This window comes from Anser anser (assembly GCF_964211835.1).
Source record: "Anser anser genome assembly, chromosome: 11".
Classification (NCBI taxonomy): Eukaryota; Metazoa; Chordata; class Aves; order Anseriformes; family Anatidae; genus Anser; species Anser anser.
The window spans coordinates 6,162,115-6,304,816 of record NC_139732.1 but is presented as its reverse complement, the minus strand read 5'-3'; the positions used below and the strand labels follow the sequence as shown (position 1 = coordinate 6,304,816).

The 142,702-nt window shown below is 43.1% G+C and overlaps 6 protein-coding genes and 2 long non-coding RNA genes across 26 annotated transcripts in view; 3 read left to right on the top strand and 5 right to left on the bottom strand.

Annotated features, from left to right (window-relative positions):
• ADCY7 (adenylate cyclase 7) overlaps positions 1 to 264 on the bottom strand; it is a 61,469-nt gene extending 61,205 nt beyond the window's left edge. For 2 of the 3 annotated variants that reach the window (XM_083794823.1, XM_083794828.1), the window contains exon 1: positions 1 to 85. This exon is cut by the window's left edge and continues 221 nt beyond it. The gene's annotated coding sequence lies outside the window, so the exon portion shown is untranslated. Of the gene's footprint in view, positions 86 to 127 lie in introns of those variants that run through there. The other variant, XM_083794824.1, reaches the window with a different exon arrangement.
• Positions 235 to 9,389, top strand: LOC310879882 (uncharacterized protein; the record flags this gene model as incomplete). Of its 4 annotated transcripts, XM_083794873.1 has the most annotated exons (4): positions 235 to 345; positions 1,449 to 1,595; positions 3,646 to 3,740; positions 8,801 to 9,389. In XM_083794873.1, 4 exons carry the CDS (start codon positions 235 to 237, stop codon positions 8,841 to 8,843), a joined length of 396 nt encoding a protein of 131 aa, XP_083650999.1. In that variant the 3' UTR covers positions 8,844 to 9,389. The 4 variants fall into 4 exon arrangements, 1 of the variants encoding a protein (XP_083650999.1); XR_014571205.1 differs by having other exon boundaries at positions 271 to 345; positions 1,486 to 1,595; positions 3,646 to 9,389; XR_014571206.1 differs by having other exon boundaries at positions 271 to 345; positions 1,486 to 1,612; positions 3,646 to 9,389.
• On the bottom strand, positions 8,988 to 50,840 carry TENT4B (terminal nucleotidyltransferase 4B). Its single transcript, XM_083794835.1, has 12 exons — positions 50,059 to 50,840; positions 30,154 to 30,277; positions 25,212 to 25,258; positions 22,551 to 22,671; positions 21,417 to 21,524; positions 18,697 to 18,825; positions 17,157 to 17,370; positions 16,151 to 16,277; positions 15,944 to 16,047; positions 13,909 to 14,096; positions 13,164 to 13,328; positions 8,988 to 11,876 (listed from the first exon to the last, which is right to left on the bottom strand). The coding sequence occupies exons 1-12, from the start codon at positions 50,616 to 50,618 to the stop codon at positions 11,697 to 11,699; spliced, it is 2,067 nt and encodes a 688-aa protein (XP_083650961.1). The 5' UTR covers positions 50,619 to 50,840; the 3' UTR covers positions 8,988 to 11,696.
• Positions 50,841 to 56,655: 5,815 nt separating this feature from the next.
• On the bottom strand, positions 56,656 to 75,093 carry HEATR3 (HEAT repeat containing 3). Of its 2 annotated transcripts, none has more exons than XM_083794836.1 (15): positions 74,935 to 75,093; positions 73,427 to 73,599; positions 72,560 to 72,647; positions 71,359 to 71,471; positions 69,497 to 69,606; positions 68,591 to 68,731; positions 67,509 to 67,792; positions 66,729 to 66,819; positions 63,596 to 63,753; positions 62,497 to 62,579; positions 62,097 to 62,233; positions 59,724 to 59,812; positions 58,739 to 58,882; positions 58,463 to 58,639; positions 56,656 to 57,550 (listed from the first exon to the last, which is right to left on the bottom strand). In XM_083794836.1, exons 1-15 carry the CDS (start codon positions 75,037 to 75,039, stop codon positions 57,431 to 57,433), a joined length of 2,013 nt encoding a protein of 670 aa, XP_083650962.1. In that variant the 5' UTR covers positions 75,040 to 75,093; the 3' UTR covers positions 56,656 to 57,430. The 2 variants fall into 2 exon arrangements, with proteins under 2 accessions (XP_083650962.1, XP_083650963.1); XM_083794837.1 differs by lacking the exon at positions 74,935 to 75,093 and adding an exon at positions 74,595 to 74,728.
• Positions 63,924 to 66,722, bottom strand: LOC310879887. The gene is made up of 2 exons (XR_014571217.1): positions 65,758 to 66,722; positions 63,924 to 64,275 (listed from the first exon to the last, which is right to left on the bottom strand). It is a non-coding gene; the product is annotated as an uncharacterized lncRNA (long non-coding RNA).
• Positions 75,094 to 75,260: 167 nt separating the features above from the next.
• On the bottom strand, positions 75,261 to 80,557 carry CNEP1R1 (CTD nuclear envelope phosphatase 1 regulatory subunit 1). 2 transcript variants are annotated; one of them, XM_083794814.1, is made up of 6 exons: positions 80,417 to 80,557; positions 78,497 to 78,568; positions 77,385 to 77,458; positions 76,946 to 77,055; positions 76,774 to 76,828; positions 75,261 to 76,536 (listed from the first exon to the last, which is right to left on the bottom strand). In XM_083794814.1, exons 1-6 carry the CDS (start codon positions 80,439 to 80,441, stop codon positions 76,495 to 76,497), a joined length of 378 nt encoding a protein of 125 aa, XP_083650940.1. In that variant the 5' UTR covers positions 80,442 to 80,557; the 3' UTR covers positions 75,261 to 76,494. The 2 variants fall into 2 exon arrangements, with proteins under 2 accessions (XP_083650940.1, XP_083650941.1); XM_083794815.1 differs by lacking the exon at positions 80,417 to 80,557 and adding an exon at positions 79,553 to 80,338.
• A 100-nt stretch (positions 80,558 to 80,657) lies between these two features.
• Positions 80,658 to 121,824, top strand: LOC310879868. Of its 6 annotated transcripts, XR_014571192.1 has the most exons (6): positions 80,658 to 81,320; positions 83,850 to 83,943; positions 88,958 to 89,137; positions 94,585 to 94,691; positions 118,160 to 118,335; positions 119,464 to 121,824. It is a non-coding gene; the product is annotated as an uncharacterized lncRNA (long non-coding RNA). The 6 variants fall into 6 exon arrangements; XR_014571193.1 differs by lacking the exon at positions 118,160 to 118,335 and having other exon boundaries at positions 80,661 to 81,320; positions 119,464 to 121,822; XR_014571194.1 differs by lacking the exons at positions 118,160 to 118,335; positions 119,464 to 121,824 and adding an exon at positions 113,815 to 118,138 and having other exon boundaries at positions 80,661 to 81,320.
• A 1,968-nt stretch (positions 121,825 to 123,792) lies between these two features.
• Positions 123,793 to 142,702, top strand: part of ZNF423 (zinc finger protein 423) — a 214,690-nt gene continuing 195,780 nt past the window's right edge. The window contains exons 1-2 of one of the 7 annotated variants that reach the window (XM_083794811.1): positions 123,794 to 125,076; positions 125,958 to 132,890. Coding sequence is in view for 6 of the 7 variants with exons in the window: in XM_083794810.1 (XP_083650936.1) it covers positions 132,996 to 133,044 (49 nt within the window). In the remaining variant the exon portion in view is untranslated. The other 6 variants (XM_083794807.1, XM_083794806.1, XM_083794809.1 and 3 more) reach the window with 6 other exon arrangements.

Below are 142,702 nucleotides of genomic sequence, written 5' to 3'. Positions count from 1 at the left end.
GGAAGGCGGCCACGGGAGGGCGGCCTCGGGGACCGGCCTCAGGGGCTTGGTGGCTGTCGTGCTGGGAGAGCCATAGGGCTCTCAGTAAGGAGGGCGATGATGGCTTCGTGTTCCTCAGTTTACTCACCGCTTGCTTTAGTCCTCTCACTGGCTTGCGGGTGGATTTCGCAGGGCTGGCTGGGATTCCTCAGCGTGTTCCCCGTAGCTCAACAAGCTGTCCGTGATCCCAAGCTCATGGCAGGGGCTGGGGAGAAGACACCGATCTTCGATCTTCGTGGAGGCGGGGGGAAGACACCGATCTCTTCAGAGGCTGGTGTTAGGCTCTGTGGGCCACACCAGGAACAGGTGCCTGTGCCCCCTGCCTGTAGCTGCTGCACTGAAGGGAAAGGCAAGAGGCAGGGGAGCATGCTAACAGCACGCTGTGAACCCTAGTCTGACGTTACTGCCGTAATATAGGAACTAAATACGATGATTTTGGTGTGGGCACTGCTAGCCAGCTGGCAATTTCTCTGTAGGCCCGAGTCTATGTGCCTGAATTCACCCCCTCCAAGGGAGCAGCAGTTGAGCACATTCACCACAGGCAGGACAGCTGCATTCACCTCGCTCCTGTCTGAATGGTGATGGGCAAATAGGAAACGTGTTTTCTGACACTACCAGGCAATCAGGATGCTACTAGGACTGGGAATCTTGGAGAGGAATAAAAATCTAGTTTTAGCTGCATGGGACAAGCACATAAGTAACAGAGCTGGAGAATTAGTAGTTATCATACCTGAGGCACAAGACTGGGCAGCAAACAGGCTGGACTCTGCTCCTCTGTTCTGTGTCCTGTGACACTTTTATGGGCAGTCTTGTACAACTTGCTTCATCTTACCTGGGTCTTTCTGTTCCTGTTTTGGACACTGTGTATCTGAAAGGCACTGGGAAATTATTAGAGCGTTCACATGGAAGCAGTGCATAGGCTATTCGAACCATTTCTTAGGGGAGAGAAAAAAAAAAAAGATCTTCCAGTAAAACACTTGTTAAAAAGAATTCTTTGTCTTCACTGAATGTTGGAGTAGATAACAGGGATTAAAAAAAAATGCAGGAAATGGAAAATACATTGTTCTTCTGAGATCATAAATGGACTGATTTCAGAACAGATGGATTCCATTTACTTCATCAGAATTTTGTGGACCTTCCGAGTACACAGATTGCTTAACATCATTTCTGTATATCCACAAATATTTGCTATTCCAGACAAAGTTCTAAAATTCCTGCATGATTCAGTGCTACTAACATTGTAATTTTTTAATGGTAGCAGTTCCAAAACACTAAGTGCTGTATGTACACTGTTGTGCAGATTACTCTTAAACTATCAGTAACTAACATAATACATTTCTAGCAAAATGGATATAAAAGGAAAAAAAGCAAAATGTAGAAATTAAGATATATTTCGTTGGCTCCTACAGATGCTGTGGATCGATTTCCCCATTTCTTTTTCTGCAGCTAGTTCTTCTCTCAAGTGCCGCACAGCTGAAGTACAGCCGGCTGAATTTCACAAAGGAGATGCTACCACCCCTTACTGGAGAGCGCCTGACATTGCGACTGCCAGAAGTGTAAGGTTCTGTCCCGGGTGAGAGAGATAGCACCTAGCCTGTAATTTTATTAGTTTATCTTTTTGAACCTATATATTGATCTAAAATTTCCTGCGTGTACATGATAACTGTAGATGTTTGAAGCAATGAAAATAAGAGCCCTTTATGGAAGGTCCATCTGAAAATGTTGTTCAAATTAGAAAACAGCAGTCCCTAAGATTTTATTTGCTTCCCTGCAAATGTTACTCTCAGATGAACAGACATTATTATTCACAAGCACTTTTTCAGGAAAAGTCCAGCAGCTCTACAATACGTACATATTGAACACATAAAACGTACATGTTTGTATGAAACACACAAATCAAATCTTTCCAGACTGAACTGGATAAGCTATCATAAATAGAGATCTGTTATTAAAATAAAATGCCACACATTAGCTGATAAAATCTAATATAACAAAAGTAAAATTCTTTTTCAATTTTGTATTTGAATTACTTGTTGATATGTTATTTATACTGAGTCTATGTGCAGCAGCATTTACAAATTGAGTTACAGAGCATTACAGAAGTCTGTTTTGTACAATGAGGATGTATGCTTCAAGGTAAATCGCCATAATGCCCAGTGCCATGAACCATTACAAAAAAGGGGAAAAAAAATCACTATTTTTTAAAAGCAACAGAAATGAAAGAAAATATAGCACTCTTTTAGTACAATTCCGATTTGGGGTGTTAAATTGGCTTCTTAAGTCATTGTGTGAGCCTGCCTTCAGGATACACTTGCTTGGACTATTCACAATAGTAAAAGGGCTGATTCTGGACCCAGTAAGTTACTTTTTTATAATTTTAATCACAAAGTGTTTCAACATTTTGATTTCTATCCCATAAATTAGTCAGCTAATACTCAAAAGATAGCTGCTGAGTAAATAAGTATATGAAGAAGGCAAATCAGAAACGTAGTCATAGTTTCAGAAAATACTTCTAAATCCTTAAGACTAATTTGAAAATTATTATGCAGTAGAATATTTTGTGGGTATTTTTTTTAGGCATAATATAATCTTTAGGAGTTGGACTCGATGATCCTTATGGGTCCCTTCCAACTCAGGATATTCTATGATTCTATGATCTTAACAAGCACAATTACTTTTAAAATTAGCACAAAGAATTTTAGATATAGCTACTGATTTTTAATAGTCTTTTGAAATCCTGCAACATCACAGAAAATAGCCTGTTTTAGCAAACTATGTTTTATCACGCTGCCTTTTAGCAGTTAATCAAATATCCAGAAAAAGTGACCAAGACAGTCTTAACTTAATTTAGAGAATGATGATACAAATAGTTTGAGTAAATTGTGTTATTTCCTGCAAATTTATGAGTTCAAAGATGTCTAATAATAAAACAATCCCAACATGCTAGACACTACATGCTTAGGAAGGAATGAAAGGGAAATTATTCTGAGCTGTTACATTGATATCATCCGCATTTACAGGATATCACGTATCAGCCATGATAAAAAGAAAGTAGAGTTTCACTGCTATTATGTAATTTGCATTTCTGGTCTCTCAGATCAATTGAAGGAACTGTTGGGAATAATTTGCTGCTTTTCTTTAAATAAAGCAATCAATTCCATATGAATTACCCGTGTCTTTAGGGAAATGAAAAGCTACTCAGGTCTCTTGTCATAATTGTTACTTGTTTTAAAAGTCTCCCAGATTCTAACTGACTTGGAACCAAGATCTTATTTTCTAGCATTCCATATTTCATGTAAGTCAGTGGGACTTAATTCTACAAAAGTAGTTTCTCCAAATAAAACTTTAAAAACAATACAAACTCACAGCACTGTGAAACAGTAGAAGAAATTATGAAAAGCATCAACAGTCCAAAAAAGTACTTATATGACTGAAGAGTTAATATGCCATTTTCTAAAGGAACTGAAGGACTTAGGAGTTCGTCTCACCACGAGATGTTCTTCAGCTTTGAAGCCTTGGCTGTGAGGTTTTGTTGACTTCTTGAATTAAGAATCAGAAAAGTACTTCCATCTCCTCTCTCACTCATATTTAACGTTCTTTCTGCAGAGCAAGAACATGCGTTGTGCCTTAAAATCAGTGCCTGGCCGATTGCTTAAGCCTTCTACCTGTGCTTGTGGGTGTGATTTGGACTGCACTAAGAGGTCATACCTATTTTATAATGCTTCTGTATACTCAAGTTGATCTGTACTAAAATGTTAACATTTTCTTCTGGAAATCAAATTATCCACAGCAGTGCAGAGTGACAGAAGATCCAGTCTGTTGCTGACTAAAAAACAATTATGATGATCTTATTGAGCGGTCACTCTTTCTTTTCCTTAATTGATAAGTTATACAGGAGAAGAACATAAATGAAAGGAGGCCATCTCTCTGTTAGAAACTACAGCACTGCAGGTGGGGTTTATAATCAAATGGAAGATGTTACTGACTTAAGGAACACAAAAAAGAACACATTGTTTTATTTTCACAGTGAATGATGAAACTATTTAGCTGTTTTCAATTTGCAATTCCCATATCTTTACATTAGTAGCTAGAAGGGAATATTTGAAACCAAAAATACTTTGGAAAAATCAGGAAGGAACAAAGAGACCATGTGTATTTTTAGGGAAAAATGCTTCTACATAAATTAAAATACAATTCTACAACAAAGTTCCTAGAGAATCCACTAGAAAACATGGATTTACTGAAACAAACAAACAAAAAGTCTGTTACAAAGCAATTTAAAAAAAGTGGACAAAATCATCTGGTTAAATCAACATAGCTCCATTATATTGAAGCAAATGGAGCAAAAATGATTTATATTACCTCAGGAACTAGCCTTATATTAGCACAGAGAGCTTTAAGTATTCTAATACTTTTGTTTTCCTTTATACTGAGAAAAAGGCTGTTTTCTCCTCCATGTAGTTGGCATGTTCAAACATACCGATATAGTTATTATCCTAAAGCTGAGAAGAACTAGGATGAGAAATGCTTTAGTTTGTTACTGTAGTGAAATCAGAGTTCCACTGTATCAAAAATTTTGATTATATCAGAAATGGATACTTACTGTTCTTTAATAGTGATCTACCTGCTCATTAAATCAAGTCTTAACTGATGCCAGCAGGCAGGTAGGATAAAGGTGTGGTGGTTTTACCATGCTAGGCAGCTGAACTCCACCACAACTGCTCTCTCACTCCTCCTCCTTAGAAGAGGAGGGGAAGAAGTAAAGGAAAGAACAATTCACGGGTTGAGATAAGGATAATTTAATTAAAGGGAAAAAATAATTATTAAGGAAAGATTATTATTAATTAAACTATTTAACTAAAGGAAAAAAGGGAAAGGGGAAAAGGGAGGGAAAAAAAAAAAAAAAAACAAGTGAAGGCCGTATGGAAGTGCAGAGGAAAGAAACTACTCTCTACTTCCCACAAATGAGAGATGCTTGACCACATCCTTGAAGCAGGGCTGGCGTTCAGGGCCTTGAAGTAGCCAGTGTTCAGGAGGACAGATGTTTTCACAACGAGAGCCGACCACTCCCCTCTTCTTCCTTTTTACACCTTTTATTGCTGAGTATGACATCGTATGGTATGGAATATCCCTTTGGTTGGTTTAGATCAGCTGCCCTGGTGATGTCCCTTTCTCACTATTTTGCCCACCCCCTAGGAGGGTTAGAGAGAGTCCTGATGCGGTGCCAGTACTGCTCAGCAGCAGACACAACACTGGTGTGATACCACTGCTGTTCTAGCTACAAGTGCAGAGCACAGCACTGTATGGGCTGCTGCAGGGAAAGTTAACATCCCAGCCACACCCAGTAGAAAAGGACACCTGTGATTTCTCATACATGCCAGATGTGTCAAAGGCAGAAAACATGTATAAAATCAAAATATCAAGGAGGCCATGAAACAAGAAATGAAAATAACTTTCCAATAATGACATCATGAAAATAAATATCAATTCTAATATACGTCCTTTTAGTGTTACACCAGCTCATCAAAATTGCTAACTGTAGTTTTCCCACACTAAACCACATTAGAATATTCAGACTCTCCCAAAGGTACATGTACAGAAACTCATACACACAACTCAAGTACAGTATTTTTCATGGACAGATTTGATAGTGTTGATAACTAGAAAAAGTACATAATGTAGAAAGGCTACAGAACTAGCATTATTTTGTGAATTGTTAATGTTTTTACTTCAAAAATATCCCTCTAAAATCACTATTGTAACGTAAAATATTATTTTACTCAGTAGAAATAAAGTGCAGTAATACCATTTGAAGATTTAGGGTTCTGTTTGTTTGTTTTAAATCAGACTATCCATGCATAGTAAAGTTTTCAGACCAGTGCTCTCTGAAACTGCAAAAGTTTGAATTCCTTCCCTTTTACATTAATGCTTCAGCTTTTAGGTTTCCCAACATCTGTATTTGCCCATGTACTCCAAATTTGTTCTGTTTTTGATAGACCAGCATGTGACTTTGCTCTCAAGAATTTAGAGATATTTAATTGTTAAGTGTATTTAAATAAAGTACTTTGCCTAGGAAGGTGGGTCCACTCTATGACCTGTTTTGCCAGAGGAGGCGAAGGCTGCCTGCATGCGCCAGGGAGGTGCCAGGGCAGCTGGTCACCGCAATGGCTCCTTTCTCCACAGCAGGCACCGCTCTTAGCCACTGGCAATTGAGCCCTGCTAATATTGGTTACATTTCTTTTTTAAGCACAAATATACAGTTTTCTAAAGTTATACTCTTAGAGTAGTGGGATTCTCTAGAATTTGGGATGTATGAGGAGTGCAGATGGTAGCTCAGCAGTACCAAATAAGCTACTATAACCTTAAGTTACTAGTATTATGTATAAGCAACATTGCAAAACAGAAACCTTCAAACTACCTTTCTTAATTGGGGTATGTTGCTGAGACACTGCACAGAAGTCATTCACTGGACAGCACTGGAGAGCCAGCTCTGAGGTGCCTGAAGTTTTCAGGAATTAGACTTTTTGTCACCTTGATGGATACAAGATAACATTATAACATAGGTTTAGTAAGACATTGTTTGGTGTAAATAAAAATCTTATAGAAAAGGTTACATTACCTTATAAATTATTCCCTTGCACTGTCAAACATTTTGAAAAGAATAAGCAAACAAGCTAGCACTGAAGGAAGAAAATATGAAAGATTTCTACCTGCTGTTGGCTTAAGTCATTGATTTTTCTGACTGAGAATGGTCTTTTCATAGTTACTGATTACCAGGCAACCACAAATGCGTTTGATTCAATATCCACTGTAGTGAAGAGGAAAAAAACAAAAACAACCAACCAAAAAACACACATCTCATCCTTAGTCAGTCCCCTACTTGCTGTAAGAATGAACAAGTCTTGTTTGGAAATAGGTCACAGAACTAGGGATTTACAAACAGTACGCATCAATGCATATTTCACCTAAACCACATAATGTTATTGGGGCAAAAATATTTCTTCATACTCTAGGTGCAACCATCAGTTGTATACATACCAGCAAGTTAGATTTGTTTTTAGATTTGTTTTGTTTTTTAAGATGGTAACATTAAGTTCAGAGAAGATACTACAGTGCTACATGGTCAGGCTGCATAAAAGAACAGTCTAACCAGAAGGTTTGTTTTCAGATTTTGCTATCACCAGATCTGTTGCAGTAAATGAACTTTAGACCTGGAAAAATGCAGCTGAGAGTACTGATTGTTTTCCTAATAGCTAATCAGCAGAATTTAATTGCTTAATGATCTTTCAGCTCAGGAGTCAAACACTGTTCCATACCTAAGCAAAAGTGCACAAGGGTAGTTTTTTTGTTTGTTTTTAACACTCAACAGAACTGCACCAATGGTTTGTCAGACTTTGTTCAACACCACACAAGTGTACACGCTTTACAATTCACGAAGCCATGAATATCTGTCAGAACTGCTGGTAAATGGCTTATGCAAATAGAGTCAAGACACTAACATTTAGGTCACTGCAACTGGAAAACACTTCTGAGAAACTACACAAACACTACAAATTAGATAGAAAATGAAGCTCTCGCATTTTGCACTTTCAGGACAAAGAAACACCATTTCAAGACATGACAAACTTGATTCTAGAAAATCAAGTTGCATTGTTAAGCAAATGAATCAAGTTGTAGGAATCAGCGGAGTAAGTAATCGCTAGTTTTTGCACTTTAACAGTAGCTGGAATAATCAAAAGGTATTTTTTATTACAACCCCTGAGTGGGTAAACATACTCCTTTCTTGAGTAATTGCATACTTTGCAATCTCCTACAGCTTTTACTGTTCAGGAAATAAAGTTGGCAGTCATTCAGTTTTAACATCTATCGCGAGCTTTAGCATCCGTCAAGATGTCAAATGGCTGGCTGCCATTTTTTAACATTTAACATTTTTAACATTTAACATTTTCAAGATAGACTATTTTCTAATTACTTGCTCACATATCGCATTCAGAAAGCATACATGATGACTCCAGAAATGAAGTGAAAAAGATCCATTTTGAAAGTAAATTTGAAAGAAAAAGTTGCCACCAGCAATTGGACAACTTATTTTCTAACAATTTAGTTCTAGGAAAATAACTTATTTAAGATTTAAAAACATGAGATGTAAATTCTGAGGATGCTGCACAGAACATGGAGGTCAATAAACAGAATCATGGTGTGTCACAAAGAATTACCTACAGTTCACCTTCTTTTTGCCACAAGGTAGAGGACTGACAATATAAAAAATAATAAATACACAGCTTTTAAACTATAAGCACTATTTGATCTATCCTTTAAAAATGTAAAAAAAAAAAAAAAAAAAGTAATAAATCAACCTGATGTTCAACAGGAAGCGTACCTAAGAATTTTAGGTGGTCTGAGTTAAACTACCAGCAGCAAGTCTGTAAGAGCTGTCAGTATGTATGTGTCTTCTTACTGATCTATGCAAGGAAGATAACCAAAGCCATACATTAGTAAAATCAACCATGCTTCAGGAACTATGCTAAACAAACTTTCTAGCCAAAGGTAACCCAAATTAACTTGTGTATTTCCACAATGTCCTGCTCAGAGTGCCACTTCTGAACAACAGCTGCACTGCAGCTACAGCACTAGATGCAACACAAGTTTGGAGCCCAAAGTAAACCAACCTCTGCACAAGTTTCCTATGTATGCTGCAGAGGAAAGCTAGAGAAAAATAATACTTAAAAATATACATATATATTACTTCTCTCATTCTCAGAAACACAGGTTCTGCTTCAGCTCCACAGACCAGCCCTACTTGAACAGAAGGTAGAGGCGCCCAGCAAGAAGCACCCAGATACTACAAAAGTTACAAAGAGGTCTGACTATTCTGTTCATTCTGTTCCTTCCAGTACTGCGAAGGGAAAAACAGGGTAAGTGTCAAGAATGGTGATAAACTACAGTAGTTAGATTAAACATTTATTTGTCATATATTCACAAAATCTTCACAAAAGTATTGAAACTCAAAAAGGAATTAGACTTGAGTCAAATACAGAGATGAAATGTACAAGACAAATGAGCAGGCAAACTAAAAGGTCTTGAAAGTATTTTACTTCAGATTGAAAAACGAACAGTTCAACTGTTCTGTTTAAATAAAGATTTGCAAGATATACAGTATTTTATGAATACAATGCTGGTCATTTGAGGCAATGTAAAATACCTCAATTCTTCCTTCATGCTTTTTTTTTTTTTCTTCTTTTAGAAAGATACTGTTTACCAAAAAGAAACTTGAGCAGTCCAGGAAAAGCTATTTTCCATTAAATTTATGAAAACCATAAATTGAGGCAAACCTAAGATTCCCAATGGAATCAAGATTATCTTCCCGCTACCACCACCTTAAAATTATCACATGCTTATTGGAACACTAATATCTGCACCCTAAGAGTACATTTGCTTTCAACAATGAGGGTGATTCTTTTAAAAACACTTCAGTGTGGTAAATGCGATACAGATCTTTGCAAGTATTAAGTTTTGGAACAGTTTTGCTAATAGCAGCTAACAATACTGGATTAATATAATTTATAAATAATTGTTCCCTAAGCGGTGAACTTAAGTCTACACATTCACAATAATCTAAAACAAAATAAATACTGTGATTATGCATAATGTGGTATAACTTTTACTAGTTTCTATGAACAAAAGCTCAACATCGTGTTGATAAAATTCTCAAATTAAAATATGAATCTAAAAATTTAAAAAAATATTGTCAAATTAACATCACTTAAGCTTAGTGTTTGAGTAACTGTTATGACTTTCAACATTTTTGGAATATATATATATATTTTCCTTTTTGAAGTAAAACACTTTAACACATTGAAAATGTTTATTAATTTAAGTGATGACACCAGTTCTGGTCTTATTTTAGCATTATTTTACTTTTAAAATCATTGCACTCATTAGTGCCCAGTAAAGGTCAGGTTGGTCTGTAGAATTCTGCAAATGTATATAAAAAAAAGTTTCTAAAAGCTAATAGTACTTTTTATAAAAGCATCATCTCCAGAACAGCTGCATTAAATACAGCCACATATGCTAAGTACAGACTTTCCTCTTTAAAGAAATATGTGAAAGTAAATGCCACTTAACATTTTACCATTGAAGTGTCCCAACCCCTTTTCCAAACTATGCCTGTAGTTACACATTTGATTCGCATTCATGGCATCAAGCTTACTGCAGCCTAGGCTTAAAATGTGACTGAACCAGACAAAGCGGAGTTTAAATGAAGTGATAACTAGATCAACGAAGAAATACTATGAGATATGAAAGGTTTGGGTCTTTAAGGCAATATAAAATATATTTCATTATTTGAAGGTTTTTTGTTTGTTTTTAATTATTAAGTGTAAATATAAAAATGCCTTAGAGGGGAGTGAGAAAAAATACTTTAATTGTAAAATTTACTTAAAGCTTCAACAGTTATCATCTCCTACAGGAATTAGCATAAATATAAAAGAAAAAAAACAGACCTGGAAATGGGAGGGAAGGCACAAACAAAGAGGCATGGGATTTAAGCAGCCCAGGAATGCAAACGTCTGTAACAAACTGAGTTGTTTTGGTTTTGTTTTTTAAACTGGGGAGGAGGAGGGGGGAGAAAAAGAATCATCAACACCAACCAAACAAACCCCCCCAAAGTGGAAAAACAAAAAAAAAAAAGGAAAAAAGAAAAAAAAGAGGGGGGACCACTAAGGCAAGGAAGAGAAAGAAGGTGCAACTATAAAACCCCATTGCCTGAAATGATGGCACTCTAGAAAACAAGGTGAAGGTTACTTCTTCAAGATGACAAGCTCAGTGTCTACACGAAGTACATCTACACTTTACACAAATGAAAAAATTTCATTTGCCACTATAAACCTTTCTTTCAGAGGAACAGCTTTTGCAGATCAAATGTTCTATTAAATCTTTGAAATGCCAAGAAAAGAAATTCTGAGCAATATAACTAGTAATGTCTCTTTATATGGATGTTAAGATGACAATTCAGATTATTTTCCAAACTAATCCTGAGAAAAATTTATGTTTACAATTTAAACAGTAATGTTATGTAAAAAGTATTAACAAATCCACTATTACAAATGTCAGTTTTCCTATATGGTCATCTATATATACACAATAAAATGGTAAGTATATGCAAAAATAATAAAAAAAAATCATGCACAAATTACTTTCACCTTTAAAGGCTGGGTTTCCCTCAAAATACAATTTTTTGCCTTTTTTCCTATTTTTTATTTGTTTGTTACCACCCCCTAGACACACTGAGTACTACCCCTACAGGTCAGCATGAGCTGATGGGAAATACATTTATTTTACATTCAAGCTTTTATATCCTAAATGACCCTGTTGTAGCATATGACTTATCAAATGAGCAGCCTTTTTCCTTATTTTTTTATTTTTTCTCTTTTTTAATTTTTTTCTTTTTTTTTCCTTTTTTTCTTTTTTTTTCTTTTTTTTTTTTTTTCAGTGATCAATCTTCATGATCCGTTCCGTGGCGAGCTGGGAAAAAAAAATGCAGTTGCTAATCAATGTCTGAACAGTCTGAAGCTCCGGAAGAGATCCAAGGAGTCACTATCAAACTATCCTGTAGCATGAGATCATTGCACACAGAAGAACAGTCATAAAATAGGCAACTATCTACAAAGGTCTGAAAGGGTTGCATCCCTCTTGTGTTTCCTCTTTTTGCCATGGAAGTACTGATGGTGTGATTTGCTGCCTTGATGTTGTTTGTTTGTGACTGAGGTACCGTGGCTTGAGTTTGCTGGACCTTGGAAGCCTTTGTTGGAAGAGCGAAATAACCGTGCAGATCCATGCTGCAAAATAAAGAGAGCCTGGTAAGTCAGTGTAAGAAGAAAGTGTGGCAATTACACAACCCCATTTCCAGATAACAAGGACGTTAATAACTCACAGCAGTGTTAACACAACCTGACATAGCAAAAGAAGCTAGGCCATTGCTTAGGCAGCAGCACAGAACCACATATTTTTCATTTTGTTGGCTGCAAAAAAATGCTCATCTCTAGACCCAAAGCCATGGAAATGAAGAGAGTGAAGAGTATATAGCACTTGGAATTTTGAAAATGATAGGACTCTTATCTCATCCACTGCACAGCCATCAAAAAAGTATTTTACAGAAACAGAAGCCCATAATCCAAGAAGAGATGAAGATTGCTCAAATCTATCTTCCCTGCCCAATTAAGACAACACTCTTTTAAGACCAAGACTAATTTCATATCACATCTTTTTGCAGATGGCACGTTATGTCAGATTGTGCATATTCACATTCCAGCAACAGAATTTAGTGGTATATATCCAAGGCCTGTTTTGTTTTTTAAACTTCCTTGTTACTAGCTAGAGATAACCAGCAAACAGGAACCAGCAAGTCTTCAGAATTACTTTTCAGGAATATTACTCCAGAAGATTCCAGACTAGGACTTTTTTAATGAATGAAAAATAAATTCTGAAGAAGTGTAAAAATGTAAACTGCATCCATCCAGAGGTATATTGTGCATAGAGGCATATAGCATTTCCAGATTACTGAGTCGTCACACAAGTATTCTCAACATGAGAAACCCTCTAGTATATAAACTTTGGTAGGTCTCATCATAAAGACATTTGAATTTAAGGGGAAATTAGAGGGAATTTCATGTCAGCGAGTATCTCCATCTTCCTTATTAAAAGATATTTCAACAAGGATCAACAGCCAGTCATAGTTTAAACGTACATTTTTGCTGTTTGTTAAAGTGCATGCAAATCTCATTAGATCTCAAATTCAGCAGTTAAGACTAGACCAACATGATTTTTGCATAAAGGAAACTTGTACAACACAAGTGTGTACTTCTGGCAAATCTAGATTTCCCCAAACAAAGTCACTCCAGTTTAGTCTGTTTAAGGCTAGGAAAAGCACCATTATAAGTTCACCTCTCTAATCTAAACAGAGAACCAGGTAACTTTTAGATACACTCAGTGCTCAGTTTTCTAGTAGGGCAAAGGGGAAGAGAAAAGCACGCTGTTTTCTTTCCAGAACAAACTATCTTTCCATGGAGGGCATGTGTAATATTCCAATAATCTACACAGTTGTTGCTTTTAAACATTTCACAAACCTGAGATTTGTTCGTGTTGCTGGATGTATTGGCTGTTTGGCTATTTTGTGTTTTCCCACTTGACTGGGAGGATTCCAGTGACACTTCTTGTGACCCCACTCTGTTTGTCGTAGACTGACGACAACTCAATTGTTTAGAGGTTTTGCAAGGTGTTCCATCAGAATCCTTCAGGAAAATTTAAAGTATTAGTGAGTTTTTCTTAAGAATACGTGAGTCTTTCTATAAAGTGAGTGAGTTTTCCCTTAAAATTAAAGCTAGCAATGGGCAAAACTTGAAAGGCGTTTATTAAATATTAAAACTTGCAATCCAGAATTCTTACTGAGTCAACAAACTGTTTTAAAAATGTATTGGTAAATGATTCTGATTTGGGGCTTTATCTTTTATTTTATTTATTTATTTATTAAACAGAATTCCCATTCAAGCATTTTTATTTTTTTTTTAAATAAGGCATTTTGTATTACTTTTGAAGCATATGGTTTAGGACTAACAGTCTTTTTTGAAATACAGTTTTCCCACAGAAACAAGGGCTATGAAGCTTTACATCTACTGTATTCACTTTCCTACATGTTTTGTGTTAAAAAACACACTACAATTTACATGTGTAGAAATTGCATAAGAAGTAACATCTTATGCAAGTTAGGATTCTGGATGAAATAATTAACTAGGATTCTGAGCTTTTTGCAGCAATATAAGTAAAGAAAAATAAATTGGAAAAAGCAAAATGCAGACAATCTCCAGTACTTACTACATCACTAGAACTGGACAGTGTAGATGATGACGATGATAAGGGACCTGATGAAGAATTTGAAGAATGTTTACTAAGTGTTTCTGAAGTTTTATTTCTAGGTTTTCCCAGTGCTTCATTTTCTTCAGCAAGATTATTGTTGCATTTGTCCAGCTGCTGATTATCTACTATCAAGGTTACTCCATTACCTATTAAAAATGAAGCAGAAGCATCACCACACATTAACTGACAAAGTTTATGTTGCTCTATTTTTTTCCCTCCCAATATACACACCCATTTAGGTACTATGTATCTATTATACCCCGCAGGACATGTACAGACACCTGTGCACATGCATACATCCATTACCTACAAGCACATTGTACATGTGTTTTTATGTAGTGGGTGCAGCAAGCAAATACTCTGCAGAGGCCTCGGTGGTTTCCTGACAAGACCCATGATTCTACATTATGAAAACCATCAAGCATTACACACAGTTCAAGATGGAAGTTAGAAATAAGGCATGGAAGAAAGTAGTAATGGAGCTCAGATGTGCTGTTTAAGTAAGATTGTTTTATGACATGCTTAAAACAGCTCTCAAAGATACAGGTTTAAATACACTTCCTATGAGCCCAAAATTCTGCAACTCCCAGTTGTCTTCTACTGGAGTTGCCAGGGTCATAAGAACTCTAAATAATTCTCATCGTATGTTTGTATGATACCCTAAACTGAAAACATAAAGGTACAGAACACTTCTATCTCACTATCTTCTATCTTAACAAATAGAAAGAATCAGAACTTAAATCTAAACTAAACCTGCAAGATGAGCACTGTAATGCCATCATTACCCTCCTACCTTAGGTTTTTTTATTTTTAAACTGACTGTTTTGTCTCACATAAGGCACCTTGGAGTCACTTCTGCTTCTTTCCTAGTAACTAGTACTTGCAGAAAAAGCTTTTTTTTTTTGTCAACTTGTATTGAATTGACTTTCTGACAGATTTATGTAATATATGTTTATCACACCGCTAGCTTTATTTATATACAATTTAACGTATATGTCACAATAGATAGCTAAGTATTGCTACAGAGCTTGCAGGAATGAATGGTGGTTAACTGCCGTTGCCAAATGGTACAGCAGTGCCATAGAAGTCTACAGACTGATAAAACAAAAATGGCCAGAAACATATTGTATTTACAGGGACAGCGGGGGGAAATCACTAACAAAAGCTTTAAAAGCAAACAAAAACCCAACCTAGCCTGAAGATGGGGTACATCTGTCATCTTCTCTGATCAGTATCTAGCAGGAGAAGACTTCTAATACCTAACATTCTAAAACAAACTGTAGAGTGTTAAAATTAATTTTAATTTGAAAATTTCCAGCCAGCAGATACACCTACACCAAAACAGGGTAGCAACTTGTGGGTGGGGTCAGAAGACAGGCAATGAAAATAAAGATGATTTTAAAGGATGTTTCCAGCAAGTTCTCTGGATAGATTTTGTGTATTTCCATTTGTAAGTAATAAAAATTGTGACTGGTATTTTAGTATTTCTCTTCTTTTAAGACTTATTCCACTTCTATGGTCAGTCCTGGCTTAAATACTGCTTCTGTAGACAGACAGACTTCAAATACTTTAAAAAGAAATAAAATACCAACACAAGGCAAGGATTTAGGTTTAAACTAGCATCCCTAGCGATCCTTTTTAAAATCTTGTCCACATTTTAAGGGCAAAGGAAATGCAACAGTAACAACACATGTAATTTAAATTTGAAGTTTTTCAAAAGCTTCCTTTGCAAGCCAGCATGCGTTACAGACTGTACAGACTCTATGCTGAACAAATTCATCAACAGCAGAACAAAGATGTTGTGGGAAAGCCTTTTTATTCTTGTACAAAACTAAATTTTATGGGTGAAAACAAAAGAAAGTTCATCACCTCTTCGCTAATGAAGTAAATTCATATTAAGGTGCATACACGTGGAGCAAAAGCAGCAAAAAATTTACATAATCAAAATATGCAGGAAGTTTCCCACCACCAGCCAAGCTTTGACAAATCTTACCATTACATGAAGACTCGGTCCTACTTTGCATTCCCCACTGTTTTGATATCCAGTCTCTGTACGTGGCCACTTCTTGTGTTACTCTAATTATTCTACCTAATATACTGTAAACCAGGAAAAGAAAAAAAGAGAAATACCCCACACAATTAATTTTAGGTACCCAAAATACAAGCAATTAATGTCTGAGATTTAGACTCAAAAATTTACCTTTCAGTTTCGTTGTTGGGATAATATTTAGCTATTGGGGAAACTGCATGGCTCAAAACAACATAGGCATAATCAAAGGCCTGTTTCACTTGCATGGCACCATATGAACTCCTCCCAACATCATTACCTTAAAATAAAAATATAAATAATCATGGTTTCAGTTTCATACATTTATCTCCTTTCAGATGTGGGACAATTACATTGTTTTAAAAATTGTCCTTAAGTCCCATCTCACTACAGTAACTTCTTTTAGAATACAAGAGTATTAGTGAAGCCTAAATATATGAGTTTAGAAAACCTATAGATATTTACATATATGGAAGTCCAAAAAGGAAATTCTGTGTGTAAAAATTCAATATGTGAAGAAAAATATTAACCATATACTGCATATATTACAAATACTATCCCGGGTGACATTTTTTAGGTTGGAAGTATGTTAACTCTTTCCTAAGAGCAGCACTTGATTCACCATTCCAGGATCTGCCTATTCATGTCAACAATCAACCTTAACATAAGAGTAAGGCTACAGAAGGAAATTACTATGTGTTTACATGACTTTATAGAATCAAAGAGGAGGGTGGACATAAGCACATACATACAGTAAAAGGTGCAACTGTGGTACTGGCAGGCACAAGGCTGGAAGGGAGCAGACGTATATACCCGTATATCTAGCCCATACTCAGGCTTGTGCTGCTGCAGCCTTGTTGTCATCACCACTCTAGAGGACAGCAAAGTTGTTTGGCATGCCTTCTTATACCCCACCTCCTGACTGTAATATAGGCATGCTCTTGGGTAACACAGTAATTTTTGCTAGCAATATCTTAAAAGAAAATTACCATGGTATTTGGAATCTATCTTGTGTTCACAGACATACACGAGATGTTTGTTTGATTTTTCGTGGTCACTGCACTATTCTTTGGTTTAACTCCTTTGAATTAAGCATTCCCTTAACCTTTTTCTTAGTTGATACAGCAAAACTTATTGACTTTTTGGTTTACGAGGATACCTGGCTGTAACGGATCTTCAATATACAGCATTGATGGTCTATAGCCATCCAGCATACTTTTTTGCACTTCATCCTTGGCAACGTAAGAGCCACCATCCTTTATCCGGATTCCAGTCTTCAGATAATTGAAGTGACGTCCATATAATTCAAAGAACTCTATTAAAAGAACACCATAGTTGGCATTGGGCATGCAGGCATCTTCTCTGGGATGCAGCTATTAAGAAGAGAGGAAAAAAATAATTTCCTTAAGATTTCAAGTGCCTGTAAGTTCTCTTTTGTTTACCTTTATATCCTTTTCTATTTCAAAGCAACCATGCCTAATATTAAATAATACATAATAAAGCAAACATATCTAAATTTAGTAACTATTCTTAATAAAGCAGTTCTGCATCTTTAAAACAAGATGCAGTCAAAACTTTTATAAACTCATTACCTCTTAACAATAAGGCTGGCAAGTATCACTGCTTTTATATTTGATTTTTTAAAATGTTTTTAATATTTATATATTTTGTATTCGAACTTTCAGTTCAATAAGTGAACTTCCAGTGCCAACGGCATAGTTTGTGTAAAAAAGCACAGAAGAGTATTCCAGAATCAGTCTGAGCTTCAAAAACCTGTGGTTGGAATACAAATACAAGACTTTAACATACAAAGCTATTTAAATGATTCCCTTTACTGTTAATTATGCAGTCTGAGAGATTATGAACTAGTTTTCTAACTGATACAGAACCTGACTGGATATCAGATTGTTTTTCGTGAATGGAGATGCCACTAGTCACAATTAGACAAAATTAAGACTGGGAGAGATTCAGGTTTCTTTCACAAAGATATGCCCGTTGCCTTCATTTCTTTTGCTGCTCAGCAGTCAGTTGACAATAGCACTGAGCAAACACTGATCTCCAGTTCAAGGCTCAGCTTTAGAAGTAACTACAATCTGGAAAAGTACAAATGTACACATACACACACAGTTATAAGATAAAGTTTAGTACAAGAATAAAAATGAGGTTGGTGAAGTCAGAATTTGACTACCTGTTGTTTCTGCAGTATTTTTCTCCCCCAGACACAACAGTGTATTTTTAGCTTACGTATTTTGTTCTCATATATTTAATAGAAAGATGTAAAATGTTTTTATTTCGTACCAGCTTAAAAACCTAAAACAAGCAAACAAAATTATGTTGCACTCATTAAAGCGCATACAGGATACGTGACTTGGAAAACAAGTGTTATAAAGGACAGCTGCATCTAACACTAACCTATGCAGCTTGTTCCAGAGAAATTACACAGTAGTCAAGTTATTTTACCATGAATGACAAACATGCCTGGTATTGATACACTAATAGGTGTTCCAAACACCTCTTCTAATACTGGTAGTACCAGTATGGAAGGAAGAGTAGAAGGCGAGTGGGATGCCTCTACTTTTAAGTGAAAAGGGTGTGCAAAACCACAAACAGGAGAGGTTAAGTTATTAAGCTTAAAAACTAAATTCCTTAACATAGAGTCCTTTTGCACCAAGAGCAATAGATTTATTCATTCAGCTTACCTGAAGGAAACTGACAGCCATTAAAAAAAGACTGTAAGAACCAATTCCACCCGTGAATACTTCATTAAGATCCCTCTGCAACAGGAACTGTTTCAATACTAAAACTAGGTAGGGTAATACAGGGTATTTCTGAAAAAGAAGAACAAAGGTGTTAGGACTGCATATATACAATTAATACTAAAAGCATATCGAAGCTAGCTGTTTTAAGTCTCAAAACTAGATAGAATTCTGACTTCTTGTTTTTAATAACAGGAGAAGCTGAGTGCTCTGCCTGTGATCAAGACAGTTATTTTACCTCTTCAACTCTGGTTAGAGTTATTAACAATGGAAAAATACTATTACCTCACAAAATCAGTGCGACTTCATTTGAATATGTAAACACACTTGCTTTTATAATACAAATGAGAAGGAAAACAAAAGAATAACTGTGGAGATAATGAAGACTTTAACAGAAACTGCCTGCTACACCCAAGGTGATATCCCAAAATGAACTGAGACTTCTGTCCTGTGAGTACTTGAGATGCCTGGAGTTCGTAACAGCCCTTCAAAAGGTTTGTCTGCATAGATTCCCTGAGGGGGTGAGTATGCTGCATGTGGGGAGAACCTGGACCTTTTGGACAGCAATGGAGGCTGGGGCTACACCTGCATTCTGTACACCCTCCTCACAGGGGACGGGTAAAAGGGGCTCAACACCATCTTTCCTCTTATTATCACAGAGCTGAGAAGTCCCACAGTGTCAGAGAAGAGATGTGGATCAGGGTGTCCATGCTACCTGCTGCGAGCAAACTCTCCCCCGCCACACCAGGCACAGCTGCCTGTGTCCAAGGCCAGCTGTGTGGCCTTGACTTGGGCTGCCAGGAATACAGCTGCAGGAGAAAACACCTTGCGAGAAGCCCTGCTGGGGTCCCCTGCTTTCTTTGCTCAAAATCTGCTTTTAATCCCAGTGGTTCCCCTTGGTGCCTGCAAGAGCCACTGCTGTGCCCTACCCAGCCCCTTGCTGATGGTACCCCTACCTGCTGGCTTGGTTTCCTGAGCCTCCACCTCTTCGCTCCGGGCTTGGCTGGACTGTGAGCTGCCCCTGAGTGCCGTCACCAGACCTACTCTGCTCTTCAGGCAACAGCGGGCTGCACCCTTGGCTGGCAGGGATCCTGCCCAGGGGGGCACCCCGTCCCTCCCCAGGTGCGCAGCCCACTCTCACTGTGCCCTGATGCAAAGCCAAAGCAGCCTCTCCAGAGGGTTACAAATAACCTAGGCAACAGGAGCACACCAGCACTTCTCTCTTTTCTTTTTTTTTAAGCACCAGAAAAACAAATGCCTTTAGTCTCAAAAGAAGACTACCTCCTACTTTGAAGCTAAGAAGTATGTAGGTACAGAAAATCACAGAATCATCTAGGTTGGAAGAGACCTCCAAGATCACCCAGTCCAACCTCTGACCTAACACTAACAAGTCCTCCACTAAACCATATCACTAAGCTCTACAACTAAACGTCTCTTAAAGACCTCCAAGGATGTTGACTCAACCACCTCCCTGGGCAGCCCATTCCAATGCCTAACAACCCTTTCAGTAAAGAAGTTCTTCCTAACATCCAACCTAAACCTCCCCTGGCGCAACTTTAGCCCATTCCCCCTCGTCCTGTCACCAGGCACGTGGGAGAATAGACCAACCCCCACCTCTCTACAGCCTCCTTTAAGGTACCTGTAGAGGCAACTGGGCAAGTATGCAGGGCTTGATGGACTTAACTAAAAATAAACTTGCAGAGAATAACAGAAATGCAACCACCCTCTGTATTGTGGCAGAAAAAACAAATACAGATTACCTGTCAATCACAAGGCAATGTGACAACACACAAGATGTAAAAACTGAAAGTAATTATCAAATTCCAGGTAGGTATCTTGTGACAATGACATTATCAAGGCAGATGCACGTGATTTATAATCCTGATGATTTAAAGTACTTGCTTTACTCAGATTTATTGAGTTTTCTGAAGAACTTTTATTTGCCTAACTGTTGAAATACTTTCCTGCTGTCTGTTAATTTGTTTAAAAAATAAACCAAACACAAAATAAAGCACTCAGTAGTAGAAAAGCGATACCAAATCACTAAAATGATGCACTAAATGCACTTCATATCTCTACACAAAGCATGAAAATCCACGTAAAATTTTCTACTGTAAGACATTTACCATGAGTGTGCAATGCACTGAGTAGAGGAAGAAAAGTAAATGAGTATAAGGATACTTTAATACATCCTATATATTAAACAAAAATATTGGTAATGGTACCTACGAGATAGCTGTTAGTGAACTCCTGAACAGTAACTTGTTAAACCTAACTTATTCTACTTAATTGCCGTTTGTACGCTGGAACAATAGATAATCAGTCTAGAACAAGATTATTCCTCCTTGCTGCAGGAATGCAGAGTGATACTGATTTATGTTCAAGGAGCCACAGCTAGAAGAGAACATTCAAAGTCAGTATTAGTGTGTTTACCTTAGTAACTGTATCATTTTGACTTCTCCATGTATACTTTCTTTGTACATTTTGCTACCTACATGCCTTTTAGGGCAATATAGAGGAAACCTAGGAACTTCATAAAATAGTAACAGCAAAAAATAACAGAGCGAAAGTGTATCTGTAGTAAGGATGCAGTCAAAGTAAAACAGAATCAAATTAACTCATCATATATTCAGCTCTATAGCTCTATCATAGTGTTGCCTAACCTTGATAAAATCTTTGATGAGCTGGGCTGCTTTAACCCCATTCTGTACATTAAAGCTGATATCAACTTTTACTTCAGTGAAGGAATCTGTCAGTTTAATAATAGGTACCTGCAAAAGAAAGACAGATTAAGTCAACACAGACTCCCAAGACACATTTGGTTTCATTAATGATTTCAGTAAAACTGAAATATTTTATGAATTTGCAGAGGAAGTAGATAAAGAGAACAGGAGAACTTCCATCTAGTTATAAACTCACTCTCCTTGCCAATCTGTTCAAATAGATGTTGATTTTATTTTTAAACTCATATATGCTATTTCCAATTTGCTCTTCTGTTTTAACTGAACTTAACACTTCAGCTTCAAGTTATTTATTTTGCATTGTTTTTAGTCAGTTTCTGGTGCAGAAGCATAGTTCTATTGGGAAAAACAAACACCAGAGGGAGACAAATGCTTAAGAAATAAAGACAAATTGTAACAGACATACTTTTAAGAAAAAACACAGATTCCTCATCAAAATTATCTTTAAATAAGAAGCACAAGGTACTGAGAGCACTCTAATACATCTCCATCTGTTTGGCTTCCAAATTATCTCTTTTACTAATAACAGCCATCAATTAAGACACTTGTTTAAACCCTAACACTCTTAACACAGTTTTATAATAAGCAAAAGGTAGGATGTTATAATGGAGTTAATCCTATCCTGCACAAGAAACACCTCTAAATGTTCATATATGCCTGTACTTATTACTTATATATGAAAATGTGTTGTGTTTGCTTGCTTGCAACAAATACATAGCATTTACTTATGTACTAACTCAGTCCAGAAATTCCAAATCTGATCATCTGATCACATTAATTCACCCCCATGACTAGCATAACTACACTTGAAAGCAAGCATGTGCTGTGTGAAAAATCCAAAAATATTCCCCAGCAGAAGAAATGCTTCTGTTGGGACAGTATCAATTACTTTGTCAGCAAAAAAACCTGCACTAAATAAAAAAGTTCTGTTTTGAATCTATATATATGTATATATATATATTCTGCTCTTATCATAATTCATCCTTTTAAGAAAGATCTTTCTTTGACTGGAAATTTAGCTTAGAACAAGGAAACACCCTCCTTCCCCAAACTTACAGTTGCTTTATCTAAAACCTTTACTGAGTTTTCATCTGCTACATTGTGCTTTCTAAGAGCTTCTTCCAGCGTCCAAAGAGGTAATGTCTCCCATTTTCCAAACACAACTAAATCAATATCACTGAAACAGAAAGAAAACAAGAGATATATTCAAATTAAATGACCACTACACCAAAAAGACAGACTATCTGCACATCACTAGAAGAAAATTTATGGACTGATAGCTTAACCAAGAAATTTATTCTTGTTTTGTCTTAGGAGAGGGGTGGGGATAAGCCCTTAAACTTGGGGAGATACAGAACATTTCAGATTACCAAGGACAGATATACATACCAATCAATTGGCTTGCCTGGCAGAAACCCAACACCTACTCACCCCCCCCCCCCCCCAAAAAAAAACCAAAAGCATTCTGGGGGTAATTTCCTGCTTCTTCATAACTTGAAGGGGGTTTTCTGGGTGATCAGAGCATCAGAGTGGGCAGGTGGTAAGCAGCTGATGGGGAGCAGGGAAGGAGTGAGAAAAACACGGTAACTTTGACTTCAGGAAGCAACAAGCTGTTAAATAACATCAAATCTTCTAATTAACCTCACTCATTAACTCAGCTCCTTGAAGAAGTGCCTCTGTCCCTCTGTGCTTCCCCCCACACACACTGACGTTCATATAGAGGGAACTGAAAACTTAATTCCTCTTTGCTCCTCAACTTCTTTCCTCAATCTCCCCTGCTTGGCTGGGAGCATAATGAAGGTGAGTGTACAGCCCTATAGTTATACCAGCCAGCCACTTCAGTAATAGGGAAATATTACTGACATAACAGAAAACACCAACAAATATAGGAATGCTTTTTTTTTCCTCCTGCATAGTTTTTACAGGTCTGCTCATTCACAAATAATGATGCTTTAACAATCTCAAAGTGTTCAAAGAAACCACATCTGCCTTAGACAAAACATCTCCTGCCAACAACTCATGTCAGCAACAGGCAAGTTCAGCACCAGTTCAGCTGCATACCATTTAGCTGACAAGGACAGGCAGCGTTCGGTGAGTTTCAGAAAACTATGTTTAAAACCTGCTTGGAGAGCAGGAAATGGTGCTGAACACTTCTCTTCTAATTTACCTAAACTAAATGAGCGTTAAACCAACTCCTGTTGCTGACGGTTAGCAGTGGGAGACGTTTTTCTGACGCACACCAAGACAGAAAAGGCTGCTCTCTCATCACCTCAAGTATACGTGTTACCTGCAAGATAACACAGAGATCCAGCAGCTGAACAAGCATGTATGCAAATCTTCAGTATCAGCTTAAGTAAAAGAATATCAGACAAACTCTAACAGAGTAACAGAATTAAAAACACACTGTAGGTCTTTCTGAATCTAAGAACCTGAAATCTAGATTAACTATTGACTCACTGATGAGTGGGAAAAAACTGTGGCAAAGGGGAGCTCTGTTGGAAGGCAACACTGAATTAATTACCAACACGTGGATGTTGGTTATTTTGAAATTCTGAGAAAGTACTGCCACAGGAACTTTTTTCTGTAGGCCCGTACTGTTTTCAGAATATCCGCATTTGTTCTCCACCAAAAACTCAGCTGAAACTGATACTGAGGAAAAGTAGTACATGAAATCAAACAGAAAAGAGTAAACTTTTTTTGTTATTGCATCAGCTTCAAAAAAGTAAATACAGTAAAGAACTATAGCTATCACTCATGTGGACAGAAATCTCTCTCTTGAACTACCAGCACGAGTTCAATCAAGCCCTTCTATAGTCTATGAAAAAAGGTCAAGCACAAAGCTAAATGTGAAAACAATGTATATTTGTAGACCTTACTTCTATTCTTCCAAACAAAAAATGAGTAGTTCAGCTTTCCTGCAACTCCTTAGACTAAAACAATTCACACAGTATCTCTCTTGATCTGACAGATACTTTCTTTTCATTAGGAGACGAAACCACTCAGGTATCACTTGCAGTCAGTAGTAGATATTAATTCCTCACGTTCCTAAAGAATATTTTGGAATATTTACAGAACTGACTTCAAGTGTTAACCTCAGACTTACACTATGTAAATATGTTAATCCCCTGTAGCCATTTAAGCCTTTTGTTCTATTTCTATTTTGTCAAAAATATTTATATTTTCTATACAGAGGACACAAATGGGCAATCAGGTTTTTTTCTTTTTTAGTGAAAACTAGGACTAGATTTTGAAAAGGTAGAGCTTGACTATTGTATAGATTTCACAAAATACGACAAATGAAAACAGTACTATGTGCAATCTTTTGTCTTCAATGCTAACTTTAACAAGGTAACATTACATATTTTGATTTAACTGTGGAGATGATGAAATCCAGCTTTCCTTTTTAAGACTAACCTCTTATTATTATTATTATCAGTCACTAAACGAAGCCAAATCACAAAATAAGCCTTTTTCTTTTTTGACAATTCTTATCTTTTTCTGATTCTTGTAAAATCTATATAGACACATATTACTGTTAGTAGTTCTGATTATTGTGTTTCTGTCCATTTTGCAGAGTATTAATAGCTTAACGCTGTCTTAATTCAGCAAGTATATACACAAGTAACAGGTATCAGGAGATCAGGTAAATCACTACAAGGGTACAGATTCCAAAGGGTATCTTTTTACTTGTATGGAATTTACACTAAAATTACTAACCTCGTAGGTAAATATAAACCAGTTTTAAAACTTCCAAATATCTGCACCTGAAACACAAGAACAGTATATATGAAAACAAATTTTCAGACTTCAGAAGACAAACAAATTCTATTAAGTTGCTTGTAAGGGATGGCTATTGCAACCCTCCAATGGTAGATTTTGGTATTGCTAACAGGCACATTATGAACGGAAGTACTCGTCACAGCATTTACATCTTCAGTGTCGTATAAACAGTTAATCTTCATTATTATCACCCACATAAGTACAAATAATAATGTTAACAACCTTGACTTTTCTCCTACAAAATCTTCTTTGTAATGTCAGAACTTTTCACCATGAAAACTTGGCAAAAGCCATAAACCAAAAGATTTAAAAAACAAAACAAGCAAAAAATGATGACTGACAGAACAACAAAACCAAACCCAGTATTAGTTCTATTTGTTTTCTTGCTTTTGTATCTTAAAGCATACCCTTTAGTTTTTAAACAAATTTTCAAATTTAGGTTTAATATATTTCCACTGCTCTGCATACTTAAAAAAAAAAAATAAAAATCCTGAATTATAGAGCAGGTAGCACAACTCCAGTATTTCTGCTTCAACAACAACAAAATAGTTTCAGGAATTTTCGTATCACACAGATTTAGTTCACTTCGCTGGATTTTTCCTAGCACCAGAGGTTTAAATGGCCAGGTATCTTTTGTAAGCTGTCCAGAACCACATTCTCATTAACGTAGCCAAGCCTCGCTGGGAGGTCAGACTCATACGCTGAGTCTCAAAAGGGGACTGGTGAGACTTCAAAGGAAAGATACCTACACATTTGGACTAATTTTCAACCAGACTGTCTTCTGATGTGTTTCCTGGAGCCACCTAACAGAGTTATGTATTCCGCTCTAATGAGTCTCACAAACTAGCTTGATTTCCCCTATCTGTATGTCAAGTGACCCACTTTTTGTTTTTCCCCTTTGGGATAAGAAAAAAGGGGAGATGGGAAAAAATGATGTTCTGTAAATAAGTGCCTTGATAGTTTAAGAGACTAAGAAGCAGTATGAGTGGTTCCTGTTGATTATTTGACGTTACTTCACACTTTAACCCTTCTCATCTCCACCTCCAACAAAAAGCACACACTTGCAGTAAATTTATGTTGTAAGTTCATAGCTCTTCACATTAGAAAAGACTGCAAGAGATGTTACTGCACTAGTATCAATATTTTACTAGATCTTGACAAAAGCATAAAGGCATGACAAAGCTAGGAATGTAATAAAAATATTTTTTTCTTAACACAGGATAATAAAAAAAGCATCCTCTGTCAAATTGTTTGGGTCCAGTCAAACCAGGATTTATTCTGACACCAAAAAAAGTCTGAAAAGTACTTTTGCACAATAAAACAAACAATGATGGGTTCAGAAGTCTAAATATGCTTCCACATTATCAAACAAAATAGTGTCTTCAACTGAACAGCAAAGAAAGCCTTTACTGAATAAACAATCCTGAAAGTATTCATAAACTTACTGATACAACATATATGACCTTTACTGAAAGGAATGAGAGAACATCTGCTATTGTACAATAATGTGGAGTATGAGAAACACTGAACTATTATGAAAGACACCCACACTTCAATCCCTTTCTCATCAAATTGGTAGAGATTGAAAGGGAAAAGTGGGGAGATCAGAACAGAAATTTAAAAATATGTTGATTTATTATCAAATTAGAATCTAACCCACAGTAGCTGTGTAGCCATTTTCATGCTTAAAGCATCCCAAAAGCAGGATACTATTATGTCATGAGACACATAAACGCTAGTTTTTGTGGAGTGCCAACACTGATGATTATATTTTTTTTCTATGTGGACAGAGATAAGTATTTGCATCCATAATATTTCAGAGGACTGTAATGGACTCTTACTGCTGTATGTTATTGTTACTATTTATCCTACACTTCTGCAAACTTGCTCGTGTTAAATTCCAAAGTTCCTGAAGGAGCTTTATGGATGCTGTGTCCAAAAATGTCCTCACTATGCAGAACAGAACTTGGAAACCCACAAAAGCTTGTGAAGTCCTTGCTACCAAAATGCCCCCTACAAAACAAAAAATCTATCCATAGCCAATTAAAACTCCTCTTTCTGCTATGCTGTTAACTTCAAACACTGAATTTGCTGAAGGCCATCAAAATAAATAGGGTTCATCTTTCTAGTTCTATTGCTGATCAGAGTATTTTCACACCTGAAGTGCATGAGGTATGCAGCATGACATCTCCAAGGCCACAGACTACTCAGACACAAAGTTGAAGACATTATGACAAATGTATCCTAAATTCCGTTGTCTAAGTCAGTATTTGTTCAATACTCAGTTTTTCATATTCAACTGGTCAAAAAAACTTTGTCTTAAAATGCCTTAATTTAATGTTTTGGGTTGCTCAGTTTCAGTGTAATTAAAGACTTTCTTATGGTCAGAGCATTGCTGATGCCAAGAACAGTACTCACTTACTAGGAATGTTTCCTTCTAAGCACATTCCCTTGAGTAAGAGAGCAAATGACACAATTGCTAATTTCTATAAATAAAGTAACAGCTTAGGACACCTAGTTTTACCCCCCCACATCTGTTTTTTTCAGCCTTTTCCTAAGTGGAACAGGAAAAAAATACATATATGCGTATGCACACGTTCTACACTCTCGTTTTACAGTTAGATTTGTGAAGCCCAATTTTACTTTTCTTGGTATCTGATTTTTACAGAGTGTGTCTTACTAAAGCGGTTTAGTGAAAAACTACAAACTAAATGCGTATGTTTAACTTAAAAGTTTATTTTAGCTGGATTTGCTGCATCTATCAGTCAAAATGAACAGCTTAAACATTAACTTATCACTTTACACTACAGCTGAAGCTGAGGACATTGGACCAGACACCACTTCACCTTCTCAAAGCATGTACTCAGAACTTAAATATTCCAAGTGGCTAAACCAATACAGATTTTCAAAAGGTTAGCGATTAACTCAAAAGGCTAAAAAAATTCCAAAAGACCATCAAAGTTGAAGACAGTTAAGCTCAGCAGTTAGTTCCCAAGCAGGTCTGTAAACTATTAGAAAAATGACATTACAGTAACTGCCAGGTTATAAGCTGGCATGCTTCCCATTCCTAAAAAGATTATGGGCTTCAAAAAACAGTATCAGTAGGTTAGATAACTATTTTCTCAAGTCATACTTTTTTCTGGTTTTGTTTTTAAATATAGAATACCTAGCTAGCTTTTACAGGTCAAGTCTGTCCTACAAATGCTTAGAGTACCTTGGGAAGCAGTAAATTCTTGTGTACTACTCAAAATGTCAGCAGTAACAAGGAAAGATCCCGTGGTAATAAACGCACTCACCCCATTATGCTAGTAAGCCTGCAGCATACAAACTTGTCTGGAAATAGTGGCACCTAGGCTGAAGCAAATTTTGGGGGGTGAAATCCACTACTACAAGACTTTGGCAAGGTCTATCATGGTTAGAACTGTTCAATGCCAGCACAGCTTCCTATGCTACTTCTTGTCACACTGGCACCCTGCTACTCCTGCTCTTCAGCAGCGCCTACAGCACTGGTTCTCTTGGTTACAGGAGAGCTATATAATACCTGTGAGATATGCTGATGTCTGACACAGTTCCCTTGGAAAAATTACGGCTTTTCCTCAACGAGAAAATTACCAAACGTGTAGTAATGACTATACCAATCCTCTGTAATTCTGTGACAAAAGCTGTGATTGAGCAACGTGCTCCTTCCATATTACACATCACTAACATTGTCCGTAACATGAACCATGAGAGTGTATTTTACACACAAAAAAACCCCACACATACATACATAGCTCATACAGAATTCCATCAGTCATTCTGCCAAATTCTAAAAACATTTTCCAAAAAATAGGTTAAGAAGATCTGAAATGAACAGTGGGTTAAAGTCACTCATGTCGTAACATTACCTTTCACTGTGGCAGGATCAAAGAGCATTCCTTATAATAAAGATTCTGCTGTCTGAATTTGGTTTGCTATTCTGGTTAACAAGTCCTCATTTTCAGCTACTGTTATCTATATTTATCTGTAGATAAATGACTAAGGCTACAAATCTGCATTCTGGAAACAAACACCATGTTAGTAGAGGGATGCAGTTACACTAGAGTCAGTTATGCTAAAAATCCAAGGTTGTCCGCATAAAAAACATCTTGAGATGTAAAAGAAACTTCTCTAGCTTCCCTTTAATCCATTCTTTATTGAAAACAAACAGAACTAACAAACAACCCGCCCCTACACACACACACAGAAGCATAGCTGTGCAGAGGAGAAAATCTTGTTTTGACTGTATGAAGTCCTGGCAAAAATCTACCTTCAATGGAAAGAGGCATTAGAGATTTAAAGCTCAATATACAGCAAAGAGATCTACAAGCTTGTTTCTTCCCATACAGAAACCTGGTTTCTATACATTTGTTAGATATTTCAATTTAGTTTCCCTGCCTATTAAAAACAGCAGTCTAGATAACATGGCATTGCTGGCATTCCAGCTTACAGACCTATTCAAGACTGCAGGTCTTCGGACTAGAAGTCCTGCTACAGACTTTTTCAGTCAAGCTATGAGTTTCAGAAAACTTTTTTTAACATCACTCTTTATATGCATGCATGCCTGATATGTTTCCATTAACCTTAATGAATATTAATGAAACTAAACATTGCCATACCTTATGCCCTTTCTTTGATACAGTAGGTTTAGTTCATCTTTGTTCTTTCTGTTCTTATGTGTGATATAAAACGTTGACCTATATTATTCTACAAATAAACATCACCTCTCTTTCATTTGACTAGAAAGCCTTTTTTTTTTCCAAAAGAATAAACAGTGTTTTCATTATCCAGTACTTCACAACCTAAACAGGCACATAATGTTGCTTTTGTATTTTAATAAATAGAATAGTATCCTACTCACATCTGCATTAGGCCAGAGCTCCTTTATAACGTTTTCTATCCTGTTCACCACTTCCATCCGCATTCTCTCTTCTTCATGTCTGGGAGACATATACTTATAAAAGTCAATGATTTCTTCATGGAGACTGAAAGAAAAAAAAAGATCAGAAAGTCAGGAAAAAAAACCACAGAAGAATGAAATTGCAACTACTCTAATCAAACATAACTTTTAAGCTCAGTTTATGAGTACCATGCAATTAAAAAAAAGAGATTCACTCTGCTTAGTAAGGTTTAGCCTCCCCATACAAACTTGCATCATACATCAATATTGTACTGCATTTGCTGAAAGTACGGAAGCAAATCTAAACCCAAGTACCTTCAATTCACGTTAGAAGTCGCGCTGTGTATTTTAAAGTCAGCGTCATACAGAAACGCTTCAGTCTTCAGCTAAGAAAGCAGCTGCGAGCTCAAAGTACACACTGCTCAACAGCTTAACCAGGAGGTTTTCAGCCAACGCTTTGCAGCCTGCCCTTTGGCACCAGTAGGGTCGTTTCAGGCATCAGTCTGCATTCAGCACCGAGCTTTCAAAAAAAGTTTGCAGTAATTGTGCCAGTACTAGAGCTAGGAAAATTGCCTCGTTTACTGTTTAGACAAGACACCAACTAAGCATGCATTCTCTCCTTGGAACAAGCAGATAAGCAGCAGTGGTGGCTCGGAGGAGCAAGTGCCTGAGAGGCAGCTAACCACTGTGTCTGGCAGATGGGAGCTCCCCGCCTGGCTGTGAGACGCACGTGTAGTAAGTTACATTCAGATTGCCTATGATCAGAGCTGAAATAATAACATCTTCGTACAGTGCCACGAATTTCTAGGCTTCCGTAATATCATAAACACATCATCGTCTTGACTAACAATGTATTAAAGAAAACAGACACAAACAACCCTTTAATTCCAGTAAAACACAGAGGAACTTCGGCACTGAGTAGCTAAATTAATTTCATTTGCTTCCTGCAATGATCATTATAGTTACAGGTAGTTTTTTGTTTTTTAAATGGATTGTTTCTCGGTAACAAGTGCAAACACATCTCTCCTTAAAGCTCCGAGGGACCATCAAGGGAGCAGTTTATTAAGAGCGCGTCCTTAGATCAGATGGGGAGTCTAGCACTTCTCCACCACGTACACATCTACATAAATCACATGTTAATAACTGCAAGTTGTACACAGGTGTCAGAAAAACAGATTAAAACATCTGAAAGTTGTATTTAACAGAGCCTGAGTAAGGACAGAACCTAACCCATCCATCTGCCTTGCATCCTTCAGTGCCACGTGTCACAACAGCACCAGCGTCTTTCCCAAAGAGACTGAGGAATAAAATACCTGCATCACTTTTACCGAGCATTTATGGGAATTTCCCCCCAACACCCGCAGGGCAACAGTGCTAACAGTCTATTAGCTTGAGCTGGCAAACACCACAGGCTCTCTGCAGCTAATGCAAAGAGAAAAGTGCCTCTGAAGGAGTTCCTCCATGGGGAGACCCCGAGGGAGAAGCAATACAGCTGCATGAAACCTGCACTGGGAGCAGCTTCTCCTCCGGCACCTGCCGAGGGAGCCTTCGAGCCTGGACTGGCTGGAGCAGCCTGGTTGCACCCACAGCGTGCACAATTTGGCCCAGAGCAGTGTTTTTGACAAGATTAAGCACACACACACCGCTGTCAGAGTATTTGATGGCAGGAGCCCTGCTGGGATGATGCCGAGGGACGGCTCCGGGGACGTATTCGCGCATGGTGCAGCCCAGAGCCCTCCTGGTGGTCAGCGGTCCCCAGCCTGCGAGGGGGCTTGGGGAAACCACATAGCCAGGATTAGGTCCCTGAAGCAAACAACGGGCCAAGCCACGGAGACACTGCCGTTCTCAGTGCTCTCTCTACTAACTCAGCTATCTGACACTTTTAATTGAGATAACTGTATCAGTCGGTGCATTCCTTGGGAGCACATAAAATACCGATGTGCTGTCAGCACACCGTCTGCATCTCTAACTGGGATCAGTCTTACTGTTCAGGACTCATGGACATTTTGATGGCGAAGACAAGAAATTAAGCAGTATGCAAACGCACAGGAACTTGCATCACATGCACACCAACTACTACTACACAATGCAGATAGAGAAAAAAATGAAATGTGAACTTTCTCACTGATAGAAGACCGGCTTTAAGACTACCAAAGGAAGTCCTCAGCAGCACTCCAGGCAGAATACCGCAGCGATAACCCGTATCGCAGCGCCCCCAGGAACCCACGCTGCCCGGACGGGGCCACCTGTGCCGTGCAGGATCACGGCGCTCAGGCGGCCAGCGGGAGCGGTCAGGGCTTACATCTACACCTGGAACTGCATTTCCCTGCCCAGCAAAAACTGCTGCCAAGAAGTAAGAGAATGATTAATTAAAGCCACGGCAAACAGAAGCAGCAACATGCAGATTTCAGAGCAGTATGACACGACTTAGTAGCGTGACTCCAATTAATGCGGAGTTAACTTGTATTGAAAATTAAAACTCAAGGTTATTCACTGTCTTAATCAAAATCTATTATAGTCACTGTTTTTCAAAACAATTTGTTTGGATTAATGGAGGCTGTTTACTGGAGTCTCTAGTGAAATTTTATATCTTTAGCTGAAATGAAGATCAAAGAGACTGAGAAGTTATTTTTGGCATCATAACAGTATTTTATTATTTAATGCCACTACATTCATTAGTTATTTAAGATAAAAGTCCTTAAAAGGAGGCTTGTTTTTAGAAGGAAATTACACTGTAATAAACCTGATTACACTATGCAGGGATATTTTATTCGGCTTTATATTTGTATCAAAGCTACTGACACCCAAGACCTACTTGGGATGCATGAAGAGTTCCTTGCGATGCATAGGAACATTAGATTATTTATTACAGTAAATAGCAATAAACAAAGGCATCTTAGTCCTGTATTTCAGGAAATCTTAACCTTTTGGAAAAAACATCTTACACTTTCTCTCTGTTTTAAAAAAAAGTACTAGCCGCATCATATCCCATTTTAAAACCTTGTAAGCTGAGTTCATTTGCGTTTTACAGACCAAACAGAACTGAAGTAACAGAAAACAGATGCCACTAAATACAGTGGATTATAGCATTTGTTATGTTTATCTGACAGAGATAATGATGTAACATCAAAAAAATAAATGCTGGTCAAAAAGCTGTAATCACAAGAAGAACTTCCCATTGTAACATTACCAAATCACACCGTGAGGAACACAAAGACTGTTAGACTCGCACTGTTCAGGTGGAAAGCTGCAGCTTTTGTACAAATGTAAGTAATATGGAGCACAGGATGTTAGATTTCTTTCCCAATTTGATCAAAGCTTACTTTCTTTCGCAGCACAACTTGTGGGCTCTAAAAGTGCAACTCGGGATTCTCCAACTGGTTTACGTGTCCAAGATGACAATATTCTGGAGGACAAATCCTTCTGCACGTTTGCCAATTGATTAAAAACAGTCACATACAAACAAAATGTTATTTCTGTTTCAAATGCACTGCACAGAGAAGATACGTGATGAACGCATAAGTTTGACTACATACTTCAGTTGACTGAGGTATAAAGCAGCACAACTCACCATTACAAGTCCCGAACTGGAACCAGGAGTGACACTGGCAGTCACATTGCTTCACAAAACGTTGCTGGAGATGCTAAAAGTATTGTTTCTGTGCACTGGGATCTTGATCCAGACTAAATGATTGGCCCACTGTGCTTACAGGTTTCGACAGCTTGGAGGGAGCCAGCCAGACACAAGCCACTTGCAAGCCTTGCCAGTGGCTGCCCCAAGTTCACACTTAGCCTGGACCTGCCCGTCCTGCTCTGGGCAGCTGAGAAGCAGACAGCAGTCACACTAAGCAGAGCCGCCAGCAAGATAAGGATAATTCTGATTTTTTTGTTATTATTATTAATAACAGAATAGCAGTTAAGTGTTGCCATCGTGTGCCAACATGCAGTGTTATGCTAATCAGAGAAATAAGTTTTAATTGAAAAGTTTCCTGTCTTTGTCATTCTAGAATTGCATTACAATTCCACTCTCCTTTGGCTCTTCTTCACTTTTCATTTCACAAGAGAAATTATGCAGGCATGCATGTTCTAATTTCTCTAGTAAGGGTGTTACCCGTAGCTTCTGCTCCAACTGTTCAAAACGACTGAGTTAAAAATTCTGCTCATCTGTCCCAGAGAGTTTCTTCTGCCTTTGGCACATCTATACCTCTGCACTGGAAAAGCTATCTGCAACAACATCACTGAAGATAATTCAAAACAGTGGATATTAACTACACATGAAAAAAAAAGCGTATGGTGATCACATACTACAATTTATTCTACAGGATTTTCTGAAGGAAGCCCTATTTTGAGTGATTTGGAGTGATGAAAACTTAAATTATTGAGAACCTCTGTGGACTGAGGGCAGAAGCAAGCAATGAACACACAGACAACTTTTGTCTCCCCAAACTCTATGTTTTAAGATGAATCACTTCTGATTTCAGAGTTTATTGATTTGATACCCACACTTGGATAGGATATTTACAATGTACTCCTGTAGCACTGAATAAGTCTTTTGTATCTGAATTTTCTTTGGCTGAATAATTCCTATCTGACAGTGTTTAGTCTCCCCTACCATTTTAAGTCTTCTCTGAAGGAAAAACAACAACAACAAAAGAATGTAATGCAACAGAGAGAAACAACATAGCATTTCAGTCTTTGGGGAAAGAGGAACCTTAGGTATATTAACTTCTTGAAAGCATCTATACTAAGAGCCCTAACTGCATCCATCCCTCTGCTCCAGTTAGGAAAACCAGTATTGCACAGGAGGAGAACAATTTTGGTCTGAAGCTTCCCACAATGTTTTACTAAGAAGATGGTACTGGTTTTGGACCTGTCAAAAAAAAAAAAAAATCAACAGAATTACGGCAGGGATTTCTGATCCTTTAGAAGTTCGATGAACTGAAGAAAGCTTGTCCATCTCTCACTCGTGAACTATTTGGTCCTGAAGGGTCTTTGAACAAAACTCTAACTGAGACAAAGGAAAGACACTGGGAGCCCGATTCTTTCCCCCCGTTATTATTAGTAGTAGTAGTTTAAAAGTAACACCAGCACTCTACAAGATGGGGAATCCAACAGCTTCCTAAATTCTTGTTCAATACTTATCTCCCACAAGCCTAATAAATAATTTCTAGGTTACTATCACCATCTACACGCATTCAGTAACAAAGCAAGAACAAGAGTAGACACTGTAAAGAGCACAAATTATTTTGCCTACCTTCAATCTCAAGCAAAAACAAACATGAGAGTAGTGAAGGGAATTGTAAATATGAAGCATCTGCTGAGGTCCTCTCCCTACCACCTGTGCCTCTCTAGCAGACAAATTCTTTTAATATGTGCTAGGTTTTAAGCTACTGAGAAAATACCTAACTGCATCTGCAGGTGATTTAATAGGCAATTAAGCTTCACGATGACTGATACATCAGCCCTGGTAAAAAACTAAAATTGCACATAATGAAGCAAACAACTTTCAATAGCCTCGGAGACTTTGACCGTCACTTTTCATATCGCTGGTGACTGAACCGTATCAATACACCACAGGTCACACAGCAACCATATTGTGGCCACAAATGTCCTAGGGGAACTTTAAAATGAAACATCCCAAAAGATTCCCATATTAGTAACCTAACAAAAATAGAAAAGCTTTAGGAGGTGGTGTTTTTGATCACACAGACTTTCCTTCAGGTAAGTTTACCTGTTTGAAATACAGCTTCACCAGGCCACCTTCTCTGAGTTCACATTAAAATACACATGCAGGAAAAAAACGCAGGTGCTTTGCCACCATATGTTCAGTAAGCATCACTAAAATTCTGGCTATCTGCTGCATAAAGCAGTTCCCTAAGATGCAAACAGAGAACTTCACTTTGCAAAGAGCTAGACAAATGGGATTTATTTCTTCCCTCTTCCGTTACACCCCAGGTGTTTGTCACCACTCCCTGGCTTTGTGCTCGCAAGGTCTGCTATAAGAGGATTACGCGAGCCTCCCTAATCCACCTAAGGCAAAGTTAGTGAAGTTAAACCCAGCACCCTCCCGGCCAGCCAAGCTGCCAGCCCTCCGAAGGGGCTCCCTGAGCGCTGCAGCCGCCGCTGCCACATCCACCGGGGCAGCACGGGGCAAGCAGCCACCAGCAGGACAAACACCTTCAGCTGGCACCTCTATACCCAGAAGGCAGGACGAGCCATCTTTGGGGGGCTTTCAGTAGTTATCCACGAGAAGCAGGACATTTCTGACCAGCATTTGTAGTTCTGTAGACAAAATTGCCTTTTTGCGTTGAGGCAGGGCAGCATTTTCACAAATACCTGCGTGATGCAGGAACCCAGATCCTGTTGTCAGGACCAATGCCTTTCAAGATTAAACTAATTAATCTGACATTAAACTTGACAATGTTTTCATGAACGGGGTTTGTACACTTTAAAATTTATGGTGGACTGATAATAACACACATTTCTTCAGTATGGTCAACTGATAGTAATACACATTTCTTCAAATGTGGTGGAGCAAAAAAAATGCCACAAAAATCTGTATTACAAGACTTAAAATTTCTATCCTGTGTAAATATTTGAAAACATATGTAGTGTAGCCCCTTCCTTCTTCCTCCCAATAAACACCATTCCCCCCAGACACATCAAAACAATGTAGCTTTTTATCAGTGATCTGGATTTAAATTAACTTATGGGTTTAACAGCATCATAAAAAGCACTGAAATAGCACCGCCTGAAGGAAATGGCCAAAGTGAAGCAGAGTCATATTAAAACACAGAAGAAAGAACCAATGTGGGCAGGTTTTTTTCTTTTCCAACTATTGAATTTAAATTGTCTCCATCACTTCAGTTATTTTTTTATCATTATTTTATAGATCCTTTGCTTCAATCTGGATGAATACTATCTTCTTGAAACTGATTAAAACTCCAAGCATATTCTTTGGTCAGAAACTAATATTGAAGACTGCATTTCTCAGACAACGTAGAAGTGAGCATTTTTTGTCTGTTTATAAATTGCAACGTGTGCTTTGTCTTCTAAAATACACTCCAGATATACTAGAGATTTTTTTTTCCTAGAGAAATTTGTCTTTTAAGAGGAAAAACATCCTACAGAACTTTAATTAGAAATTAAATGCTTGAATGAATCATACCTACAAGCAGTCTCAAGTATGACTCCACAACTGATCCACTAGCTTTTAAACCCAGGCCGTATGCGTACCAAGTCTTCTGCTTCTATTCTCCCAGGCAATAGGTTGCCAAAGGAAGGAAAATTAATGTGTGTTGTTAACAGAGGAGCGGGGGGGGGAAGAAACTGCTACCTCAACTTTGCTGAAAGAAAAAAGGATTAACAAAAGAACAAGACGAAGCAGGAGGGAACGGTTGTGCAGGAAAAAAAAGTGGGAAGAGTAGATAGAGATAGGATATATCTGTTTTACTTCATAATGACAAAAAGGCTTCAACTCCTGGTGATATCTAATTATCTTGAAACACGCCAGTAATTCCAACATCTCCTCTAGTGAGCATATGTAAAATACTACCAACAAGGTTTTTCTTCAGCTGACTTGTAGAAAAGCTTTAGTCTGTTGGAATATAGTTGAATGTATAGATCAGCTATGCATTTTGCAAACTCATAATCTAGAAGACTGATTCATATAAAAAAAAACAAAAACTTAGATTTAGAGGGCAACTATTAGTATGCACTTTCTACATCCTGTAATTACAAATTGAGGTGAAATTCCAAACAGCTAAAACCACGGAGAAGTTATAAAAGTATCTATTTCCTATAGTGAGGAATTAGTAATTGCTCAGCCTGCCAGTTTCCCTTGCTTAAAAAGCTCTCGTTCAAAGAGCCCAAACAACAGATTTTTAAACAAGAGCTTAATGAGAAGTAAAAGTAACTATCAGTAGTAGTTTAATTTATTTTAGCTGAACTTTCCCAGTAACACAGTAACAGCTGAGTTAGTGCTCAGGCTGTAACAAAAGTTACTGTCAGTACATCCCCTTAAAGGCTTGCAAAAAACCTTCTGTATCAACACAAGAGGTAAGGAAGTTTTTTTGTTTGTTTTTAAGAAATTAGATCTGTTTTGCAATTGCAACTGTGGTGTTTACTGTTAAACCAGACTGGAGGAATATGGCAGGTCGGCCTTCTGTTTGTCTTCATGAATATACACCACTATGGAAGCTCTTCATACACCACTAGTACATCGCTACTATTTTGTCAGTGCAGCAAATATTATTAAACAAACACACAGCCTCTGATCTGCCAACAAATGACAGCGCACACTGTCAGGGCAGAGGTGAGATGACCATACTCCCCGAAGGCTGTCTAGTACTTCCGATGGATAATGTGTTCTCAAAAAATCTCCAGCTGAAGACTTGGCTCTGAGTTAAAAACTTGCAGCGCAGGCCTTTCCCAGCACAGCTAAATGGCTGTGAGCATGCCGGGCTCACACGTGCCATGGAAGCACACGCAATAACCCAACGAGCCTTGCAGGGGACCCAAAGTAGGGCTTGCTCCAAAACAGAAGAAAGTTGAGACAAGTCGTCTGCTTTCACAGACACAGTGGGTTCTGCCTAGCAAACACTCTTCTTGCTTGTAACTCGATAACTCATTTAACTTAAAAGATTAGTTAAATGAAAAGAAGGAGGGTTATGCAATTGTTCACCGCAGTCTCCTTCCATCAGAGTTGACTTAAACTTTCAAAGCTCCACCCCAAATGTACCCACGCCAGTCTTAGGTTGAAGGGAGACACTAATGCAATCCCAGGCTTACGATATTCACACCAAAGTCAAGTAAGAAAGCTGGTTAACATCTGAGTTCCTACCTATAGCTGGTCCTGCTTACCCACTTGTCCCTGCAGCTGAGTAGCATGCACCTCTGAGTGCAGTGGTAATTCCAGAAAACCCCTCACGTCCATTTGTGCAACAAGCCTGCTTCTTCGCTGCTAAGTAGACAGAAGAACCAAGAACAGCATAAAACTCAAAACACCTCCATTTCATTCACACAACATTAAACATTTTTTTATATTATTTGTAAGTCCAATAAACAAGCTACATTTGCAGTTTGTCAAGACCTTTTCAAGTCCAGCATAGGAACATTTTCAAATGATGAAATCTGAAAAAGTATGCCACCTGGAAAGTCAGTGCACATTCCTAAAGCTGTTTTACATTTATAGCATTGGGTGGCTATTTTGGGGGGGGGGGCTGAGGGGATGGAGGGTTTGGTTGCATCTTCTACATTAAAAGTATTTAATTTTTTTATGAAAAGATTTGAAGTTAGCACTTACTATTTTGCACAAGGTTTTAGATTTGTATGTTAAATTTATATTCATGTAGTAAAATGGACAGTAATCCTGACTTACCTGCCTAGCACACGTTCAAAACCATCTTATCACCCATTTATGACTTTTACTGAACTTCGGTGACACTGTGCTATAACAGTATGCAGCGTTGTCATACCAAGGCAAAATATAAGTCACAGAAGTATTTTTCCCTCTCAATTTCTAAATGTTCAGAAGTCACCAGACTGAGTGCATTTTAAGGGAGAAGGAAGAATTACACATACTACTGCAAAGTACAAGGAACATCTCAGGCAGCTTTTTATATTGATGATTTGCTATTTTTACAGCAAAGGGGTGCACAGTGAGCTATGTTTGGATTAAAAAACTCAGTATTCATTTTGGGACTCATTTATCCAATAGTATACTCTCTCAAAGGTATATCTTATAAACTACCTGTTTGTATTCTGGTTTGTTTCCTGGTGCTCAGATACTCCCACTTGCAAGACAAGGTGCGCAGGCACCAGCACGTGCTGTGAGCAGCAGCATGCCATGCTTCCACACAACCTGCCAAATAATTTGGAGACTCACCAGCATCTTTTCGTCTGCTTGACCGCTCTGGGCTACAAGACTCCAAACAGCAACAGGCAGAAAAGAATACTTAAGCAGATCACAGAAACGTGTTCCCTGAGGTCACCTCCATTAGCTCAATGACAGATGCACACTGAGGAGCTTCGATGTCAGAACCAGAAGAAATGCTTCCTCCTCCACTGCAGCTACCAGACTCCTCTTCACAGTATCTAGAAGTTGGTCTCTTACTAAACCTGCAGATCAGCTCATGGTTTTTATCTTCTTTCCCTCAGAAGGTTCAGCTTTCTGTCAGAAAGCTACCAATACGAGCCTAGAAAATACCCTTCACTGACCGAGCGTCTAAAATCTTAAAATTCATACAGACCATTATATGCTGAAGGATGGCTTGTAACTGATTTAAAGCAACTACATTAACTGCTGAATTCTACTTGGACACAAGGACAAAGTAATCTGTATGGGGTACATTAGGGACTTTAATAGCTTGAGAGTCACAGCAGGCCAAGGCATAACATCAGGCAGCTGAACACCGGACCCTGCCCTAGGATGGGACATCCCCAGACCACACACACGTGTGGTACCAAATTTGTGTGCAGCCTTCTGGCAAAAGCAGCAAATGGAAATGAGGCTGTCCAGAGCTCTCCCAATATGCACTCAAGATTCATCCAACTAATTTACTGAAACCGCTATCTCAAAATAATTCAATTAATAATCTGAACATTAAGCAGATTTGTCTAGTGTACCAAAAATTGAGCAGAAGACCCAGCAGTGGAGCCCAGCTGGCCAGCTATCAGAAACCCGCAGGAGGGTCACCGAATGTCTACAGGCTGCCGAATCGACAGGCAGCAGGAACGGTACGCTGCAGCATGCCTGAAGCTGGTATGCTTCAGAGGAGCAAATGCTGAAGTGAACTATTCCAGCATATAATGCCCAGTGACTTAATGCCTACAGGCAAATACTGCATTATACAAGAAACGAGAGGGGAAGTTTATTATTACACAGTTATTCCATTCATTTGCTCCAAGGTACTGTTACCCTGGGAATTTACACTGCTACTTACTGCCACTGAAATAGTATCTCTGACTACCTGTATGCGCACTGCCGCATTTGGCCAAATTGTAAGAAGAGCAGCTTCAGAACATCACTGGCTAATTCAAATTTATATAGATTTTAGCTAAGAAAATGTATAATGTAATTACAAGACAGCAACAAAAGCAAGACAACCTTGTTCTTTCTGCCTCATTTCAAAAAAGTTTAAGTAAGAGCAAAACCCAACAGCTTGATGAGACCAACTTCTCTAGCCGAGGCTTGAAGCAGAGGTACGTGTAAGGAAGTTGTTTACCTCAGATAACTAGCTCCTCAAGGCAAAAATCAACATGAAATTGTTCTCCTAGGAGTACCTGCCAAGTATGACTCCAACAAGGAAAAATCCCCATGAATGAATGGGAAAAAGGCACCGAGTCCAAAACACAACCAGAAGGCCAAGTAAACAGAAGATCCTCACACGCTGCTTGAATCAGCCAGCTACAGTGTGACATCGCAAAGAAGAAAAATAAAAACCTGTCAGGATCTCACTCTGAGCACAGCTCAGTCCTGACCTCAGACGGCGCGACTGCAGCCACGAGCGTTACCCAGGCCCACACAGCTCCAGCCAGCTCCTCCTTCTGCAGGCGGCCGGGCAGCAGCACCCCTGCTTGTGCAAAGGCTCAGGCCCACAGCAAAACTTCACACAGCTCCCAAAACCGCTACACGCATGTATTTTAGATTAAAGCTGATGTCTCACTGAGGCGGAAAGGGGAGGAATGTAAATGCATCTAGAAGATTAAGTGTTTTGTAACATCCTCCCCACCCCAAAACAAAGAAAAACCTTTTGGTGTTCGGCTGCTTCTGAAGTAACAGTGGAAGGGAATAGCTTCAAAACTGACAGAGTGAAAGAAAAAAATAAGGCAAGAGGAAAGCTATGCTGTCACACATCCTCAGCCTGGAGCAACCACGACATCAAGAGGTCAGGCAAGGCCAGCAAGCCCTGACCGAGACTCGCTCCCCTCAGCCCGCACGCTGGCACACGGCCGCAAGACCAAGGCCTCGGCCCCGAAATACTGCGAGGTGCTCCCACATGCCCTCTGTGACTGACACCCCCGCTCTGATTACAGTAAGACATTTTATAAAGGGCTTACTTCTACATGGTATTTGGGACAGGTTATTGCAAGTTCTCGCAGCATTTACCGGGTCCGTAAACAAACGGAAGGAAAGGAAGCGACACTTCACACGCGTGCACGCAGGTCAGACTGGCAGCGAGCCTGCGCCGAGTGAAGATAACGAGCTGAGGTTCCCAGTCACCTGTAACCGCAACTCTCCCTGATTTGGAAGTTCCTAAAGGACTTGGTTTGCATTTGCCTGTTGTTAAAACCCACTACCTGTAGAATCACAGCACTAGATCCTGTCCAACACGTTCAGATCAGTGCTGGCTGTCTCGTTCCTCCCTTCACGCCAGTAAAATGGCCGAGCAGGCACACATGGGCATGGACTTTGATCCTAAGCCCTCTGCCACTACTTTTCAGTAAAAATCCTGTAAAATCCAGTGCAGAAGAAATAAATAAAATGCAAGACCATGCAATGCAGTATGGTGATGGAGCATTCCACACTGTAAAGCCTTCTCCAAGTAATCGCAGCAAGACCGTGCCTCTTCAGCTGCACATTGCTTCTGAATAATTCAGATGTAGTTCCCATGCCAAGGAGGACATTACGAGACTGTCAGAGAGGCTGATCTGGAATGAGGGCTGCCAAATACTCTTAATTGTCACCATGGGAGGAAGGAAGTTAACAGATGTTGCCGACGAACCTCGGTCAGGCCACAGGGCCAGCTCACGGCAGCAGCCGAGGAGCTGCTGCCGCCCTCCTCGGGGCTGCAGCACCCCTCAGGTACCTGGTCTCACCCAGATTTTGGGACGTTGCTCTACAGGTCAGAACAACCACCATCAGGGACAGCTGATTTCAGAAGGGTGCTGAACACAGCGGCACTAATACGTTAATTGGTATTAGGTAAACAGGCTCCAGAGATTCTGCAGGAGAAACCTCAGACTGCCTTACAAACACGAGCTCTGTTGCCTCGATCCAACCTGCCTTGCTTTGACATCAGAAGTTCATATTCCAGGAAAAAAAATCCTGCCGTGTTATCTGTTGTAGGTTAAAGTTTCAAAATGATTAAAGTTCAAATTACTTCTCCTTTAAAGCTACCTGCACCCTAGGAAAAATACCTGAAGCCAGCAGCCAGCTTCCTAGCTTTTACACTTATTGCTTATAGCAATATTTTGTTTAGCCCCAATTTCTAGATGAAAGGACAGAAAGCAATATACAAGTGTGACCACTATCTTGAGCACTCTTTGGCAGTTCATCCGCAAGGATAATTCAAAGGAATGAAGTCATAACTTCAGAAATTACGAGTTCACAGCATGTTCAACTAACGAATTAGCATGCAAACTGCTCGCTAAAAACAGCGGTAGTGTTTGTTTGCTTATAACATGTATTATGCAAGATTTTCACTTTGTTTTCTTCAGAAACATTTCTCTCTATGACAGGTTTGCAGGTTACATAGCAGTATCACTACCAGCACGCAAACATCTCAATACGTAACGGGGCCACCTCTGTATTCTGGCCTATCTGTTATTTTGGAGAACATGTTCTATATTCAGAAATGCACTCAGAATCACCAAATTATGAGGTCATTAAGGAGAAATAGGAAATATTACATTATTACCTATTGAGATTGTAATGTTATGTATACAGCCTCCTAAACTGCATTTCAAAGTTTTAAGAATTCCCAAAGTAAAAAACAGATCTTACACTCCAACTTGAAGTGAGTGAGTATAAGCTACCCCGGAACAAAGTGTAACAGTAAGATGGTTAAAAAACAACAAAGCAGAGAAAAATATAACAATATGCTTCTGTGATACAGGTCGAGGACCAGCAACACAATCTCATGCTTCCTAAAACTGACCTCAAGCTAACAGCTTGCCAATTAAAAAGTAAGAGCTGTAACCCCAACACAGTTTAATATGATACCGATCAAGATTTGGGGTGTGCAGGTCCCCTTTTTCCAACTGCATACTGCTACGGAGAGCACGTATCAGCTCTTGGGAACCAGCAAACACTCAAGAGGGAACGACATACTCTTCCTATTACTTAATATAGACATCCCCGTCCACCAAAAGTCTACCAAACTTCTGTTCCTTATATAGCCGCTCCAAGGTAAATAGGTGCCCAAGTCATAAATGGAATATAAGAATCAGAGCAAACAAAACAGCCCACAAAAATACATTTAAATACTCTTTCCCTGCATGTGTGGAAACCAGCAGGCCTCTCAAGTCCTCTTTAAACTGTTTAAACAAGACATGCTGAAATTTTGGCCCCGTCCCAAGGTTCTGCAAGCTCAAACAATACTGTTATATAATATTTACAGTATATTTCCTGCAGGTTTCCTAAAACTGCCTTTAGTCTAACAGTCTCATCTCCTAGGAAGCCTGCTTCTCTCCCCACAGCCCCTCCAAGAGAGTACCTACAGGCTGTCACTACTCAAGGCCGTGGGCTAACAGCTGACTTCACGTCCACACAACCCCGATGCCCGCCTTCAAGGATTGCACGAGCTGTCACAAGGGTGCTGTCAGGGCCATGGGTCACAGCACAGGACAAGACCAAGAGTAATCGTGACTCCTACCAGACAAGCACAAGAAAATGATTCTCACTTGACTGACGGCCCTGCATTGTACCTGAACACTTACACACACGGGTACGGAGCGAAGGGACAGTACTGTTCTGAGACATTTCCAGGGAGCAGGCAGATTGCCGTCTATGAACTTTTCCCAAGTAATTCATTTCTATGCATGATGTACGTGGTGAATTCGACTGCAGCTGATGTTTTGACATCCTCTCCTTTATTAGATCCCAAAAGCATGCAATCCTCTAAGTGACGACGTGCTGGAAGAGCCGCACGCACCCCTCACTGCTGCCTCACCAGCAGTCACACAGATGCCTCCGTGTCTGACAAGTGCGTGCTTTATTTACCTGAAGCACTTGTAGGTATCGGGCTACTGCAAGAGCAAAGCAAGTACCACCCGAGATCTGAACTCTTGGGAGTACATGATGAAAACCTGCATGGCTGATTAGGATTTTATCACATTTCTCTCCCCTAGTCAGGCATTTAGCACGGCTACACGTTTTGCTACAGGTACTCACACACACAGCTTTCTCTTCCTGCTCCAGCCCCTGTGGAAATCATGCTGCTGTGCCTGATACCAAGCAAGGGCCTGCACAAGTAAGACCTAAAGAGACACAGGGCACGTTATCTCAGACCGACTGCTGCATCAGTGCGGCTACATGCCTTCTGGTCAGCTCAAAGTTCGACGAGCATGAGCTTGCACCTGCCTTAGCACACTTAGCTTCTTCCAAAAAAGCAGCTAAAAGACATGAGAAGCTGGCATACTTCACGTGAAAAAAATCCCATTAGAACTTCTCCAGTAAGCACATGCAGCTTTAAGTTATTTTCGTCCTGAAGCAGTAATGGTTTTATTTCACGGTACCCTCGTAATCCTGGAGGACAGCAGGGAACCCCCGCGCCATGCCAACCAATTCGGAAGGCTGCGAGCCCACACCCGCACCCACCTCCACCGGCGTCACGGGAGTCTCTCCCTCTGTGTCAAAGTCTCCGTCAGTACTTCAAAGCGCCGTGAGTTCAGCATTCCAAAACGCTTTGTCTTCTATTTAACCCAGGTTCTTCCTCAGCCATGCACATGGCCTTTTCCTTCCTAAACTCATACATTAATCAGGGTCTTTCTACTTGACTGGAGAGTCTGGTCAAAATTATCCAGCTTCCTACAAAGTTCCCAAATCCACATCTCCTACCTGGGAGCTGCTTATGAACTCTTCCCTTCAGTGCAAGCATCAGAGAAACATATGAGGAGACGGACCAAACTGAAGCACCAGTCTTTATTTTTGCTGTTTTGTTGCAGTCTAGGCTTCTGGCTTAAGCAGTTCTTGTATCACCTTTTGGCTAGGCTCAGCCTACACTCGGCAAAAGCTGTCAGGCACCCGTCTCGGTACCCCAGCCACTTGTTGCGCCCTTCGAATTGGGGCACAGTGCTAACAGTTTACTATTGCCCTGGGAAGGGAGGGAATGACAGGGAATCCCTCCCCAGACCCCAAAGCACATACCCTACATCCCTGAGTTATGCTGCTCAGAGTACCACATCCAGGTAAATTCAATTACGGTCTTCAAAGGTATGTTTGTCACCAGAAACATCGTACGGATCCTGTACAACTTTAGGTTCATTCCGTGTGCTGTGTGTTCTTTTTAGCACTACTGCCTACTGACAAAGCCCACGGAGGACATAAGACACGCAGCCTGAATCCGACCGGTGCAAAGCAATCCCGGGCAGCACCAGACAATTAATTTACAGCGGGATTTCGGACCTCACAAAGGTAAGAGTGCCAGAACTAAGGAAAGAAGATCACGTGTAATGTGAACATCTACATTATTAATAGAACTACAAGTCTGAAAACAGACTAATATTAAATAGAAATATTAAAGATATGCAAGAATATGATATATACAACAGCACCATTAACTCTGTCAAAACCAGCCACATGTTGAAGGCGGCCAGTATCTCAGTACTGAGGCACGTTCACAAACACTGTGCATGCTTTGTGAGAAACCTACCCTGAAATCAGAACAACACAGTTGAAGATTATTCCTGAATGATTTGGATATCACTTTATGTACAGATAGAGCAAACCGAGAAAATACTGTTTCTCAATAAAAATCAAAAAACCGAGAAGACCTAAACATTTACCTGGACAGCTTAGTAGCAAAGCAGTTACACGCTGTTACATGTTTACACAAACCACCCAACTAGCTAAGAATTATTGGACTGTTTTTCCAGACAGCTGATCAATATAATTGTGTGTTCAGAGCTGGTTTTGCACAGCTGTACACACAAGTGACATCCCTGCACTGGAAACGTGAATTCCACATGTCAGCTTTCAACTGTGTTTGTTATCAAGTCAGGCCTAAGTTTTCTGAAAACGGGACAGTTCATCAGCATGGCAGTGTTCAAGAGACTCAGAATTTAAAGCCATCAGCTGAAAACAGTTATAGGATGGTAGGCAGAGGAAAGCATCAAACCTTTATTATTTTTAACATTTGCATTGGAACAATTTAGGGAGGAAAAAAAGATACCTGTTAACACAGAAGTAGTGCCTGTAATAGAACTACAGTATCTTTTCCTCTCCTATCAGCTGCCAGGAGTAGCCAACACAAACGCAGGAACCCATCTTGGAAAAAAGTAATTTAAAACACATACTTCAGCAATGGCCTCATTTGCTAGGTTACGAACCTCTCTATCCATCTTCACCATACGCGGTGATTTCAGCCCCGAGACAGCTGCCTAACAGCAGTTATTAAAAAGAACCGCGTACGACAGGGGTGGGAGCAGCTCAGCACAACCCAAGCAGCTCTGCAGGCTTCGCCAGGCCTCGCCAGCAGCCAGCCAGTCACAGAGCAATCCGCAGAAAATCTGAGGGTTTCCCGTGCTTTCCTGAGAGGCTACAGCTCCTTTTAGAACTTGTTTGCGCTATTTTTCATTAAGACTTGTTAGCTAACAGCCTCTTAATACCTTAGGAATAAATAGCATTTAAAAAGCAAATGCCACTTACTTCCATCACTTTGAAAACGAAATTCAGGGGCACATCTTAGAGACACTCTACCTTGCCCTGCTATGAACAAAGGAAAAAGCTAAGAGAAAATCTCGGCATCATGTAAATATATGCCACAAATTTGACAGCCAAACCTAGGGCAGGCCAACGTACTTGAATGCTTTTAAATACTAAGAGGAAAAAAAATACACACAGTGCGTCCATTTGGCTTTTGAAACTCATTCAAACAAAATTCTGCTGTTGTGACAGCCATCGTCTTGAATTCTTACGTACAATTATTAGTTTATATCTCTTCATGAAGTTCACCGCCTTTTCCTGCCCTGTATCTCCAATACTGAGAAAAGGTTTACGGTTTACAAGAGAGAATGGCGCTTCTAAAAATGATCCTCAACCTTCAAGTAAATAAATGACAAGCTAGAAGATAGAGTCCAAAAACTAACTTACAAAAAAAAAAAACCACCATGGTATTTAGTATGCTTTGAACACATTGCTTTTAAGTCTTGTGAAGGAAGTCATGGAAGGCTCCAACGTACAGTGACTACAGAAGTTAAAATAGCACACTTCTGCAAAGTCATTTTATGAATTATTATAACCCCAGCAGTAAAGGTAACATAGGAGCTGGCAAGAAAGTTGGGAGCCCGAGGCTATAAGAGTTCGCCTTCCAAAACAACCAGTAACGTTGAATATTCATTTTGACAGATCTTACAGAACTGCAGTTTTCGGAAGGCACAAGGTCAACGCTTTCTGGTGGGAGGTGGCGGAAGGACCTTTAGGTGCAAGCTGGGCACACAAAAAGCGACGCACCCAAATCATTACTGATTTCTAAAATGAGCTCTTCGTGGCCTCCTGCTGTCACCATACACCTCAGCCATCCGAACCCTGGAACGAAGCCAGACGTTTTTGTAAAGGAGAAGGATTGGAAAGGGTACTACACCTGCACACACCACATCAGAGATCCATACTTAACAAGTCAAATACATGTCAACATGCTCCTGCTGAGGGGAGGAGGGCTAAGCTATGGGTCAAAGCCAAAGGTTATATTTTGAAAAGCATGAATGTAATAAACAGATAAATAAAACATAAAAAGGCTACAGAAGTTATCGATGGCTTTTTATCCAGGGAATCACCCATACCAAAAGCCATCCTCACGTTTAAAAAAATGGGGGGAGGAGGAGCTCAGAACAGTTTTTGGGTAAACAGGACAGAAGAGATGTGTTCGCCTGCCCTCGATCTCTGTGGGCTCGTGCAACGCCAACTGATGAGACCCAAGCTAACACAAAAACAATATGGACAAAATACTCGGATCAGCACGTGCATTCCATAGTCAGAGATCCATGAAAAGCATTAATAATCCCACGCTGAAATCCATAATGCCCTGTGCACGCGCGCAGGTTCACTTCTGAGAACAGGTGCCGGCGCGCGCGTGTATCTCTTCCGCCACAGCTCTAGAAAACGCGCTCCCTGCGCGATCGCCCAGCGTGCGCGCTTTCCCTTAACAACAGCGGCTCCTTCTGAAGTTACAGCCCCTACTACGCGCTCGTTCCACGGGGAGCACCGAGCCCTGCGGCGTGCGGAGCAGCTGTCAGCGCCGCGCCTGGCGTCCCCCTGCTGCCCCCGCTCCACGCCGGGCAGCGCCGCGAGCGGCGCCCAGGGAAGCGCCCCGTCCTTCCCCGCGGCACGTGCGGGAACAGCAGCGGTACGAGACGCCAGAGCACCCGAGACAGAAACACGCCGCACAGGCGAGAGGAGGAAAGCTGCAAAGCGAGGAGCGCGCCCAGGCTGCACACCGCTGGCTCGGCGGGCAGCGGCACCACGTGCGGCCGCGGTGACAGCCGGAGGAGCCTGCGAAGGGATCCCGTGCCCGCACCTAGGCGTGCCCGCACCATCAGCATGCACACGGGCACCTCCCGGCACCGGCACAAGGCGCTGCTCTGCACGGCGAGCGCCCGCCCGCCCCTTCCCCGGGTCAGACACCTGCGGCAGCCAGGCCCCGCCGGGCACTCCCGCACCCCCCGTCCCCCCCGGCTCGGCGGTGCCGCCCGGCCGGCAGAGCCCGGCGGGGGCCGGGAGCCGGGCCCCGGCCCTGCCCTGCGCCGGCACCGGGGCCTGCGCCTGGGCCCCGCCGCTCGCCTCAGGTGCCGCGGCCCAGCGCCCCCCGCCGGCCCCGGGGCGGGCCTCGGCCTCCTCCTCCTCCTCCTCCTCCTCCTCCTCCTCCGGCGGAGGCCGGGGCCGGGGCCGGGCCCGCGCCCCCCCTCCCGCCCCGCCGCCCCGCTCACCCCACGACTCCCTGGCTGTAGTTCCGCTTCTTCCAGGGGGTGCCGGTGTAGGGCGGCTCGGCCAGGCCGGCCTGGGCCCTGCCTGCCGGCCCGTCGCCCAGGGCGGGGGCCCGGCCCTGCCCGGGGGGCCCCAGCAGCAGGCTGTAGTTGAGGCCGAAGGTGCTGGCCTTGTTGTCGCGCTTCCTCTTGTTGCTGGCGGCGGCGGCGGCGGCGGCGGCCGCGGCGGCGGCGGGCGGCACCCCCCGGGCGGGCCGGGCCCAGGCGGCGGCGGCCCCCGGGGGCGGCGAGGCCTGGCGGAGGCTGCGGTTGTGCTGGTTGTTGGCGCTCTCGAGCGGCAGGAAGTCGGGCTGGGGGTCGGCGCGGGGGGCGCGGTACATGCCGGGCGGGGAGGCCGGGCCGGCCCCGGCGGGGGCGCTCTGCTGCTGCTGCTGCTCCTGCTGCTGCTGCTGCTGCTGGAAGTAGAGGTTGCGGACCCCCTGCGTGGTCTCCCAGATCTGCATCCACAGGCGGTTCGAGGGGCCGAGCTGCTCTGGCTGGAACCAGGCGATCCGGGGATCCATCAAACGGGGACCCCACCCCGGCTGCCTCCGCTCCCCGCGCCGCGCCGCGCCGGCCGCCGCCGCCGAGACCCTGTCAGCGGGTCCCAGCGCTAATGGCGGCTCCTATGGAAGGGCAGCTCCGCGCCTGCCTGCTCGCTGCCGTCGCTCCACAGCCCCCGCCCCTCCTGGCGAGCGCGGCGAGGCGGGGCCCGGCTGGGCCGCCGGCACACACACACACACACGGGCGCGCACACACACACACACACACGGGTGCACGCGGCCGGGCCCGGCGTAATAAACGGCGGCGGGGCGGCGGCCCCCGGAGCTGCCGCCCCCGGCCCCCCCGGCTCCCCTCAGGGCACGGCCGCCCCCGGCGCTGAGCGGCGCTGAGGGGACCGAGGGCTCCCCGGGCCCGCGGGGGGAGGCCCCCGGTGGGCGGCAGGGGGCGGCAGCGGCCCCCGGCCCCGAGGTGTCGGTGCGGGGCCGGCCCGGCTCCCCTCAGCGGCGGGTGGCCGTTCCCTAACGGGCTGCCCCGCACGGCGGCTGCTGCCGTCGCGTTACCCCTGGCGGAGGTGGGCAGCTCCCCCCCGCCTGCCTCTGTGACGGCTGCCGGTAGGTGTGGGGCTCCTTGCGCCTTGTCCGGCGCCCCAGGAGCGAAAGAGGGAGCCTTGGTGCCGTACGTGTACAGCCAACGCTTCTGCAGGTGGAAAAACACGTTACATAGGCAGCGGCGCAAACAGCAAAACGTAGTAGTATGACTTGTGGTCAGAGTCAACTTTATTTTTGGTATTTCCATACTACAGCCCTAAACCATCTTTTATATCAGATCAGCTAGTAAGTTTCCCGCATGGATGTCCTGCTGCTTCTCTTTTTGTAGTTTCAGCACTGTGTGGGACAGGATTTCTCTTTAGGTAGATGGAGCATGGAGATGCTTTGCGATTAACAAGATGCATTTCAATTCCAAGTATCCCAATGCGTAGAAAGTTCGCAAAGAAGCGTTAGCAGCATTTCCCACTGACAGACACAGACTAAAGTTACGGTTTCTCTCTGCCGTCCCCCAACATCTAAGAGCAGGACGAGGAGAAGGTTTTGACCTAAGGTATCCGAGAGGCACGGTTGAAGAAAAACTCAACTACAGTGAGAATCTGTTGGGAGAAATTCTGTCTTTGATGTGGTAGATTTGATTAATTGCTTTGAAAGTCACCTGACACTACCATCCAAAGCCAAGTGGAAACTGGTGGGTCTTGAGCACAGAAATAAAAGCTCCTAAGTGGGAGAACTGTCCTGAATAACTACTTTCCAAAATGCACATGCTTATAACTGCCAGATTAACTGAAGAATATCAAAAATTATTAGCCTTATGTTCCTTTTACAAAGATACATAAACTGCCAAACTTCGAGTCATCAACTTTCTTTTTTAAACACCACAGAAGAAGGGGAACAAAAGACTAATAAAAATTCATGTTATCCTTACGGAGATAACAGTAACAAAAAAAAAATCTGGTCTTAAACTGAGTGATACTACAACTACGTTAGATTAGAGGGTAAGCTGAGGGGATATTAGAAAAAAAAAAGGCAAAAAAGAACACCATACTTGAATATGGTCAACATGATTTTTTAGTCATGACTTTGAACTTCAACTTACTAAAGAGAGGCAATTCCTCAGAAAAGGCTATTTAGAAACATCATGCATTTTCTAGCTGAGTCAGCCATTCTTCAGCTAAATTCTGGAAGTGCCCTTCACTCTCTAACAAGCAGTGGGGGGGGAGGGAAAAGGCCAATGCAATTTTCCTTAAAAGTTCAAAAAATTCACGTCAGAAGGGAAAGAAAACAAAGAATCCCAGCCGAGATTTTTGTTAAAAAAAGGAACACAAAGCCTGGAGAATGTATACTGAAATCCCAATGCATCTTTAGAAGTGGTAAAGGCATTTACATGACCATGACTCACAGCACCTTGCAGTGCTAGGGCTGCATTAAGACCCTCCTGCATGTCAAGACGACCACACAGCAGCCACAATAGTTCTAACAGCACACAGATTATTGCGATGATACCTTATTCCAGCTCACAGGCATTTTGATTTAAGTCCTTAATATAGCAGTAATACAAGGACACCCAGATTTGGCAGAAAAAAGACAGACATCTTACCATATCTTTTGTGTACAATTCTCAAACTATGTTTTTATGTGGTCACTGAATTATGTCTGACATACTGCCTCTCACAGAAGCGAGGAGCTTAGGAAAATAATACAGGAGCAAAATGAAGTTAGAGTGATTTAAATACATGCTGTTTTTCCTGGAAAGTACAAAAGTTAAACAGTTTGAATTTATTTGGAGGATAGACAAAAAACTCCACGCTGCTCGGTAAAAGCTTCTTCAAACAGAAAGGCTCACCATGTTTCAGCCCTTGTGGATAAACTGCAAGTTCCTTAATCTGCTGTGACTGTCAGAGTTTTTAGTTTCTGCCAATTATCTTAGCGTTACGTATCTTAACAGCATGTCCAGTGCAACTATATTTAGATTGTTTGCTCAATTCATCTGTGCCAGAAAAGAACCATTATATTATTTTCAATTACAATTACCATTGCCTGAATTTGAATTTGCAACAGTAAATGTAAGGCTAGATGTTTCTTTCCAATCCTCTGGGAATGCTTTTACTGAAAATTACTCATTAAGGAAACAGAACTTCAGTTTCTAAGCATTTTTGGTTGGTTGTTATATGTTAATATTCCACAAGATGTGTGTTTCATTTATTATACTTAAACTACAAAGTGATTTCAAATTAATTTGTTCTCAGATTACAGTTTTCATTTTATAATTTTACTGTGCTCTGATTATTTTTTTTCCTCACTCAAAATACAAATGTAAAACCAAGCCAAATAGTACTGGCTAAACTTATTCTTGTTCCCCTACAGAAAGGATCTTTAAAATAAAACATAATGCAAAAAAAATACCCTCAACGCAGAACATCTGAATGCCAAGGCATGACATATAAAAAGTACTTCACAACAAATGCTTATTTAAATCTTATCTCGTTTCTTTGCATAGAGGGTAAAAATAAAACCACATAGCAAAGATAACTCCTGATCTACACAGATGGAGATTCAACTTTTTGCAGACTGCAAAGAGGCCAAAGCAGCAGCGAGTGCCACCTGTCCCACTGCTTCTGAACAGCAAGGGAAGCAGACAGCCCCTCTTCCTTTCCAATCATACTTAACACCATAGACTGACCTAATTCAGCACTTATTAAGGCATGAAGTCTCACTCCAGAGGCAGATTCTGTTGTGCTAGGTGTCAGACAGGGAGACAAAGCAGCAGTCCATACTTTCAAATGACCGCAGTTTTTAAATTGAAGCACAGACAGATGATGCTTTAGGGACCAGGATAAACAAACAAATTCAGCTTAAGATACCTGTTTTGATACCAGTTTTATCTGTGTGATTACATGAACTGATGAAGATCACTTTCATCTATTTAGCATCTTTTTACTTATGCTGCGCACTGTCTAGATCAGACCAGTATCTTCCATCTTCAAAGTGTCTCAAAGAGCTGGCTTTGTCTTTATAGCCTGTCAAGGAGCTCATCTTCATCTCACACTTACCCTAAAACTACTTAAATTAATCAGTGCCAAAAGAGCCCACCAAGCAGTTAACTTATGCCACATCATCTTTTCTGTTGCCTTAATATTCCTCAGCTGTGTTAGAACAATTTTTATAGCCCAAATCATACAGCTTAGTTTTTCTGTACTTGTATCTCTCTCCTCTTTCTAGGCCGCGATCTGACATTTCTTCCCATCACAGATAACTTGCTATTTTGTTGTCTTCCATACTTTTCCTATTCTCTTCTATCTCATCCCTTACAAGTAGAACAGGCCCTCTACATTAGCATACAAAATTACTATCTCATGTTCACTCACAAGCCACCCATTAGAGACTAAGAGCAAGTTACACCAAGTTAGTAGCTAGCAGGTGATAGATATAGTGAGATTTTCTTCATTTAAAAAAGAAACAAAAGCGTGCATGTCAAAATATCAAAATATGCAGTTGGCTAATTTTTAATAACCGTAATACCACAGAAACCCCAAAGGAATATGATGGCTCCATTTTGCTATGGACCACTGAGAAGGGCAATAGACTTTGATAAGACTATACAACACAGGATGTTCAGAAATCACCTATAAAAGTTTCATTAATTAATGATGAGCTAACAAAACAGAAAACCCTCTTAAGAGCTACAGCTTCTCCTTCTATCAACCCAAACGTATCTGAAGAGCTGTAGACAGAACAGCCAGCCTGCTAGTTTTTCCATACCCTCAGCCAAATAGGCCCACTGAAGTGCTTCAACCTGCTCAGATGAAACTGAGGTGAAGAGATTATTTTCACCTTTCTATACTAGTTTTAGTATAAACTCACAAGAAACTAAAATGCTTTTTTTTATGTCCTCATTACTCTTCCAGCTATTAGCTTAGAAATGGCATATATACCAGAAGACAGAAGGAAATACTTCAAGCCCTAAATCAAAGCACTAAATCATACACTTCTACAAGTGATATGGTTTATACTATGAATCTATTTTATAATGGCAAAAAAACCAAACAAACAAGATTTTCTAAGGTATTTAACTGATTAGTGCATAGCAAAAACAAAAACAACGAAAAAACATGAATTCCTACTACTAGGAGAGCTTAAGATCTAAATGACAGTCTTTACTTTCATTTGAAGGAGAAAAATAGTGTCTGACAGATTATATTAAAACAGCAGGCTTTCCAGTTGCTGCATTTATCTGCAGCTTTCATATTTGTACCTTAAGAGAACACCACCCCCACCCCCTTAATTGTGCTAATGGCCCCCGGAAACCAGATTCTGACCTCTTGATGTAAAACGTGAAGCCCTGACACCCGGGACAGAACAATCCCATGAAACAGAGCAGGCTCTTGACTGAACAACCAGAGAGCAGTGTTCCAGAGAAGGACCTCAGGGTCCTGGTGGACAACAAGTGGAAGAGAAGTCAGCAGCGTACCCTCACAGGGAACACCCTCACAGGGAACAAACGCTATCAAATACTGGACTGCACTGGCAGGAGCATGGATGGTCAAGAGAACCTACTACTTCCCTCTATTCAGCATTCATGAGATCACACCTGGAGTATTGTGCTCAGTTTCTCCATGGAAGTCTTTTTAAATGCTTCAAAGTAGTATTAACGTCCCCCCCCCCCCTTTATTTTTTTTAAATCAGGCTAATATTATACTAACCTCAGCGAACAGCAAGTATTATTAACATTGGGATTAAAATCCACACTGTGTAGTCTTATGCCCTAATCCACCTCACTATTCTTTCCTCAGCTGTTACACTCCAGCCCTTGTCACTGGCTGCCCTTGCTGAATGACAGGGTAACTTTTTCAACAGCTCCACCTCCTCAGGACTTCTCCCGGACTTTTGAGAGCCAGGCCCAATCGCCCTGGAGCCTTCCCAATTGTGCACACTCACTTGCACACTTGATTAGCAGGCATCACATCACACATTTAATCAAACTTCTGAAAAGTACTAGCAGTAACAGGACTTTCAGGTTGTGGAGCCGCTTAAAACTCAGTTTTCACTCCCTCTTGCTTGCACTTGGCAAAACACAGTATGTCAGATTTTTTTTAATTCAGCCATTTGCAAGGTTTCTGGCCAGTTCCAAAGCCTGCTTTCCAAACTAACAGACTGATATCTAACAAACTAAGTAAATTCGGTCTTTGCCGTTCCATGCCTAACACCACGAGCAGAATCTTGCCAAAAACTAGATGCCTATCTTAACAGAGGGAGGAGGGGTGTCCCACTTCAAAAACCAGCATAAAAAATGCATTTTCCTAAAAAATTAAAAATAAAAACCCCTGAAGTATATGAGTATCTTGTTCACAGATACAAAACCAAAGCGTTGGATATATGGGAGTGCACATACAGTCTCTTCATGAATCAGTGACATTTTTGAAAATAGTTTCTGTATTTTACGGCTTAAAAATCTCTATCACAAATATTTTAAAAAGATTTTCAGCAGTTATAAAATTACTTCAGATAATACTTCAGTATAACAAAATATTTTTATTATGTTTACTACTTCCCTGAATTCAAATTCATCCTGATGTAGAATTACAAGGAAGAAAGTACATCGGGAGAAGTGATTTTCTGAAATACTAATCAAATTAAAAACATGGAACTGTTTAAGAATAGCATTCTCTTAGACTGATTTCAAGAGTGAAAAGCTATCATACCAAATTTATCATAAATGAAGCAAACAGTTTCCTCTTTGATAAACCTTAAGAAGCAACAGATCCAAGTGCTGATAGTAATCTATACACTGTCACACACTTTTCTTGTGAATCTTGCCATAAGTGCCTGTGCAATTCTAGAAACAGTTAAGAGCAAATGGCAAATAGGAACATCCTGCCACTGCTCAATTCCCTCAAAATAACTTCAGTGTCCTGTTCCCCCCACCTTGATCTAGGGCATATCTGACAATATTCTTTAAATTACGTTTTAATGCAATTGTACTTGTCCACCAGGATACATGACAGTTTCTAAACAATGACAGTGGTGCTATTTACAGATCTCAGGACTGCAAAAGCACATTATTATCACTGCTAATATTTAATCTCAAAGTATGCTATGCATTTTTATGCTGATGTGACTTACATATTGCATCAACCCTGGAGTATAAAATACTGAACGTTTAAAAATCTAATATGAACATGAAAGCACAAACTGTTCTGCTCAATACATTTTAGAAGTTCAAAATGGTTATATTTTTGGAAAACATTTTGCAATAAGGAAACCTTAGTTTCAAGTTCCTCGATGTTTCAAGTTGGGTTTTTGCCTAGCGTCTCCTGATATGCAATGAATCTTCTCAAATTCATCTTCACATTGTCAAGAACACAAAGCTGATCCGTACTACATTGTTCTTTGCCTTCTTTTCGCATCTGTAAAACCAAAAAATACACATTTTACTAATGGAGAAGTTTATCCATTAGATCACCAGAAGTTTCTAACAATTGCATAGAGGTTCTCTAGCAAGGCACGCTATCTGTGCCTTTTGCTAACACCCACATATTTACGTGCGCATATTCACAGCTAGCAAATACTTCTGCAAGTAATTTAAAATACATCTCTACCCAGAACTACACTACTACTGGCATCCTATTTTGCTCATAAATCTGATACATATATTTATTAACTGTAGCTTTTTAAATTAAAGACCTTGCACATCTAACTAACCAAACACCTGTAGCACTGTCAAGTATTTATTTTATATACACATAAAATGTGCTTAGTTCTAAGACTACAGAAATCATTCCTCAGGCTTCATCTGAGCGAAAAATAACGCGCTGAAGGTCATTTTCTATTTAAGATGAAGTTCTAATTAAAAACACAGCTTAGAATTTTATCTGTGTAGTTCTTGAAAATACAGGATAATTAACCAGCAACAGAACAGAAATATCCACCTGCAACTACATCAAGTCAAAAACATGTCAGTGTAACTTCAGATGGGACTTCTCTCTCCCACCAAATCAGCTGTTCTCCAGAGACATCTGAAGGATTATTTTTACAAGAGTTTCAGGAAAATAGTCATTTGGACATCAGTAACGCTGATAGTGTATCACAGATGTTGCAATGCTCGTGCTGTGCTGATACCTTAATGGTTCCATGAACTGCAAGGTAAGTATATTTCTTCTGCTTTAAAGCAGGATAGCAGGAATTCAATCATTTGTTTTCATTTTTCCCCCATGATCTTATAAAGTCACACGGTCCTGCTTAATTATCCCTCCGCCAGCCCACAAACCCTAACCTACATCACGTGTTGAGATACTGAGCTGGCTGCATCCGATGCCTACCCTCAATTTGAACACTGGTTGAAATTCTTTCAGTGCTGGGAGCAACTTCATCTGTACCGCTGCTTTTTCTGCTTCTTTACCATCTGCAAATACATCAAAAAGCGCATCCAAGGCTTCTCCTGCTACTACAAGAGAAGATTCCTTCATAGCAACCTCAAGAAGAAATTTTCCAATCATCTGAAATAAGAAAAAAAAGATTTTTCAAACAGTACTTGTGAAAATTTAAAGAAGTATCAAAACAGTTTCAGACTTACAACACAAAGTTTGCTTTTTCACCTTTAGTGTTTCAGCTGTATCTTGTAATTTTGCCAGGACACTGCCAGAAATTCCAAGGATGCTCACTACATTCACTCTAACGCTGGCATTGCTGCTGTGAATACCAGCTTCACATAAAGCCAGTAGCTGATCAGGAGTCATACACTGTTTAGCAATGGAGAGGAAAGGGAAAATAAATAATAATTTAAAAAAACAAATTTACACTTCCAGGGAAATTTTCAAATATGACATTTAGGTAATCCGCTTCTACTGAACACACAGGCAGATTTGTAAAAGAGAAATAGAAATTCCTATATTATGAAAAATACACAAATTTTGAAAGTGTAATCAACAATACAATAAACTTTCCTTTTCAACTTCTTAAGTTGTTTCTTCCAGAACATAACCAAGGCCATTACAAAGCTGAAAAAATGGTTCTGAGCCCAATAAGATTTTCACAAATTTACCTAGCTCAATAGCTATTTCTAGCTCAATATAACTTATAGAAGCTCTTTTTCAGTTTAAAGACAGAAAGGACCTGCAGACCACGTAGTATTACCTCTTTTATAACAAATTATTTTGCTTCATTTCTATGCTTACCTCACGTTCAATGTTGGACATCTATGTCCAACACAGATTCTAGAAGAACAATCAGCTTCAACTGGGTGACATCAGGAAATAAAGACTCAGTAGGTGTAGGTGGTAATTTAGTAGATAAAATACTTGTCATTATATCCATCTCATCTCAAAGATACTACCTGGGTTTTTTATTGCTATTTTGGTTTTGAAATACACTTCACTTGCTTAAGTGTTATGAAGAATATATACAGCAAAGTATTCCTGTAAGGTCCAGGAAAAATATAAAGTCTGAAAGTACAGATTTTAAAATCATTCAGTGTTCACAATTACGGATTATCTCATATAAGTGATTTTGTTTCAAAAACATTTCAGCACAATCTTACATTAATTTTAATCTACCGCAGCAATTGAGCTTGAAACCTCTTACCTGGGAGATGTTCTTTGATGCCATTGTTTGTAAGAGAGCCCTCAAAGCACTGGTTATGGCTTCCAGGAATTCTGTGTCTTCAGGGAGTTCTGTCAGAGAATTGAACCCAAAGCCAAAACTTAATCGCAAAGATAAAGGATATATGAAGCAAAGAAATATGAATTCCTTAATTGTTCCTCTACATGCTACCACAAACAGGAAGAGCTAGATTTTCAGAGACTGGTCTTGGTAGGTTGTAACCATAGTGAATTTTTAAATTCAGTATTAATTGCATCTGGAAGATAGATCACAGTTCTTTATGGTCTTTATTTTCAGGCACACCCCTGGTTAAGACATTTGCATGACCTAACATATAGTATAAACCACCACACTCAGAATAGCAGCTTGAAAACTAGGTGTTACATGTGGGCCGTATTACATGAACAGAAAACCACAGAAGCTGATTGAGTACTTTAGCTGCCTTCTTCTAAGTAAGCTTTTTTAGACACCCAGAAGATTGGACTCTTTCCAATTCATGTAAAGAGCCTGTTTTCTAGTGGTTTAATAACCTTTTAGAAATGTACAATTCAAACAGTGTTTTCCTGTTTAACTAAAAATTCATCAGTAGAAGCATCTTCAGTGCATGTTCTGCATTTCTTGAAGCTTTAATTTTACTCTGTGTTTTTATTTTCTGGACTATTCCAGAACCAGAAACTCTCGTTAATTTACTGTGCATCTCTGCCATCCCCATGTATGCAACTAGATCGTTATGCCTTTTTTTCACCCTGTAAACCACAAAATTCCTTCTAATCACTTGTTGGTGTCTGATCAGCTCTAACTGGCAGTTTCCATTAGATAGCATTTAACTATTAAAAAATGTTAATGAAAATGGACATGGGCCATTAAGCTAATTTATTAGTATCTTCTGTGTTCTGCTAATCATTTCTTCAGTTCCATCTAAGAACTTTCCAACTACTGCAAAGTAAAATATCTTCATATTTATTTTCATTTCCTGCATTTTGTTGTTTTCAAGTACTGTGCTCCGATCACATCCTTTTAATGTGACATTTTGATTTAAAAAAGCATGTCTTGCAGGCAGTTGCATTCCAAGCAATAATGCAGTGTCATACTATACACGTAAGGACTGCATACACCATATTTGTGGCTACGAATGAAGACACTTGAAGGAAGAGAAGAAAACCAAGTCTCTCAAGCTTCTAAAAGACAAGAAATGACAAAGCTATGCATATGCTATGCTTCAACAGATCCATTTGAGGAAAAATGTTTTCTGTCACTTTTGAGATTTGGCAGGCTTTTCCAGCCTCTAAGAATATCTCTGATTTATTGATGAGCCATACCACTGACCCTAAAACAGAAACACATTAGTAAAATAGTTTGAATGAAGCAGACTATCAGGGAACCAGATCACTGACTTGGAACCAGATGTTTTTTTAAAGACTCAGTTCAGCTTCCCTACTGTTAGTAACAGAGATCACAGAGTAAATGGTCCAGCAGTATTCCTGGAATGACAGTGATCTAACGAAACAGATTACAGGAGGTAGTTGGAAATGCTAACTGCTGCATATCTGCATTAGACCAACACAGTATCTCTAGAAAATAACGTGTCTTGGAGGAATTACGGTGGATGCATTATAGTGATCACCAGGATATATTTGATATTCTAAACCAATATCACTTTTAGAAAAATGAAATTATGCAATTTATTGTCTTCTCCATTCAAACTGAATCACCATCATAACATGAAGATAAGTAGCTTTCATATTTAGTCACAAAAACTTTGCTCACTTTCTTTTTATAAATATATTTTCAATGAACTGTGCAAATCACACGCATAATGTATGTCCTGGAGACAAGAAGGCTGCTATCTTCCCTACTATAATAAGAAAATGCATTATGGAGATCCTGGCAATAACCACTTCTACCATAATTTTGTAAGATTCCTAGAAAAAAAATGATGTAAAGAAGTTTCAGATACCCTTTTTTCATATGGCTCTTTAGGTTAGTTTCCACATTTAAAAGGAAAATGTCTCTTCTTCATGACTTGGCTGATCGATGAAAAACTGCTATTACCAACAAATATGATCACGCAAACAGTTCTGGTCTCACAGCATAGCAGGATTCATTTGCTTTAGTGAATTTCTTCTTGCACGTACAGACATAAGCCAGCCTTGCATTAGAAGCATACTTGCTCGAAATTCAATTTGGGTGAACACGTGTCAAGATACACTGTTCTGTTAGCACATTTCCAGCATTCAGAATCCTTATTTTGAAAGGGCAAGGGAATAAATTTAATAATAAAATGGCAATAAAACTTAATGTGCATAGCTACCTTATATCTATACAATAGGTTAAGCACATCTTGGAACATCTTACCTGTTTTAGAAAAGACCAGCTGTGAAAGGTGCTGTGCAAGTGACTGAAGTGCTGAAGCTCCTCCAAGGCAATCCACATCTGACACTAATAAAATGCTATGAAGACATGTTAAAGCTCTACACTGCACTGTGTTCAGTCTGAAACAAACAAATGAAAAATGCACTTAGCAGATCTTTGTAAATAAATGTTGAAATACAAAGAAGGATCTTGAATTAAGTAAATAAAGCTGTGAACCGGTGTGCATTTTACAAGAAGATTTGTATCTCCTTATTGAAAATCACTTATCAGATCTGCCATTTTCCAGATCTTAAAAGCAACCCAAAGATGGACAATCCTTCTAAGAATTCTAAAACAACTGAATATACATTAAAAATAGCAAGAGAGACAATGAAATTCCTACTTTTTAATTAATGGTTTCCAAGACGGATTGTGCATACAGATGTCTAGAGCAACACTGTTCGGAAAAGCAGTTTTTTCAAGAATCTGGGGAGGGGAAAAAGAAAGGTTTAGCAATAAAGCTTATTTATTTATTTAAGTGTGGGGAGGGGGAAGACTGAAGTTTTAACTTAATGTCAAACAGATACCTCAGATCAATGTATTTCACATATGAATATCCTCCAAGCTTTGCAGGCAGCAAAGGTCTCGCTTGCTAAAACTGCCAGAATCTTCCTCAAACACTCAGAGCAATCATACATTGGTTTATCACAGCATATCTTAAGTATCTAACTGTACTGAACAAAAGATAATTTTCTAGGTCTCTGTTATATTTTTTATTTATTTAAATCTTTCTTCTCACAGATTCTGTTTCGGAACTTTCATATAGCTACATATCTAAAAGATCTTGACATGAATCTTAGACTGCTTGCTATGAAGTACAAAAACCCCTGAACGTTTTTACCTCAAGTCTTGTGTCAGAATTCTGTCACGATGTTGAACTACCTTAGTAACTGATTCAAGTCAGGAATGTTATCTTTACAACCCCAGATAAGAATGACCAAAACAATTCTGGAACAAGAACACCTGCATTTTTTTTGGTGTCAAATACTGTACCCCACGTATAAAATGGAGTAAAAGAGGAACTTGTCATTTTTCAGTGCTGACTGCTGTTGTTCACATAGGTTACTTTCATTTGCGTTAGGTAACATGGAAATTTGGCACCCAAGCTTCTACTCAAAGTTCCCTTTCTTTTTTGCAAGTCATCTTTCCATGTGCAAATCAAGAAATAACCACTGTTATTTTGGAAAAGCCAAATTAATTAAAAGACAAAACCGCAAGACTTCAGAAACAAAAATGTTCCATTCCTACTGACGTTATTTAGGTCAAGACAACTGATGTAATGATGCTACACCTCTAGGACAAAAGAAAAAATAAGCTAAACTGTCTTTAAAAAAAACGTTCCTCTTCTTCAGATGGACTGGGATAGTTTGTTTGCCTAACCTGGGATACAAGACAGGCACAAATGCAAGATTGTACCGTGTGTTGGAAACAAAAGATGATACCTTCTTTGGAATAAGGTTGTTCAGAAATGCTGAGTGAACCTCATCAGAGAGGCATAGGGGTGACATCAGCAGCCCACTGCCCTCATTGTAAGAATTTTCCATAAACAGGTCACTTTCATCACTGCTGGACAGTTCTTCCCATTCGTCATCTGAGGGATCTGAAAACAGAAGAGAGACTTGTAAATGTGACAGTACTCATGCAATAGGTACCCCACTTCTGAATTATACTTGGCTCCAGCTCTTGGTTTAAGAGTCTTAAGTTCTAGTGCTCTAACGAACAGCACATAACCCAAGAACCATTAAGCAACAGGTATAAATACGGAACCACTTTTGCTTAAATTGTTTTATTTAAAAAAATTACTTATTTTATATTCACTCTTATCAAAGAGGTTCTCCGTACACAGACACCTCATTCTCTGGTATTAACTGTGCTTTACTTCGAGATATCAAATAATGTATAAAAGAAGCACTTCATAAGAAACATAAAACGTTTACTAAGATTTTTAACTTGGACTGTACCAGTTTACTTTTTGGGATAGATTCAAGCATGAAAATACCCCAGTTTCACCTGTTTACAACTTGTAATCAGTTTAAGTTACCTGTTTTTTCTCACAGTCCTGAAGCCACAGACATATCCTGTAACTGGGTGCTAACTGGACTGGATGAAAATGCTGCCGTCTCTACAGCAAAGCCAGTGAAAAGGAAATCACGACAACAAAGCAAGGCAAAGCAATCCAAACCATCTCTGTTAGCCATTTCAGGCAACACATTTTAAGTAACTTAAACCAAGTTTACAGTTATAAGTATAAACCCAGTTTAGGTTAACAAGATTTACTATCCTAGCAGATCTGGAAGGACAGCGATAGGAAGAGAACTATCAGTGGGCACAGCTACAGCAAAGAAAATAATCTGCCTATGGCTAAAAGCTGATTTGGCCTGATGGGCACAATCTAAGTCTATCATCTACATTTAAACCGGTATTTCAACGTCCACAGGGTTTACACTGATTTATCTAAAGTTGTTTTAGACCTAGTTACATTTTAACTGGTGCAAAATTGGTGTTTACACAAGCCCCAAGTCTACAGGTTGGAACGATCCTCCTCATTGAGGGATGAAAGTTCTGCTTCTATGAAAAGGTCAGGATATCTAACTACTGTGAAAAAAAATATATTCACCTCCATGTAATTTGTCTGACAACAAGTTCATGTGTGATCCAGTTACTAAAATAGCCATGCACTTTTTCTGTGGCAAAAGGTAAACTCTTTCACTTAAAATACAGTAAGAGGTCTAAAAGAATGCATGTCACCTGCACTGTGCAGTACTTTAAGAATTTGTTTCAAGGTGATGACTGTTTACGTGATACAAATTAACTTATGAAGCTGTGGCCACTTGATACTATAAGCAAAAGAAGCTGCCCATGTTAACACCCAATTAATTCCACCCCCATAACATGTTGGTGTTACTAGTCTTTGCATGAGAAAACATCATCAGCCCCACTGGAACAACAAACATGAAAACAAATCCCACATGCCCCTTTTAGTCAGCCTCTTGCTGCTTCTACAAAAAAAAAAAAAAAAAAAGAAGTTTCCAAGTTTTCATCTACATCTTAGAGCAAAGGAAAAAAAAACTAATCTGAAAATTAAATGACCACTATACTAGCTGACCATGCTTCAGCAAAGACAATGGCAGTGTTATCACAGCTCACAGCGAGCAGGGCAGAGCAGAAACTGGACTCCAGAACATCAGCCCACAACTAAGATCAGGTTTCTTGTAACATTCTTGGAAATACAGGAGCATTTCCAATGGCAATCCTATCTTAACTAGGCCTGGCAACCTATGAGCCACAAACTGGACAGTGATGCCAGAGTCTCCTGATTCCTTCCTGTGTCCCTGTTAAAGGGGAGAGCACTTTGTTTCTCCTTCCAAATGCCAGCCAGCACTCAGAACATCTCTTCACCAGCCTAGTTATTTCCCTTAGTTCTATGGCAAACTGAGTGTTTCTATGAACTCAGCCTAACGGCTAAAGCTATTTTAGTCATCAAATAACTTGAAAATTAAATGAACAGCTGCCTCTGGATTCCTCTTAATTTCTACCAACTATACTTCTGTCTGCCCATGAATGGGTAAAGTAGTGTAGTGAAATACAACACAATCAACCTTACATTACACTGAGTGAATGGCAGAATATGCAGCTTATCCACAAGAGATTTTCCAATTAAAGGGGAGAGCTTATGAATTACAGCTCATTAGATGAGAAATGCAGTTATGAAAGGAGCTTCATATACTAGGTGCAGAATTTCCTTGTGCTGTAAGAGAAAAAAAATCACCATTGGGAATATCTGGGTATTACTGTGGATTTTATTATTAGAACCTGAAAGATTTACTTACAAAGCTATCTCCTACACAATTACTTTTGCATCAGGCTCATGAATTGTATTAGTAATTAAAATGTTTGGTTTTGCGTTTTTAAACAGAATTTGAGAATCACTTGTTTTCCTGAAGATTCGGAGAAACGCCATCAAAACTTAAAGTTCATAGAAGAATATAGAATATCTTTTCCCTATTCCACCTACCCACAATAACAGCATTAAAAAAAAAAAAAAACTCTTGAAGGCAGAACTCTTAACAGTCTACATCTGCATTGCTGCCAGTTTCATGCAAAAGCCATCTCTTCTTCTTTTGCCACATTTGTAATACCAAAACTAAATCAAAACTAGTACATTTCTCTGCTTAAAAATATTGATGCCCCAGTCCTGTAATAGGATTCACAGCCATACTGTATCAGATTAGCACTTAGACCAGACTAACTGAACAAAGAATTTGCTGCAAGACTTTTTAGGAAATGTATCTTTGGCAAAAGTACTCAGAACAAAGCCTTCCTCTTTAAATCATATGGCATTTGTAGTAACATGCAAAAAAACATGTAAGCAATAGATGTTATTTAAATGAGAAAAATACTTAAATTAGTAATAGAATTAATTCTTGTGATTCTCAATCAGATGAGGACATCAGGGAGACAAATCTATGTGCATTCACCCTTAAAGGCTAAGACCACCAAATAGCAAACTAAACATGACCTATCCCAGAAACAAAAGCAACGCTAACACTTGCAATGAAAGAGATTCCTACAAACCTTCACTGCAGCACATATTAACAATGATTTCCAAAGCAGTCTGCTGAGCCATCAGTAAGGCTGTCACTTCTTTCAGTTCCCATTTATCAGACTAAAAAAAAAAGTGCAAAATTTAATTTTGGAAAACAACATTTCAGTGCAATTTCAAGTACCTAGACTGTCAGTGAAAAATACTACCCAGCCATTTCCTCTTCTCACACCCCCACCAAAGCTTTTTAAAACGAGCTAAGAGGTACTATCTATCATCTTTCTGTCAGATGTTTCAGATGACCAGCTGTACTAGTGAACAAATTTTACTTTTAAAAATGCCAACTGCACTAAAATCATAACAGAAAAGATTACTAACGTGTTACCTAAAGCCCTAACAAAAATATTTATTTCTGTTTTCTTTTCACATACAACAGCGAATGCATTTGTTAAACTCTCAGCAATCTCCACTCACGATTGAATGGTTACAACCATTAAACATCTCACTCATCTTATGCAGAGATCAGGAACTTTCTGCGCTAGCTACAGGTTAAAGTATCAGGTTAGCATATACTTCCCACCAGATGAAACAGATGGAAATGTGCTTTCCTTATGTGTCGCTCAACTTGATCACATTTGAACAATTTGTGCTGAAATTCTCCATGCTCACCTTTGAAGTCTTAACTAAAACAGACAAGCCACTTTGGAGTTCAGATTATGAACAGTAGTAGTCAGTTACCCTGGCAAACGCTAGTCAACAACAGCCAGATGCTCAAATGCATTAAGCTCTCAGAGCCAGCCAGCCACACTTACTGGAAGTAAGTCTGAAATGTCGTGTTCTCTTCTGACTTTTCCTTTTGGTATTTCTTCCATGTCATCATCTTCACTTACAGCACAGTTGTCTATAACATCACTCATGTTTTCCTCAGTTTCTGCCTCTGCAGCAAGCTTTAACCTGTTTTTTTCAGCTTCATTCATACGAATAATTGTTTCACCAGCATCTATTGCTAATGATTCTGAAAAAATCTTCAGGATTGCATTAACCATGCTTCCCAGGCTGCCTGGTGGAATTGTGTCCTTGATATTCCAGATGGTGCCTAAATGCAAAATAGTTGAAACGTAAAAATGCATTAAAATACTCAATTCCCAGCTCTGTAAGAGCCATGTATTTAGTGAGGACACAGCTTACACAAGTTACAATACTCAGTGCTTATATTTCAGTATGAATCTTCAAGTCCTTTCTCCACAGATTTGCATTTTTTCCTGTTTATATCTGTAATAATGTCCAGATCATAAGCTCAAGTAAACTCTAGCACATAAGAATACACGCAGTATTTTTAAGGAGTAATCTTGGTGACACTTTTTACTTGTGACAAAAAAAAATCCAGATTACCACATTTTAAGGATTCTCAAAATTAAACTAATTTATTACATTTCCATACTAAAAATCACCGTAGTTAAGCATTTGAGGTAGAAAGGATGACACAAGATATAAAACATGAGGTAAAAAGCTTATACCTGTTATGATCTAAACAATTCCTGTACTATTTATTATTGACTCATTTTACTGGTGAAAACCAAATGAACCTTTAAAATGGGTTATCATGCCGAAGAGGTACCAAATTCAGAATCAAGCAGTTGAGACAGTTCTTAAACTATCTACAGACATTTGGAACTATCTTTCCCTCCAAAACACCATAGAACACAAGCCCAAGAGGCAGAAATAACCTTATGAACTGTCTATACAGGCTTTGCTTATAGGTAGGTGATAGCACAGCACCTCAACTGGTATCACGATGACAGCAGATTAAAGGACTAAATCTCACATCTTTCCCACCCTCCATTACTTCCTGTGCTGTCCAACACAAAAGAATGAATGCCCTCAAACATAATACCTGCTATCAGTGTTCTCAGAAGTACATGCTTCATTGTGGTCTCTGGACACAACATCACAGTTTCCAATACTTGCTGTGCAGAAGCATTGAATGAAGAAAGAAGATCTGGATTATCTTCCGTCACTGCCTGTAAGCAGTTTGCTGTAGCAAACAAAAAAAAAAAGATAATTAACAAACCCAACAGTAGCTTTCAGTCTCCTAAAAAGAATGCAATGTACTCCTAAAAGCTGGTGTAATTAAATACAAACAGGAAAAAACATGTGCTGCAGCATCATATTGTAATGGTATGACACTGTCCTTCACAACTTGTTTTAGATTAACAGCCATCCTCCAGCAAACCTGTATGTAATACAGGTGAGAACAGTACCACATCAGACACGGGACTAGCTGGATCAGTTTCAGCTACATAAAATTCAATTTCTCCGCCATATACTGATCAGGAAAAACACGAAAAAACATTCCAAGTACATACACAACCAAGACCCTTATATAAGACCATAACAGCAATACTACTAATAAAAATATGATCACAGTGGTAGGAGTCATTTGGTTTTGTTTTTCGGATGGCCTATGTACTTTGCTCTAAAAAAAAAACAAAAAAACCACAAGCAAACAAAAAACAGAAAACAAAATGACAGACACATCCTCATCCTCCCTCAAGTACTTTCTTTCCACAAAGTTTTTCCTCCCATGTAACAATCAATGCTCCATTCCCCTTCAGATTGAAAACAAAGAGAAAAGATGTCAACTTCTAAATGATGTACTGTTCAGAAAGGAATTCGAAGTCTTATATTCAGTGTACAGTTTAAGTAACAGGCGCATTATGCAATCGATTTGACATCAGTACTACATTTAGATTGTAAAGAAAAAATATCTTTAGACCTTTATCTTCTTTTTGCCACTTACCTACTGAAATAGCCAGGTCCACATTTGTGGAAAATTTCTTCATGTAATGTAACACAGCCTCCAAACACCCTTCTTTATTGAATATGGACACTGCTGTATTGTTGCATTCACTAATGCATAAAAAAAGTCAATAAAATACTTTTCCCAGGAAAAAAAAAAAAGTTATTGTAACAACATCTTAAGTAACACGTACTCAGTATTTCTCACGTTTATATTTTTAAAACCTACCTAAGAATTACACTTTAGCCAAAGAACTGCCCCTCATTACTGAGGTTATGGTCAACTGTACATAAAATGGAAAGAGGCTGGAATACCTCCGAGGAAAGCTGCCTTCTGTCAGCTGCTTCCTCGTACACCTTATTCAGGACTTTATTAGCCTAAGTGCATTGTCTTGTGAGCAGAGCCAGCCTGTGTGTAAAAGGCAGCTTACAGCTACGGGCTACGAGCCAGCCCAGGGCTTTCTGCACCCGTGGATGACTTCATCCACAAACACACCAATAACAGAAGGGGCTGCTGCCTCTCATATCAAGAGAGTCATTTAATCTAGAAAATGACCACTGCTTGACATTCAGAAATGCATCTTAAATCAGTATTAAACGCAACACTTACTTCAGTTAACAACTGTGGGATTTGTATTTCTTCAAGTTTCCACAGCCATTTCTGTTTTTAACCAAAATATGAATGCAAGACAAATTCTAGCTAGAACAGCATTGGACCTGACTAGCTACAGTGTTCTTCAAAAATTTACTTTTGAAAATACTGTATCTCATTAGCAACACCAGCTCCAATTTTATAAGTACCAAACTTAGCACTGATGCCAACAGTTCACGGTCATAGACACAGAGTTCAAAATACAGAAGTGATTTACAGCACGCTTAATGATTACAGTTCCTGTTCCAAAGCACTTACGTCTACAAAGGCAATTAAAGAAAATGAACACACACAAAAATTTAGTTGACTCAGAGTTACAAGGGGTCACATTCTGTGTAAGATGCTGAGCAAGCAGTTTCTGTACTGTTCTAGATGTCAATCCCTTAAAAATAAAATTAAAAATAAGACCTCAAGCCAGCAGCCATACAGAGGCAACTCCACTGAAATACTGTATAACACAAACCACAATTCTATATGGACCAAAGAGCAAAATGATGTGCAATTGTTACAAAGTGAGGAGAAACAATACAAAATTCAAGAACTGTAAGGGGTTTTTATCACTTCAGTATTTATAGCCCTTTCTGTATGAATAGCGTTGCCGTATCTCTTCTACCCAGTGTTTTCAATGTAAATTACTAATTGAGCTATTCACATTCTCTTCTCACAGAATTATGCAGACTTCTCTTTTTTTAATCAGTGCCTCAGTCACTGTGGGGTAGTTGTTCAACTATTTAATATAACTTTCGATAAGGTCTGCAGAGGAAATAAATAAAAACATTCCTCTAAAAGCCATCTCATTTATTGTAGTATGGATCTACAGGAGCTGAATGTAACACAAGAAAACTCAAGCTGTTCAAGTGTCTTCAAACACACTATGACAGAGCACATTCAGAAAACAGTATCTGAACTTAGAAGGATCAATAGAAAGAAAACTTTGTCACTCTCCTGAAACTAATTAGCAGCTTTGTATATTTCTAAAATCTTTCACTTACAAATTTATTTTCTATCATAGATTACTTTTGCATTTCAGTTGTAGACTCGCCGTTTATTAGCAAGACATGCAGGAGCTACACAGGCAGAAATCAGAATCTGCAACTGAACATATCTTCTCACGGAAGGACAACCATTTCTCTTCTGCCTCGATTACCATGCTCTTTCAGGAGCAATTTCATTTAGCTCTTCTGAGAGGCAAGTGTTAACATCGAACTTACCATACATTCCACAGCAAGTTAATAGCCTCATTGGCTATGTCTTCGATGTAATTTTTGTTCATCTCTCTGCATTTCTTTGGAGAGAGCTGGTTAGCATCTAGTCCAGTGCTACACTACAACCAAATAAGAGAACTGGGGTTGGGAAGCAAGCCAAGAACGAAAGCAAAAACTTAAAATGTTTGAAGCAGAGGGAATTGAGAGATCTCTCATGAAGTGTTTAATATCAGAAAACCTGACTAGTTTTCTATTCTCTGTGAAAACTGAGTCACAATGGAATTGAATCGATTTTTTTCTCCTGTAGAAACAGACTCTTACAGTACTTGCTTCGCATTCAGACTTCAGAAACTTTTCTTTTTATAAACAAATGCTTAGCAATTTTAGAACCTGAAATGTCATTTCTTGCTAATACAGTTGGTATGCAATTTTCAGCAGTTTTAATCACAAAGGCTAATTCGCTGTCTATATGCTGTGCTTTACAACAATACTATTACCCTTATTTTAAAATGGGGAAGAAACATACAGAAAATGATGGTATTTCTCAAGACTGCTCAAAGACAGCAGGTGACAGAACTCAATGCAATTTCCAAACTGCACTGCAAAACCTGGACCAAACAGAGAACAGGTATTCAGTACAGATTATTCTACAAAAGCAGTAACTATTCAACCGTAAATTTAAGCTTTCATTGAGAGAAAATGATTTACCAAAAACCCTCATTAGAATAATGATGCAACATAATTTTTGTATCTAAATCTTGACCGACAGAACTGACTTGCCCTGAACGACACTCCAGAGCCAAAATCTCTAGTCTGTTTATGCAAAAATCATCCTACACAGCACACCTCTCTCCATGGACCCACGTTAGCAGGTCAGGAGGCAGAAGCAAGCGGTTTGAAATCTCTGGACTGATTTTTGCAGTGTTTTTAAAAGAGTTATACATATCAAGAGTTGTAGTAGTGTAGGTTTACTAGCAAATCCTTATGATGAAAAGGCAACGCATTCTATAAATTCACTTGGGTGATATCCAAACGTATAGCAATTAACAATTGCTATAAAGAGGAGATACATCTCCTGAAATATTCTTTTAAAGATCTTGCAAGTATCTTATCTTGAAAACAGATATAAAAAAAATCGAACTATTGTGGAAAATAAGATAATTAAATGGCTAGATCAGTTTTAAAATCAGAATAAATATAAACATACCTCTTTCAGAAGTGCAACAAGAGGAGTCATGACGTCTTTTGTAACCATGTCATCACAGACTTCAAACCCTCCGCAAGCACTCAGATTTCTGGGAAAAAATACATACTTTGGATCAGATTCAGTACTTTCCCGGAGCATTTCAAAAACCTGTATTCAATACTTTTTCTGTAAAGGTAACGGTATATTTTGTATTAAAAAGGATCTGCTTAATCAGTATCTTTAGTCTTCTACCCCCTCCTAACGTAAAGAATTTAAGTTTCGTGTTAGAAAAAAAATGATTTATCTACTTGTCTAGCATAGCTAGGAGGCTTATCTAGTCTAAGACACAACTTCTGACAGCTGATTACTCATACGGTATAAGATACAACTTGAATGTTATCAAGTATTAGCATTATGTTTCTGTACAAGTATAGCAAGTTGCAAGTCTGAATAAAGAATGACAACTAAAAATGATGCTAGTATTTAAAAGGCTCTCAAAAAGCGACATATGTGCACTCTCCAGCTAACCCACTACTCCTGGGGTTATCAGGACACAAAATGTCATACCAGCAGCATTCAAGTTCTCTAGATTTCTTCACGTAACAGGTTTTCTTTCCTGAAGTAAGGTTGGAAAGCAATGCATCCCACTCGCAGCAGCTAACTTAAACCCTATTCCTGACATTGAAGCCTGAGGGTGACCCACCAGGGCAAGAGAGTCCTCTCTCTCTCTCCAAGACTTCGACTGACTCAGGAATACTTACACAAAACGGAGTTGAAGCAAGAGAGGGAGGGAATTTAAGGTCATGGCTTTTAACAAGGGAAACCCATTCTCTTATTTACCACACCAAGAACACCTCGTTTTAACTCTGAATGTTAGCAACTGCTTACCGGAGAGCACCCGCAGCTGTCTCGCGAACAGCTAAACTGTGATCCAGCAGCATCGGTCCTAAACACCGGACAACATCTCTCTGCAAAAAGGCTGGGATTACGTGTTTCTGCTGCAGCAGCTTGGAAATACTGGCACAGGCATACTCTCTCACTTCAGCACTTGGATGTTGTAGCTGGGGAGACACAAACAGATCAAGGGCAAGGGGAGAAGTAGCTGGAAGTTTTTAATCAAGTGAAAAGGCTCGTTTGCCTTTCAGTTTGTAGACCACAGCACAGTAGCTCCTGCTTTACTGGTCCTGAAGAGAATCAAGAGCTTTCAACTTCCACAGAAGTTTATAAATCTTCATATGGGTTATGAGGTTATCTATAATGACTAGATAAATCTTGTTATGGGTGTTTAACAAGAGAGCAGTAGTTCAGACAGAGATTTGACGCTAGCTGGCACTGGTGAGACCTTGTATCTACTTTTGTTTACCATGCTTAAAAAAACATGCACAGAACTAGGGGAAAAATACCATCAAGAACTATAATGGACATTAAGAAATAACACCAAAAAGAACTGAAGAATCAAAAAATATGCAAACACATAATAGCCCTTAGGCTAAAGGCATCTGGATAAAGAATACAAGGAGCAACTGTTCTCCATATCCACGAGACAACACCAGCTCGCAGCGTAGCAGAGGTTTAGACGAGCTGTCAGATTTGCAAACCGTGGAAACAATAAACCAGCAGAACTGACTACCTAGAAGGCCATGGGGATTACTGAAAACAAAACAGAGAAAATAAGCACCTGCTGAAGAGCGGAGGGGAAAAGAGTGGTATATCATACCCCACAGACCTCTCATCTCACCCTCACCCATGCATTTGTATTTTTTTGTACTTTTTTTGTTTTAAACCAGCAACAAGATTATTTCAGAAAAATAAGCAGTGATTTGTTCAACCTTATCATTCAGGTAAAGTGACCAAAGGGGATTTATTTACATCAGAGAAAGCAGCTTTTCAATAATATCAACCTGAAGCATGCACAAGGAGGTTTAAGCTCCAGTTTTCACTTGTAATGCCTAAACCCAGACCAAAGGAACGTGGCGAGTAAGTGCCTACAGCCAGCCATTTTCAGCATCTTGCCAGAGACTTCTCAGACGCGGCTGATGCTCGCTGCTCTTTCTACCTGTACAAAACCCTCGGAGGAGGCAGGCGGCAGCAGGACCGGCTTCAGAACCTCTCCGGGGACGGGAGGCAGCGCAGCCTCCCCTCCCGTTCCGCCCCGAGCCGGCGGGGCAGCACCGGAGCGAGGCCCGGCGGGGAGGCAGCGCCTGCCTTCCCGGGGCCAGGCGGCCGGGTAGCGCCGCCGCAGCAGGAGCGGGGCAAGCACGGGGGGCCGGACGGCGGGGGAGGGGGCGCCCGCTCCCCTCCGCGTTCCCAGCGCCCCGCCCCGCCCCCCCGGGCGCAGCCGGCTCCGGACCGGGGCCCTCACCCCGCCGCCGCCGGTTCCCGCGGGCCGCGCTCACCTTCTCCAGCAGCTCCGCCGCCGGCTCTTCCTCGGGGCCGGCCTGCTCCGGGCCGCTGGGGGCCGGGGGGGGCCTGCGGAACCGCCGCGCCCGGCTCTTCCCCATGGCTCCGCGCCCGCTCGGCGCCGGCGCACCCACGTGTGCGGCGCGGCGCAGCCGCGGCTCGGCTCGGCACGGCCCCGCCCGGCCCGGCCCGGCCCCGCCGCCCAACGCCCCCCCCAGGGCCCCGGGCTGCAGCCACCCCCCCCCGCGCTGGGCGAAGCGGGCACGGGGCGCTGAGGCCGGGCGCTGCTCCGCGGCACGGTGCGTTAAGGAGGGCACAGCTCTTTGTACAAAGGGTTTATTTTATACACCTTTACCTACAAAATATACAGCAGTTACAAAGCACGGACGGGCAGAAGGATGAGAGGAAGAGCACAGATGATTTTTCATGTCACCACTGACAGAGTACTTCAACAGGCTGCCTTTAAAAGTCAGTCCAGCTTGGAGTTACTGAAGTTGCGACAGCTGTGCACTTTCAGTCAATTAAAAGAGTTCAAAACAATTAAAAAGGCACCTTAAACAACTTTTAGAACTCTTCACAGCCTAAGCTATTCGAAAAGTTACACTTTCCGCAGGTAACATCCACACCTTGTTTTTAACACTCTGAATAACACGTTGTTATTTTATTGTGGCACTGTTTGTGTTTTCTTCACCCAATCTGAAGCGACACATTTGGAATACTAGTTTCATATTCGGACTACCACCGCATAAAACCCACCCAGAATGGTCTTGTGAATTAAGATACAGTACAGTTTTACAATCACTTGGATGGTGCAAGCGTATTTAAGACAATTCTTATAAATGTTAAAACGTTAAAATAGCAGTGTTGTGACCAGATCAATCAATGAGCTGCATGTGACCACAATGAAAGTGGCTGGTGCACTATATATACACACAACTTGACAAATGTGATCCTCGATATATTTGTAAAGTTCTTAAATAGTAAGACCAGTTCTCTCCAGCACAAATGGACAGACTTTCTGCGAGCCTTTTAGCCAGTTCCAAAAAGTGACCAGGAGATAAGGACAGCTGTAATGAGTAAGTGTGCTAATAAAACATCACAGGAATGCTAAGTGTTCCTTTCAATACTGTTCATGAGAACAACAAAAAATCCATATAGCATGTATTTTTTTTCCTGAACATTAGTCTTAGTCTGCTATTTACAACAGCTTACAAAGACATAACATAAATGAGGTTTGATTTTCAAGTTCAACTTTATAACCAATTAACATACTCCTCCTGTATGTTCTGTTTTAGCTGAAGTAAAAAAAGTGACATTAATACTGAAAAAGAGGTAATCAGAAGTAGCAAAAGCACTGATATGATAACAAAGAATTTGGATAAATATTCAAGAAAGTAATATTGCACACCTTCACTGTCAACTGTGTAAGACTCTCACTCCTAGGCAGTGACAACCAGTCCTGTTTGGGTGGTTTTGTTTTTTACTGTCATACTACCTTAGAAAAAAGGTCATTTTTGGTTTCCATGGCAGTGGAAAAAACTGAAGGAAGACAGCCCTTATTGAACATGAGGCCTAGGTTTCAAAATTAATTTTCCAGTCTGCAAGACAGAAAAAAAATAAAGTTTAGATCCTGAAAGTTGAGCCTAACAATTGCACTTCAATTTTACAGGCTATGTTTCAAAAGACACATGAAATACTGTGTTCTACATTCTTTACACACCCACACAACTGGATACGGCGTATGTAAGTGCTGTGCAGAAAAAAAACCTTGCATGCCTTTTTGAATTATTGGCATCTTAAAAAAAGGGTTTAGGCAGTGAACCACCAACACTTACATCATCACAGGACATGTTATATTCTGCCAGAACGGTTCGACATCGGGCTGCTATACTGGGTGGAGTGTGTCAAGGAAAGCAACTAACGCTTGCACACGGTAAATGTTAGCATATGCTAATACCCTGACTAATAAGTAAAGCACTTAACTTGACAAACATGATCAAAGGATACATTGATGGTGCCACAACTCTTTTATGTATTCCAGCAAAGAACAAGCCTATTAGGGTAATACAGCTAATTGTGAAAAATGGGTGATTCCAAAGCGATGTGAAAAAGGACACCTAGGAAAGAAATCAGATTAGTCCTAGCATATACTTTCTTAAACCATACAGAAAGCTGCTATCTTGTTCAATGAATTCAAAAAACACTGCTCTTAGGCATTTCTACACACTCGTGAGCAATTCTTTAGATACAGATTCACGTAGTAGCATTTTGGCAGGCACTGTCCTAGGACATTCCACAACTAGCCCAGCCAGCTCGAAAGCTGAAAATGATCTCCCGGTGTCATGGGAGAACCACCTTTAGCCTTTTCCCTTTCAAGGCACTACAGCACTTAGCTGCAGCACCAAGCTGCGAAGCAGATTAGCTTCAGGACTAACACAATCTTTACCTTTTGTGTCTCTGGGTCTATTAACCAGTTCCAAGCACCAGTTGCTGTGCAGACCGATACCACTATCAGAATCACTGATAAAAGAAAGAATGAGAGCCATAAGCAGTCTACGTCACCCCTATCGAAAAGCATTTATTTTTCAACAGTGGCTCTTAAGCATATTTTTTTGTGGGTGTAAAAGTATTGTCATTCAGTCTTCCTACATTTTAAATTAATTATATGTACTAAAAAGTTTCTGTATTCTGTACGGAATATATTTCTGTATTCTGTATTATGGAATAATATTTCTGTATTCTGTATTTCCGTATTTCTGTATGGAAACTTCAGAATCTTAGAACTAAAAAGCAGTATGTTTCTACCATGGACTACTGACCCCAAAATTGGCAGTATATCAAGGGAACATTTTGCTTCCCTCACCCCCCTACTTCAAACTTTTCTGTTAGAACAGATGAGGACATACTCTGCCCTTAGTTCTTTCTGCTTCGAGCCTCACTGATTTAATTTCTTCACCTTCTTTTTTATAGGGACTATCTAACCCAATCATGGTTGGTTCCGGTAACTGAAGTGACTAACTAGGCAGTACAAGCCTTCAAAAAAACCCAACAATAACAGAAAAGAGAAAGCAACAAAACACAACCCAACAACAATCCAAAATAAAACGGGAAAAAAAGAAAAAAAACACAACAAATTCATGTCCCAACTCCAACCAGAATAATTCAGCCTTGAGCACATTCTGTCTTGCCCCCTGGCTAGAATATTAGTTTTAAAAACATATCTGCCAGGACAACTGGCACTGTGAATATTGGATATAAACTCACTCCTTGAATTCATACATTTTTTTGATTTGTCACATTTGTGTTCAGGCAACAGTGGAAATTGTCATTGGAACCCACTACACGGTTTCTGAAGAACAATAACCAGGCAAACATTAAATTTTAACTGTAGGTTTACACATTACTGCCTTGTTGCAGAGTATACACATGCCACAGAAACCATAAAGGGACTGTAAGCACAGATTTTTGTTTGGGCAAGCACAAATCAGGGATACACGCTGGCAAATCTAAAATGCTTATAAAATAGAATCTTATTCATCCCTTGAATGTCAGACTTACTTCTCCAACGTCCTGTAGCTGGTTGCAAACATGCAATATATTCAGTAAGTCTTCTTTCAAAAGCTTTGAGATCTGAGAAGGATACACAGCAAGCATAATTAGATCTTCATCTATTTAGTCAAATTGTGATGTAAACGATCAAAGGAATTGACTTTTTCCCTGTGCACACCACTTTCTTAAACAGGCAGAGAAAACAACGCATTGATCATTCAGATGAAATAACAGTAAAGTCAGAGTAGCTCCACACAATTCTAGCAAAAATTTGTAATGATGAAGGCATACTAAATGCAAGAAACATTCCTGCTTATTGGAAAGAAAATCAATGTAGTAAAGAAACCCGAGTATTTTAGACAGCTTTTAAGAATACCTGGAGTTAGATTTAGAATACTTTAAAACAGCCCCTCCACGCAAATAAGAAGTAACATATTTTAGAATATTAAGTATATCAGGAAGCCAGTAAGTTCTGTTATCTACATATCAGTGAAAAAAGAAAAAGAGGTTGGCGATTTGCTACTTGTTCAAGGGGTTATTTGTAGCAGTGTGGCTTTGATGCCTTCATTTTGTAGGAACCTTTAATGCCATATGACAGAGAGAGAGAGAGATACAAATAATAATATAATCCCCACAGCAAACACTAGCTCACTGATCTTACTTCAGTTATTTTTTTCTTTAAATAGCTGTTTCTCCTTATCACCATCATTTTCCCGAGGTCATTTAAATTGCTGTTAAAAGATGAGCAGCACTTCAAATTTATACTTCTAATTTGTTTGAAAATCCTAGCCTACCACCCAACATTTGCCTACGAAGAGCGGTTTCACCTGCAGGCTAATTTAGATTCAAGCTTCTGTAAAACAAGGTCAATATTTAACAACATTCCAGTCAAAAACAGAATTCTACCTGGAGTTAAATTTTTAATAGCATAAACACACAGGCTTTCAGCTGAAATGCTTCACTTAACACCACTCTGAAAATCCTCTCCTTCAACTTAAAACTACTGCTAAGTTATTTAAAGTGCCACCATAAAGCAATTAGAGAACAAGATTAGAAGAAACACACCTGCTATAATCATTACTAAAGCATTTTTTCAAATTTTAAGTTTACTCTCAGGAGGTTTGGAGGTGAATTCGTGGAGGGCGATTACAGCACCTTGCCCTGAGCCGCAGCACAGCTAACTGCTCCTAATTGCTGCCAACATCCCGGTAGTTCAGTCAGTCCTCCGCCTCTCTTCTGGGGAAGCCAAGCCCATGCCAGCAATTACAGCTAATTAACTGTTCCCTGCAACTGGTCACCGAAGCCAGAAGACATCACAGGAGAACCTGTTCCAAAGAACAGCTTTCCTCAAAGAACTTTAAGGAACAGCACCCTGCAGGCACAAAGGCAGGTGATGGATAATCGTGTCCCCCCAAAACACTCAGAGAACGCAGACAGCGCTAAAATAACAGCGAGGATCCACAAAACCTTCGGGGAACGGGCACTTTAACGTCTTTATTTGTGGCTATTCGCGCTCTAGGAACCTCTCCCGAGAGCTGACGGCCGCGGCTCGTCCGGCCGTGGGAACGCGACCCTGACGACGCGGGGCTGCGCGGGTCGGCAACGCGCCTGCCTCGCCCCCGCCGAGCCTCAGCCCCTGCCGCCTTTCACACCCTACTTTTCTGTCAGGAAAACCTCCCGACCCGCGGCCGGGGACGCCGCGGCAGCACGGGCGAGGTTTACCCAGCCGAAATCCCCCCAGGCCTGTCATAGCGGGGGCCGGGAGGCAGCGCCCCCTGCCCGCGGCCCCGCTCCCCGCCGGGCCCCGAGAGGCCGACCCCAGCCGAGGGCAGGCGAGGCGCCGGCCCCGGGACGGGGGCCGAGGGGGGGGGGGGCGAGGCCTCCCGGCCGGCCCCGCAGCACGGTGGCAGCGCCCCCCGGGGCACTCACCCTCGGCCTGCTCCAGGGAGTTCATGGCGGCGGGCGGGCACCCGGCGACCCCTCCGCGCCCCTCACGGCGCCGCGCCCCGCCTCAGCGCCCCTCCGCCGCCACCGGCCGCCCGGCCCGGCCCCGCCCCCCAACAATGCCGCGCCCTACTGGGCAGCCCCCCTCCCGCTCGCCACGCCCCATTCAGTAAGCGCGGCTCCCATTCGTCCGAGCGGGTACAAAAGGGGCGGGGCTCGGGGGGCTCGGTCAGAGAGAGGGGTCTGTGGGGAGGGCGAGGGGCTGCGCGGGGTGGTGGCGCCTCAGAGCGCCTCGCCTCGGGCTGCGGCCCCTGGACGGCGCCGGTGGCCGCGCTGCTCAGCCCCGGACACTGTGGCGCTGCGTGAGGCCGCTGCCAGAACGGGCGAGTGCCCCGAAGCAGCGCCTGGTGGCGTCCTGTGCTCCCTGTAGGCGCCCCTTTCACGCCAAGTTAGCAGCCCTGAGCCTTAGGTCCCTGCTGCTGCCTCCTGCTGTCCCGGCTGGGGTGCTCAGGTACCGGGCTGTTAGCTCTCCCTGAGCAACAGCGAGTTAAAGTTACAGAGGGGTTTGCGTATAGCGAGGTGCGCTGGGGCCGAGGATGTGCGCACTGCCCCCTGCTTTTAGGTAACAGGCACTGGAGGCTCGGCACGCTGCCCCCTGGTTTTTAACTAGGTGGCACCGGAGGCTGGATGTGATGCTTTGTGGTGGCCCAGGGACGGAGCCGTGCGCCCCCAGGCTCCCCTCCGCAACACACGGAGCAGGCAGAGTTGGACCTGGCCCCAGGGAGCTCCCTCTGCTAACTCCAACGTGCTGCCCGCTGCTCTCTGCACAATTTGTATTTATTGAGCGGAGCCCGCTCATCATGACCCAACAACTCCCACCTCAGCACAGGTAGATATTTTACTGGCATCTCAGCGTGGTACTTGTTTCACTTAAGAAGGTGATTATCAAATACCATCAGATTTGACCAAAGCAAGCTATAGTAAGCTCACAGTTTTCTTTATTTATTAACAAATTGGTTTTGTGTGTGTTAAGCTTTGCTCAGAAGCCTCACGCTACTGAAACCCGCCCTAGGAGCAGTTCCCCGGCAGCGCTGTTCCGACTTGCAGGGCGTGCAGCTGGGGACGGCAGTGGGGAGCTGGGGTTTGAGGGTGCGTGCCTCCCCTGGGGGCACGGGGCTCTGGGGCTGTGGGACGGGGCTGGCCGGGGAGCGGGCATCAGCAGCCACCGAGGTGCTACGGTGTAGGGGCTCTGGGGGCAGGAGGCATTGGTGCAAGTCCTGCCAAGGCCAGGATTTAGTGTCTAGGCTGTTTTTTTCAGCTGATTTGCACAGCTACAGAATCATGTTCCCTGTAGAAGCTACCAAATCTCTGGCCTTGCTTCTCTTCTTCCTGAATGCCAATGGCAATGGGTATTGAATGTAAGAGGAAAAAAAAAAAAGTGTGATGCTTGTGCATGCAGATGCTTCTCCGTGGTGCATTCTGTAGTGATAACTGACACTGTGCTACTCCCATCTGTTCTGCTCATAACAGCGTTTATAGGAATAGTCAGGGAAGTAGGACTGGCTGTAGGGCTGTTCTGAAGTTACTGGGGGAACCTGAAATAAAGGACAAATAATACAGGAATAATTGCACTGCAGAATTATTACTATTTATTACTAAAGAATGAATCTGCTGTTGAATTAATAGTCTTGGCTCTTTTCACAGATTCCAAAGAAAAGTTGAAGCATCAGTTTATTCTGAGAGTAATGGCTCAAGGCTGCAGTCAGTTGGGGTATAATTACTGACTGCTTACTGTGGGCAGCTGCAGCACTGCATTTTACAGGGGGCAGAGGAGACCTTGTGTTCTATTTGTTGAAGAATACTTATGCATTTTGTGAGGTGGTTGTTTCAAGTAAGGTGCGTAACAAGTCCTTGAAGCAGTGAAAGCAGTGCTCACAGAGGATTGCCCAAATCCTGGCACTAAGCAAGTTATGATTTGTCTTTGTCCATGTAGATCTTTGTCTTCTAAGATCTTCACTGAAATATGGAACAGTTTCAGGAAGGAAGGCTGAGAGCTCTCCTCCTCCAACGTGCTTTCTGGCTAGAGGACATGAGGTAGTAGAGTCTTGCAGGCACTTAAATTCATCAGACACCAAAAAGTTTGATGCTACTCTGGATAATGGCGTGCTTGGAGAAATCCTTAAAGATTTCTAGCATCCTGAAAGTATCAGAAAGTTGTAATTTGCACCAGGGTATTTACACTTCTGTAAGCTTGTTCCTGTACAGATCTGCTGTTCTCTTTTATTTTGCTCTAGCTATTTACTTTGGAACAGATACAGATATTTTACAACTGATTTTGTTCAAGCTTTCATGATTTGTGACACAAATGCTGAACCTATACTGGGGGAAACGGTTCCAAGAACAATGAGATCCATGCCCCCTTGAGATAACTAAAGTCAATTGCAATTCCTTTATTTTTAATATTAAAACTTCTTGGGTGGTTCAAAATGCTTACACTTCCCTGATTTTTCCAAGTAGCTTACTCTCTCTTCTGTACAATTCCATTGACTGGAGTCTGGCTAAGGTAAATGAGACCAAACAGTAATTGTCATCATACTACAAGTATGGCTTGAATAAACCGCTTCTTAGGGTTGTGCATCTGTTAATAATTCTTGATGTTTTTCTTGCCGACACCTTAATCAAAGCCTTAATATTAACTCCTTGAGCAAAGGGTTTAGTATACATTTGGATTGCTTCATAATGCAGAGGCACTTGGAAGAAATATGCTTTGTCAGCCTAGAATAATATTTAAAGTATCTCTTTTTGAGGTGCAAGGGATGCATCTTTTTGAGTTTAGCATCTTTGGTATCTATTTCTGGTTCTCACAGCTGTACTTCGAGCATAATGTGAGAGCATCTGTTAGCAGCATCTGCTATCAGAGATAATTAGGATGGGTCACTTGTTTCTTACTTTGCGTGCATTTCCAGCCTTCTCCTGCACATTTTCCTCTACACAGTCCCTTTTCCTGCTCATTTTTCTCTTGACAGTCCCTTCCTCTTGAGGCAACATGTGATTGCAGAGATACTATGTTAACACTTGGGGCTGTTAAAATTCAGTCTTTTTGAATTTACTGATCCTATATTTTTATAAATCAGTGTATCGTAGTAACTACCTCCCAAGCTTGGTGATTATTACCCTAATTTACATTTAGTGATAGGAGGATAGTGTTTACATGCTTTATATTCCTTCTGTAATTAGATTTTTGGAAGCTTAAAATCTTTTCATGAAACTGTCTCTTTTTTTTTTCCTTCCTTCCATGTCATTTTCCATGAGAAGTGTTATTTTTTCCACAGAACTACTTTTTTTATAAGGAAATCCATATTCAGTATTTCTTGTTTTGGCCAAAAATAATCTGATCAGAATATTTTTTTTTTCCCAGTGGGATTCTAGAAAACATTTTGAAGTTTTTCCTGGAAGAACAGCTTTATCAAGTAGCAGCACATCCAGTAGAAAAGAGAAGGCCCTTTGGACACGTAAGCGAAATCTACATGAATCACTCAATACATGTGTGTTATGAAAATGCGTGTCTTGATATAATAGAAGATTAATTTTTTTTTTAATTCTTAGAATTGTAGTTTGAGACTTGTTCTGCCACATTGAACACAAGATAAGTTTTGGTTTGAGATACTAAACGATGTTTGAATTTCAGTTGTCTATAAAGCTAATTCATCTTCCACTCTTTTTTCTGGAACAGAGGTGTGTAAGGTTTTTATGTACTTTTAGGTAATTAGGACAGTAGACGTAAAACTCCCTTTCTTATCCCCTATAGTGCTTCAGAAATCAGGCTTCTTACATCCAAGATAACTTTTAAGTTTATCGTTCCTCTTAAAACATATTATAGCTGTCTAAAAGCATGTTGCGCAAGTTCTGTGCTCTCATTAGCACAGTGTTTAATTAAACTATGGTGGCTCTTTGTTGCTGTTTGTCTTCAATATTTAATCACCAAAGTTTCTTGATTTTCAGCCCAGTCACAGGCCCATGTGGATTCCATGTCTTCTGGAGTAAATAATACGTAACAGAATTGTTGATATGAAAGAGTTTATGAAAAACGCGGCTCTTTGGTTATTAGGCATATAACATCAAGTTGAAAAAAACTCCCTCAGCAACTTCTTGTTTGCTTTTTTGTCATGTTTTTGTACCATAACAGAATGTCTGTTCAGTCCTGAATAGTATGTATTCAACTTTTCCAGTTCCTAGTCCTTCCCATTTAATTCCCAAGTAGTATTTTTTCAGTCTCTTATTGCTCATGATCTCCCATGGTTTTGTATTCGGTTTTCAAAAAACAAACCAAAAAATCCTACCTGACAGGGAAGCCGTGCATTTATCTGCTTTTTCTTTGTTTTGAGGGGTACTTTAGTTCTTCAAATGTTGTTCCACATAGGATAATACTGAGTGGCAAAGTTGTGTTTTTATTGACTTTCAATTTTTAAGGGTGTGTTTAGAATAAGGGTAATGCATTTAACAACCTTAGATTTATGGCCAAGATACTGCACCATAACAACAATGGCTCATAGGAAAACCAAACTATTGTTAATGAAGCGGGGAATCTGGGACTGAAAGCAGAAGTAGATTCTTAACTTTTGGGTACAGAAGTTTCATATTCTTGCTCTTGGTAGACCAGCCTGCTGCGAGGTGGTGAGGCTGTTGTTCCCATCTGGCTGATGGTTCCCTGTGGGTAGCTATGTCCTCATCTCCCTCCCCAGTTGGCAGCTGCCACTGAGCAGCGTAGCCCAAAGGTATTAAGAGCAGCTGTGGTGGGTGCAGAGCACCACAGGACAGGCAGCGGTGCAGTTTCAGCTGTGTTCATATGGCTGACAGCACCCTGAGCACTGGCACCTGATCACTTGCTTGAGCTCGTGTGCGCGTAGTCTGCCTTGTGCTAGGCACAGGAGTAGGAAGTTTGTTAGCTTTTGAAATGGTGAGCCGTATACCCTGGGGGTTTGCCGGGGTATGCTATATTGCTTACCGTTTCCCAACTACATTTTTGGGAACTTTTTTATTCAGCTTCAGATTCTATTTGTAGCAGCTGCTTTGAGGGTTGTTTGCATTCAGCCATCTGCTTGTCCTGTACTCCTAATGTTTGAAGCTACTTTTGCAAAACGGATTCATTCTAAGCATAGGTTCTGTCTATTAAAAGCAAAAGCAAACAAAATAACCAAAACCATACAAGTCTGGTTATTGTTCATTGTCTCTTGCGTTGCTCTTTCCCTTACCTGCTTCCAAAAGAGCATGTTCTGGAAGAACGTGATGATTGCTCTGTAAAGTGAACTTTCATTGCTCTTCTCTATCAGTTTGCAGTTATAGTAGAGAAGTGGGAGATAATCTCTTCTGAGGCTTTTGGTTGAACATTTTTTCTTATAAAGATATAATGTTCCTAGACGGAATATGGAAACTGGATAGATTCTTTGCCTTTAATTATTTGTGCTCAGTTAAGTTATCAAGCCTTTTTTTAAAAAAAAAAAAAAAAAGACCAACAAAAACCACCACCACCACATTCACATTTGCTTGTGTTAAGACATGCATTAGATCATCTCCACCATCTTCTGTATGTGACTTGTCCTAGAACATGGGATCTTTGGGAAGTCCAACAATTAGTACAAACAGAGCACAGCATATCCCAGCTCTATTTTGGAGAATCCTCATAACTACTGCAATGTAAACATGAAAAGACGAAAAAACAGAAAGACATCTTTTTTTTTTTTTTTTTTTTTACACAAGGCTGTGCCTGTGGACAACATCTCGTGGTACAGGCTGAAGTAAGCCAGTATGTATGATTTGGGGTCTTACAGCAAGTTAAGAAAGCAGCTTTTCAGTCAGGTCAAGCATAGACACTGATTCAAAAAACATCCTTAATTTAGAGCATACAAATGGTGTGCAAGTGCCACATCTTATTTTGGGAAGCAAATAGAGGGAAACATTAACAGTCACTTGAGATCCTTCAGGTTGCTGATGCTTAATGAAGGTGCTTTCTCTTGTAAACTGTTCAGTACCTCTTTACTCAAGGGAAAATAAATGAAGCAAAAACTTTGGAAAGATACTGTGTAAGCAGAATTCTTGGTTTAAATGTCCCCTTGGGGTTGCGTTCTTTTGCAATGATTGATGTCAGTGTACTGTTCTTTAGGCTTTTGTTAAACAACTTCAGGAGGAACAGAGTGAACTACCTTATAGTGTATCATCAGGCAGTCAATAGTTTGGGTAAACATGACCTTTTCACTTCTCCTTAGAGTTTATTAATTAATAAACCTATATTAATTGTAGTACTCATTTGGGAGTATAAAATAAGGTGTAATAAACAGGGAAGGAAAATGTTTTGTCCCTTGAAGTCTATCAAGTTCCAGGCTCTGCTCTTCAGAGGCTGAATTCCAGGGCACTGACTGTCTCTTATGGGTGCCTGGCTGCTGAGTTCTCATTAAGTTTGAGAGCAAAGCGTGAATGTTCTTCAGCTGGTCTTGATGGTGCTTTTGAGCTTTTGTAGTGATTTGAATTGCCAGCTTCTGTGGTGTACAAGCTTGATTCTAGATACCTAATTTTTTGAAATGCTTATATTATTCCATGTTATGATTTGTTTCAGGAGCAAACAGGGCTTTTTTTTTTTCCCCCCCTTCCTTTTTTAAAACGTGCATTCTATATCTATTCTGGAATCATCCTGCCGTTTTTGAGGATTTTGTAATTTTAGTTGCCCATTTCCTTAAATGATTTTTTTCTTTCCGTAAGTGGTTAAACTTAACTTTTTCTTTCCGTAAGTGCTCAACTTAAAATTCAAAATCTAGCTGTATGGAAAACAGCATAATCAAACTACCTGGAAATTATTATTTTCTAACTTTTTGGGTTTCATAGCTTATACTTAAATAAGTTTGAAGAAAAGTGCTCAAGGTTTTCACCCCTTCTATCTCAGATTAGGCTATGATTATGAGTAAATTTCATGTGATTAGTTTGATATTCACGCAGTTTAGAAAAATGTTGAAATGGGATTAAATGGTGTGGTCCTTTAAGAACATTTGTGGCTATAGTGACTCTTGTAGGAAGGTAACAATGAGGCTTTTTTAATGAACTACTAGGGAGTTACTTAAAAGAATATATGAGAGATGCACAGCTTGACAGGAATATTATTGTACTGAGTACAAAACTAACTTGCATTTGACCTGATTTTAACAGGTTGGCCTTCCATTTGCAACTTGAACTCTAACCTGTGATGAAAAGTATTTTTCTTGTGACTTTACATCTTTACATGGGTTTTCTCAAATCAAACTGTCATTCAAAATTTAACTTTAAATGAAAGAATAGCCGTAGGAAATTAAATACCTGTTCAATTTTTGACTATTACATTCTGTAACACTATGGACAAATAACTATCAATTACTGCTCTTCATTGTCCAATCTACAGGATAGAAATAAAAATACATAATGTAAAAAATTGGCATATAATATAAAGCTTTATTTTGCCCATTCTTCATCTTGTCTGTTTACCAAAGCATTTTAGTTTACTTATGGTCTGAAGTACAATAATGGTTTTCAAAATAGGATACTTTATTTTCAAGATCAAAAGGACTGTACTAAGATATGTACTCCCCCTAGCAGCTTAACTGGGTAGTCCACAGATGCCTGATGTATGGAGTGTATCGGAGCAGTCTCCCTTGCCAAAATATTTTCTCTTGAAGTACAGCTAATAACTATTCTGCTTGTTTTAAGTCTTCCAATTTTAACAAAGTCTTTGGATTTTGTAAGCTAACATCGTTGAAAGTTATCCTCTAAAGAAAGGGTAAAGCATTTAAAATCCTGAGTTAAAACATTGTGCCAGGCTTATGTGCCTTTTACCCTTCGAGGAAGGCACAAAATAGATTTCAAAAACATCATTTTATTAGCCTGGTCTATATGTAATGAAAGGATGCTTTATTTCCTCATACTCCTCCTAGAGTACTTATGTTAAAAGGTATCCAGAGGAGATAACTGGAGATGCTAGGAGTAGAAGAACACGCAGAATAGTGGAGAAAGAAGCAACTAGGTGGTTATGCAAAATCAAAGTTGGAGTTACTATGAGTTTGTGTGAGTTGCAGGGACCAGGTTCTGTAATTGGTGCTGTTACCACGTCTTATCTTCAGCAAGACGAACTGGGCAAATGCTTTCTTTTCTTAGTCTCTTTCTGCCTCCCCTTGGAGTAAGATTTGAGTCCCAGCATCATACTGGAACCAAGTTGGGGAGAGAATGGGACAAAAATAATCCTCTGTGGGTTGGAATAGATGAATGGTCTGTTCCCAAGAGTTTAATTCTCAGAACTCTGCAACCAACTTTAACCATGTTTCTTGTGCCTTCTTGCATGTCTGTAACAAATTCCCTCAGAGAAAAAAGGGAAAGAGGAGGGGGAACAAGACCCATGCTTCAAAGAACTATTTTTATCATATTTTTGGCAGTATTGAATGACAAAATAGTGATGTTCTAATATGGTTTTGCAGTCTGCTGTTGCTTAATTGATTTTTCACTTGGTTGCAGATGATGACTGCAGCAGGGATGATTGTAAAGAGAAGCTATACCTGCGGTTTTACCAACAGATGCAGAAAGAATATGATGGAGAGAGACCTGACTGTGTCATTGTTGCCATCAGCAAGGAGCAAAAGTAGTTTCTATTACAATCTTTCAGCTAATTCTCTTACAGAAACGATAGCTACATAGGTAAGTGTTACCCAATTTAGAAAGGTGTAACCTTGCAAATTATGTAGATAATACTTGAAGAGCATGCTTATTTAATGTTTCTGAATCTCCTAAATATTTCTAGTTGGTAATAAAATTTCTTACGCCTCTCATGGGCTTTCGAGTATGACAACAATGAAGAACAGGAATAGGTTCTTAAACAAAAACCGAACACATTCAGTGTCTTATTGGATTAAAATCAGACTTAGAACAACAACAACAAAATAATTATTAAGAATTAAAGAGGCCACCTTGAAACTTTTTTAAGATTTTCTTCAGGGGAATATGCTAGAGGCATAGACGATCAGGTACAATACTGTGGTTTTATGGTGGAAGTAATAAACAAGTGAGTTTTCACACAAGCATTCCAAGAAGTTAAAAATGATGCATTTATATTTTTGAAAAGTCAAAAGCAGCCCTTTCATTTGTAATCATTCTTCAAGGTTCTATCAAAACTAAGTTTAGCTTGGTTTAGAGATGTTGCTTAAAGTAGTCCCCATTCAGAACTGCACTTTAAATTTCTTTCAACCCATTAAAATTTTAAGCACTGATTCACTGCACTTAGTAACAAAATTTGACCTAGTTAAAATGAGACAGCTTTGAAACAGTTCACTGAATTAATTTCTAATAATTCATAATACATGGAGTGATTAAACATCTGTCCTGGTTTCCTTCTTCCTAAATGGCATGACATGCGTGCAACATGATATAGTCAGTATGTCAGATAGAGTAAGTAATGGTAGGAAGTTGCATAGAAATTAATTGAAATTTCTTTCTTGCATTGATTCTATGTAAATTAATCAAAATAAAATCCAATTTATTTTTTTTGTCTGTTTTAGAACTCTATTGTAGATTTAAATTTTGCATCATTTTTAGAATCAAGATCACAGTAGTAAAAACGCGTTTTCTCTTAACTGCCCTGTTCTACAGTTAGGGAAAAATATTCTGAGTTTAAGAAAAATCTGTGATAATACTATTTCTATTTCAAGTTTAGGCATTTGTGAAAGTCTGTATGGAATTGGGAATCTATCTTAAATTCAACTGTAGATCATGAATGGCCAGTAATGTTTTGGCAGTGGGAAGGAGAAAATACAACTTTTCATGTATATTTCCAATGACGTTCATATACCCGTGCAGCTACGGGTGGGTTATGTCAGTGCTGAACTGGAGGTTTAAAAAAATCTCAGTTTTATTACACACAGACTTAACAGCTATATTTTTCTATCTTTTTGCAAATGTGTGAAGTAGATGAAAACATAAGCTTGATAAAACCAGCATGCTCTCTTCTCTGCAGTAAATCATAATATGCCTGTGGAAAATGCACTGGCTATCGTAGTTAAAGCATTTGGGAATATATTTGCTGAGCGTGAGCAACAGGAGTATACCAAGATCTCACATAAGGCAGCTGATCTGGTGGATGGCTATCTAGCACAGAAGCTGTGTGACAGTTAGCGTGCCTCTGGGCATTAGATGTTTTTCTGTTAATTGAGGAAAGATACTTGAATCTTTCTTGGAGGAGTTGAGCTCAGTAAGTGACTATGCAAAAAACAGGAAAGGTATGATTGAAAGTATTCACTTTTTTTCCCCTGAAATACCACTTCAAGCTTCTTTTAAATCTGATATAAAGAAAGCCTGGGTACATTCCATGTCAGTAATCTGTAAATAAAGGAAAGCAGTAAAGATCAAAAGCGTATGTATAAAATGCCAGTGTGTGGGCATGTACATATTCATGGGCATGTACATCCTGAAGTAGGATGTATATGTTTCTTCACATATCTGGAAACACTATAAGGACATACACAGACACCCTCGCTGGCAATTGCTCTTTCACAGGGCATGGTTGCAAGTATTTGATCATCTGCTACTGCTGTCGTGTTTAACACTGTATGCACATAAATGCATTTAAGCTAGTGATGTCCAGCAGTCTGTTAAGCAACTCTTGATTTAAGAGTTCAGGAATTTAATAGTGTGTATATTTTATTGACAAAGTTTAAAATCTAGCAGAACATGTCTAAAAGATAAAAATGAAACCAGCTACATCACCCATAAATTAGAGACATAAAATATCTGTGCTATTTTTATCTTAGGAGCTATTCTATGGAAACATCTTGGATCCCCTTGTGACAAGGGAATAGTGAGATTCTTACAAGTTTCTACTTGTGCTATTAATGTATTTTGAAGAATTTCTTTCCTCTTCATTTAAACTAGGCTGTGTTGAACAAACTGATCCTTCAGCTGAAGTTGATGACACGATCATCAACTTAAACAAACTGCCATCTCTTCCACTGCCAAGCAGGAAAGCTCTCTTAGGCCGGTCACCCCTTCCTCAGGTTAAACCTGCACTACTGGGCAATAGGCCGTTAGGGGGTGGTCTTCCAACACCATTTCAAAGTATTTTGTTCTGTTTTCACATCTGACTTCATTGCTTGCCACAGTATGTTTGCTCGTAAAAGTAGAACAATACATAGTAGATATTATGTGAATTACATCAAGTAGGTAGGTGGGACTTGAAAAAATCTGAACTTGCAAATATTTAGCAGTGATCAAATAACAGTTGAAAGACTGGAACTCAGCAACAGTATTTTCAGAGCAAACTTTATGTGAAAGGATAGGAGAGTAGGGGAGTATACTGTTCTTCATCTAAAAATGAATTCGTTCCAACGTTATAAAAGCATAGGAATATAAAGCCTATCTTTTATGTCCTTAGTCTGAAATCAGATTCAACTACTGTCCTTGCATCTGTTTGAAGTTGGTATGGGTTGAGGTGAACACCTGGCTATTTTAGAAAGGCTTTTTTTCTTCCCCCGTTGTGAACTTTCCCGTTCACAAAGCTTTCTTTTTTAGTTACCAAGTTGGTTGCAATTCTTTTGAGTTATTGAAGCTCATTGAAAACCAAAAGGGTGGCAGAAACAGTGAGGGCGGTTCAGGTTTTAAACATGAATATTCCTAGATGCATAGGATTAGGGTACGGTGCTTCGTCAATTAAATACTGCTTTCATGATTGAAACAAATAGGCAAATCAGTTTTAAAAAAGTGTGAAATCTGCTTAATTGGACTATTTTCTTTTATCAAATGGTAGTGTGGAAAGAACCTGCATGTACACTCTTGACAGCTGTTGGTGTTAGTGCTGAGTCTGGTTCCTTGGCATGAACACTAGGCACAAACTGAACTGAGACTCGTGACCTACATTATGGTCATGGATTAAAACCTTGCTTAGAACAAGCCTTAGATGTCATCTAAAATGTTTGTCACGAACCATCAGTCAGAAATAGAATCTGGCTTTAACTTTCCATGACAATTGTATTTAATTTGTCAGTTTGTGTTTTAACTTGTGTGTGCAAGGTTAACATCAGTATCGGGGCAAGACTCGCTTTGTAGTAGCTCATGCTAAGTTTAGTAACGCTGGAGGCCAGTGAGCTCTGTGTTGTTAAATACATCCAGGAAGGCTTTGTTGCAGCTCAGTGGTTGTACGTCTTTTAAAGTAGGACACTATGAATGATAACAGCTACCGCATTCGTCACTTGGTGTGTGGTGAAGCTGCTTCATCTGCCATGCTGCTTTCTGTACGCTTCAGGCAGGTAGTGGGCCTTGCTTAAGCTCAGTGTTTTCATGTACTCGTAGGTAAGAGCACTTTTTTAAAAGAACAAAACCCAGTTTCCAAATGGGACCCTCAGATGTGGAGGGTAAACCTCCACCTCTTTTAGCACCTGCTAAGGGGTTTGAGCCTCTGGGATATTCTCCACATCCACCTGCAGAATGGGCTCTGCTTGGAGAAACCCAGCCTTGTGCTGACACCACCTCTGTGGCTATTTGTGCTGATAACCATGCATCACGTCTAGCTCAAACCTTCCTGATGCTGACAGCTGTACATCCAGTCTGGTGAAAGAACTTAACTTCAATAAAACTGAAAGCAATGGCCTGCCTTCTTTAAGCCACTCTCAGCTCAAAGGATACTGTTTCTGTATTGAATGTTTTAGAAAGCAGTTTGTAATTATTTCAAGTTCAGTGGATTTCTTTGGCTTTTTTCTTAATAACCAGGATGTTTACCTCAGATGTCTGTGTAGCTGTTACTATTAGAATATATAAAAACACACTGGTGCTATTCTCTGGTCATGAAATGGAAATGGATGTTTTTACAGCTTATTAGGCATGTGGTGCAATGGAGCTACCTGAGTGTGCGGTAGCTGTGAGCTGACAGAAACTGAAAGGGGTTCTCAGAAGAGCAGAAGATCATTAGAGGAATTGTTTTTTCTCTTTTTCTTCAAAGCTCTTCCTCTTGGTATGGGTTGAGTCTTTCAAGAGTATGGCTTGACTGCTGATCAACTGGCGTTGTGTCAGCAGAGTCTTGAGAAAAGGTTAATAATCATGGGAATGTGCAGTAGGAACTTTACTCCTCCCTGCAGTGCCTCACAGGAAGGATGTCATGTTGGGTTGTCAGAGACCTACAGGAGCGAGTAGGGGGTAGAGTAGATAAGTCTGTTCCAATAGGTAAGGTCTAATAGCTTGGAGGCCTTCTAAGACTGTAGGTGTCATTTGTTTGCAATCAAACTCTTAGGGCATTGCTGAAAGGACCCTTAGAGGCCTAGCTGAAAATAAGGTACTGCTTGGTGTTTTCAGTAAGCGTGATGGGATGGAATAGAGAGCATATTTAGTCCTGACACTGTCAGTTTGTGAGAACAGAATTAAAACAAACAAAAAACCTTGTTGAACATCTGAACTAAGGAATTGTAAAATATCAATAGCAATTTCATATACCCAGAAGGGTGAACATGCGCAATATATTTACATATAAGATGACATGTGAATGAACTGATGTAATGCTGAAAAAAAAAAGAGCATCTCGTTTCCAGCTTGGTACATAACAGTTTGAGAGGAGTGTAGCCGGCTCGGTGCCTTTCTCCACAGCATTTTTTTTTTTAACTGCCCTATGAGGAATAGTTGAAGAAGCTAATTTTACTCAAACCCAGGAAAGAGAAAAGGGAATAGAAAAATGATAGTAAAAGTTAATTACGTAAAAGTTTCTAAAGAAAACAACTTTCTTCTGTGTCCATTGTAGGTATAATAATAAATAAATGGTTTAATTTGTAATAAAGATTTAGGTTAGGATTAGACAATATCAGCTGGAGGAGAGTATTATCTTTGCAGTGGGCCCTCACCTTACTCGTGTATGCAGAATACTTAAAAGAATATTGGGCTGCGTTTTACATCGAAATGAGCAGTTTGATGTTAGATTACGTATTTGGGGACTTGGAACAATCAAAAGTTTATAGCAAGTCATTAGTTTTGATACTACAGTAAAATGGAAATGTCAATTAGCCTTTCACTGATTGAAGAGAGAGTTGGTTTTCAGATAAAAATAGATGTGGGGAAGGTGACCAGATAAATAAACCACAAACTGTCTTACAGTATTTGTTTTTACTTTTTCACAGGTATTCACATTAAACCAGTGCAGCACCAACAGGAAGCTAAACTGAAGTCTTTACTTAACTAAGAAGGTACCACTGACACAACTGGCCGTAGTGGAAGTCCTGTTACTGTGAGTACATTCAGCTTCTGTTGCACTCCATCCCATGACAATTTCTGAAAATTTAAGAAGGCTTTTTCATTAAAACCATTGTTCATGAGTGTCAGTGTCGTAGCTACATAATTTTAAAGTAGAAGCTGTTAAACAGTCACAAAAATAAGGTTGCCTACCTTACGTAGTTGTCATCAGTTTCATTTTGTGGTTGAACTTCATCTGACTTATTCAAGTTCAGATGTGCAGGTCCAGTCAGATGTTGTTTTCAGGATATAGTAGAGCATGGATGGAATTTCTTTGAATGTGTGAGGTTGATTTTTTTTTTTTTGTATTTTCTTAGAGAGAGATGAAGATGAAAAGACTGACTTTAGCCTCAACTAAAATTGCTGGTGTTGTTCTCACATAACTAACGGCTTTGAAAAAGTTTTAAATTCATGTCTTTAATTTGCTTGAAAATGATTTGTTGTATTTTCATTTCTTTTTACTTCCATTGTATCTTGAAGTTGTAACAGTGGAAAAAAAATAAGGAAAATATTGAAATAACTGTAGTTAAAAAAGCCATTTAGTTATGAGGTATCACCTTAATATGTAGTTACCTACAGGCCAGTCAAATACCAGGTTTGAAAAATATTTAATAGCCATTCTACTGAAACATCAAGTATACTTGGATTTAATACATGAAAAATAAACAGCAGCTACTCTCCAAAAGTTTTTAATATCAAGGTTAAATTATTGACTACAGCTTGCACGTAAGGAAGCAATGCCAGAAACAGTCACCTTGAAGCACTATATGGATGTTTCTAACTTCTAAAAGAGAAAATTTACTTGCATAGAGAAAATCGTACATTCGGTAACCAAAAATAACTTCTGTAATTGCACTAAATACATCACAGATGTTACTTGCAACCATAATAACTTTTCTTGGTAGTTCTCAAGGTAACAAATTTCTGCTTATAGTGAAGAACTGAGTAATGTGTGTGCTTATCAGTATATCAGAGTAATGACTTTTTTTGTCTTTGCAAAACAGGATAATGCTTTTTCCACTGTGTTTTCTGTAGCACTTCACCATCCAAAAGGTTACACGGTGACTTCAGTGTTATGTTTTTCAGATGGTGCTTGCTTGATTTGCTCTATCATAATGTATGCTGACAGATGAGTTTTCATTATTGAATTTGCTCATTATATGAATTAAATCAATTCATAAATTTAATTTTGCTGAGAAACAATACCAATATAGATTTTAATTGAGCAAAATTTCCCTGCAGTGCAAGCTGTGGAAAATAGCCCTCTGCTTGAGAACAAAGTGGTGTCTCTCTGCAAGGCCTGCCAGCTTATTTTTGTCTTGCAGCTTTTTTCGCTCATTGAATGGGTTAGCTAAAACCATCAGGAACTAGCTGTCAGCCCAAGAGTGTGTAAGCCTATAACTTATTCTTTGTCAAGGCTCCCTCTAATATTGGTTTTTAAATATGTAAATATGACTTCTGTGGCAGTGTGATAGTCCAATGGCAGTGTCCTCTTTGGGTAGCTAGCTAACCTCAGAATTATTATAGCCCACCTACCCAGGCGTTTATTTAGCTGTTGGTAGTACATCGTCTGAGGACTGTGAGCACTTACAAATTACCCTGCCGGTGTCCATACGAGTAGGAGAGTGCAGGAGGCTTTCCCATGGGGACCTGGGAGCTTGTTTCAGAGCCTGGAATTGAACTAATTCTCCTGAGCCCCATAGTAGGTCCTTAATCACAAAATCATTCCCCACTTGCCTCAAAGGGATTAAATGTAATAACTTGTATCATTTAAGTTTTTTCTTTTCCTTTTTTTTTTTTTTTTTAACACTTGAGGTTGAGGTTTTGAGGTTAGCTTTGCTAAAGAGTTCTCTGTCATAGTGTAAAATCTCTCCTGGCAGGCAGGGACTGAGATGCTGAGTGCTGCTTTGTTGTGCCTGGAGTTGATCAGGACTGGCCTTCCCTGGCCCCACAATGTGAGCCCCTGCCGTGGGTGGAGGGCTGGTACTTGGGCACAAAAACCCTGATCCCTCTGTGCAAGGAGAGGCTAACCTAAACGTTCTCAGAGAACAGAGGGTGAAAGTGGTGCATACTTGTGTTCTGTAAGGAACGGAGAGGAGAGTAAAATAAAGTGAAAAACGGTGTAACATGTCTGTTTTAGGAGTCATTCTGAGCCTCTGAGTTGAAGCACGATAACAAAATTTAAGGAACCTAATCAAAGCAAAACCAGTTTTCATCTGCATTTGGAGATAAGAGGGACATTTCTTTGGAGGCTGGCTTTTCAAGAGAATTAGGTTTAAGTTATTTGCTTTACTGATGTGAAATTAGAGGGAGGGGAACAAGTTCTAAACTCTGCATGCCTGTGCACAGAAGAAATTGTATTTGAAATTTGAAAATAGGAGAACACACACACAAAACCCAAACATTACCTGACTCTCTCCCCACCCCAAAAAAAACATGACAAAAAAAGTGCCCCTGCCTTTTGTAGGAATTGTCAGCTAAAGTGTGTGAACTTTGAACTTCTTTTCCTAAGGAGATTTCTGAGCAACTTAGAGTAGCTCAGATCTTTCATTGGTCTGCTATTTGCAAACTCTCAAAAGGGCTCTCAAACTTTATTATAGACAAAAATGCTTGTTTGACTTGTAAATGGGATGCTTGGGTAAGTAATGTATGTTCATTCATAAATCAGGTAATCAGCTTAAACAGGCTAAAAAGCAAATTGTCCTTAACATTCACAGTACTGTATGTGTGTGAGAGAGGGAGAGCAGAAATGGGAGGTATTTAATCAACAGTGTGTGTACAGATAGTGCAAATGATGTTAGGCCATTCATTTGTGGAAAGTGAAGAAAAGAGCTCAAATTCCCATTTACCTTCTTTCACAACCTTTTAAAATCACCTGTGGGTTCCTGAAGATTCCCATATTCTCAAAAAAAACCCACAAACAATGACAACAAAGAAACCCTACAAGTTGTGCAGCTCTGATGCAGCTACCTTACTTAAGCCACCTGGGGGGAGAAGTTTGAAAGTTTACCAGTTGTCTCCTATTCTTTAAAACTTCACATTAAACATGAAGATGAGAGTAAACACAAGCTGTGGCCTGTATCAGAGGCCCGCAGAAGATATGTTGTGGACACCTAATAGTTCTTAGCACATCATTTGTTCGATCTTTCGTTCAATCTTTTCATACTTCCAGAATACGCTGTTTTATTTTCTGAGCTGCTTCGTTTTGTAATAGTCACTTGAGACCTGTGTCATGTTTTACAAAGAAGAAAACATATCAGATGAGATTTTAACCAGAAATCCGCTCTAGTGATCAAGTGAAAAAAAGGAAAGATAACTTTCATGTGTAGTTAAGGCTGACACATGGCCCAGGGTGCGTGAATTATTGAATGCGTTTCGTATTGCCAGTACTGCAGTTGATTTAGCTGTCCTTGGGGCACCTGTGGTGATAGATTTTAAATGCATTGTATTTTTCATCCTATACTTCTGCATCTTTAGCTGGATTTACTTTTCTGACAGAAAGCTTGGGTTTGAAGTACTTCTCAGACAAACACTGGTGCTGCTCTGACCTACCTTAAAACTTGAGGTTTTGGGGTGAAAAAGAAAAAAAATTGATGATGTTGATCTTCAGGTGATTCTGTATAGGGGTTCCTGTGGTCCGGTGAAGTTTGGGTAATCAAGGCAAGAGAAAGTGACTTCCTAATTTAAAATATGTACTTTGGGGCCCATAACTTTTTTGCAGTGTACCACCATCGTGCCCTGTAGGCTGTGTATCAGCCTGTTCCATCCATCGTGCCACCTGCTGAGCTTTGCAGAGGAGGGAAAAGGAGTGCTGGGGAGAGGGAAGTTCCTGTGCCCCTGTGGTGGCAGCTGTGCTGCATCTCACTAGTTAGAGAGCTGCTGTGGGAGGGGAAAAAACAGTTCTCACTTGCAGCCATTCAGCAAGAATTTGGGGATTAAACACGAATAATGGAGGGCAATGAAGAGCTAAAGCTGCTCTCCCACCTGAGTACATCAAGGTGCTGCGGGAGGGGAGAGCTCAGTGGCTGCTGCAGCCCAACAGAGGTGGGAGAAGAAATGGTGCCCTCACTTTGCCTTTTATTTCCATGGGCAAAACAGCAAACAGAAGCATCATTGTATTGCTTTACATCTGCTTTACTTCGTTTGGTAGCAACTTCTTACGCAGTTCAGTGCAAAGCAGCTATGGAATAGTTTAGTCACGTCTGCTCAGGCCTTCTGTCTGACTTGTGGAGGGAAGAGTGCTAGACTGTGTAATTTGTGTAATGTAATTAGATGTGCTGAAGCAAGACAAATACGATACAAATGGCATGAATGAAAGTAGAAATTCTTGGACATGTATCTGCTGCCTCTTGTGAGCCATGCTGAAATTGCAACGGCAGACACGTTTCCCATGGAAGTTGTGAGGTTTCAATCCTCTTCGTCTTTTGCTGTGTGCATTTAAGCTCTTCGGTTAAATCTTACCGAAATTCTGCCACTGGTTGGAAAGGTCTGATCCAGGGACAGGCTGTGGACAGGACGAGTTGGTTTGTCAAGCCAAGCACAGCCTGTGTGCCATAGATGGGGCACTTCTAAGTGATAGAAGCCCTATCCCTGGCAAAACTTTCAAACAGCGAAGCAGCGAGGTAGTAAATAGCAAAGGCTTTTTCTGTCTGACTCAGCTGGCTGAGTGGACTCAATGTGCAAACGTGGTTCAAGGCAGGAGCTGGCTCTTGCTGCACGTCTGGGCACAAAGAAGGCAAGTTGTGTTTCAGGTGGGAGATGCAGCAGCTTGAGGACTTAGTGCTGTGCTGCAGTGAAAGAAAAATACAGTCCTTGCATGACTTTCTTTGATTCCATTAGCAGAAAGGAGAATATTTTTACTGGTGTTGTTTCCAGAGAAAAAAAATTGAATCACCTGTTTTGAGCCCATATTTCAGGGAGGATTTGGGAATATGTTGCGGCCTATCAGAGGCTGCAGAAATGAGCCGTGCCTGTGAAAACAAGCCTTGTGCTGCTAAGTTTTATGAGATTTATTTTGTCCCACAGAAAGATGATTGGAGGTGATATGAGTGTCCAGGTACCTCAGCAGAAGACAGACATCTGGTAACTGGGAAGCTTTTTGCCCTTGCTGACAAGGATGTAACGTGCCCCAGGTTCCAGGTTTTTACCCAGTGAATCAACAACTCTTTTCTTATGCCTTTGCTGACGCCACCATTGATACGCTGGTTTCTCCAATGCTTTTTCTATAGGTTGGGGCTTCGAGGAGTTAACTGCTTTACAGAAGTCATCCGGATGAGGGGGCAGAGCAGAAAACCCAGCGATTCTGGGCTTACATGTGTGGCAGTAGCTGGGGTGGCGTTATTAATTACTGCTGCCACTAGTTAGCAGGCACAGCTAGTGCCTGTGCCTGCAGCTCCCTGCCTCTCCTATCAGGTGTTTCTCCACCTCTCCAGAGCTCGCTGAACACTTTGTTCAGTGTCTTTGTCTCCTGCAGAGCTGAGCCTTTCCTTCAAAACGTGCTTTGTGTCTTGAGTCCCAACGCAGTGACATAAGGGAAAACCAACCCTTTGGCAACCTCACCGTCCCCGGTGGCTTTTTGAGTCGCTCCCCCGTCTGTGCACCTTCCTGCATGCTGCTTCCCTCTGGCCTGTCGGTGGAGGTGCAGGTACAGGCTCTAAAGGTTCATGGGAAGGGGCAGCAAGGGCTCAGGAAGCTAGGGGAAGGTGGCTTTAAAGTAAAACTTGGAGGTGCTCCGAGGTGCCTCGGCTGCTGCTGGCAGCAAAGCTTCCTACATGAAGCCCGGAGACCACCAGTGCCCTTAGGGCATTGCGCGGGGATAACCACTGTCCCAAGGCTGTGACCGCAGCTGGGAGGGCCCAGGAGGGGCAGGAGCCCCGTGGCCAGAGGGGTCTCCCTGGGCCACCAGCTCCCTGAGCACAGCCTGTGTGAGGGGAGGCCAGGAAAGGGAACACCGGCAAAGGGCGCGCTGCCTTCGATGGGCTGTGGGGACCCTGGTGTCCCGGGTGAGAGCCTGCTGCTGGGGGCTTGTGGAAGGAGAAAAGGGAAATGCAAGGAGAGAAGATGAAATAATGCATCCAAGTCTTGCTCAGATTGGGGTGGTTACACCAAAAGGATGCTAGGAGCTCTCTCCCCGACAGCGCTCTGTAGTGGATGCCGCATTCTGCAGTGCCTTTACCTGTTCAGTACAAAGCGTCTTCTGGCAAGTGACTGAGGAAAGAACAGGGAGGGAAAGCAGAGCTGCATGGCAGGATTCATTCTTCCCCAAACCGAGGGCACTCTCTCCATCCCCTTTGTGAGCAGCACTCTGGTGGTCGTGGCTTTGGGACAGTCTGGGGGCAGCAGGAGGCTGCAGCGTGCATGATGCCTCCTGGGGCTGTGGCAGCCAGCGCCACCAAAGGCTCCTTAATGCCACGAGACCAGGGAAATCTGCCCTCCTTTTCTTGACTTAAGTTAGTTTTGATCTAAAGTTTTATCCGGGGAAAGTCTGAGGTCTGAGAAAGTCTGAAAGTCTGAGAAAAATGCTGCAAGAAAAAAAAAAGCTGATGAAGATGTTGGATGCAGGAGTGCAATGGCAAGGCCTGATGTGAACGAAACGTGGCAGGGATGTTTCATGAAGAAACAGTGTGGGAGCAAATCATCCTGGATCAATGTAATCTAATTCCTTTGCTCCTGTGATCTAAATAAATGCTTTAATAATTTAGTAAGGGGGAGCCTCTCGTGGGTGGGAAGGAAATAATAAAGGATGATTTAACAGAAAGCAGTACAGGGCAATGAAATATTAAAGCCACTCATTAAAAGGTGGGTGATGTCCGAGCTGTTAAAGATGGGAGAGAGAAGGAATGACAGGCTTCGAGCATGGGGTGAGAAGCATCATGGACTGCTGGATGCGTGGCACTGGGGCTGTTGGGCACACACGGCTGCCCAGGCATCGCTGCACGCCAGAGCTCCAGCAGGCTCCCTGGGGGATAAAAGCCCCATCAGAAAAGCCCTTGCCACTCTGGGCCAGCGTGGCGGTGAGGGATGATGGTGGGAAACATCTCCCTGCTGGCACGGTCCGTCCTCGGGGAGGGAGCGGGCTGGCACTGTGCGGCAGGGTCAGTACTGGGGGCGAGGAGCAGCAGCTGACAGCAGGAGCTTGTCTTTGCACTTGAGCTTTAGCAGATCTTGTTCAGATGTTTGACAATAAATACTCAACTGAGTCTCATCGGGATCATAGCGGGGTACACTTTGATTCTGCCTGAACTGTATTTGCTGTATTCTTGGGGATATGCACGCAGGCTGATGTACAGGGAGTGTGGGTCCTGTACTCCCTGTGCATCTGCTTGTGCAAAGGCTTTTAAAATGGGTGTCATCTGGGAAGCACCAAGAGGAGAGGGTTGGGGTGGGAGTTGTTGTTCTTTTTGTCTTACGATATCTTTAAGCACTTCATGCTGTGTAGGTTCCTGAACATAATTCTGCATTGGATGGGACGTGACAGGAAGGACGGTCTTGTCCGAGTCACCGGTTTGATTCAACTGTACTGAAAATTTCTTCCTGATGGACTTGAGCGTGTTTCTGATCTGCTGGGTCTCTGCGGTGGTGGGAGGTGTTTGGGCTTGTGCGGTTTCGGGCAGGCTGATGGTGGAGGTGTACAGAAGTACCACCAAATTATTTGCTCCCCGTATCTTTGATTTTGCACCCAACAAGAGTAATCGTAGGGAATTGTAGTTTGCATTGATTTTCTATATATGTAGCATGTTTTAAAGTTTGCTCTGCAGAAACATAACATTGATCTTTTTATGCAATTAAGGATCCTGGCTGTTTCAGTGCAAGGCACCCAGTCATCTCTTCGTGTATTTCTTTCACTATTAATAGGACTTAGTAATTAGTATGTAGTAAGTGGTTTAGTAAAAGCTATTTGGAGGCCATATTTTCTAGGGAGTTCTTGTGGTTTCTTAGTATCATTACTAATGGACTGAATTTCAAATAAATTCCAATTTGATTAGTATTCAGCAATCTGAAGTTTGTGAGCATTACTTCTGGCGTGCCAGCTCTAAACGGCACGTGTGTTTGCAAAGGTTTGTACCCCTGACATCGCTTTATCAGAAAAGCGTTGAAATAAATAAATGCAACAGTAACACTTTGCCAAACTGTGTTCCAGATAAAATCCTTTTTCCCCCTTCATTCACCTCTAATTACCGCTGAAAACCCCTCCAATAACAGCTTTTGCAAGGCTTTCGTCTCGGCGTTTGTGCAGCGCTCTGGAGCTGTTGATTGGAGGAGAACCACAATGGGGAAAAGAAAGTCAGGGCCCAACGTATGACAGGAGTAATGGTTTTGCTTTGTACATCTGTCAACTAATGCTTAACTAATGCAGAATTACTGTCAGGCTCCCGCCGAGCTCACTTTGCTCTCCACCTGAATGCGTAATGACTCCGTGGCAAGGAATTCAAAATAAATGCATAATGGCCGGACGTTTAGGAAAAAATTAGGAGAGCAGCAGCAGCTTGCCCCGACTGCTGACTTGCTGCAGAGCCCCCGCGGTGCCAGGTGGTCCTGGGCACCCTGCGCCCGCTGGGCACCCGTCGGTGCTGGTGTGACAGCCCCGTGTGCCGTCCCCTGTGCCCGTCCCCAGCTGGCAGCGCCGTGTCCCAGGGCAGCACCGGCGCGTGGGGACCCTGCCGCTGCGGCGCTTCGCCCCGGGGAGAGCGGCAGTCCCCGGTGGGCGCTCATGGCTCAGCTCGCAAACCCCTCTGGAAGCGTGTGGGAGGAAGTGTGTTCTCTAAACGTTTGTCATTACCAGCTAATGGGGATGCGAGTGGCTGGGGAGCTGGGTGACGCGGGGCAGGAGGGCTGTGCTGCCACAGGGCTTCGCTGCAGGCAGCCCCAGGAGAGCTGATACCGCTGGAAATGGTGAGCTGTGAGTCGGTGGGATGGGTGCAAGTCCTGGGTGATATCTCCTTGGGGGGGTGTGTGTTCCTGCTCCACCGTGTCCCCTCAGAGGGGGCCCTGCTGGCAGATGGAAGGGTATGGGTATGGGCTCTCTATTCCTCTCTGGGGCACAGACCTGGGTAAGCTCTCATTAGCCAGAGCTCGCCAGCCCAGGTGGTGAGGGACTGTGGTGGATGGGAGCTGGCTGCGGTGACAGCTGAGGCTGGTAGGGTTTTGTGCAGGTTCTGCTGGGCTCGGGATGGTTGTTTGTCCGAGGTCCTTGTCACCTGCACCAAAACCATCTCAGATCGTGTGTCCACCTGCCTCACCTCGCACCAGCGGTGTTGGGATGACATCAACCTCCCTGCTGCAGGGAGGGAGGAGCGCACACATGCATGGAAAATGTTGGAGTGCTGCTGGCAAAGCTGGGCATCGCTTTCCTGGGGTTGTCTCAGGGCATCCACCTGATGCAGGGGTGGTGTCTGGTGACTGAGGGGAGATGGCTGGGCCGGGATGTCTGCCATGGGTGGGCGTCTGTGAGCTCCTGGACACTGACCTGCTGTGCAGGAGATACTTGATAACCTGCTGCTGTTAGCAGGTTGTGGTTTTCTTCATGCCCTTCCCGCCCCCCCCCCCCCCCCCCCCCCCATTTTTCAGCTAGTAGAAAGCATTCAAGAAAATATTTGCATTGGAAGAGTTTAAATGTAACATAGTTTTTTGGTACAGCCATCGGGGAAAATACCACCTCACATACAAATGCGGAGTGAGGTGAAAGAGGTGACCAGTGTTCAGTCTTGGAAATAGTGCATGAAGAGTGTATTTGGAAACAAAAACGAGCTGGGAGCACGGAGCGAAGTTGGGGCTGTGAGAGTGGGAGCTGGGGAGGGCTCCAGGAAGCAGCTGGGCACTGCAGCTTGGTGTTTCTGCACTCCTTTGCTAAGGTAATACAAATGATGAGTAATTCAAACAATTAGTTTAGTGCAGGCTCACACTTCTTGAAAACGGACTGGAAAGCTATTTTTGAAAGTCTGTCTTCCAAGAGCGTGCTGCATGCGGTGTCTGCACAGCGTGCCTTGAGGCTGGTGTCAGGCAGCCTGCTCCGCACACCCAGCCTCGCTGCGTTGCTGCAGTGGCAAGTTGCAAAGCCATTGATTTACCATGCATTCCTGGTTTGCTTCTCCCCACTGTGTCTAATCACAGCTTGGGAAGCTCTGCTGGTGAGGGCTGTGCTGTGCAGCTCCCAGGAGCTCCAGCAGCTGCGTGGCAGCAGGGCCAGGGCACGGGGAGTGCTTTGGGTTGGGCTGGGTGCAGCTGTGCGTCCTTGCTCCATGTGCCACCCTGCTGCTGCTGCTGCAACTTCAGTTGGGAAGGGGGAATAAGTGGGGTGGTAAAATAAGCCAGGGATCACCAAAATTAGTTAAGCAAATATGCTGTGCATCCTTAAATACCCCACGGACTGACTCAGCCCCTGGAAATAAGCGGTTTGTCACCCTGCTCCCTGCGCCTTGCCAAGTGCTCCGTGGCCTGGCAGGCCTTTGCCATGTGGGGAATTTTGGGCTTCATGCATATCCGAAGGGGGTGACCAGCCAGCTCTGGGGAGAGATTCCCAGGATGGTTATGCTTCCACAGAGCTCCTGGCACCCAGCTACTTTAAAGCTTCAGGTCCAGAGCACCAGACCACCTGCAATCTGCTGGATCATCACCAGGGAAGGGGTGTCTTAGCCCAACTGCAGCCGTTTGGAGCAGCCTGCCAGCCAGGCTGGAGCAAGTCCTTTTCAGGCATTGCCACTGGGGGCAAAGACTTTTCTGCCCAAATTAGGCCCCAGAGGCAGCTGTGCCAATGCCACTGGGATGTGTGTGTGTCTCCAGCTGTGATCGGTGTGGCTGTGATGCCCAGAGCTTCTGCACAGTGCTGCACCACCACATATGGGCGACCATCTAGCTGGGCTGAGCTGTGTGTGGTCTATGGGCAGGTGGGGCAAGTGCGCAGCCTCATACAGCTGTCATGGTTGGTGATGGATATTGGCTTTTGTTACTTGCAAAGTAAAGGGGAATCGATCCTCTTGGACAATGTCCTCAGAAAATCTGCTACAGCGACCGCCGTGATTCCCAGGTTTGCAGTGCTGGGTCCCCCAAAGCTGTGCTGAGCAAAGCACTGCTTGCTCAGCTCCGACGGGGCTCCTGCACCGCGTCCTTGGCCGAGCAGGCAAGGAGCAGAGGTGGTGTGCTTGCCCGGGTCCGGCCAAGTACTGGCTGCAGCTGCGTCTGGCTGTTCAATGCCTTGAAGTGACTGAGGGCTGCCAGGGCTCCCCGCAGCCCCTCCACCCGTACCCCGCTAGCCACGGCTCTGTTTTGTTATGTTTCTCTTGCGTTTTGTCCCATCCCTTATCTTTTTTTTTGCATCCTCCCTTTTGAAGGGAGGCTCTACACAGCCCTGTTGGGGTGGTTCCAGCAGATCTAAAAAGTCGGTTGTCCCCCTCCTCGGTACAGTACCGTTTGCAGAAATCAGAGCGTGAGTGCAGAGCGAGAAAGGGCAGCGACAACAAGAGCAGAAGAAAGCAGTGTGCCTGCGAGAGGGATATGAGGAGAAAAAGAGAGACTTTTCTTTGATGTATTCGTTTCCTCTTATTAGTATCCATCTAGTGGTGCTCAGGCCGAGACGGCTGACCTGTCCAAAAGTTAGTGATCCACACACAATCCACTCCCAATAGTGCCAAAGTACAGACATCACAGGACGAAAATAGCAGCAGTTGAGATGAAGGAGGAAGCCACGGGCTGCCAGATGTGAGTGGGAATAACCTAAGTTCACCCAAGTGGCAGAGGTACTGTCTTAGTTTGCAGAGAGTGAGGGAAAAACATCTTAACAACCTCATCCTCCCGCCTATCCGCACGTCTCTGCTGTGTTTTCTGTGCCGTGCTGATAAAGACTGCCCACGCTTGAAAGGGCCTGGCGGGCCGGGGTCAGCCGCAGACAATCTCTCTAATTGCGTGGGTCTGGCTGACCTCCGCGTTGCGGAGCGAGCAGGGACCGCGGCAGACAGAGAGGCCAAGGGAAAAGGCGGGGGAAATGTTCCTGCCACGGTGGCAACCGGCTTAAAACTTGCTTTGGATTGCTCCCCAGAGACGGTGCCCGTGCTGCGCTCAGCTCTGATGGAAGGAGACGAGGAGACATTTCGCCCAGACAGCAAGTCGATATCTGTGTTCATAGGTATCACTTCATAATAATGCCTTTTGACAAATGGCTGTCAGTGCTCCCGAAACTTGGCTCAAGAAGGCAGAAAATGAAAACTTGCTGCAAGTTGTTGCTGCTGCTGCTTCACATAGTTGCTTGGCCTGCACCATCTCCTCTCTGGACACCTGTGTTCCTGAGGAGAAGGAGATCTAATGGGTGGACAGCGGTAACGTAAGCCACAGGCTCTTAAAGCCATGGGAAAGAGTAGCACAGGGAGTAAGTACTCATAACCACTGAACAGCTCTGTAAAGAGAAAATGTATTTTTAGAGTAATTGTGGTGAGAAGTGGCAGGATGTGCCTGATAGGTTTGTGCTTGTGCTAGTCCATGGACCAGGCAGCTGAGTAGCAGCGTGCTTTGCAAGGAGCAGCTTTGCAGTGGCAGCGTGCCCTCTCTGGCAGCAGGACTGTCGTGGTGGCACAGCTGTGGCACCTCCTTGGTGGGACAGGGAGCTCCTGGAGTCAGGGAGCCCTCTGTGCTCACTACATTTCACCAGGCTGCGACGCACTGTAGAGTGTGTAAGGACTTTCCCTGTTAATTCTTGCCCTGGCACGAGGAAAGGTAGAACCTCTCCCATGTGCAGAGGAGCCCAGTGCCTACAGTTGCCATTGACCCTTCTGGTTGCTCTGGATGTCCCGCTCATTCACGGTGATCCTCACGGAAATACAGACTAGTTCCTACAGCATGGGAGAAGCACTGAACTGCGCCTTCCAGCCACAACACGAAACCTGTGGGCTCTGGGCTCGTCCCTGGTGATGCCGCCCTGCTGGCCCAGGCAGCGCGAGAGCCTGCCCGCACCAAGCGCGGCAGGACGAGGAGCCTTAACGCGCTGAAATGGGCTGCTTGGCCTGGCAGCTCCGAGCGGATTATCCACTTGAAGCTCACGCAGTTGTTGGTGAACTTTGACACGAAAGGATTTGGAAAGCTTTAGGACCAGATAAGCATAGTAGTGTGGGTGTGGAAGGGATTTCGGGAATGGCTCAGTCTGTCTCCTGCTGTGAAATGGGATCAGTGTATCCAGACTGTTGCTAGTTCTCTGCTCACCTGATAGGAGAAAAAAAAAAAAAAAAAAAACAGAGACAGAGAAAAAGTGTTGGAGTGGCATTGGAGACAGCTTGTTCCAGTGCTTATAATTACAAAGTTCTTCCTCAAGGTCAGACTCCTATCTCCCCAGTCATCAGAGCTGAGTATCCTCACCCTGGCACCATGGACCTGGAGGAGGATTAGTTTGGTCCTCTACATGAAACCCTTTACAGGATGGAAATTCTCCTTATTTACAAGGCAGCTGGCTCCAGGAAGGCTCAGAACAGGAGCCACCATTCCTCCTGCCTCTGGCCAGCACGAATCGGACCTCAGTCACCAGTGGTCCAAGGAAACCTAACTCAAAGGCTTCGTAAAGCAGCAGCTGCTGTAAGCCACCATGTTTAACCTGTACTCGGCCCTGGCTGTACTACATTTTCTGGGAGTCCATTATTTTTTGAACTTTGAAGGTTTACATAAATTTTGTCCGTCTATTATCATGCAGTGCAATACCAGTTCACTGTAGTTTCTGTATTTGTGTCATCTGACACAGCACACTTGTGACTTCCCTAATCCATATAATCACAATTTGCTGTCTGACTTGAAAGTTCTGGTGACATGGAAAGCAATTTTATTTAATACTGAGTGCATCTGAGGGCTGAGAATCACTCAGAAAGGTTTACTGAGAGAGGAGTAACCACAAACTTCTCTTTATTTGAAGTGACTGAGGGGTCGGTTTCAGTGAAATATAGGCATATGCTGAAGTTCATTTAATTTTCCTACTTGAAGAAGCATGGTGATGGCAAACTGAGGGTCTTGTGCTCAGAAGGCAGCTTGCTGCAGGCTGGTGGTTGTGCGCTGAAACCAGCGGGGCTGGAGGACACCTGCAGTGGGCAGCAGCATCCTTCCCCAGCACCAGCCCAGCTTGTGGAGGGACCGACAGCTCCCACTGGTGTGGGCGTTCTCTAGTTCTTTTCAGCCCAAGCTGACGGCGTCAGGGTGCTGTGACTCGCTGGGGCTGTGCACAAAGCAGTCTGCTCACGGACCGGTGCCCTTTTGGGCAGCAGGAAGGGGAGAGCCCGGCACCGTGGGGTCTGTGCTGGTGGTGCCCTCGCTCCCGGGGCTGGTTTGTGGTGGGGCTGGAGGGTGCCAGCAGTCCATGAGAGCGGCGGGCAAGCTGTTGTGCTGTTACATTTCGCTACCTATCATTGTAATGTCACTTCTAATGCATGAATTATACCCCCATAGTGTGTAATTATATTTCTCCTCCCAGCCCTGCTCAAGGAACAATGGAAGGATGGAGCTGTTAATATTAAAACCAGCACATCTCCCTCTAAAAAAGTTAGAGGTCACACCTTAATTCCTAATGCGTGAGTGTGGTTAATCAGGAGATGATGGGACTAGAATGAGTATGGGGACAGAAATATCCTGCACAATTTCTTGTGGAATTTAATTAGAAAGGAAGTATTAATAGCATCTGCATGCGCAACTCTGTTTTGCCTTGCAATATGAATAGCCTTACCCAGAAACAGGCTGATGGAAAACCCATTGAACTTCTCTTTATTTCCTCTTTTTTTTTTTTTTAATAAAGGAAAATAATGAGCTGAAATCAATAATGATAGTACTTAATAGCAATAAACCCCAGCAGGAATCAGCTTCCTATCAGGTCTCCTTAGAGTTTCTCTTTTAGGTCAAGACATGGTGCTGATCGATGAGGCATTTTGCAAAAGTTCGTGCTCTACCCGTCCCAGTAATGAACCTTCAACCTTTAATTTTCCTAGTCGCACAGAGTTCCTCGGTGGGCAAGCAGCCACAGGGCCCTTGTGGTATTATTTATGCTAACCGGGGGCTGGTACTGCCTGGCATCAGCCTTGGGTTGCTCAGGCAGGGAAGGTCCCGCGCCGTCCCGTCCCCACAGGCTGGCTGCAGAGCTTCATCCTCCTCCCGGAGTCGCACGGGGTCTGTCCAGGGCAGGGACCTGGTGCTGGGGCCAGGTGCATGGGGTGCTGCTCCCGGATGGCACAGCGGAAGAATTCTTAGCAGAAGTGCAGATAGCTTGTTGTGACAAAGTGGGTTTCCTTCCATTCTCACTCAATATGGACTGACTTTAATATTCCTTTTTATTAATTTTTCTCACAAAAGAGAGAAGTTAATACAGTCAGTATCTTACAACTTGATTTTGATTATGAGATCATAAAGCAGCCTGGTTCTTAATGAATCAAGAAATGAAGGCTACAGTAATTGAGTTCAGCGTGGCTTGCAAGATGCTTTGTTCAGATGAAAACCCCCTCCACCGATGCCAAGAGTTTTCAGTCCTGTTTGCTTTGTTTGCCTTCCCGCGGTGGTGTGCAGGGTGCTGGGGGCCCGGCTGCTCTGGGCTGCGCTGGGCTGCACTGGGCAGTCATGGCCCAAGGGGAGAGGACGGAGCTAAGTGGGATGGGGCGTCCCTCGGGGTCAGGCATGCTATTCCCAGCTCCACCTCGATGAATGCTGTAACTATCTATTTCGTAATTATGTTTTCTGTTGAGCAATCCCAATTCTGAAGGAGCATAAACCAAGTAAGAAGTTGTCCTTGTCCCGGTGTGTGCTCCAGCACTGCTGCGGGGCACAACCTGCCCGCAGCCAAGCCCAGGTTTGCCATTGCCGTTAGTTGGGGCCAGGGACTTGTGCAGAGGTTTTGACACAGCAAATGGCAGCAGAAAGCATGCTCAGGTGTTCCCTAGGATGCCTCTACCCAGCCGCTTTAAATTGTCCATCTGCATCTTTGGTTTATTATTATATTTCCAAAACCATTCCTCTCCTCCCAACAAGGAATGACCCTGCGGCTGGTCGGTATTTTCAGAGCCATCCCATGGGGAGCCCATCCCAGGAACAGCGCATGCTGGGCAGCGATGCTGTGGTACGGAGACCCCAGGGGCTGGGCAGTGTGGGTCTCTTGAACCTCACCTTGGCCTAAACAACAAATTTCACCAACAGCCACTTTCCAGCACCACCAGGATTGGGCCCGCCTTGGGAAAGCCTGGGTTATGCGAGGGAGGTTTGTGCTGGCCTCCTGCTAGAGACCACCTCTGTGAGCATTCAGGCTGTTATGGTGTAGCCTTGTTTTCCTGACGATTCTTCAACGTGGGCTTGTTAGTAAAATGGAGACCTTACTTTGTATGTGACAGGTGTAGAAAGATCTCTAACTATGCCTGGCAGAGATTTAAGCACTGTGTGTGTGAACAAGGGTAATCTGGGCATGACCTTTGGAGCGTGGCCCTGCTGGGGCCGCCGTGGGCTCCGTGGTGAGCTGGCAGGCTTGGAGGTGTGGTAATGCGGGGCTGGGATCCCATCATCTGCATTCCACCAGTGTGCCTGTCTCCATCCGACAGCCCCTACCTGCTCCCAGAGGCGGAAGGAGGCAGCGCTCGGAGTGTGTCCCCATCGAGCATACGATGGGGAGGACGACCACAGCTCAGAGAGCAAGAGATCGCTGCCAGCTCTGCCCCAGCCGCTCCTTGGTGACAAAGACCGCCTGCACCCGAGGGCTGGGATGTTCCCCTTGTCCCTGCTGCGGGCTGCACTGCGGGGAGGTGGAAGCCCAGAGGGGCCCGAGCATCCTTCCTTTGCGAAACCTTTTGTTCCAGAAGAGAGCCGGTGGCTGCGAGGCAGGCAGAGGGGAGGGCGCGCGCTGCCTCTGCACAGCGGCACAGGCACGTTTGGGCACTGGGGCCGCTGCCGGGGGCTGAGGATTTCCAGCAAGTGCAGGCTCTGGGCTCGCATAGACACTTGGGCTCCAATTATAGTGATATCTTGCTCTCAGACCAATTAAAATTTCATAATCTCTCCACCAGCCAGGGTGGACAGAGTGTTATGCCAGGTCAAGAAATATCTTCTAGCTACAGTACTTCTCCAGGAAGTTTTTGGCTCCGTGAGGAATAGCACCTGTACAGGACCTATGGAGATGGGCTCTGAAAGCACAGAACTTGCAGCTTCCTTGCAGCTGTTTTTGCAAGCTATTTTATTCTACATTTGGGGGCAGGAAAATTAAGCTTTGAAATACGAGTTGTAGATAAGGCTGTGAGGAAGCTTAGGATCACAGCCTTAGGTGAAAATAAAGCTGTAATACATAAAGCATTAAAAAGGTGAAGTGTAATGGCAGCCTCCAAAGACTTCCGAACAGCTGCAAGGAAGTCTGCCTTATTGCTGCGATTTGAACAAGAATTATGTGGCGCTAGGAAAGGCCTGCCTCCGATCAGAGAAGCAGCAATGTGGCCATTTCTGCGATACACAACAGACTCTGTTTTAATCAGAGGTAGATGCATTTTTGTTAATAGTGTTTTCCCTTGCAGTGAGACACTCGCAAGCCTCCAAGCATTTTGCAGAGTCAGGGGAAGCCCCTCAGCGGAGCTGGTATGTGTTTGTGTTGCAGCCGTGGAGCAGGTCCTGAGGCCGGTGCTTGCCTCCCCCCTGGGCAGACCTCGTCAGGCCGGAGGAGGCAGCGAGCCCCTCGGTGCCAGCAGCATCCCACCGGGTGCAAAGAGCTGCATCCCTGCCGCCTGCTCCTGCCAGAGCCCTGCGTCGAGTGCGCTGCGCTGGGAGATGCTCTCGTCTGCGAGGAGGCTCTGGGGGTGTGGGGCATGGGGTGAGGCGGGGGAGGCTTCTCCACACCCAGGGAGAGTTTTGGAGCAGTCATCTCCTGCTGCGAGCACCGGCGTGACAGCAGCGGTGCTGCTACCATCTGTTGGTGAGCAGCAGGAAGGGAGCGACCGCAAACCCGTCCGTAGCTCGCATCCCGCGTGGCGCTGGGGAGCGTGCTGCCAGGACCTCACTGAAGGGTTGGGTCAGACATGTCCCTGGGGACGGTCCCAAAGGGCTGTCAGAATTCTGGGTCTCCAAGCGTATTATGACACAGGTGCCATTTAGGACGGGTCTGAGAGGAGATTTAGGACCTGTGGTCACAGTGAGGGAACGCTTGGGAAGCATCTCCCCGCATCTCTCCTCTGCTCCCTGGTTCTCTGGCAGTGATGGCAGGGACCCGACCGATGTAATCCTTCTGGAAAAAGCACGAGGTGAGGAAAAGCAATCACTACAACACTAACAAAGCTGGTCCATTCTGGAGGGATGAGCTGCAGGCGGTCACTGATATGTTTACAGGGCTGGGTACCAGCCTGTGTTAATGGCGAGAGCTCCAGGAAGGAATCAAACAGGGAACAAAGTGACGGCGTGGAGAGCTGGCTCTTGGTGCACCCAGTGCTAGCACAGAAGTGGGGAGCTGGGGACAAGCACAGACTGCTGTGCTTTTGTTGAAAGGAATGCCCGTTGAGCTAGGACAAACTGCTTGGCCAGCTGTCCCAAATCTTAAATACTAAGGTGATCGCCACAGAGGGGACCAAGCCACTGCAAATGGTGGCTTTAAGAAGGCATCGGCCTGTGTTAACATCCAGGTGATGCTCGTAGAAACCTGACCCTGCCCTTGCAGGTTCTGTAGGCCCCTGGCAGAGGGGCACGACTCTCAGAGGACCAGTCACTGCTGGAGAGGGCACGGCAGCACTCTGAGATGGCAACCAGCCTCGAGCACGGCCTAGCTCATCCCCCAGCTCCCCGCGGAGCAGGACTCCCGCAGCTCCCGCAGGGGTGTGCTGGAAAGGTTGTGAAGCTCTTTTTGTATTTTTAATAACGAGGTGGACAATAACTCTATTTACAAGGAAATCTGCCTTTTGCAGGAGTGCCGTGTATACCTGTTTCTACAACCCTCTCACAAATGGGAAATTCTTGTTCTGATTTTTTCTGGCAGGGATGTTTTGTTTTCCTGTTGGCTGATGCTGTCTGTTCAGTCTGTGGAGGATTAACCTATGTGCTGTTGCTAGGTGGCCTTAAGCAAAGAAATAACGCAGATCACACACTCCTGCATTCCTACAGTATGTAACTCCCTTGTTCAGCAAGATCTCTCTTTCTCTGTCCCTCTCATGTTTCAGGTTTATGGCTGTGGATGTATGTATCAGAGGATGCACATGTAATTTGCACAAGAGTAATGGACTAGAGACCTCTAAAAGGTCAGTTTTATTTTGACTTGCAACATGTAGTAACTCACTCTTTGCCAGCCCTTTCCATGTCTTAGTTTCTGTTGGTGTTCAAGCCTCCTCCACCATTTTCAGATGTGTTTCTGCCCATCGCAAGGTCTTGGGCTCATCGGGGACACACGGTTTGTCATTGCAGCCTGGAAGGACCCATACCTTCTCGGGGCCACCCTGTGGTGGGACCCCACTGGGGTTGCAACACTTGTCAGTGTATCCCAATGTCCATGCAGATACTGAGAGTGGGAAAGAATTGAAGGAAGAGCTTTAAAAGTGATGGCAGGGTGCACAGAACTTTGTGGTCCTGTTCCATGTGTGCATATCCCTGCTAACCTCAAATGGAGAGACCTTAAAGGCACCAAGCTTTTGGGGTGTGATGAAACCTGACCTGGGGTGTCCCTCACCTGTGTCCCGAGGGGAGCTCTGGGGCCTGGACTCCCCTGTGAAACCATCAGCACCTGCACGGCCCACGCCAGCCATCCGAGTAACCCGACTGTATTCATGTGGGACAGCCTTGCTCACATCCCAGCCTTCTGCCTGCTGTCAGACCACCAGCTCCCTGTGCTGGCTGCCGCTTGGATGGCTCGGAAGCAGCATTTATTAGCCCTTGCATGCCCTGTGGATGCTGATGAGAACTGGGCAAGCACAAAGCTGTTCCCTGAGTTGGGCTTTACGTTTTCAAGTTTATTCTCTTGGGAATTCATTTCACTGACAATTTCTGAAATGTGGTTATTCAGAAAACATTGTCTCCTGAAGCCGTACACTGGATGACTGAATGTTTCACACCAGCACCACACCGGCTAGTTAGCAACTGGACAGGTAGATCCCATCGATTTCCAGGTGTATGCACACAGCAGTTGCCATCGAGAATTTCCACATCCAGGCCGTGTTGGCTATGGCATGGTTTGCTCACGGCATTGGAACGGTGTGTCAAAAGCCGACACGGCGCAGTCGCGAGCAGAGCTGGCGAAGGCACTCACACTCGCGAGCACCTTTGTCGCTGTCACTTGCCCCCTCTACCCCCGGCCCCAGGTAGGGTTTACGTGGGCGTGTGCCTCCTTCCCAGCTCCTGTGTCGGACCCGCTCTCTCAGTACGTCGGTTTGCATTAGTAGCGTGCGTTTGTCCGAAATGCCCACAGGGCTCTTTTTCTCCTCACACAGCAGGTGGGGCTTTTTGTAAAACAGACTCCGATGTAACAATACCTATTTCTACAAAGCTCGTGTTCTTCCCCCTGCAGTTCTCCGGCTGAGTCGCCCCCGCGCAGCCGTGGCACTGCGGATGGTGCCCTGGGCGCGTGGCAGCGGCGCGGGGAAGGGCGGCCCTGGAGCAGGGGCAGGAGGGGCGATGCTGCAGGCAGCTCTGCCGCCAGCTGCCTTGGGCAGCTTTTTCCTCCTCTTCCCCCTGCCGCAGCTGTGGCTGCTGGCAGCCTGGGCCCCAGCTCGGAGGGGAGGTGGCTGTGAAGAAAGGGCAGCATCTGGGGCCCGGCCCGGCCCCTGGGGGCCAGGGGCAGCAGGGCCAGCCCTGTTCCTGGAGCCGAGAGCGCTGTGAGGCGTGTGTCTGCTGACGCAGGCTGGGCTGAAATGCAGGCTGTGGTGCTTCTGGAGGCTTCCTGCGATGGAGCCATCTTCTGCGGCTCTTACCAGGTTCTTACCCTTTTTTCTTATTAGGAGAGGACCTTGTTCACGGCTAAAAGTAGGAAAGTATGTTAAAAAAGAAAACTGGCGCCGCATCTGTGCAGCTCCCAAAATACTAAGGGTGAGGTTCTGAAAAGGCCTGAACTCTCTGGGAATTCATTTCCACGGGAAGTCGACAGGAGCTCAGCGCTGAGCCGGCCTGACCTCACCGGAGAGCACCAGCGCGGTGCCTGCTGCGTGTGCCAGGCACGGTGGCAGCGCCTCGCAGAGCCCGCGTGGGATCCCCGGCGTGAGCAAAACTTCCCCGAGGCCTGGCTGGCCCGTGCGGTGCAGGAGGAGCCAGCCCTCGCTTAGCCAGGCTCACACAGCACTCTGGGAAAGGGGCGGTAGTGGAAACCTCGCATCTTTCTGCTGTTGATGGCTTGTGAGGGGTATGACTTCAGCAGAGTGTGGTCAAATAGATTAACTTCATTAAAGATTCATCACCGAGTAACTGGACATTTAATGTACCTGTACAGCTAGTGTAGCATCTCTGCACTTTGATTAACAATTTTCCTCACTCAGAGGAACAACACTCGCATGCAGTAAAACAGTTTTCTGTCCCAAAATCCAGCGGCAGTGCGATCGTTGTTAGCGAGGGCTGGTTAATTTTAGGCAGTGCACCCTGTGCAGAGCAGCAGAGGCTCCGTGCGGCAGCGGGGTCGCCGTGCTGCCCGTGTGGTTCAAACCAGACGCGTGTGCCCGCGGGAGAGCTGGGCCCCTGCCAGCACGGGCACAGCGAGTGCCGCGGCCCCAGGGGGCTGGTGCCAGGCGGTGCCGCCACGGGCTCTCGGCCTCGCCGGCTTTTGTTGGGAACGTGCTGGGAGCGTTTGGGTTTTGCAAACCTAAAGCCCGTGTGTGCTGCTTGAATCCCTGAGCCCCTTTGTGCTCGGAGCAGGCTGCGCCTTGCTCGGAGGCGACGGGCTCCTGTCGCTGGCGTGAATGAAGGCGGTCGATGCGCGGCCGAGCCAGGCGGGATGGCGCAGCGCTCATGAGAGCGGGGCTGGCCGCTGCTCCCTGCCGCCGGCTGCAAAGCTTGAGCTGCCAGCGCTGCGTGCTCCCCTCCCGCCCTCCTCTTCCCCCCGCCGTGCCGCCGCTTTCTCACAGCTCCCGCTGCTTCATTTTCCTCCCCCAGCTCCGGTTGCCATGACCCGCCGGGCTGGCCGCCGGCAGGAATTCGTGCCCCTCCGGCTGCTCCCCGCCGCGCTGCCCCCAGAGCCCCCCCGCGCTGCCCTGGCGGGCACGAAAGCAGAAAGGCACCGGGCTCCCGTCCCGCGGCGTCTCTTCACCGGGGTGTGTTTTCCCCTCTCAAGAAGAGACGCCAGTTGGTCACGTCGTGCTGGTCCCTCATGGAGGTGGCTCACAAGCCGGAGGCTGCGCTGGGCTTGGCTGCCTGTGCCAGCCAAAGCAAGCCCCGCTGCGCCCTGGGGGGGCGCGGGATGGCCTTCAGACTGGCCTCACGCCGTGCCGTGCCCTGCTGTGCCATGCCTCGCTGGCACAAGGCGAGGACACCCGTGATGGTGCCGAATTGTGGAACAAGGGCACAAAGCCCAGCGCTGCCCCGCAGTCCCCCGTGGGCTGCCCTGCAGCACCCTCTGGCCCCTGGGCAGCAGCCGTGTCCTGAGCGCCGCGCGGGCCCAAGCGTGGGGTTTTTGGCAGCTCGGCGTCTGCCTCTGGGAAGCGCCGTGCGCCAGGGCCCTGAGATTTCAGGGCCCCTTTGGAGGCCACAGCAAGAATTGTGAGCAGCACAGCAAGTTAAGCGAATAGAAAGAAACAAACAGCAGGTCGGTTGTCTTAAGGGGCATTACGTATGTTTTGAAAATTTGCGCTGCTGCATTTAAAAATGTACTTTAGGACGTAAAGAAAAGTCCCTTAAATAAATGTAAACAAACCCCACTCTCTTAATATCCCCTGGCCTCTCCTGTTTTGTCCAGCTGACTGTAAGCTGTTATCACTGATAGATGGAAAGGAACCCTAGTAAGAAAAGAGCAAATGCTGCCAACCACGCGATTTTAAACAGGGCACCAGTAGGGCTGATAATAGGCAAGTGTTCTGTGACCCTTCCAAAAACCCTGTGGAGAGATGAAACTGAGAGAAATCCGTAAAAATTTGGTCTGATTCTTTGGAAACTACTTGACAAATCTTACTGAATTTAATAGAGAATGAGATCTTCTCCCTGGGTTTTTGGCTTCATCTGACATCGTTCAATAGTAAGGAGATAATTTTCTATTAGTTCCTATAGAACTTTTTCACAAGAATAATAACTGCGTGTTCTCACAGTGCCACCTGCTCCCCACCACAAGCTCATCGCCGTTATCACATCAATTCAGAGGGGGGACCATAAATATCTTAATATTAAAGAACCAACTTTCTTTAAAGTGCTGCTTTCAGAACTGCCTGGGGGTCTGCCTGTGCAGCTGCGGGGTTTGTTCATCAATAGCACCGTGCAGTACGCCGTGTCTTCGTGTGTAATTACAGAGGGAAAGCAGACACAGGGAAGAAGCAAGTGAAAGCTATTAATTTTGTAGAATAGGATTTGATTTGTGTTTCAGTTTTCTTTTCTTTGGTGCAGTGGGAAGGAGCTGCAAGAGGAGGTGACGGCAGCTGTTTGTCGGCCTGTCCCCGAGTCCCTTGGAGGAACACGAAGCTGCTCTTTGGGTCTGGCTTTCCTCCACCGCAGGAGCAGAGGGGACACCGCTCGTCCTCTGGCAGGGACGGCTCAGTACTGGGATGTGTTGCAGCGTGGTGGTGAGCATCAGCCTCATACTGCTGGGGTTAACCGCAAGAAGTTGCCAAAAGCTCCTTGGTGATGGTTTCTTCAGTAGAGATGTTCTTGATGGTGAGAAGGTTTTTGTGCAGAGGGGCAGCCTCTCAACTTGGTGCTTGCTTTCTTAAGAAGAAATAGCAGCATCTGACAAACCAATGCTGGCAGGCTTAGAATAATGGTCAAAGATTGCTGGTTTTGTTTGGTTTACGAGGAAACAGAAATGGGGAGAGGTGAAGTGGATGGCCCAAAACCAGAGGAGCCAGCAGCTGGAGGCAGCCCACCACACCCCTGTACATGGTGGCTTCAGCCCTTCTCATGAACCCAGGTTGCGAAGTTGTTTTTTTTTTTCCTTAAGACAAGTTCTCTGGGACGCACTGCAGACCCATGTCCAACAGAAATGGAAGGGATCCAGAATAAGTAGATGATAGAGAAATACTTTCTCTGAGTTGTGATTAAAAGTACAGAAACACAGTATTTTTTTAATAGTAAACATCATAAGTTAGTAAGTAACATTATGAGGCTATAAGTTATTTTTATGGGAACATTCAGAAGGCAGATGTAGAGCCTGGAAAATCCTCGGTCCTGAAGGCGATTCTGTCATGATGCACGGATCCTCTGCCTGACTCCCACACCATTTCCTGGGGCACTTAACAGGAAGGGAGGCTGAAATGAATACTTTGCTCAGTGAGCGATGGAAAGGAAAAATACCTGTTTGTGTTTGTAGGGTACTGCATGGCCTGCATCTTTAGCACTGTTATCGGTAATGATTGTTTTCCTGTAACTGTGCAGGAGTGTGCATGTGCAATTCCTCCACAGATGGCTATTTTGGAATATTTGAGCTAAATTCAGCGCCAGCGTATGATAGTATTTTTCAGAAAGTGTCACTAACTGCGCCACTTACTCTGTCTTGATTTTAGACTGTCCTATGTCTTTTTTAATAGAAGGAAAAATGATTGATAGAGGTAAGTGCCAGACACTGGTGAAAAGGAATTTGAAATCACCATCATCATTACAAATGTATGAATTGTAATGCCGGTACACGTGGCACGTGTAATTCTGTGCATGGGAAAGAAAATGTTTTGTAGTGTAACTTCCCCTTTGTTTTCCAGCTCTCTTGGATAACAGCTTGATCTTTTTTTACTGCAAGTTCCCAAAGCACAAAGTGGCACGCTCACTGGCGCTGGGTCCTGCCCGCGGCCACACCAGCAGCCCTTCGGATGAAGCCTTTCCTCCATGTGCACGTCCTCCCTCCAGAGCGCCTCTGGTTCCTGCCTCTGCCACTCTCGGTAGCCTGAATTTCAGGCTGTGTCAGTCCTCTGCTGTGATTGAAACGTGGGATGCCAGTTATTTATTTATGTAAAACGTTCTGAGGCATTAACTCACAAACACCATAGAAACTGGGCTGGTATTGTAGTCGGGGCTTTTATTCAGGTTGTCTGACGCGCTGTGGATGCCGCCTGCCTTTGTGTGCTCCAGTCCCATGTTTATCCTGACGATGCCTTTGTGTTCCCCATTTGACATATTTTACTGTAAATAAAGAGCGACACTGTCTTGCAGCTGTATCCACTGTGACATTTGACTCTCAGCTGAATGAGTGCATTGTGCCATGTGTTTTGGAAACATTATCTCTTTTTAAGAACTAATCCAGGCCTTTAACAGCTTCCTGCGTGTGCCTGGCTGCCTTTGCCATGGAGAGCTCAGGTGCTCGCCCACCTCGGCTCTGCCCGGCTGCCTCCTGCCCCTCGAGCACTGCTGAGGCTGGAGACGGGCACCCACACCGACTCTCGCTGCTGTCCCTTCATGCTCTGCTTGGTCTTTTTGTCTGCCTGTAAACCTTCCGATCAGATGCGCTGCCTGGCTTTTCTGGGGGTGTTAGCATTTTGCCACATTTCTCCTAGGTGTTACAAGCATCTCTTATGTCTACATGTGTGACACATTCTTTAATTCAAGGTTGATTTTCTGCTTCACAATTACGATGATTTTCCCTGTGCTGCCTGCTTGTTCAGTGTCATTTTATGGGTTGAAAATATTCCTCTTTCCAACTTTAGAAAGTTTAAATCCTGACTGGGGCTGTGTTTCTTGAAGCAGGCTCGGCCCATTGGGTGCCTAACTCCAGGACTAAGGGAACTAAGGTCCTCCGTGAAGACCCCAGCTTTCAGGAAGTTTTTATTTTTGCTTTCACGCAACTGTGCTATTTTTATGCAACTTGTAATTTCAAGCTAATTCTGACAGACTTTTAAAATAATTATGCCTATATATAGAAATGTGTAAGCTTTTGCTCTCAGTCCTGAATGCCAATAACTCTATATGCTGCAGAGATACTGGGGGTACTGCCTGCATTGCCCCACTGTATGGCCTTGCCATCAGTTTCCTATACCACTGCCAGGGCAGAACTCCCTGAGCTGATGTTTTCTCTGTCTTAAACACAATTGCTTTGAGAAAACGTAAGCCAAAGTGCTAATATTCTGGATGCTCTCCACCAGGTGTGGGTGGAATAATATCACGAGACACTGGCACGGTGTAAGGGCCTTCCAAAGAGAGACCTGTTTTTCACTAGTGCTGCGGATAGCATCTTCCTGAAAATGTCACCAAACTTTAAAACTCACGTGCACGCACACCACGTCCCCCTGGACTGGGGCTCAGCACCTCTGTGTGAGCATGGTGGGACCTCGCTGGGCTTTGGTGGGAAATGGAGGAGGTGCTGCGTGTTGGGAAGGTGTCAGTAGCCACCGCCAGCAAACCCCGGCTTTGGACAAGTTGTGCTGAGCTCGGGGGTCCCCCCACATTCCAGGATGGGTTTCCTCTCACCAGCAGCGGCATCATATATAGTATTCACCAGCAGCATCCCCATGAGGGTTTCCCAGAGCAGAAAGTGGCATCCAAATTGCCTCAACGAGCACAGAAGTCGGCCAGAGCCGGGGGAAGGCACTCGGTTCTCTCCCAGAGAGAGCAGCTCCGCTTTTTGTGCTTTCATTAAACTTCCCGGAATAAAGAGGGAAGGCACCTGCGAGGAAGCAAGATTGATAGTAGGTTCAAAATGTATTTTTATTGCCCTCTTAAATTACCATATTTAAATTGAATTATTAAATGTATTTTCATTAAATTAGCACACAGGCTGGTGTCATTTGCCTTCAATGTTTTAATAAAGTCTGTGAAGCCTTCCCCTGTTATTAGTGTTTTTGGAATGTACCCGTTTGAGTGACGATAGGATTTTAAGTGCTGGTGCTGGGAACAGAGCGAAGATGGGTGAGCTCTGCATTCCTCTGGGCGCCATGGCATGGTTCTGGGCTTTCTTTGCTCAGGAGCTGCTGCAGGACCACAAGGCGGGGGAAGCGAACCCACTCCCTATACATACGTCTGGAGGGGATGCACACGGGACTGGCACGTCGCAAAAATCAAGCTGCAAACTGCTTGGGCACGTGTTGACAAACTCTGTGGGACAAAGATGTGCTTACAGAGCAGGGCCTAGAGGAAGGCTGTGTTTTCTGGGTTTGAAGATAACAGAGAGGGATGAATTAATAATTATATGCACAAGTGCTATACTTAAGGACAGATTTACACTTTAAGTTTTTTAAAATTCTGAACCTGTTTTCCTACTTTCTTTCTCTCTAGCTATAAACTGGCTACCTTTCAGGAGGTCCCAGCATGGACAGCAGCAGTTCCAAGGGTGCTGCGGCTTTGACGACTTGTACCACTTTGAACTCGCTTTTGAACTCGTGACACTTCCAGTGGAGGGGCTTGGGATGCTCCGATCAGGGCTCCTCACCTTGCCAGCAGCTGCTCTGAACCAGGTAGGGGCTCGCTCACAAATAAACCTTCTTTTTGGCCCTCTGGCAAGAGAGAAGGTGAAAAATGCTTCTGTTCATTCATTTAAAACAAAACCATACAGGCTTCTTAGTGGTTTTTTCCTTTTTAAAAAAAGAAGTTGTAGAAACGCTTCGTTTTAATCGGGGCATTTACAAATATTTTTAAAAAAGCATGGAGAATTTCGAGGCAGGGCCATGGATGGCAAAGGGACTGAGGATGGTAACGGGGCTTGTGAATTACTCGCCAAGTGGAACGTGTACAACTAAGGTTGAAATCCCCTCTTTGCCTGATTGCACAGGGATTTGAATGTGGGTCTCTGAACTCCTCCGAGAGTGCCCAACTGCCGGCACATTCTGGATGAGAATCTGTCCTGCTGAAGCTGTTCTGCTTTGTAAGAATAATTAAATATTCATTGGGCCAGTGAGAGAACAGAAACAATCTGATAGCCTGGGGAGTAAGGCTCTCCAATAAGACGAGGAAACAGAAGTAATTCAGTTCCTGATCCAACTCAGATGCTGAACGGATATGAATCTAGGGTCATGTTGACCAAATTTGCCAACGATTCTGGCTGTTTTTTTCAGGATACAAATATCATGACATTTTTTTTTTCCCCTGTCAGCTCTGGTTATGTCTTTATAGAGACGGGTATCACACCAGCTTTTGTAATGCTGAATTTCTGCTGACTAGACTTATCCCCATTTTGTATCGTGTCAGAACTGGGGCCACAGGCTCTTTAAAAATCCTTCTTTCTCCTGGGTTAGCCTTCCTGACCCCACAATTTGATGATGCTTAGTGCAGTGATGTGGAGGAAGTGTATCTTAATTAGAGTGGTGTTATAGGAAACATTTGTTACTGTATGTCCAGTCCGTGGTGGTAATGTGGAGTGATACTGTAGGAGGGAACTGGAAACCTTTATTATAACATTAATAAACCCAACAGTTTCTGACAAACCTTAAGAAAGCAGAAAATCACCACTGAACATCCATCGAAATTTGATGCTGCGCTAACAAACGTCTTCGCAGTTACATTCTGAATTCACTGGATCAAACGACAAACTCACTCCGGAATTATTTGGGTTTCCTTCGGTGTGGGGAAAAAAAAAAGAAAAAGAAAAAAGAAAAACAAAGCCAAAGAAAGCCCCGAACCCAAACAAAGCCCCCAGGAAGATGCTTTCCAAGCGCCGAGGACTACCGGGAGGGCAGGCTGCAGCCCCGGCACACCCCTGCCCGGTGGCAGCGCGCCGCGGGGCTGCCCGACCCCGGGGGCTTCACTGGGCGCCCAGCGTGACAAGTTTTAAACCATTTCGGATTTTCCTAGAAAAGCAAAACAACCCCCCGCCCCCCCCAAACCCGCCTTCCCAGCAGCGAGGCGCGGGCCGCCCCGGCTCCCGCAGCCCCCCGCGCATCCAGCGGCCGGAGCAGCCCCGTTTGCCCCTTCCTCCCCCTCCGCAGCCGCGGAGCGGCGGCGGGGGGCCGCCGGCGAGCCCGGCGAAGTTTGCCCGGCGCCGCTCGTCCCGGCCCGGCCGAGCCAGCCCGGGCGGCCCCCCCCCGGCCGCCGCTGGAAGGAGCCGCAGCGGCCGCGGGCGGAGCCCCCCCCGCTCCCGCGGCTCCCCCGGCTCCGCGCGGCTCCGCGGGCGGCGGCGGCGCCGAGTCCGGTCCGCGCTGGCGGCGGGTCCGCGTTTTGCGGGCGGCCGCTGTATTTCCCGGGCCGTCCATGGCTCGGTGCTGTTGGCTCTCTCTCCGTCTGATCGGCGCAGGCTGCGCGGGGCTCCCTACGGGATCAGAGCGCTCCCCCGCCGGGACTCCACTCCTCACATCCTCCTGCTGGGACTCAGCTACATTTCCAGCCAAGCCTGGCTTTATTATGTGTGTCTGCACTGCAGCCCCAGCAGCAAGATCGGGAGGAGGAAAAGGAGCCAGGACAAAGAAAAGAGAGGGAGGCTGGCGAGAGCTAAAGAAAATAAAAACCCAGGGCAGCAGCGGCAGCGGCGATGAAGGCAGGAGCGGTGCCGCCTCGCAGCGGATGACCCATGGAGGCAGCTAGCGGGCCCGGCCTCGATGCGAAGCGGCGCTCACCTCGGGCCGCCAAGTGCGTGCGCGCGGGGGAAGGCGGCGGCGAGCGCGGCCGGCGGCGGGGAGCCCCCCCAGCTCCGCGCCGGGCACAGCGCCGGGCACAGCGCCGGGCGGCCGCCCCTCGGCCCCAATAAAGGAGGACTCGGCGGCCTCACCCGCCGGGCGGCGGAGGCCAGCGAGGGAGAGGAGCCCGCGGGCAGAGCCGGGAGGGAAGGGGGGGAGCCGAGCGCGGCCGCGGGGAGGATTTAGGAAAAGCGCAGCCGGGTCGCACCCCCGGAGCGCCTCGCATTGTCGGGGCCGTCGCCGGGCTTATTTTTAGACGCTGATTCTCCCCGCGCCCTCCCCCCCCCCCCCCCTCCGGAGCCCCGCACGGCTTTTTTGTATTATTCTGAAAGTGCGAGCCGGACTGAGAGCCGCAGGGCGCCTGCAAACTTTAAAGAGAACAAAAAGGCGGGTGGGGGCGCGGAGGGGCTCGGCATTATTTGCACATCGAAGGGGAGGAAAGAAAAAAAAAAAAAGGGAAAAAAAGAAATTGCAACTGTTGCGCCTGTGATTTTTTTTTTTCCCCCGGGGGGAGAACCTCTAGGTGCCCGAGGGGGTGGAAAGAGGAGTTGAAGTTGCCGCATTGCAACAGGCAAAAGAAGTGAGAAATCAAAATAATCGATCCCGCTGCCGCCGCTTCGCCTCGCGGAGCCGAGCTAAAGTTTCGAGGGGCGCGAGGCAGGGCGAGGGCAGGGCAGGCAGGGGCCGGCGGGCCGGAGGAAGACGCGGCGGCCGGGAGGACGAGCCAGCGGCGCCCGGACATGTCCAGGAGGAAGCAAGCCAAGCCCCGCTCGGTGAAAGGTAAGCGCCCGCCGCCCGGCCCCGGGCACCCGCCGCCGCCGCCGCTCCAGCCTCCGCGGCGCGGCCAATCAGGGCCGGGGCCCGGCTTGGCGGGGATTGCGAATCCCCCCCGCCCCGGGGCCCGGCCGGCCGGGCGGGCGGCGAGGGGAGCGGCCGGGAGGGGGCCGCCGCCCGCCCGCCCTCCATCTTGGGGGCTCCGCGCCCCGCGCCGGGGGCGGGCCGAGAGCCGCCCGGCGGGGCAGCGGCCGCGGCGCCCTCGCGTAATGGCGGCCCCCGGCCCCGCGGCGGGAGGCAGCGCTGCGGGGGCCGCGGGGGCGGGCGGAGCCGCGGCGGGGCTCGGGGGGCTGCGGGAGGCCGGGGGCGGGCGCGGTGCGGGGCGGAGGGGGGGGGCGCAGCGGGGTGGCGGAGACGGGGAGCGCCGCAGCACCGCCCGCGAGGGGAAAAGTTTGGCGGCGGTGCCCGGCCGTCCGGCGCGGCGTGAAGGCGGGGGAGGACGAGACCCGGCGGCTGCAGCCCGGAGCATCTGCAGGGCCGCCGACTTGCTCGGGGCCGCGGGAACAATAGCCGGGCCCGGGCGTCCATCAATACGGGCTCGGCGCCCAGCCCCGCGCGGCAGCACGGGCCGTGCGGGGAGCCCAGGGGCGCTGCGGGGAGGCCGCTGCGGGGGCTGCCGGCCGCGGGGCCCCGCGGCTTTGTCCGCCGCTCGGGGCTTTGTTGTGGAGGCACAAAAGGGGTCGGGGTGCCCGCCAGGAAGCGAAAACTCGGGAGCGATTCGTAATTAAAGAACTCGCGGCTGGACCAAATTAGCGTTGGGTTGGCTCTTCGACCAGTTAACGCAGGGATCGAAACCCCATCCGGGGCCATTTTATGTTCTTTCCGAGGTACCCTCGGTTCAGCACATCGCAATGGAAATAGGCTTCAAATGTTTGTGAAGTTTTTGTGAAGTAAGCCCTTGATCGTCACAGAAAGCTTCCTCGCTCCCCCCGACCCATCGTCGCCCGGAGCCCTGCGCCGAGCGGCAGCCGCATGGCGTGGCGGTGCGGTGCGGTGCGACCCTCGCGGCCCCTGCAAAGGAGGGAAGGAGAAAGGAGCAGCCCGCGGGAAGGAGAAAGGGCAGAGCCAGAGCCAGAGCGATTTCTAGGAGATGTGCTGAAATAACGTGGCTGGAACCGAAAAGGCTCGCAGGCTGCAAACAGCCACCCAGGCCTCGGGTCACGACTTCCCTGGGCACGGGGATCACCCTGAGCAGGCAGGCCTCTGGAGCCTGGGGTATTTTTCTGTGCTTCAGTGTCACGCTTAACGTCCGGGACGCAGCCGTACGTCAGTGAAACCGTACGCGCTCTAGAAGCCCAGTTAATAAACGCTGGCACCTTGTTACATAACGGCATTAGATATTTACGTTTATTCGTTTGTTTTCTACCTCATTACTTTTCAGGCAGTGATCTCTCTCCCAGGCTATTGATGCTGCATAACGAAAATTTATCCCTAACTCTAAGATAGAACAGGTCGCTATTTACAAGAGCATTTTTATGAATTGAAGCAGGTAACTTATTGGCAAGTCACAGCCAAGAAACGTTTTCCATGCAATGTAGAAATATCTAGAATGTCTTTGCAACAGGGAGCTGGGTGAAGCCTGGTTCTTAGAGATTCTAAATATTCCTCTAGTCTCTAGGCACAAAAAACGTCTTTTCAGCTTCAGTATAAACTGGCTGTAAATTACAGGTCTTAGCATGAGCTGACTAATAGGGAATCTAAGGAATGGGCTGAATGTGGGTGAAATTTTCAATAATAGGAGGCAACTCGTATGTATGTATACAGGATATAGAATTTCTTCCTTTTCTTATGCCCATACGTATCTTTTGCTTTTAAGAAGTCCATCATATACATTTTGTGGTCTAGGGAGCTGGCAACCCAGTAGATTGCCACAGTACACGTTTCCATGGAAATAATTGAGATGTAATAAATAAAGGCACTCTGAGGTCACAGGTTTCCCAATTCAACTGAGAAGAAAACAAGCATAAATTATGTGGATATGTGTGTAGCATTTAGGACTTCAAACAATTTGCCGGTTTTCTCTTTTCTGTATATTTATTTCACTTTGTATAGTAACCTTGGTATTTATTAACCACTAGTGAGATTTGTGCATCCTTTTTCATTCAGAAAGATTACATACTAAAATAGAATCGGTGTGTGCTTGTAATGAAAGGGATGCTTCTGCATGCAAAAGGCAAGTTGCCTGCGCATTAACTGTGAGTGATGCTGTCTTTGACATTAAAGAAGCAACCGACTCTGACAGAAGTATCAAATGCTGACAACTCTTTAGATCCACGTAATTTAAAATTAAGCAATTGTAAACCAGACCTGGATGGCTGCAAACCTGCGGGTACTGTGGCCCCACAGTCTGTATGATGAGGCATCTGGTTCAGCCTCGCAGAAAGTTGCAATAATTACTGCAGCTGTAACTCCGGCAGCAGCCATGGAATTTCCCCCGGTGCGGATTCATCACTTGCAACACAACACACTGCTGATTTGGTTGACCCATCGGTTGTGGCTGTGCAGGCCCCAAGGCACTCAGCCCTGGAGCTGATGGCTGGGGACAGGGCTCTCCTTGGCTCCAAGGAAGGTTGCTGCGGGTCAGGCAGGGCAGAACAGAAGTAGGAGGGACCGAGGTTTTGTTGGCTGGCAGGATAAACCATTCGGGGACAACGTGATGGCAGTGGCTTTGGAGTCATGCACTTGCCTGTTCTGAAGCTGTCCTTCTCGTCATAGCCGGGCCCATAAAAGTACTTTTCCTCAACACAGGACCTTCCTTTGCCCTGTTGCCAGTAATCTGATCTGCTGGTGGCTTTGCCAGAGTTCTGCAAGGAGAGCTGTACGCTCCTTAGTGCTGTTAAAACCACAAGGTTTGAACCCCAGACCATAATGGAGCAGAGAACATCCCAGCAGTTCCCCGTGCCCTGTTACGAGCGGTCCCAGCCACATCCACGCGGGCGCCCTCAGAAGTTCGCTGTGGGCCATCAGCTCTGGGGAGAGCTGCCTCCCGCGTTCGCCGTGAGGCTGGAGCGAGGCAGGTGTTAATGGTGCCTGTTGATCAAACTGTAGCTACGCGTTGCAGCCCAGTGTCTCTGGAAGCAATTCTGTGGAAGCGCGGCTGCGAAACGCGCAGGTCTGGTAGCAGAGCCGTAGGTTTCAGGTCCCACGTAATGTAATTGAAGAATAACTTGGAGGCAGTTTGTGGGGACTGGGCTGGCGTTGGCACAAGGTTTTCAGCATCAGATGCACTTTGCTTGCCGAATTTGACAGTTCTGCAAATTGCTGTCAGGTTGCAAGGGTGTTTTGTGCATAAACGTGCTAGTCAGTAATCAAACTGTTTTGCAAAAGAATGCACTAATTAAGTCTAGATTTGTTATCCTACTTGAAGTTGCAGAATTGCTGTCATATTTTTCCGCTTTCAGTTGGCAAAAATGCTGATAGAAACTTTTGATTCACACCCTACCTGCCTCATTTGTGTCAGTCAAGGGAAAAAAAAAAGGGGTTGTTCACTACTTCGTTATCTGCAAAGTAAATAAAAATACTTCAGCCATTTGCTGAGTTCCAATTAGTTGATTGCTATGAATGATCTTCTTTAAAGGAATGCTGTTTTACCTATCTGCTCATACAAAGGTTTGATTTTTAATGTCTTGTGAAAAGGATTCTCTTTGTCTTGATTGATGTCAAGAATAAAAGCGTGATGGTAATATCCCTTTGAAAGCTATTGTATTGTCAGCTCTGGCTGACAGCAGGAGGCCCTCCTAGTGCTATAGATTAGCGCTGTGAAAACACTGACATTTTCTTTGTTATATTGCTGTTGTTCTGCTTGCAAAGTCAATTATACAATGTCGGAGCTCAGTTACAGAGTTGACTGTGGAAGTAACAATGTCTTTCATACTTGTCTTAAAGATATAATTTTCTTTTTTTCCCAGTTGATAGAGAAGAACCTGCAGGTACTGGAACAGTACATTCTACAAATTAAATTTTGACAAGTATAATCATAATTGCCAAATACAAGAGACTTGTGCGATTATCCTTTAATTTTACAGTTCATTCAAGTTTCGGTGGAATTTTATTGATACAGTGAAAGCAGCAGCTAAAATTGATAAAACTCATATCAAATAAGATTACACTCTTGATTGTTCTTTATCAAGTGTAGCTTTTGGGGGATTAGGAATAATTGGAGATGTTGGTGTTTCGTCGTGGGGCTGGTGCCATGAGAACGTTTGAATCCATGCAGTATAGCGAGCATTGCCTTTAGGGATTAGCCTGCAGTTTTTAATTTTTGAGCGTGTATTTTGATACAAGCCTAGCAGCGTTCTCCCCTGAACTCCACAAGTCCCATTTTCCTTCCTCTTTCTCCCTCCGGTATGGTTTCCTGGACAGGATCTGTGTGGTATTTAACTGGTTTTGCTGATTGAAACTCATGCCTGTGTGCAAACACCTTTTAATTGTGGTCTGTTCCCATTGGTCCTGGCAAGCATAACTAATAAATGTGGCCAAAAATTGAAAAGGGTGGAAAAGGCAGTGCGAAGGGTTTAAATACGAATGGAGAGAAAATAGAATTCTCATGTTTTTAGTGATGCTGCATCTAATGCCATTGATGAAAAGCAAATACCAAGCAGCAGCAGTGACTCTCAGAGAACATCTTTTTTTTTTTTTCTTCAAAAGTATCCATGTAAAATCAGTGCAAGCTACAGAACATCATTCATTACTGAATTGCTTCAGATGACACATGCAAAAAAAATAATCAGAGAGCTCTTGTTAGGACGTTAATTGTAGGATTTCTAAATTACTATTATAAACTAATAGAGTAACAAAAGATTCCACAGTTACCAGTAATTTGTCAGGATTTATTTTGTTTTTCTTCAATAATTGAAAATTAATGTCTTGAAGTGAAAGCAGATGTTCATGCCATCCTCTGAATTGGATATAAAAATGATGTTTTGTAGATGCATTAAGCTTGTGTAAACACAAATTGTCTTATCATAGATGGGGCTTTGGCTTGGTTTTATCTATTGTTTGGTGCCAAATTAACTTTTATGTTAAACCTGGGTAAGTGCTTTCAGCCTGGTTGAATGAACTAAGCCACTAAGCTATGAGCTTGGGGTGGCACCCAATGCTCAGTTGTTAGAATAAACATTTTAAACAACCTCCCTCACGTGCTGGCTCTGTGAATGGTGATGCTTTCTCATGCTGTAGAATTAATATTTATTTCAGTTTTGATAAATGTGCTCTTAATTTTATTCAGTTATTTTTTACTGAACTTGTTCACTTTTATCCTCCCCCCCACAATCTGGGGAATCAATGTTTTAGATCATGACAACATTTGAAAAATGCAACACACGTTGTGCTCTGTTTGTTTGTTTGTTTGTTTGAAGTAATCTCTTGGTCTCATTTGTTAGCCTGCAATCTGCAAAAGATAGTATTTTTTTCCTTGTATTTTAATATTCTCTTAAAAGATTATTAATTACCCACAGTAATTGAACTGTCTTATAAAAATGCCTACACCAACCCCTCATCACTCCATCAGTATTCTCCTTAAATGCCTCTGAAAAAGGATGGCTATTATGTTCCGCTGTATCCTACTAAATGCACCGGAGTAATGAAGTACTAATAATATAAAGCCTGTTACAGACTTCTGCTAAATCCTCACTGACAAATGGTGCTGGAGGGGATGGTCTGGTGGTGTGCATGCGTTATGTACGTGGGTTATGAGGATTCAGGTGCGTGTTGTAGCCAAGTGAGAGCCAGTTCTGAGCTTTCTGCAGTGCCCACATTTGCTCAGCGTAATTTTAGACCCAGAACTAGGTTCCTGTATGTCTTCTTTTCTGCTGTCCGGTAGTAAATGTAGGAAAGCTGGTTACTTCTCTTAGATAAGTAAGGTAATAAAAGTTTTAAGTACTACATCTCCTTGACAACACCTATATACGTATATATGTGGATATTTTACTCCAGTGAATTAGGGTGGTTTAGCAGAGTCACTTTATTCTAGAGAGCAGAAGGGTGGGGAGACACTGTAAATGGTCTCTTGTGACATGTGCAGCTAAAGAAGGCTCAAGCTCAAACCCCTTGCCATGGTTTGTCTTCTCAAACACGAAAAGGGACCTGATGGGGCCGGGGAGCAGGCAGGTGGTGGCAGAGTGGGGCCGTGGGGTGGTTGGTTTGCGCTGGGCAGTGCCGCAGTGCCCAGCCAAGTCTTGCGATAAGTAGCTTCATTATATTGTTTGCATTTGCTTAAAACCTTTTCCTTTCCAACCGCAGATTAGGCAACAGAAAGACCAATTTGCAGAGCTTGTAAATGCCACTTGTTAATCATATGCAGTACAATTATTATTTTTTTTTTCACTTTCCCCTTTGGATGTATTAAGTCAACTTTTTAGCTTTTTATGTAATTGAAATTTGCCCTTTTGTTACCTGGGCATGAATTATTTTTGAAATGTTGTCATTACCTGCCCTGCTGTGAGGTTTATCTCTTCTGTTCATCCTAATTAAATAAAACATAGTGTTGTTCGCCAGCCTAGCGTTGCAGTGAATTACCTGCCTGGAGGCTCGCTCTGGCGTTGGTGCTTGTTGCAGCCGCAGACGTTGACTAACACATTTACTTTTAGATTTTCATTTCAAAGGGATCAGTTTGTGCTGTGTGACAGGTGAATGGCAAATGCTTTACAGTACTTTCAAGAGCTGAACAAACAGTAAAGGACTGATCGGTACCACAGCAGAGCGGCAGGTACGGCTGTGACACCGCCGTGGGGGCAGAGGAGTGTCGTCTTGGTGGAGGACAGCCACAGCGGAGACCTGTGTGGCTCTGCTGGGGAGAAACGAGCCCTGCCATGGTCTCGTGCTCTCCTGGGCATTTCTGGTGGGGCTGGTCTCGGCTCTCTGCACAGCATCGCCAACAGTTGCGTTCTCCTTGGGCCTGGTGCTGATAAGGAAGGCTGTTTCAAAAGCGTAATAGTTGGAGTTTCTTGATGCAGAAGTTATTTCCAGTTCATGGTAGAGAAAGCAAACAATATGCACGTGTTTTAAAGCAAAGCAGAGGTAAGGTCCCTGCTTGTAGAGAAGCAGTTTTTTTTAAGCCTTCGATAGCTCTACAAAAACCTCGCTGCTCACCAGCGAAACCCCATTATGGGTAAAAGCACAAGAGTTAGCAAGTCGCTGTGCTCCAGTCTCTGCTGGCTCCTACAAGGCTCTGGAGGTTTGGTCAAATGTGGCCTAATTCTGGTTTCCAAATATTAAAAAATTACACAGAGGGCAAAAAGACAAGTTCTTAATATGCATATCCTGGGAAAATCCTAAAACAGTATTTTTACCCCCTCCAGTCCCAAGGCTAATCAAAATTCCTTTGTTTCCACATCTACCATTAAAATACATCCCTCCCTTGGTTGCCTGCTGAATGCACAAGTTTAACCACTCAGTTGATTGGACTCACAGAAGCTGTTACTGGCTTTACAGAGGATTTGCCTACAGATAATTCAGAGATGGGAGTGATACCCCAAGCAACTTCCAGCAGCGTTGGTGCTTAATTTAGCAGTTCTGAGTATTTCTTGATGATCCTCACCTGGCTGGGGTGAGGTTTTTCTGCATTGCCATGGAGGGAAGGTAGCCAAGCCCTTCGCATGGTGATTGCTGGGACTTGTCTCACATGGTGGTCAACTGAGTGTTAATCAAGGTGGTGGTAATAAAGACCTGCTGTGCCCTTTGAAAAGAGGGTGGTTGGTACCCTGCAGAGCCAAAGCCCTTCACTGGGGGAGTATCTAGGACGTACTGCTCTAGTTTTTAGGGTAAGTGGAAGTTTGCCCCTTGATGTTAGTTGGAGCTTGTTTGAGTGTTTAGATGTAAACCAGCGATGCAAGCTCAAGTCTTCTAGATCTACTGGAGAGCTACAGATGCTAACTGAGATTCCTGTTGATGTTGGAGGTCCACGAGCAAGTCTAGGTATTGATCAGCTATGGGATGAAGCCTCTGTCCTATTTTTGTTGGTGGCAGTGTTTTTCACTGATCTCAATAGGGATGGGATTTTATTCTCTGGTTTTGAGTCACAATTGAGGGAGAAAGCAGAGAAGAGATGTGGTGGGAGCAGTCACTTGGCACCTGATACTGCAGAGCTTATCTCCTGCTGCTTCTGCAGGGTCACTGCCGATGGAGTTTCCAGCAGACCCCTGGGTATGTTTAAGGTGCAGGGGATGCAACAGTGCTCTGGGAGCTCCCTGATGGCACTGTGGGAAACCCTAGAGACGTAGCCCATGTTTTAACAGCCATTAACCCAAACGGGGCAAGCCATGCCTGAGCAAAACTGACCATCATTCTTCATCCTTTCAACCTCCTGTCCCTAAAACTTGAAAAGCTAAAGAAGGTGGAGAAAGCACACAGTGGAAGGGTGAGCTTAATACTTGGGGAGGCAGAAGTGTTAAGTGGAGAAAGATAGAAATAAAATAGAAACAAACAAACAAACCAACAAACCAGGAAATCTGTTGCTGGCATTTGAGTATGGAAGGTGTCTGATGATTAGATGCAAAGTATTGGCACAGGTGCTAACTTACCCTTAGCTGTGTCCTTATTTTTTTTAACTCTTATTTTAAGACTGAGAGAAAAAACAAATCTGAAAAGTAAATCTAGCTCTATGGAAAATGGTATAGTTAAGTATAAGTGGAAAAGAAAACACTAGAAATATAAAACACCTAAACAAATTATATTTTCTGCTCTTAATAGACAGTGCTAGTACCTCTCTCTTTAGAGGAGTATAGTTGTTGTGGTTTATGGCTGCCTTTTTTTTTTTTAATAATAAAGAGAAATATGAGAACAACTGTGAACAGTCATTAGTTCTGTGAGTTTCAACTATTTTATGATCATGGCAGCATCTGAGCTTGGCTTGTGAGGATGTCTAATTGCTCGGGGTTTGGGAGGGAAGAGGAGGTAAAGGAGGTTTTCAAGATATCTTACTTAAATGCACACAAATATAGCATAATGTGTGTTTACAAATATTATGTGAAATGTTTACAAACAGTATGTGAAAGAGAAGGTCTGAAGGAATAGATAGCTTTTTTTTTTTTTTTCTTTAAGAACAACTAACCTGGCTGCAAGATGCAAGGAAGCTTTTCTGGTGCACCAGCCTGCCTTCCCTTCTGACAAAAGCAGCAGCCTTCTGCCTAATTGCTTGATAGGCAAATGCAGCTTTGCTTTATTTTACTTATTCAAGCTCTTGTTCAAATTTATCTTGTTTTGTTAGACTACTCAGATGAGTGAAGAGATACTGAGCTACATACACAGTAATGCCAAGTTTGTATATTATTTATTGCTGAATTCTGTGGAGATGTCTTAGCCAGGCGATTTGCTCATGGTCTCCTTTATTTCTAGGAAAATGGCATGCCTTGCCCTTCATAATTTCTTTGCTTTTACTGACCAGACTGTTCCCCCAGAGGGCATGTGGGATGTGGCAGAGTACTGAAAATCCTGGGATGGAGAAGTAGAGAAGGAGGTCTGTGTGTGAATGGCATCTTTTTTTCCTCTAGATTTATTTGGCAAAAATGGTGTGTTTCTGGCACTGATGTTTATGTAGAGTGTAGTAGGCAAGTCTGGGTGAGAAAGTTGTTGCCTTGAAAGGATTTTCTTAAATAAGTACTTTCAGTTAGATTCTGAACATCATTTGGGAGTGTGGTACAATGTATTTTGAGCCTCTTTAAAACAAAACTGTGAATGCTTGTCTTCAGATCTGGTACTGAGTTTCACCTAATGCTTGTGTGTGGAGTCCATTGATGTGGTCCCCTTGATTTAAAGCTTTTTTATTTCCTGCTTAATAACAGATACATGAGACCTGCTTTAAAGCTCTGTTTTGGTTTATTTTAGTTGCTATTTTTTTGTCCTCAATAAATGCTCAAAAGAAAGCTGCTGTTTTTATTCATCTTAATGTGAGTAAATTTGGAGTGGGACTTAAAGGTGGAGGTCAGAAAGCCCCGGGAGGTGCCCAAGGGGGCTGTGTGTGGCTTGTGTAGGAGCTGCTGCCTCCAGGAGCAGGGTCTGCTGAAAGCTTTCTGTCTGAAGAAAAATGAAGCCAAGCCTTCCTAGTATCTGTAGCCTGTGAAAAGGTTGTTGGTGGAGTCCCTTCAGCAGCCTTGCTTTCCTTCCTGCATCTCCTTGGGAAGCTTTCCTTTGTGGGAGAGCTTCAGGTTGGCCTTCTTCCCCAGCTGGAAGCCCTCTGACTGAGTTTTTTCTCCTCAGCCTCTGTTGGTTTTGCTCCTTGTGGTATGGAAAACAGCTGCAGGCATGCTGGGAGAGGTGCCTGGGTGGGCCAGGAGGGGCCAGCAGGACCCTGGCCACGGCTGCTCTCGGTGGAGCCCAACAGGGAGGAGAAAACACGTGGGGCCATCCTGCTGGGGCGCTCTGAAAGCGCTGGGAAGCCCCAGCGGGCGGCAGGCTTGCAGGAGGGCCCTCCCCGCCTGCTGAGGAGCGGTGGGCTTTTATTAGGCAGCGTGCATCTGCTCCTCTGTCTGCCTTACTGTCTGCTGCCAGGCTTGACTCGATTCTCCTGCATTAGCACGCCCCAATGGGTTTGTTTTCATGTGAAGATTGTTTTTTAAACTGCTGTTGTCATATCAAGAAAATACCCTCCAACGCCCCCTCCTCAGGAGAGCCCCTGACTGGAATGCCTTCTGCAGCTCGGCATGTGCTATGGGCCTCGGCTGTGGGTAGGAGGGTGGGGACAAACCCTGGTGGGTCTGGAGGAACCGCTGTACGTCGGCACCACCAGCCTGCTCCTTAGTACCTCACTGGAGCACGTGCGTAGTGCCAGCTTTGGTTCATGTTTTACTCTTTGTTGTGTCATAACCGCTGTGAGTGAAATGCAGCATAGGCCGGGCAGTGTGCTGGTGGCAGTAGCATAGGCCACGCAGCGTGCTGGTGGCAGCACTGATCTGCTGTGCCGTGGTGCCACCAGTACTTTCTGCTCCTGCGTGGGGGCCCCAGGTTTATGTGGGGGGCCCAGGTTTGGGGGAGCAGGGGAGGCCCCACAGGCTGGAGCTCAACTGGCGGCTCTCAGCTCCTGGCAGCCGCCCCGCATGAGGAGACCTGGCTGAGGAGCCATCCTCTTCTCCACCCTGACTGAGTGAAGGTAATGCCACTAATAAATTAGACTATGCTTCTCAAGAAGAAGGGAGATTTATTATCTGTGTGCAGCTTTCACCATAGGCTATGTCGCCATTGCACATATGAGACCAAATGGGTGCTTGTATGATGGTGAGTTGCGGTTCTTGTTGCTGATTTACAATTGTGCTTTTCTGATCATTTTGACTATGGCTGACCCAAATACTGCTGTGCCCAGTAACCTAATGTACAGGCTCATGAGCGTTTCTGGAATTGCAAAGTAGCAATGATCTTGCTGAGGACAAAGACTGCTGTCCAGAGCAAGTGTCCTTGGGCCAGCCTAGCTGTCAGTGTGCGTGGCCTCTATTAGTGCAGCACTGGCTTGCAACCATTTGCTTTCTTGTTGAGAATATTTCTGATGTGGCAAACTTACGCGGCTTTCCCTGCTGTGAAAGGGCTCTCTTTTTTTTTTTTTTTTCCTTCTAGTCTTCTCCTCTTTCTAGTCAGAGGAAATACAAGTAGTTATAAGAAATACAAGAACCGGCTGTTTGCCAGTAAGAAAACAAACAAAACCCCCAAAGCAACCTAGACATTGTACCTTTCCTTGCATTTTTTAAAAAAAAAAATTCCTTGCAACTGTAAATATTGATCTGTGTTTTTGGTAGAAGCTCATGATTCAGTGTTAAACTGATGACACATCAAAGAATAAAATAGGATTTTTGTTTGTTTTCCTATTTGTTATTAGTCTTGTTTAGATGTGGGAAAACACTGTGGTTTGAAAATATGAAGAAATGTTCAAATGTTGTAGATAAAGGAGTAAAAGTAAAGCTCTTTATATAACTCAGCATGCTTGTGCAATAGCATTGGTTGGGCTGCAGTCTGGGCTCTCGAACAACCTTACTAAAAAGAAAAAAGCTTTAAATTTCATAAATATTTCTGCCTCTCTTTTGCAATACCTAACATACATTGTCTGTTCTGCTCTTAACTCCCTGATGCAGAATTCCTAAGTTTGGGCTAATAGAAAATTTGGAGGATTCTTCATTATCTGAACCTCTTGAGAAATACCAAATATGTTCCAGTAATTGTGGTGTAGTACAACAGGGAGTCGCACTGGCAGTTTGTTGGAAAGGGTTTTTCCTGTAGTTATGAAAACCATACAACTATTAAAATCCCCAAAACTGAAACCACTGGGATTACTCATATACTTACAGTTAAGCGCATGCCTAAAGGTAGATATATTCAGCATGCATTTTTCTGACTTGCATTTGATTCTTAGCTTGAGTGATCAGGGGAAAAAAAATGTTCTTCGATCACTTTGGTCTCGTGCAGCCTTTTTGTTCTGAGCCTATATGGCTGTAGCGCAATGGTTGTGGCTTTTGACAGAAGCACCTAGGTTTGCTCCACAGCAAGCTATCAATAATAAGGAGTGGAGAGCTTGTACAGCAGTAAGATACTACGGGCTGGCAAGCAGGAGTTAAGTTGGGTTTCTGTGCTTCCTCCCGCCTCCTCTTCATACCTCTGCCACAGACCGCTAATGAGTGAGTGTGTGTGTGTGTGTCTCAACTTTTCTCTATCTCAATTTTTTTTCTTCCGTCTTGGTTCTGTGCAAAGAGGGTATAACGGTGACCCTTGGAGATGAAAGTGAATGTATTGAATGCTGAGGTCCTGGATAGGTAAAAGTGAAATGAAACACTGGTATTACAGTTCAGGCCATAATATTTGGGTTTGCTTTTTGGTTGTTTCATCTTCCCTGTTCTAGAATGTTAGTTTTATAGAGTAGAATTCACATGGAAATACTAGAAAGTGATGCTTGCTTTACAATGTCCCTTATAGAGACATTTGTCCTATTTGGGCAGCCTCTTATCGAGGAGGCCCCGTGTGCCGTGTTCTGTCTTCAGGGCAGGAATATGGAGAACTGTTAATATTTGTTCAGTATCTCTTGTAAAAATTTCCTTTGATTTAATACTTTTTAATTTTGTATATGACTTTATCTTAGAAAACACTGGCATGTATCTCTAAGTGTCTGATGCATTATCCTAAGGACATGATTAACACACCTATTGTTCTTAGAACAAAATATGCTTTTTGACTAAGAAGCTATGTAAACAATTTGCTTTGAAACAGAATTTGGAAATATGCAAGTTGTAAAGTATAACTAATACAAAAATGTTTTTATTGCACTGCTTTAGCAGAGAATCCATTTGCACAAGTATCAATATGTAAGAGAATTTAATTTTAAAAACAGTCCCAGCCACTTTGTGGAAAAATATAATGCAGTACGTAAACTCATTTTAGACACTACTTATTCTACCGTGTCCCATTAGTTGATGTTTGCACAGCTCTTTGAAAATGTAAAGCGCTATATAAGTGCTTATTATTACTACGTTATTATTATTCTCCCTCTTGAAAAAAGACCCTCCGGGGAGAGTGAGACTCACTTTGCATTTCCCACAAGTGCGTATCCCACAAGAAATATACCTGCTTGTTTTGTTTTTTTACACTCTTCCCTCCCCGCTTCCATCCCTCTTTTAAAAAAAAAGTTTCTTTCAGAAATTATGGAGTCCTTACTTGGTTTATAGTCAGTTTATGAGAGTAATATTTGAAGGCACATAAGTCTAAGAAAAATGTCCAATCTGCACAGTAACAGGAATTGCCACCCTGGTCTCGCCCCCCGTGATGGCTGCAGCAGGGGCATGGGGTGCAGTGGTGGTACACTCACCAGGTCTCCTTGGGCTTGGCTGCCCCATGGATGCAGAGCGTGAGGTGAAGTGAGAGCAGGGATGGCTCCAGCACTGCCTTGGAGGGATTTCCTTCCTAGAGAGGAGTGCTGCGTGCTTTCCTGCAGGATCAGTGCTGTTGCTGCTAGTGAAGAGAAGTTCTGCGATTCCTCACCTCCTTTGCGCTCTGTTAACAGCAACCCACATCCCTGCAGGAGAACAGGGCTCTAGTTCAAAGTGTTTTAACCCTCTTTATCCTTTGAATCCTTTTCATGAAAAGGGCTCTTAGTGGGCAAGGCAAGCCACTTAGAGATGACAAATTCCTTCCTAAAATCCAAGGATGCTTCTTTGTGCCTGTGCTGTACATGTTTGAGGCTGTATTCACTCAGCATTTCAACCTAGTTTCCAAAAGAAGTGAGGTCTCTTGCAATCATCCTTACCTCAGAGCAGGCACCTGTGGGTGAAGTGCTGATGTGCTCTGGCGACCGAAAGCCATGCGTAACACTACGGTGTTACGCAGGGCCTGCCCGTGCTCTGGCTCCACGCAGGAGGCCTGAGGCTGTGCCGTCAGGGCGAGGCCTCTCAGCAGCGGCCTGGGGCATGTGGGCAGGGCGCTAAGTCCCACAGGCGCAGATCCCTGTGGGGAAGCACCACAGCAGTTGCCCTTGGGAGCCCTATAAATCTGACCATGGCTTCCCACCGGTGCCCCTGTTGGTTTACCCCGGCAGTGCCAGTTGGGCCTGGCACCTCAGCGATGACTGGAAGAGGAGGCTTGGCCGGTTCCTGAGCCGCAGAGCACCCACAGGCTGTGGTCCCGTGGCACTCCTTGCCCCTCTGCTGTGCACGATGCCTTATCCTGTGACAGAAGCATATACATCTCTGTGTCCATTTATTTTATGGGGATTTCTGTTAATCAGCAAATGAGTGTGAGAGGCTGTCTTGGCACTCTGAGCTCGCTTTCTCTGTCCCCTCAGCTCTCACCAGGCAGGTGAGGTCCTGCCTTTCTGTGTGCCCAACTGCTCTCCGTGACAGTAACTTCAGGGCCCTGCTTTATGCCCAGCTATCAGGCTTTTCCAATGGCCTGAATTCTGTGAAAATCTCCGCATTCAGCTCACTTCAGTGTGCTACTTTGCTTGTTGTGAGTCCTGTTACCATTTTGGAGAGGGATGGGGTGTATGGCTGCATCACCGTTTCTAAAGAGTTGGATAAAGCCCCACACGTAATTTCAGGGTTCAGCTTCTTGGGAGGAGGGATCGCCCATGTTCCTCGGTCCTTGCACCACTGTGGTGGGTTCAGTTGGCGATGCAATGATACTGATGTGGAAATGTTACGTTGCTGGCTTCTGTGAATGTCTCTTTATCTGCTGTAAGCTCTAAATACGCTGCCACTAATGTTTAACTGAAACTTTGCAAATATCCTGCTGAGCCCTTCAGGATCGTTGCTTATGTAGACTTATTTTTTCTTTGGAAATTGTAGGTGTGGGTAATTATATGTATTTTTGAAAGCTCTAACTATGCCTCATTTAAACTTCTGCAAACATCTTTGTGAGCCCAATTAAATGCCTGCAGAAGAAAACGATCAAAAAATGAGATGGGGAAATGTGCGTTTATCCAGATACAGCTTGCAAGCCAAGCAAAATGTTATGTTAGCCCAACAAATGGGTTATTCAAGCACGGTTCTACCAAGACAAACATAGGAGAGTCAGGGATAAGTGAGTTTTGAAGCAATATGGGATGTGACCCTCTCAAGTTAAGTTATCAGGATTGCACAGGTTGAGAAAAGACAGCTAGTTTAGGGTCCACTGCAAGTTCGGGTCCAATCCAAATTTGCATTGGAAATACCCTGGAAAAACGCAATCTGACCTGACTTTTTCAAACGTTCCCACAAAATGCAATTTTGGGTCTGTAATTCTGCATTACTGGATTCTTCTATTTGCATGTATTTACTTGAGCTTCGCTAAATAACCAGGCAACAATGAAGCCAGTGTAGCTCAGTGAAAGGGAGGGATGTCTTATCGTACTCGCGTTTGAAAAAAAAAATTGACCCTTCGCAAGGAACTCGGCGGCAGGCTGTCTCCTCCGGCCGAAGCTGTGCAGCCCCAGAAGAGCCCGCCCTGCCGGGGCCAGCAGCCCTGTAGATCCTGCTCTGTGGGGCTGGGCCCAGACGGCCACGGCCGTGGGCACCTGCCCTGCCGGGGGGAGCGGTGTGGGGCCCAGGGGAACGCGGGCAGGGGCGGCACAAGTGCGGCAGCGGGCTTAACGCCTCGACCACGTTGTAGGGAAGCAATTCTGCTGCACCGTGTTTAATTTCCATTTAATTTCCGTCAGAGTTGAAAGTGAAATTCACAGATAACCGGATCGGGCCCAGCGTGCTTGCGGTCTCTGCTGCTGATGATCAAAAGCAATACTTTGTTTCTAATTTAAGAAGGACTTTTTTAAAAAAAGTAGTTTGAAACAAGAGGAAACTGTCACATCCTGAGTGACATCCTGTGTGCAGCAGCAATATCCTTGCTTCTAAATGATCAGAATTTCAGCCAAGGGAATAAAATCCAATCCATGTAAAAATGTATTTGCTTTGTGAGAATCCTGTAGTATTGCACAAGCTATTTTCTGATGGCAGAATGCAAATCTAAAATCTATATCCAAGAGAACAAAAAGATTAATTCAATTAGCTGTCTGAAGGAAATACTGAGGACACTGAGTTATCAATTGGATTTCAGTAAATTTGTTTTAATATGCAAGATTATATTTTTAATACTGGAAATGATGGCAGTGTTTCACAGCCCAGTGAATTATTTCCCAAATAGCATTTTCTCCAAGCCCACTGACCCGGTACCTGGTGTCTCCTGACTGCTGCTGTGCGCTCTGCCTTTCCTGTGCCCTGGTGTTTGCAGGGCACTTGTGGCTGCCACCGTGGGGTCCCCGCTGTGGCCTGGGGCATCGGCCATGCAGAGCATCCCTACAGGGAGGGGCCTTACTGGATGCATGGCCTTGGGTGGGCTGGGGACACCGGCAGGGGCTGACTTCTGATGGGACACCGAAGGCAATGATTTACACAATGCTGACCTTAAAACTTCTACATATATTTAGTGTTTTACTGGCTCCCATCCTTGGGGCTTGGAAGAGAAACTTCTTGAAGATAGACAAGGTGTGCTGTTCTCTTCTAGGTAACTTACCAGTTTTTCAGCCCAAATATATGTGTTAGGGTATACATGCGTATTGCTGCTGGAAAGGCAGCGGTACAGTTAATTTTTCTTTTTATATTCCCCATGAAAACCACTGTATGCCTTGAAACGCTTGGAGAATGCAATCCCATCTTGTAGAAAAATGTTTAATAACAGCTTTCATTGAGATGAAAAGGGAAGCACTGCCCTTCAAGTGCTCATCCCTGTGTTGATATGGATGTGGGTGGGCACATACTAGCCTGTAATTGGTGCCGGGGCAGCAGCTGGTATCTGTGCCGAGGGCATGAACACACTGGGGGTAGCAGCAAGGGGCTGGTGCTGCGCAGCCCTGGGCAGAGGTCATGGGTGCACCCTGGTCCTGGCCATGGTGCCCAGCTGGGTCCTGGAGCAGTCCGGTTGTGGTGCAGGAGGGACTGGGTGCTGGGGAGCAACTGGAGGGGTTTGTCTGAGACTGCAGTGTGACTGTTTGTAACTCCTGGCGTTTATTTATTTTTGTACATTGAATTAAAAATGTAAATGTTTAGCGGTTTCAGGATGGGGCGGGGAAGTTTTGGAAACCAAGTTGCAACTCTGAAAGGTCAATTTTTTTTTTTTGAACCCTTTGTTTGCTGAAACC

Excerpts from the sequence above, each read along its gene's own strand:
- HEATR3 (XM_083794836.1), bottom strand. The coding sequence starts at position 75,039 with ATGGGGAAGAGCCGGGCGCGGCGGTTCCGCAGGCCCCCCCCGGCCCCC. Across the intron at positions 69,607-71,358 it reads AACTTGCTGTGGAATGTATG|TGAATGCAACAATACAGCAG; the intron begins GTAAGTTCGATG and ends TTTATGCATTAG. Across the intron at positions 57,551-58,462 it reads AACCAGTGTTCAAATTGAGG|ATGCGAAAAGAAGGCAAAGA; the intron begins GTAGGCATCGGA and ends TTGGTTTTACAG.
- TENT4B (XM_083794835.1), bottom strand. The coding sequence starts at position 50,618 with ATGGATCCCCGGATCGCCTGGTTCCAGCCAGAGCAGCTCGGCCCCTCG. Across the intron at positions 16,048-16,150 it reads CCCAACAACGAAACTGAAAG|TATATTAGGTAGAATAATTA; the intron begins GTAAATTTTTGA and ends CCTGGTTTACAG. Across the intron at positions 14,097-15,943 it reads GACCGAGTCTTCATGTAATG|GTAATGGAGTAACCTTGATA; the intron begins GTAAGATTTGTC and ends CATTTTTAATAG.
- CNEP1R1 (XM_083794814.1), bottom strand. The coding sequence starts at position 80,441 with ATGAACTCCCTGGAGCAGGCCGAGG. Across the intron at positions 77,459-78,496 it reads AGCTACAGGACGTTGGAGAA|TGATTCTGATAGTGGTATCG; the intron begins GTAAGTCTGACA and ends TTCTTTTATCAG. Across the intron at positions 76,537-76,773 it reads ATAACATGTCCTGTGATGAT|ACTGGAAAATTAATTTTGAA; the intron begins GTAAGTGTTGGT and ends TCTGTCTTGCAG.